The sequence below is a fragment of the Staurois parvus genome, unplaced genomic scaffold, assembly GCF_062004578.1.
Source record: "Staurois parvus isolate SC_StPar_1 unplaced genomic scaffold, SC_StPar_1.0 ptg000133l, whole genome shotgun sequence".
NCBI classification, from domain to species: domain Eukaryota; kingdom Metazoa; phylum Chordata; class Amphibia; order Anura; family Ranidae; genus Staurois; species Staurois parvus.
In genome coordinates, this window is record NW_028317929.1 from 15,474,541 (window position 1) to 15,598,993 (window position 124,453).

At 41.5% G+C, this 124,453-nt stretch overlaps 1 protein-coding gene across 1 annotated transcript; it reads left to right on the plus strand.

The window, feature by feature from the left end:
* Positions 1-21,268: 21,268 nt before the first annotated feature.
* Positions 21,269-121,635, plus strand: KIF3A (kinesin family member 3A; the record flags this gene model as incomplete). Its single annotated transcript, XM_089673052.1, has 16 exons — positions 21,269-21,419; positions 26,383-26,656; positions 49,923-50,067; positions 54,795-54,879; positions 58,881-58,986; positions 64,313-64,452; positions 71,966-72,163; positions 76,578-76,752; positions 83,299-83,397; positions 101,634-101,699; positions 112,071-112,227; positions 114,398-114,578; positions 116,667-116,777; positions 118,796-118,921; positions 121,365-121,418; positions 121,567-121,635. Coding segments are annotated over exons 1-16 (1,992 nt in total), but the record flags the coding sequence as incomplete, so codon positions are not given.
* Positions 121,636-124,453: the final 2,818 nt, after the last annotated feature.

Below are 124,453 nucleotides of genomic sequence, written 5' to 3' on the forward strand. Positions count from 1 at the left end.
CCCCCCCCAGGTAAAGTCACACCCTTCAATAAATTCCAGTATTTTGCCATTTCTGTTCAATGGGGGGCTCTGTGACTGTGAAAGATATCAGTCAGCTGTAGGTCATCAGATGGAATTTCTGATAAGCCAATATCCAGCTGAGCATACCACCTTTGAATTCAGTTTCCACAGGAAGATCTATTACAATACTCTCTAAGAGGTGTTAGGAATGGCATTAAGTCCAGGGCTTATTTCCTTACATCAGCCAGGTGGCCATACTGACATAAACCTCTACAGGAAACCTTCAAGGGGGTTTTTGAGCTGACAAAACAGATGGTAATTTGCATATACAGTCAATGTCCACTTTGAATTTCTTGGAAATACAAAAGTTCATAAATAATGGTGACTTATCATTTATGATGTCCTTTGATAAAGTGAAGTTCCTGTATTTTGCAGGAAACTGAGACTTAGACCTCTATCAAAAGTTCACAATAATGTTCATGAAGGTAAAAATTATTGTAGGCCCAAAATATCGATCACATTTCTCCCTAAAGTTCATTTGTGATCTTATGCCCTCCCTCAATGATTTTGTACCCACCCATGACAGTCCAGAAATCCCAACCCCCCACCACCACTACGGCCTCTTCTTTCTTGAAACTCCTTATCTGTTCTGAAGAATGCATCAAGATAGACTTGAGCCTGAGCAAACAAAGAAGTCCTGGTGCCTCCGAGACCTCATATCTAGACCATGAATGCCTGTGCTGCAATGTTTCCTCGCCCCTCTATCTTGGAAGGATGGAATTCCAACATCGATGGCAGGATCCTGGTATCTTTAGTCCCGCAGCTTGGACTACACTGTGCAATGTTTGCAAAGATTGGATCAGACTGCGAGATGGCAATGTTCAGCATAGTGAAAGATAGTTAAGGAAGCTCTAGTTGTTGCACCTTTGTGTCAATAGATGGTATGATGGTTGTTGTTTCTTCAGGTGGTAGGGCAGACCTCCAGACAATCATACATAGATACAAAAGAAAAGGAGAATGTCAGTGTGTGGTTACTGGAAGAATTCAAGAGTGAAGCAGCAGTTTAGCCATTAAAGTTTATTAAGCATAGGGGTCCTAATGTGGGCAGGTAAAGTGGGATCCCCACAGGATGCAGAGTCTGAGCAACAGCCGGTATTTACCAGAGCCCCTGAAGGTAAGGATGGCCGATGCTGCATGCTATTGCCAGGTCTCAGTCCCTGAGTTCTCCCCACTTGCTCACAGGGCTTAGGTTGAAGCTGTAGGCAGATTGAGGGATATCTGCAGGAAGCAATTATAAGCATGTAGATCCCTGCCAGACTCTTGAAGCTGAGTTAGGCAAGAAGCCTTATAATTCTCAGCTCATAAGTTTCTAGTTTTAAGTTATGCTAAAAAGGTTATATGCTAAAGGAGTATACTGGAATAATATTAAACAAGGAAAAAAAAGAGGGAAGAGTAGCAAAAAAAAAAATAAAAAAAGGTACAGATTTAATGCTGCTCCAACTATGACTTTTACTTTACATATTTCACTTTAGGTTGGTAAAGAGCAATGTATCTGTATTCATAAAAACAAATTAAAATGAGAAAGGAAAAAAACAAAAACAATACATAGTTGCCCTAAAAAACTATTGGTAACTGCATTATAACACACACAAAAAAAAAAAAACCATTGCAGCAGTTACTTGACAATAGACAACTGCCCCCCGCTCTAGTAATCAACAGTATAAATTTGCAGGTCAGGTGCACAAAAAAAAAAACTTTATTAAAAATATTTTAGAATTTGGTTACACCCGACTGCACTTTATTACTCCAATTTAGAGGCTTTTCCCTAAAATAAAATAAATAAAAATAGAAGCAAAAAAAAAAAACCCCAAAAAAGGACCATCAAAAGTCTCATTTTCCTTTTTCTTTACGTTGTTTTAGGGTCCTGAGTTAATGGCCTCTCTGTTCCGCAAGAGGAGATACCTCGTTGAGGTACACATTTTCATAGCTTTGGCATTCATTCTCCTGATGGTGATGCATGTTATTAATTGCATCAGGAAGAGCAACAAGGTTACACAATTCAAGACAACAACAGGGTGGAGTAAGATATTTAGGAAAGCTGTGGCTCTCGGATTGTACCCAAATAAACTTTCCCACCAGGATACCTTAGCATCTCCCTCTAATATGTGTTACTTGGACTAATCTATTCTGATTATGAATGAGCCGTACTGTAGCTTGTTTCTTAGCATATTTTAACACATTTAAAATCTCATCCCGTTGCCCAAAGTCTAGTAACCAAGCTTTTAACTCTGACCCAAATCCCAAAGGAAGTTTCTGTAGGTGTATGGGGGTGTCAGATTTGCTATCAAGCTTTTTCTCAGGGGTAATAGGAGTACGTCCCTGCTATGGCTATGCCAAGGATAGAAGATGTACAGTAGACTCCCCAAGGTAGTGTACCCCACGGAGTACAATTTGACCTGTATATAGAATATAGGGCATCGCTAGATATTTGATACCAGCATCAATACCCTTGCCCCAAGTATTTTAAATATGGTTGGGACAATTCCTGAGCATCCATTAGACATGACCCTTCTTTGTGCCAGCATTATTGTCTCATGATCCTGTCCTGTTTTCTATGGCATAACACAACCCCTTCCTTTCTTCAGCACCCATCAGTATCATCTGAAGTTGTCCGGTCTCATAAACCATCAGATCATGATGGACTCCGAGGGTGTAAAATGGTAGAGTTCGATAGGATAGTATCCAGATTGACTGTAGTATATACATGATGTTCAATCCCTGCAACTGGAATCAGGGATGAGATAGTGCAAGTCAGGTTTTGACAGCCTTGGAACTCCATCAATCCATATGACTCATAGCAAACTTGGATATTACCCTACCCTGCTTGTTTTCTTAAATTGAGTGGAAACTGTCCCGCTGAAAAAGAGGTAATACTCTGAGTTCCTGGGACATTTCTGATTGTACCTGGGTGCAAGACAAAGAAAGTTGGATTTCTTCCTGAACATTGGATAATCCTGCTATCAATCCTGTGATTTTTTTTCTTCATTATCTCAGGCAGTGAGGCAGTTGCATCGATGTGAGCATATTGTAGGTTTTCAAGGATATGATTCACATCTAACTGCACCTTAACCCCTTCCTCCTAATTTGTTTCCGAGTATCTCCAGATCCATTGTGTTTAGGGTACCAATTGCCACACCCCCTGCTCCTAAGGCAATCTCCATTAAGCCTCTCTTTGCTCTGCGATGAGAGCATTCTAAATATCCGGATTGCAGTCAAACTTTCAACATGTACACCTGATTCTTTATCAAGGCTGCACACCTTCGATCCCATTTATCAACCCAGAAATCAGATAGTTATCCTCCATGTATATAACATAAATTGCATTTCTGTTAGTACTGTCCAGTGAGAGGAGAGTAAAGGGACTGCTAGATCTGCTTCCTTCACTATAAGGGCCTTACATTAGTCTGAACTAATTTTTCCCGGGACAAGAACATCCATCTCATTCGGTACTTGTACAACTGTCACACAGATCTTTCCTCGCCCTTTCCAGGGATACCAGTGTTTGGGGTCAATAATTGGGGTATTTATTCCTGGGAACATGTCATCACTCTTGACCTTTGTTATTTGCATAAATGTCCAACAGCCTTCATCGATTGCATTGCAGAATGGCCGCACAAATGGGCCATCTAAATTTTAAAATCCAAATCCAGATCATATCCCTGGGGGTCTTACCAGTCTACAGTCATATGCACAGCTCTCATTTTATTATTCATTGGCCTTCTATTCATCCACTCATTCACTCTAGGCAGATCCACACCATTGCATAAGACATCTCACTTCCATGGGTTTTCTATGTTCTTGGGGTCCTAATTCTCTTCACACAAGGCCATGTCTTCATCTATGTGATATGTTACATACAGTATGGTATCAGGGCTATCTTTCACCACCCCCTGTATTTGTACCCGCTCACCAGGAGTAGTCTTAAAGTAGGCAAGTCTGAAAAGCCTATCAAATATATGCCCCTCATTAAAGTCCCCAGTGGATGTATGAAACCTGTAAGGGTGTGGTATGTTCCAGGAAGGACCCCTCAAAATTAATTCCTGCTATGGCATGGATGAGTATATACCCTTGAAAGTACATTGGGTATCTGGGGAGTACTTGTCCTCACTCTATCTTATGGATCTGAGTGTGACTCCACCCCGCACCCTGGTGGTTTTCTGAAAAGTAGCAGGAACACCCCAGATGATTAAGCTTACAACCAGGGAAGACAGGCTCATTCCACTAGACTTTTTAAACATTCTTTTGGACTTGTTTACTATGAGAAGCATGCACCCAAGAGAGTTTTCCCTCTAATTTCACTGAGGTGGGGGTGGTCAGCAATACCTGGTAGGGACCCTCAAACCTGGGCTCCAGCCCTTTTTGTTGAAACTTCTTGATTACCACCCAATCTCCAAGCTGTAAGGAGTGAGATTCACCACCAGAATTTGGATCTGGAATAGAAAAGAAAACATGGGCATGCAACTTAGCGAGCTGCTTGTGTAATTGCTGCACATACATCTTCAATGAACAATGCATTAATGTCATCTCTTGTGGAAAAAACAAACCTGTCAGTGGGGTTCTCCCGAACAATATTTCAAATGGAGATAGTTTTTCCAGACCTCTAGGTGTATGTCTGATGGATTTCAACACCGGGGGAGAGCTTGCACCCAAGTGAGGCATGTCTTTTCATAAATTGTGGCTAATCTATTTTTAATCATTCCATTATAGATTTCAACTTTCCCTGGTGCCTGCTGGTGGTAGGGAGTATGGAACATCTGTTCAATTTGGAGTCCTTCCATAACCTCAGCCATCACTTGGCCTGTGAAATAGCTCCCTTGATCAGATTCTACTGTCTCCATCAGGCCATACCTGCACACAATTTCCTGCAACAGCGTCTTTGCAGTGACTGAAGCAGTAGCATTGGCTACAGGCCAGGCCTCTACCCATCCTGAGAACATCTCTACACATACTAGGACATATTGGAATTGCTGACATTTTGCCAATTGAATATAATCAAGCTGCAGTCTCTGGAAGCAATACTTCGCTTTGGGCAAACGCTCAGTTGGGGTTTTTACCAGCTTCCCAGGACTATATATCTGACATGTTTCTCATCCTTGACAGAATCTCTCAGCAACAGTGTTAAATCCTGGGGCTACCAAGTAATATGTGATTGTAGAGACCATTGCATCTTTGGGCAGATGAGAGGAGCCATGAGATGCCTCAGCCAAATATGGATATAATGCTCGAGGGGCACAGTACTGTCCATCCCCATGGGCCTAAAGTCCATCTGCTTCCTTACATCCCCGATCTTTCCACTTCTGCTTAGTTTTTTCATTGGATTGCAAAACAGTCAAATCTACCTGATCAGTGCTGTCAGAGGAAGGTGTGGCCATGAAGATTTCTACAGACACGGTACCGGTTAAAGCAGCTGCCTTTGCAGCGGCATCTGCTCTAGCATTCCCAAGTGAAATATACTCCGTGCCTCTCGTGTGTGCTGCACATTGTAGGACTGCTATTTCATCTTGGAACCAAAGAGCTTCGAGGACTGTCTTAATGAGCTCAACATGTTTGATGGGCTTTCCACAGATTGTCAAGAAGCCTCTTAGTTTCCATAGTTGGCCAAAATCGTGACATATGTCAAAGGCATATTGTGAGGGACCGCCGAGCGGCACCACTAGCACTCCACCGGTCAGGCGTGCCCAGAGCGCGGAGTCTAAGCCCCAGGGTACTTGTTCACCAGGGCCCCTGATGGTGGGGATGGACTTGTAGTACCCCGGGACCAGGTCGCCACTACTGAGCACACCTGTCGGTGGTAGGGGTGTTCGCCAGGGGCTCCAACCAGGGAGAGCCAGATGTGTGGAGGTCGGGTGACCCCGATGGGATGGATGGATGGATGGCTGAGCAAGTGCGAAGTCAGACAGGCAGAGTTGGTAACGTAGAGGACGGTAAGGTACAAGGGAGCAGGCAGAGAATCGTCGGGTCACACGCCAGGTCAGCAACAGTAGGTCAGATCTAATGAGGGGCATCCAGGGAGAGAGGTCAGGCAAAGCAAGGGTCTGGGCAGGAGAATACAGCAAGGTCAGGTACAATCCGGGTCAGTAACTTACAAGGCACAGGTTCAGAATCACAGGAAGCAGGTAAGACCAGAAGGCAACGAAATGATAGCTCAGGGACATTTAAATATCCCGCCCTGCGCTGCCATTGGTGCCCAGCGGGCGGCCGCGGCTTCTACTGCGCATGCGCAAACTCGAACGCCGCGGCCGGCCCGGACCTAGTGCCCGTGTCCCTGCACAGGGTGGAGCAGTGCGCCTGCGCCGGGACCATCGCTGCAGGGATCGAGGGGATCCCTGACATTGCCCGCCCCCCTACGGGCAACCTCCGGATGCCCACCCGATCTCTCCACCACGGGTGATCACAAAGAAACCTCCAGACAAGTCTAGGTGCATGGACATTATGGGCTGGTTCCCACGAATTGTCCTCGGGGCCGTAGCCCTTCCACTTGATGAGAAATTGGGTCTGGCCCCCCCTTCGTCAGCACTTCAGGATTGGCTCCACCTCGAATTCTTCTTCCTCTTCGACTGTTACGGCCTCCGGGGGCCTGGATTCCCGTTCCGGGAAGGCATCAGGGACTACCGGCTTCAACAGGGACACGTGGAAGACAGGGTGGATCTTGAGTGTCTCAGGGAGAACAAGTTCATAGGCCACTTCATTGACCATCCGTTTGATGCAAAAAGGGCCTATAAATTTAGGTCCCAACTTTTTTGACGGGCAGAGCATCTTCAAGTTCGATGTAGCCAGCCAAACCTATTCTCCGGGCCGCAACACCAGATCCCCTCTTCGCTTCCTATTAAAAGCCCTCTTGTAGTCTTCTTGGGCTTGACGGATGGCTTCCTGTAGTTTTTTATTGTTTGAAGTGAAAAAGGTTAGTGCATCCTGTGTCGCTGGAATTGGGCATTCCGGGACTAAATCCGGGAGGAAGACAGGGTGAAACCCATAGTTGGAGAAGAACGGGGACTGCCCTGTTGCTGAATGGCAAGCGTTGTTGTAAGCGAATTCCGCCAAAGGGAGAAGTGGCACCCAGTCGTCCTGAGAGAATGATGTGTAGCATCGCAGGTATTGCTCTAGGGTCTGATTGGTCCTTTCGGTCTGACCATTGGTCTGAGGGTGAAATGCCGAGGAAAGGGATAGCTTGATATTCAGGGCTTTGCACAATGCCCTCCAAAATCTCGAGGTAAACTGCACCCCTTGGTCCGAGACGATGTCTTCGGGGACCCCATGCAGTCTAACAACCTCTCGGATAAAAGCTTGCGCCGTCTCGGCTGCTGATGGAGTCTTCCGTAAAGGAATGAAATGGGCCATCTTGGATAAACGGTCCACGACCACGAGAATTGCTGTGTGGTCCAGTGAAGGTGGAAGCTCGACTATGAAGTCCATAGAGATTTTCTGCCAGGGCCGTTCAGGGATGGGTAATGGATGTAGCAGGCCCCACGCCTTATTTCTTGAAGGCTTGTTCCGCTGGCAGATGGCACAGGAGCCCACGTAACTCTTACAATCCTTGGCCATGTCCGGCCACCAGAAGGAACGTCGGAGAAGTTCCAGGGTCTTGACCGGGCCAAAATATCCTGCCATCGGGTGGTCATGGCAATGTCCCAAGACTAGGGTTCGGGCTTCCTCCGGCACCACAATCCGGTCCTCCCTCCATAGGAGTCCCCCCTTGTTCTGGAGGGGCGCCCCATCGGAGGTAGACATTGCTGTGGACGCTCTCAGTATCTCGGAGCGAAGGTTCGTCTGGAGGGCCAAGAAGTTCCCCGCAGGCAGAATAGTGTCAGGTACTGGGATCTCCTTGGCGTCCTCGTACATACGTGACAACGCGTCTGGCTTCGTGTTTTTTGATCCCGGCCTGTATGTGATGTGGAACTGGAACCTCGAGAAAAACAATGCCCATCTTGCTTGTAGTGGGCGCAAACGTTTGGCCGTCCTCAGATATTCCAGGTTCTTGTGGTCCGTGAATATCAGGATGGGGTGTGAAGCACCTTCCAGCAGGTACCTCCATTCTTCTAATGCGGTCTTGATAGCCAGTAGTTCTCGATCCCCAATGTCGTAGTTCTTCTCCGCAGGGGTAAGTTTCCGTGAGAAGAATGCTACTGGGTGAAGTAATTCCTTGGCGCCCTTTCGCTGGGAAAGGATGGAGCCAACCGCGTTTTCTGACGCATCTACTTCTAAGATGTAGGGCAGGGAGGCGTCGGGATGACCCAGAATGGGTGCCGAGGTAAATAACTTCTTAAGTGCTTCAAAAGCTTCCTGTGCCTCTGGCGTCCATCTGAATCGCGTCCCAAGCTTGGTTAACTGAGTGATGGGGGAGACCAGACCCGAGAAGTTCTTGATGAACTTCCGGTAGAAGTTTGCGAACCCGATAAAACGTTGGACGCTTTTCCTGTCCGTGGGTTCAGGCCAATCTAGGATCGCAGAGATCTTCTGAGGGTCCATTGCGACCCCCGTGGTGGAGATAATCAGACCCAGAAATGTAACGCTAGCCTGTTCAAAGCAACATTTCTCTGCTTTAGCGTACAACCCATGCTGCCGTAACCGCCCCAACACCTTTGTTACATGTACCCTGTGCTCCCCCAGGGAGGATGAGAAAATCAAAATGTCGTCTAAGTAGACGATGACAAAGATATCCAGGAAGTCCCTAAAGATGTCGTTTACAAAGTGCTGGAAGGTGGCCGGCGCATTGCACAACCCGAAAGGCATGACCAGGTATTCGAAATGGCCGAAACGGGTGCGGAAGGCCGTTTTCCACTCATCCCCCTCCCTTATGCGAACCAAGTTGTAGGCTCCCCTTAAGTCCAGCTTGGTAAATACTACTGCAGCTTTTAAGCTCTGGAATAATTCTGGTACCAGTGGTAATGGGTAACGATTTTTGATTGTGACCCTATTCAGCTCCCGATAGTCAATACATGGCCTCAAAGTCTTGTCTTTCTTTTCTACAAAGAAGATCCCTGCACCTGCTGGGGAAGTGGAGGGACGGATGAAACCCTTCCGGAGGCTGTCCTCAATATAATCCTTCAGGGCCCCTAATTCTAGCTCAGAAAGGGGAAAAATTCGCCCGAAGGGAATTTCAGAACCGGGTAACAGATCAATAGGACAGTCATATGGGCGAAGGGGGGGTAGAGTATCTGCTCCCCGTTCACTGAACACATCAAGAAACTTATGATAGGCTGCAGGAATCACTTGTTTTAGGCTGGCATCCCCTTCAGAGCACAGGAGGACCTGGGGGACCTCCGGGCCCGAAGTTCGGCACAGTTCCCGACAGTATGGGGAAGGGAACGAGACAACCCCAGTTTCCCAGTCAATTTGGGGGTTGTGGGCCCGCAACCATGGGAGCCCCAGAATGACTGGGAAAAGGAGTGATGCAATAGCATCCAGGCGGAGGAGTTCCCGGTGCTGACCGGCAATGGAAGTCACAATGGAAGGGGTCTCCTGGTTAACCACCCCTGACTTTATCCGGGAACCATCAGCCAAAAAGATGTGAAACCCCTTCTCCTTTGGACGGAGGGGGATACCCTGCTGGTGAGCAAAATTGATATCCACAAAACAGCTGCATGCCCCCGCATCAACTATGGCCGTCACCTCCACGGTCCTTTCTGAAAGCTGAAAGGAGAGGGGGACAACTAAGTATTGGGACGGATTCATATTGCCAATAGATAAAGAAGATGAGGTGAACTTACTCAGATTCTGCGGGCAGGAACGTACCATGTGACCAGCTTTAACGCAGTAGAGACACAGGTTCTGGGAGCGTCTGCGCTGGCGTTCCTCTGGCGGTAGTTTAGGCCGTGCCAGGCCTAGCTGCATGGGTTCGGGAGCATCTTCAGACGGCAGGTTCTGGATGTTTGGCCTAGTATGTTGACTGGATCCTTGGAATGACCCCCAGGTATTTCTGCGACCCTGACCAGACCTCTCCAATCTGCGCTCCCGTAGCCTACGGTCAATTTTAATGGTGAGTGCAATCAAGTCCTCTAATGTCTCGGGCACCTCCACCCGGGCGAGCTCGTCTTTCAGAGCCTCAGATAGGCCCATACGGAACTGGTGCAAAAGTGCGAACTCGTTCCAGCGAGTGTCTCCCATCCAGCGCCTAAAGTCAGAGGCGTATTCCTCAGCCGCTCGCCGACCTTGTCGGAGTGCGTATAATGTGGCCTTGGCCGAGGCCGCCCGTTGTGGGTCATCGTATAAGATGGCCATAGCGTTAAAGAAGTTGTCAACCGTAACCAGATGGGGATCATTATTTCCCCTTAGTCGGTGGGCCCAGTCTTGGGGTTCACCCTGCAACAGGGAGATAACAAACCCCACTTTCACCGATTCTGTCAAAAAAGTCCATGGTTGCAGTTCAAAATAGAGCAGACAGGAGTCACGGAATGACCGAAAGCGTGTGCGATCCCCGTGGAAGCGCTCAGGTAAGGGTACTCGGGGTTCCGCCATAGGGAGTGATGCGGAAGGCCCAGGAGCCGGCTCGTGGGCTGCTGCGACCGGAGGTGCAGGAGCCGGGGCCTGTGAAACAGGAGCAGATATGGTGCAGGCCTGAAACCGATTCTCAATCTGCAAACATCTGTCCTGTAACGTGTTTACTGCTTGCGTCAGGGTAGCCAGGTGCCTGCAAACCTCCTCCAACGGGGAGGTTCCTCCTTGAGGCTCAGTCATGGCCTTCTGGTACTGTGAGGGACCGCCGAGCGGCACCACTAGCACTCCACCGGTCAGGTGTGCCCAGAGCGCGGAGTCTAAGCCCCAGGGTACTTGTTCACCAGGGCCCCTGATGGTGGGGATGGACTTGTAGTACCCCGGGACCAGGTCGCCACTACTGAGCACACCTGTCGGTGGTAGGGGTGTTCGCCAGGGGCTCCAACCAGGGAGAGCCAGATGTGAGGAGGTCGGGTGACCCCGATGGGATGGATGGATGGATGGCTGAGCAAGTACGAAGTCAGACAGGCCGAGTTGGTAACGTAGAGGACGGTAAGGTACAAGGGAGCAGGCAGAGAATCGTCGGGTCACACGCCAGGTCAGCAACAGTAGGTCAGATCTAATGAGGGGCATCCAGGGAGAGAGGTCAGGCAAAGCAAGGGTCTGGGCAGGAGAATACAGCAAGGTCAGGTACAATCCGGGTCAGTAACTTACAAGGCACAGGTTCAGAATCACAGGAAGCAGGTAAGACCAGAAGGCAACGAAATGACAGCTCAGGGACATTTAAATATCCCGCCCTGCGCTGCCATTGGTGCCCAGCGGGCGGCCACGGCTTCTACTGTGCATGCGCGAACTCGAACGCCGCGGCCGGCCCGGACCTAGTGCCCGTGTCCCTGCACAGGGCGGAGCAGTGCGCCTGCGCCGGGACCATCGCGGCAGGGATCGAGGGGATCCCTGACACATATCTTGAGTCGGTGTATACATTGAACCTTTTCCCTTTCCCTATTATGCAAGCTTGCTTCAGAGCTATAAGCTCTGCAACCTGAGCTGACTGATGCCCAGGTAGTTTGCCTTGGAATAGGATTTCATCCTTGATGACTACTGCATACCCAGTAATAGGGTACCCTTCCTCAGTATAGAAGCGGGAACCATCTACGAAAACAGTGAGGTCAGCATTATGGATGGGGGTGTGCCTTCCTCTTTGTGCTTCCATATAGTGATCTTCCATTTCAGCATGTCAGTCATGGCTTTCTATCTCATCTTGCAACGTCCGGTAGAAATGTAGCTGGATTTAAATTTGCGTACCTTTTGAGTGTAATATTTGAGGGAGTTAAAAGTGCCAGTTCGTATTTGGTTAGTCTTGCTTTGTGGTCAGGTTCTGCATGACCACGTGAACGTCATGGGGTACATAAGCTTCCAACGGGTTCCCTAGCACAGTGTCCGCAGTCTTTCTCAGCATTTCAGTAGCTGCTGCTACTGCCCTCAAGCAGGGTGCCATCGCATCTGACAACTGTATTAACTAATGGGCTTGTTAAATCCTCCATGGTCCTATGTCAGGACTCCAGCAGCGTGGCCTCTGGACTCATAACTGTAAAGTCTGAACCCCTTAGTACAGTCTGGCAGACCCAAAACAGGGGCTTCGCTGATTGCAGCTTTCAAGGTCTGAATAGCATGCATTTGCTCTTCACTGAGTTCCAGTTTCCCCTGTATGTTTACAGAATCATAGAGTGGCTTACAAAGCTTGGACATTTCTGGTATCCATTGTCGGCAATATTCAACCTTCCCTAGGAACCCTCTCAATTGTTTAGCATATTGTGGCATTTTGCTATTCAGTATAGCTTTCTTTTGGTCTTGTGTCAGGTGCTTTTTTCCTTGAGAGATACAATGACCCAAAAACACAACTTTGTCCATGTTGTATTGTAACTTGGAGGGGGATACTTTGCATCCCTCCTCTCCAAGGTGATTCAACAGGGAGATACTGTCTGCTCCAATCAGCAAGTCATCCACATACTGAAAAAGAGGGATACCCTCCAGGCAGTGCCACCTGTCAAGGCATTCTTTCATTGCTTTGCTGTACTCATTTGGGCTGGATAACATGCCCTGGGGCAACCTACTCCAGGCATACTGCTGCCCTTCAAAACTGAAGGCAAACAAATATTGACTGTCCAAAGTGGACTGGTACAGCAAAAAAAGCATCCTTCAAATCAATAACTGTGAAGCATTGATTGGAAGGTATAATATAATTCAGAATAGTGTGAGGGTTTGGTACCACTGATGCATCATCTTGGATGATTTTGTTAACTGCTCTAAGCACCATCCAGCACACGTTTCGGCCTGTTTTTTTCACAGGGTACATCAGGGTATTAGCTGGTGAACTAATTTTCACCAATATAACCTTTTTCAGCAGGTGTGTAATTTGGTCTCCAATTCTCTTCACTTGAGCCAGTTTCAATGGATACTGTGGTAACCTAGGAATGATAGCATCTGGTTTATGCTTGATCTTTACAGGAAGGCAGTGGATCATAAGTCTCGTGTCACCCTCTTTAGCCCAAACATTTGGATTTGTGCTTAAATCACTGGGCAAGCACTCTAATATTGGTATTCAGTTCCAATTTACACACAGCAATGAGGCTATCCCAGGTTTCTACCATTTGGTGTTGGTCAGGATCAGAAGGGATGCTCACCTCCACTCCATTCTCACAAAATTGTATTTGTGCCCTCATTTGGGAGAGCAAATATTTTCCTAGCAAATAGCAAGGAAGTGAATCGCTCAAGAGCAGGGAAGCTTCAGTTTGAAAGGGTCCAATTCGAACCTTTGTGGGAGTTGTTTCCAATAGGGGGTATGATATACCCTCTATACCAACTTCCTAAGTTGTATTTTGAATGGGAAGATTCATGTCACTGGATTTTAGAATGGAATGAGTTGCCCTGGTGTCTACTAAACAACTTAGGGTCTGAGCACTTGCTTGATCATTTGTCGAGATTACAGGTAACACTGGCAGCTCTCCCCATCACTTAGGGTCTCTTCCAGATTCCTTCCCAGGCCGCGGTGGCCTACTTTGTCTTGGAGCTCCACACTCCCTCTTGAAGTGTTCTGGTCTGTTGCAGTTGAAACAGACAGGTTTCCTTTTTTGTTTTAGGCCAAGATCTACACCGTTCAACTGATCAGCGACAATGCAGATTCTCTGAGGTTTCTGTGACTCCCAATCAGCTATATTCCTTTCAATAGCAGTTGCAAGTGACAACAAAGAGGAGAGGGGATTTTTTCTCCAGTCTGGATTTGCAGTCATCAATTTTTCCCTGATCTTTCCTCTCAACCCAGCAAAGAAGCTATGTACCAACAAGGGTGATAGGGCACTGTTAGTATTGTCCCCATCAGCAGATTCCACAGCTTGTATAATGTGATTGTAGTAAGTCATACAATCTTCCTTAGGCCCTTGGGTCACTCCAGACACCTTGGTCCCAGACTGGGGTGGATAGACTGTTTTAATCAATTGTGCCAATTGTTTAGTGAGTACACATCCTTGATGGCTGGAGTCAACATACAGGGTCTGTGGAATATTAGTTTTACTGTGGATTTCATCATAGTCCCCATCTCCACAAACCCTTTTCATTATTTGAAGCATATCACTCCAATTTGCATTGTAGCTTGCCTGGATGTCCAGAAGCTCTTTGGCAAATTTCATGGGATCAGTCCTTGGATGGGGGATAACGCTCAGAAACGCTATCATCTCAGAAGGAGTCCAAGGTACATGATGTGCCATCTTTATAGTGGATCTCCCACTGTTGTTATAAACTACCTGTTCTCTTACAGGATATACAGATAGGTCATCTGAAAAAGATATCAACTGTTGATTGGTCTTTTGTCACAGAATCCCAGTAAGACTGGTGATGATAGTTGCTGCCAGGTGGGGGCACTTCATCCAACTGCAAAGTTCCCTGAAGGTTGCCATTAACAGTCCCATGGTATACAGGTGTGCCCTCGTTGGGTGTCAGTTCCCTGTTAGTGACACCACACAGGTCCTTGCTGTGGGGTACTAGTCACTTGGGGGCATAAAGGTATATAAGCAGTGTACCCAGTAGCAGAACTTCTAGCATTGCACTCAGCAGCAGAATTGCTCTTTAACTGCTCTCTAGGAGAGAATGCTGGCTCGCAGCCAGTAAATGGAGGACAACAGTATTTTGGAGGATCTTCTGTTAGAAGGGCAGAAAGTATCCCTTCTGACTGTATATGGTCTTTGGTACCAGGGACACTTTTCTCCCTTAATGCCAGCATTCCCTTCCCCTGCCTTGCTGTACTGTCTCTCTCTTCTTGTTCCAGTGCCCCACAGAGAGTCTTTCTGTGATTCAATCAGGGTTTTAACTGGGGTGTTAATCTTGGCAGCAAGATGTGGCTTTTCCTTTTTGTCATCTGCTGATAGGTGACAATTCATATCAGCTTTTGAGTATTTTGCTAACAAAGACCGGGCGACTGCATAAAGCCACAATCCTGACAATTCCTCATCGTCCCCCTGATCATCACTGTCACTGCTCTGGGGTTTTGGCTCTAGTGGCTGTTCCTGCTCATCTCTACTCCTAAGGGTCATTTGGTGTGTCACACTAAAAACGTTCACATCATCTGCCTTATTCATGGATTCTATCATGCATGCGCTCCAAGCATCTCTTTCACTTGGTCGTATCATCTTTTTACAATGATCATACCAGAGGTCCTCTCAAGTTTTCGGCTCTAAAGTACCTCTTTAGGAAAACTTCATTCCAGTCCATCACTCCCAATCATGAATATATTTTAAAACCTAGGGTCCATATTTACCTATCATCTCTTCCCGCTGGGTTAATTGGTAGGGTTTACCACACTTAAATGCCCTCCTTGAGTTGATACTGTTACCCATCTTTTCGGATATCAGACCCTGAAATAATTTCACAACCTTAAGCGTTTGTCCCTAACCTTAAGAGGTTGCCCCCAGAGGTAGCTAATCTCTGGCCAGTGATTGGGTTGACAGGTACTGCCCCTGTTGCTGCTTTTCACTACTTGTCAGAACAATACCTTAATTTTTCCCTGTTCTGACTATAGCCCTTCACACACCCTGGGGATTTCCCAAACTTCCTACGAGTTCAAATCCCACCCCGTGGACTTTTGTGAAGTATTCTAAAAGATTGCTTAGAGTAGGACTATTACTTCTATTATCTCAAAAAATATTAAAACAAACTTGGATAATCAAAAATATATGAGTGCTTGGAGTATAGCAGGCAGTTAATTGAGGCACAACTATTTGCAATATGGTTTTTAGCAGTTACAATATAGCTATTGTTCAAAGGTCTAACTACAAGCTTACAAACCCGTTAGTAGATTATGAAGAGGACAGATTTATACACAAGATCATTCCGTGTGATTTAGGTCCACAGGTGCATTTCAATCACAAAGATTGGGAAGAGTCTTGCCCTAATCTCATTCAAGGGTCAACTGGAACTGCTTTTTGGCAGAAAGGCACAGATCCTAAGTTTTCTTTCACTGCCTCATAAGAGTCTAGTCAGAGCCCTTTTCATTCACACTTACACCCTGCTGCAATAGACGCAACCAGTTAGGATGTTTCTTCATACACTCTCAGTACAATTTTATTTCAATTATACTGTTCATACTTAGTCTCATCAAAAGTGTTAGTGCAGACAAAAGGTTAAAAAAAACAACGTTCGAAGAAGCTTACTTGTTCAGGTGTTCAGACAGTAGAGACAGAGGTGAAAAGATTCAAGGGCAAAAATAAAAGCTTACAGTTCTGGAGTTAAAATTGCCTAGCTCAGCTCTGTCTTCCACACAAGAAATACCAATCAGACTTCCTCAGACAGGACACCAAATGTTATGGCAAATTTGCTACGTCACTTATTCCCTTGGTCCTATTTGAGATTATAAACATAATAAGTGATTAAGACCTTTTGTCCACGTCAGAATCAGGCCTTCTTGCTTCTCACTCACTAATAAAATTATTAATAACAAACAACCACTGTGCTGAATAAAAAGAAAATAAAAACCTAATTTACTTACACTGAAGAGAAGCTGTTATTAATCATATCAAATATAATGAAATACAAAGGATATGATACTCAAAAAATGATGTTACAGTATAACATACAGTATATTATCAGTACATAGGGAATAATGGTGGTACGTTACGCAGACATCCAGATGCCTGGGCTCAAAGAGAGCAGAAAGAGAGCTATGGCCTGCTTTTATACCCCCTCCAGGTAAAGTCACACCCTTCAATAAATTCCAGTATTTTGCCATTTCTGTTCAATGGGGGGCTCTGTGACTGTGAAAGATATCGGTCAGCTGTAGGTCATCAGATGGAATTTCTGATAAGCCAATGTCCAGCTGAGCATACCACCTTTGAATTCAGTTCCCGCAGGAATATCTATTACAGTACTCCCTAGGAGGTGTTAGGAATGGCAATAAGTCCAGGGCTTATTTCCTTACATCAGCCAGGTGGCCATAATGACATAATAAACCTCTACAGGAAACCTTCAAGGGGGTTTTTGAGCTTACAAAACAGATGGTAAATTGCATATACAGGAAATGTCCACTTTGAACTTCTTGGAAATACAAAAGTTCATAAATAATGGTGACTTATCATTTATGATGTCCTTTGATAAAGTGAAGTTCTTGTATTTTGCAGGAAACCGAGACTTAGACCCCTATCAAAAATTCACAATGTTCATGAAGTTAAAAATTACTGTAGGCCCAAAATATCGATCACATTTCTCCCTAAAGTTCATTTGTGATCTTATGCCCTCCCTCAATGATTTTGTACCCACCCATGACAGTCCAGAAAGTTCAACCCCCCACCACCACGGCCTCCTCTTCTTTCTTGGAACTCCTTATCTGTTCTGAAGAACGCATCAAAATAGACTTGAGTCTGAGCAAACAAAGACGTCCTGGTGCCTCCAAGACCTCATATCTAGACCATGAATGCCTGTGCTGCAATGTTTACTTGCCCCTCTACCTTGGAAGGATGGAATTCCAACATCGATGGCGGGATCCTGGTATCTTAGTCCCGCAGCTTGGACTACACTGTGCGATGTTTGCAAAGATTGGATCAGACTGCGAGATGGCAATGTTCAGCATAGTGAAAGATAGTTAAGGAAGCTCTAGTTGTTGCACCTTTGTGTCAAGAGATGGTACGATGGTTGTTGTTTCTTCAGGTGGTAGGGCAGACCTCCAGACAATCATACATAGATACAAAAGAGAAGGAGAATGTCAGTGTGTGGTTACTGGAAGAATTCAAGAGTGAAGCAGCAGTTTAGCCATTAAGGTTTATAAATCATAGGGGTCCTAATGTGGGCAGGTAAAGTGGGATCCCCACAGGATGCAGAGTCTGAGCAACAGCCGGTATTTACCAGAGCCCCTGAAGGTAGGGATGGTCGATGCTGCATGCTATTGCCAGGTCTCAGTCCCTGAGTTTTCCCTACTTGCTCACAGGGCTCAGGTTGCAGCTGTAGGCAGATTGAGGGATATCTGCAGGAAGCAATTATAAGCATGTAGATCCCTGCCAGACTCTTGAAGCTGAGTTAGGCAAGAAGCCTTATAATTCTCAGCTCATTCAATTTCTAGTTTTAAGTTATGCTAAAAAAGTTATATGCTAATGGAGTATACTGGAAGAATATTAAACAATGAAAAAGAAAGAAAGAGGGAAGAGTAGCAAAAGCAAAAACAAAATGATAGAAAATAAAAAGGTACAGATTTAATGCTGCTCCAACTATGACTACAGCAAACCTTCAAGGGGGAGGTTTGAAGTGCCAAAACAGATGGTAAATTGCATAAACAGTCAATGTCCACTTAGGGCTTCTTGAGAATACAAAAGTTCATAAATAATGGTGACTTATCATTTATGATGTCCTTTGATAAAGAGCAGTTCCTGTATTTTGCAGGAACTGAGACTTAGACCCCTATCAAAAGTTCACAATAATGTTCATGAAGGTAAAATTAATTGTAGGCCCAAAATATCCATTACAGATTTTGGCCCATTCTTCCACACAGTCTTCAAATCTTGAAGGTTCTGTGGACCTCTTTGATGAACTCTGATCTTTAGTTCTTTCCATAGATTTTCTGTTGGATTCAAGTCAGGTGATTGGCTGAGCCATTCTAGCAGCTTTATTTTCTTTCTCTGAAACCAAATGAGAGTTTCAAACAGGCCCACAAAATCCAATGACCACCTTCAGGCTTTTAAAGGGCATATTTCCTTATGTCACTTCCTCACTACATATCAGTTTTGGAGGCCCTAAAATGGCAGAACAGTACAAACACCCCCCAAATGACCCCTTTTTTGGAAAGTAGGCACCCCAAGGAATTTGATAAGCGGCACGCTGAATATTTTTGTGATATTTTTTGTCATGGGGTTTTGAAAAAGAAGCAAGTACTGTTAGCAAGTACCTTGGAGGGTCTACTTTCCAAAAAGGGGTCATTTGGGGGGGAGGGGGGGTGTGCTTCTACTATTCTGGCACTTCAGGGCCAACATTAGAAGCTTATGCCACACACCACCCACTCTTCTAACCACTTGAAGACCAAACCTTTTTCTGATACTTCACTAGAAAATTAAAGTTTTGGAATGGCCCAGCCAGAACTGAATTCGAAGATGATTTGGGTGATCTGAAGAGGGCTGTGCACAGGAGATGCCCTCTCAATCTGACAGATTTGAAAGGTTTTTGCAAAGAAGAGTGGGCAAATATTGCCAAGTCAAGATGTGCCATGCTGATAGATTCATACCCAAAAAAACTGAGTGCTGGAATAAAATCAAAAGGTACTTCAACAAAGTATTAGTTTAACGGTGTGCACATCACAGAAAACTGAAATTTTAACAGGGGTGTGTAGACTTTTTATAAACACTGTATATCCAGCGACACCGAAATTATGAAATGTTTGTTGCTTCCGGTTTCTTAGACTGTAGAGATGACTAAAAAAAACAATGATTAAAAAAGCGGTTAAATGCACATATGTAAGCCATTGCACGTTGTAACATCAAGATTGGTATGAATAGCTCCAGGAGTACATATAAAGTACATAAGAAGAATATAATGTATATAACTCATTGGTGTAAATAGCTCCAGCATGTCGCTGGTCAAAAGCCCGCTTCCTCAGGAAGATCTGCTATATATCTCTGTATCTCTATATATATGCTGAATGATCTCTGAAAAAAGATATATAGCAGATCTCCCTGAGGAAGCCACATTAGCTCACTTGGAGAAGGACCATTTCATCAAAAATTTAAGAAAGTATATAATATATGGGCATAAAACATTGCCAATCCTGTCATAATAAATGGCTCTTCAAGCATTAAGGTTTAACTCCAATGGAGTTCCCAAAGGAGGCCAATATAGTTGGTGCATGTATTGTGTCATGGAGCCAAGCAATAATCTGTATCGCTGTCTCATATTTATACACTAACACCCCGGTCACATCAAAGCCGATTTTGAAATCATACGACTTACAGTGAAGTTGCACGATTTCGAAATCGGGTGACCTGCCGATTTCAGTTGCTATTTGCAAGACATCTGACACAGATGTCTATGCAAATCACAAGAAAAGTAGTACATGTACTACTTTAGAAGTCTATGCGGCTCCAACCAAGTCGGAACTGCACAGATATGACTGCTCTAATAGTGGACAATAGGGTGCAACTTGGCATATGATTTGCAAGTCGCATGGCATGCAAATCGCATGCCAAGTCGCACCTGATGTGACCGAGGTGTAAATGCAGGTTGTCAGGATGTGCCCCAGGTGCAAACATGAGAGGGGCGCTGCCAGCCCTGGAAGCCAAATTGAGAGAGAGACAGATGACTGCAGCTGTCACTAGCTGGGATGTTTGGGGTTGGATCTGGCTAAACTGTCACAGACTCACCTGAGTTGTACTCAAACAGGGAGCCGCCGAACTCACATTACCGGCAGCTCAGTGTGACAGTGAGCCCCCTGCTGCACTACCGCTGATCGCAGGGGAGCCAGGATCCGGCCGGGCATTCAATATGCTGCACTGCCTATCTTGCTGCCTTTTTGAAGAGTACTGGCCAGGAACCTGGGGGAATGGCCTACTGACACCAGCCACTACTCTAGTGACTGACACCGTCCACTACTTTACTGACTGACCCAATCCACTGCTTTACTGACTGACCCAATCCACTGCTTTACTGACTGACCCAATCCACTGCTCACTGACACCGTCCACTGCTCTACTGACATTATCCACTGCTTGACTGACACCGTCCACTAATCTACTGATTGACCTTGTCCACTACTCTACTGACACTGTCCACAGCTCTATTGAATGCCACCCTCCACTCCCCTACTGACACCATGCACTGCTCTACTGAATGCCACCCTCCACTCCCCTACTGACACCATGCACTGCTCTACTGAATGACACCCTCCACTCCCCTACTGACACTGTCCAGTCCTCTACTGATACCATGGGGGTGGAGGGGGGCAAACTGACTCTTTGCCCGGGGTGAGAGAATGTCTAGTTTCGCCACTAGTCAGGACAAACACACCTGAGTCAGCTCTCAGCTCAGGCCCAATCCTTCACAACAGTCACCATGGCAGCAGCTACCCAACCGCAGAAACGTTTCTGGGCGGGGCCCATCCTCCCAGAGCTCCCTATTGGCTCATCTCCCTATCGGTCACATGCAGTACAGCAGCCCTTCCCGCCCATAAACAACAACGAGCAGATATGCGCGGATTGGCTGCACGCAGCCGCAGCCGAGAGCGAAGTTCTTGCGTTATTGGTCAGGAGCCCGGTCACTCCAGCAAGCCTGTTCTCCGATCGCATGCGCAGTGTGTGAAGCGGAGGTGCTGCTCCAGAGATTTGGGGTGTCCGTTCTAGTGGTGTCAGCTGGTGTTCGAGTTCACCCCTACTTCTCGGGGTTCGTCCCGGAGCACTGCAAACATGCCGGTAATGAGGGGCTGGGTGGTGCCCGAGGGAGGGGCTCGCGGTTGCTATGTGTGGGGAGTTGATTCAGTACCATCGCCCATTCATCCGGCCTGCTGACATCCCAGGATTGTGTGGCCTATAGCCCAGTGAGCTCAGCATACCCGGCCTGTGTACCAGGGAGCAATGCTGTGCCTTCATTCTTCAATGGAGGGAGAACATCCTCACAGTAGCAGCAGATCTAGCCATCTTATTGTGGGATTTCTATACATTCATCCCTCAGTGATATGAGGGAACTAGACATCGGAAACAATACAGGAGATCTAGGAAAGGTTAACATTGCACTTTCTTCTGTTGACTTAAAGTGTAACTCCACCCAAAACATTTTATTTGGCTTTCGATAGAGGGTGGAATGGTGCAATGTCAAGTCTTTCCTTTCCCAGTGATAACGTTGTCACCAGGATAGGAAGTGAGGATATCTGAAAGTCACGCTAAACCCAAAATCTTTATTATGTTGCAGTTTACCATGACTGCATTAATTTCCTTTTATAAGGCTTTCTTTCTTTTATTTTCTTGCGATCCAGCCTGTAAGTCTGTTGTTTTTCAACAGAACAAGCTTTCCTGCAGATGTAGCAGTTAGGGGGTTGAGACAAATCATATATTACTGATAGGGGTGCTTTCAATGGTAGGCTTGATGCGTTTCTACCCGCCCTCCGGGGCTTGGTCACAGAGGTCATGGCCAGAACGGCTGCTGAGGCCATTCCTTAATATTGGACTCCTGGGGTCAGTTGAGCAGCTCCCATCCCCTCATTTGTACTGGCTGATACTGAAATCGCTTGGCCTCATGCTCCCCTCTCCTCACTTGCCAGTGAGGTAATCCTTTTCCTTCCATCCATAGCTTCAAGCGACGCCATAAGGTATACTTTTGACTGTGTTGCTGTAACTGCTTACAAAGTATTTGCTGGTGCTTTTCTTCAGTTTGTAAGTGTATGTAAATCTGCAAGTACATCCAACACTCCTCTGCCTCCCAAACTGACAATGCTGCTGTCTAAATGTGCCACCTGTGCTCATTCTTGCAGAGTGGGGACACTCTAATACAGGAGGTGTGTTTACTGGTCAGATCACCAGGGGAAAACAAAGGGAAAAGGCTAAAATAGAAAACGAATGCAGCCACCACATCTACTGATTGGTAACTGTAATACATTACATTTTTGGTTTGGGGTTTAATACCTCTTTACTTTTCAGGGGGATTTAACCCTTCCTCACTCTATCTTGAATGTGCTTAAAGCAGAACTTCACTCTCTCAATCAACATTGACTATTTTGAATCCTTATGCTGCTAGAATTAGTAAATAGAAACGTATATCATATTTGCTTGCTTTAAACTTTTTTTTTTTTTTTTTTTTTTTACATTTCTTCAGTTACTTCGTGGTTTCCAGGCCTGGGCAAATAAGGATGTCATAGATCCCAGGAGTCTTCAGGAGGGGAGGAGGGGTTTTCTCAGCTAAGCACAGCCTCCTACCTGCATGCCTGAGCTAAGGGCAGATGCATTCCAGGAAGTAAATGCTACATGAATCATCTGCCCTTTCTCAAGATGGCCAGAAATTCTAGTGGAGTGTTTTTCAACGTGATTTTTCTGCAAAATAAAGCACAGAGATATGGATGGATGGGGGAGTTTGCTCTGGATAATAAAAATGAATGAAACCAGAACGTGCCCTCCTGCACGCCCCTGGTGATCTCTGTGATCGCTGTGTCCTAAGGACACAGCCGATCACGTGATGCAGTAAAAGGCCAATCACAGCGTCCTTTTACCACGTGATCAGCCGTGTCCAATGACACAGCAGATCAGTGGTAAATGCAGTTGGCGGTTATCAACTGCACTTTCCTCACACTGTCACAGCGTGAGGAAAGTACTGCCGATAACCGGCAATTGTCAGAGGACGGATCGGCTCTGACCATCAGTGCCACCCACCTGTGCCCATCAGTGCCTAGTAGTGCTGCCCAACAGTACTGCCAGTCAGTGCTGCCCATCAGTGCCGCCTATCAGTGCCCATCATTGTTGCATACCAGTGCAGCCTCATCAACGCACATCAGTGAAGGAAAAAAATTACCTGTTTGCAAAATTTTATAATAGAAACAGACAACTTTTTTTTATTCCAAAATTTTTGCTCTTTTTTTTTTTGTTTGTCACGCAAAACTAAAACACCCAGCAGTGAGTAAGTACCACCAAAAGAAAGCTCTATTTGTGTGAAAAAAAATGATAAAAATTTCATATGGGTACAATGTTGCATGACCGCGCAATTGTCATTCAAAGTGCAACAGCACTGAAAGCTGAAAATTGGCCGGGGCACAAAGGGGGTAAAAGTACCCAGTAGGCAAGTGGTTAAAGTAGAACTATAGGCATTTCTCATTTTGGACAGAGCAAGGGAGGGTTATAACCCCGTCAGTTTTTTTTTTTTTTTGCTATCTGTGTTCCATTAGGGAGATTTACCTTCACTTCCTTTCCCATAGCCAAAACGAGATTTAAGAGGCAATCCCTGCAAATTAGGAGGAATCAATTTGGGGGCCCCCAGGTCACCAGAACTAGTGTCCCCTTTGGAATATTTCCCCTCTATTACTTTTCTGGGGGCAACCCAAAATTGTGGTTTTCTTTTACTTTCACTTTCAATGATAATGGTAAACAGAACAAATAGAGGGAGTGAATTTCCCTAATGGGAGGACAGACCGCAATAAAAACCTGACAGAACCTGTGTTCTGATCCATCTCCATTCTATCAAAAACTTAAAAAAAAGGCTTTAGTTAAACCCATGTGATTTTTGCATGACCCGTGCTCATCCACTTGCTTTGTTTCTATGCACCTTGATTCCTGTGGTCCACTTGATGTGTCAACACCTGCAATGTTTTAGGGCTAGTTCACACTAGATGCAGTTCAGTGTGCTTTTTTTCCGCATCGAAAATGCATGCACAGTGTTTTCCATGTATTCCAATGGCCCTGGTTCACACTAGTGCAGTCAGTTCCAGTCCGTTTCCGGTGCAGAAAAAAAGAACATGCTGCATTTGTTCTGCACAAAACCATACTGGCATGTGGTGTGAACTGTAATGCATCCGGAGTGCATTTTAGTAGTGTGAACTGGCCCTCAGGCTTGGTTCATATAGTTGTGCCACGGTAAGACGCATGTTGGTACGCTGTGATGCAATTCATTCCTAAATTGGTATTAAAACCCCAGCATCTTTTACCTTAAAGTGGATGTAAACCCTTACAAATACCCAGTGACGTGACTATCCTCAGGTGATACACAGAGATGAAACAAATCCTCCTACATAAGTTGGTTTATCTGCAGTTTTCTCTTCTCTACAGCCATTCAAAGTGCAGAATTTAGAGCTGATTCACACATGTGCGGTGCAGATTGAAGCTTAGGTTTCACAGCTAATTGATACAGTAGTTGTTCAGTGGTTCAGGTCAGGTTTACATCAGGTTCAGGACAGGATTAGGTCAGGATCTTATCTGTTCACACATATGCAGTTTAGAAACTATTCCCAGAGAAAAATAAATAAATAATAAAACCCTCTTAGTGTCCGTGAATCTTCCCAATTCTTTTTCTTCATTGTAATTATCCAAAAAGTATGGTCGATTTTCACCGTGTACCTTCAAAAAAATAAAAAAGACCTAAATAAATAATCAAAAGCCTTTTAGGATAATATCTTCCCGACCTACCAGTCACCAAACAGGAGCTGGGAGTTGCGGGTGACAGGAGGCCTCCCGTCATGCATCGCTTTATTGTGACTGGTAGGTCGGGGAGATAGGGGACAGCGGGACTGAAGGACCGGGCCAGCGGACATGAGACCCCTCAGGAGCTGCATGGCATAAGGAGATTCTTCTGTGTATTCCACACCTATTGTGAGTGGTAATCTATGGACGGCTCTGAGAAGCGTTTCCTCACATCATGCTTGAAGACATGGGATAGTCCGGTATCTTGCAGAGCGATTGTGGGATAATCTTGGAGAAATTTTTGGCATATCGGATTATTATCCTAAAGGCTTTTGATTATTTATTTAGGTCTTTTATATTTTTTTGGAGGTACACGGTGGAAATCGACCATACTTTTTGGATAATTACAATGAAGAAAAAGAATTGCGAAGATTCACTGACACTAAGAGGGTTTTATTTATTTTGGACTTTCAAGGGTAAAAGTGTGACTTTTTAAGTGTGAAGATATAGGGTATTGGTTTTCGTATATTAGTATATTTGGATATCGGTTTTGATTTTGTTTTGAGTTCTCAGAGAAGCCAATAGCCTGTAATCCTGAGCCGGACTGCACTGCTCTGAAATCGGACATGACTCTTTTTAAAACTGCACTGAATCCGCACTGCCAGTGCATGGGACAGATGTGAAAAGGCACCATAGGAAGCAATGTCTTTTCACATGTCATGCGGATTGGATGCGGTTAAAACCACATCCAATCCACATATATGAGAATGGGCACTTATAAGTGTCTGAGAGTGGGAAAAAAAACCCCAAAGGGGTTGGATTGCTGAAATTACACTGCAGAGCTCAGTAAGGAGAGCTCTGAGAGCAGATTGGGGGGAAGGGACACACCCCCCTTCACACAGCTCACAGGAACAGATCTGAGACTGTCAATCTGCTGGAGGTCCCTCCCCATCACCATTTTTCTCTTGGTGTCTGGAAAACATATCAGAAGTGATTCATGCTGACAGCAGAAAGAAATGACAGTGCTCTGGATTAGGCACCATGAGTACCATGAGTAGCCTTGGGGTAAGTAAGTACTTTTTTTTTTTTTTTTTTTTTTTTTTTTTTTTTTACTTGTGCAAGCAGCTTTTTCAAAAGTTGTGTGGGGGAAGGACAAAAATGAATGAATGTGTCTGAAAAAATGACAGTTTGCTATGATTTGTGCTGTATGTACTTTTTCTTTTGTTTTGTTTTTTTAAACCTTGTTTTGTGGTAATTTATTTTCTGTCTGTATTCACAGATCAACAAAGTAGAGAAACCTGAATCCTGTGATAATGTGAAGGTTGTAGTACGATGTCGTCCATTGAACGACCGAGAGAAAGCCATGGGCAGCAAGATGGCTGTAAATGTGGATGAAATAAGGGGAACTATTGCTGTTCACAAAGTAGACTCTATGAACGAGCCCCCAAAGACTTTTACGTTTGACACAGTTTTTGGACCAGAAAGTAACCAGCTGGATGTTTACAATTTAACAGCCAGGCCGATTATTGACTCTGTGCTGGAAGGCTACAATGGTAAGACCACCAAAATGAGAAATATGTTATGAAAAAATAATGGGAAATGCTGCTTCAACGTAATACGTAACGTATTTATTTAACAACTTCCTGCCCGGCCAATAGCCGATTGACGGCTGGGTGGGACTCTCCTCATTCTGAGTAGACCTCATATGCTGTCCTATCAGAAGGTGCCGCTCATGCAGCTGTGGGGCCGTGTAGCGGTGTGTTCTGTTACCGGCTGTGTCCACGGGACACAGCCGATGACAGATCACTACCCTGGCCTGCTGCCAGTGTCATGTGACCAATCACAGCAGATTACATGACAATTGTATACAATGAATGGCTTTCTTTCATGCCATCCTTTGTATACAATTGTGTTGTTAGCTGTGACACAGCAGACAGATGGTTCAGACGGCCAATCACAGCACATCTGTATCATGTGATGAGCTTTGCCCAATCACAGCTAATCACAAAAGTCTGAATGTATCGGTTTCATTCAGTAACAATGGTTGCTAATATCCATGAAATACATTGGTATTGGCAATCATAATGTGAAAAACAAAAATCTTGATCCTTTGCCCAGAGTAGTACAATGTTACTATGGTAACATTGTGTTGCTCTGGTCACAGTGTGTTGAAAAAAAAAAATGGTAAAGAAAAAATAATAGAAAAAAAGTATTCATACATAAATTAGTAAAGCGCTAAAAATAACTACATAAATTCATACTATAGTGCCATTTATAACTGCATAATAGTGTTCTGTATGTTTGAGTCATTTATCACAGAACACTATTATGCAGTTATAAATGGCACTATAGTATGAATTTATTTAGGTATTTTTAGCGCTTCACTAATTTACGTATGCATATTTATCACTTATTGGTTTAAGTCGAGTGACAGAAGCTATAATTATAGGGATCACATCCATATAAAGCGCAGGAGGATACTCCCATTTAGAAAAAAAAGTTTTATTATTTATTTTATTTTTTTTTACATACAGTCACCAGCCAGTGTCTCTGACCACTAACACTGGACTGGTAACTATATATATATATATATATATATATATATATATATATATATATATATATATATATATATATATATATATATATAAAATAGTGATTTTTTTTTCTTCGTTTTATTAAAAAAATTGTAACAAAAAAATTACAACTTCAAAAAACTTGGCATGCCTCTTACTAAATACCTTGGACTGTCTATTTTCCAAAAAAGGGTCAAATGTGGGTTATTTGTACCATCCTAGTGTTTTCAGGCCTCAATAAATGAGATTGGCCCTCAGGGTTGATCAATTTTCAGATATATATACACCATGGTTTGTGGACTCTCTAACTTTCCTACAGACTAAATAATATACACTAATTTTGGGAAATTTTCACCAGAGAAATGTAGCAAAAATCATTTTGACCTAAATTTATGAAGAGAGGTTTTTTTTATTTGCTTAATTTTATAACAAACACGTTTTGTTTTCAAAAGTTTCGGGTTGATTTTGTTTAGCAAAAAATAAAAAACTCAGCAGTGACTAAATACCACAAAAAAAAGCTCTATTTGTTTAAAAAAAAAAAAAAAAAAAAATTTATGGGTACAGTGTTGCATGACCCCACAATTGTCATTCAAAGTGCAACAACACTGAAAGCTGAAAATTGGCTTTGGGCAGGAAGAGGGTAAAAGTGCCCGGTATTGAACTGGTTAACATTTTTGTTTAGAACTATACATTTTTAAAAATTCTGTTTTTTTAACCACTTGCCCTCCAGAGGATTTACCCCCCCCCCTCCTGACCAGGCCATTTTTTGCGTTACGGCACTGCTTTACTTTAACTGACAGTTACACGGTCATGCAACGCTATACCCAAATGAAATTTACATCCTTTTTATCCCACAAATAGAGCTTTCTTTCAGTGGTATTTGATCGCCTGTTTTATTTTTTGCACTATAAACAAAATAAGACAGACAATATTAAAAAAAAAAAAAATTACCGTATTTTCCGGCGTATAAGGCGACCCCCTACTTTTCCTGTGTAAATATAGGGTTTGGGCTATACTCGCCGTATAAGACTACCCCTCTTCCAACGCACACCAAATAAAAATTAAAAAACCTCAGATTTGATTTCAATATGGTATGGTGTTCCAATGATGGGGCACGACTCCTCCCACTGACACCAACGATGGGGCACGACTCCTCCCACTGACACCAACGATGGGGCACGACTCCTCCCACTGACACTGACACATGAAATGTGCATGTGATCGCTGTGACCACTCACAGCTAGACACTAGTATACAATGGATGGCATGAATGAAGCCATCCATTGTAGACAACTGTCATGTGACCTGCTATGATTGGTCACAGCAGGTCACATGGTACCGGCAACGGGGCCGGTACTCAGATCTGTCATCGGCCGTGTTCGAGGTACACTACCGGTGACAGATCGCGGCTCTGCAAGCGTGCAAACTGCGCATGCCTGGGAGTACGCCATATGGTGTCCACCCGGAAATCTAAAGCATTTTTCCGGCCGCCAAACGGCTATTGGCCGGGCGGCTAATGGTTAAAAATCTAATTTCTTCATAAATTTAGACCAAAATGTATTCTACATGTCTTTGCTAAAAGAAAAAAAAAAATCCCAATATGTGTAAATTAATTGGTTTACGTGAACGTTATAGCGTCTACAAATGGCGATATATATACTGGAATTTCTATTTTAATTTTTTTTTTATACTAGAAGGTGGCGATCAGCAACTTATAGTGGGACTGCGGTGCGCATTCTGACACTGGGGGGAACTAAGGATGGGGTTAACATCTGGGGGCGATCAAAGGGTTAACTGTGTGCTGTATGTCTTTTACATTGTGCTATATGTCTTTTACATTGTGCTGTGTGTATTTTACTACAGAGACATGCTTCCTGTAATACTGAATGAGTCCAGTGTTTCCCCAGTTTTGCTACACTACAATCTATCATTGCTTCCTGGATGAAACAGACAGGGAGTAAAGATTTATAGCAACAACAGGATTTTTTTGGTGAAGTTATACTGTATACTGGCTGTAGATTTTTATTATCGGATGATTTCTAAGGTCTCATGCCCACTGGACATTTTTTCAGCTGCTCCTAGTGTGTGTGTGTGTGTGTGTGTGTGTGTGTGTGTGTGTGTGTGTGTGTGTTGTTTTTTCTTGTGCAGATGAAAGAAGTAACAGGATTGGATATTTTTTGAGAGAAGATTTTCAATTCATTTAGTAAATCAGCCTTCACAGAATTTAGCAAAATATTATGTCAGATTTATATCTTTCTTTTTTTTTTACATAAGGCCTTTTGATAGTGGTTGTCTTTTTATATACCTGAAAAGCAGTGGTATGACTACACTGCGGGCATACCATTTGCTGTAAAAAAAACACACACAGCACAATTACAAAGCATGCTGATGTGCTTTACAATTGTTGTGCTCTTTGCTTCAGGACTTTCAACCTAGCGAAGTACTAGTGGTCATGTGACCTATCAAAGATTAAAGTAAATGTGAACCCCCACCTTGTAAAACAAACCATTCAATTTAAAATGGCAATGAAAGACCACACTTTTTATGTATAGATTATAAATAAACATGTCGTGTTTTTTTTTTTTTTTTAATAAGCGTTCACATACTCTGTTGTCAGCTGCATAAGGATCTTAGAGAGCTGGAGGAGAAACAGCAGAATACTTATCTTCCCAGTAAGAGCCAGTTCACATATATGCGGATTGGATGCATTTTGAACTGCATCCAAATCGCATGACATGTGAAATAACATTGGTTTCTATTGTGCCTGTTCACATATTTGCGGTGAAACTGGAGTGCAGAATCAGTGCAGATTGAAAGAGTCCTGTCAGTTTTCTGAGCAGTGCGGTCTGGTTCAGGTGCGAATTCAGGCTCATTGACTTCTATAGGAACGCATCTGAATCACACATGACCTGATCTAAAACTGACCTGAACTGCTGAACTACTTTGTCAATTAGCTGTGAAAATGGAGCTTTAATTCTCTCCACAAATGTGTGAATCCACACTTAAAGTGATTTTAAAAGTTTATTTATTTATTTTTTTAATGGAAAAAATAACAAACATGTCTATACTTACCTGCTGTGGGCAGTGGTTTTGCACAGAGCAGCTTGGATCCTCCTCTTCTCGGGTCCACCACAGGCTCTCCTGGTCCCTCCTTCCTGTAAGGTGCCCCCACAGCAAGCAGCTTGCTATGGGGGCCCCTGCTGCTCCGTGTGTCCTTTGGCTTGGCCCCACCCCCTCTCTCCTCATTGGCTGGCTGACTGACTGTGATTGACAGCAGTGGGAGCCAATGGCTCCTGCTTGCTATCTCCGCTAATGAGGAGGCAGAGACCCGGGACAGCCCAGGCTGTTCACATCGCTGGATCACAATGAAGCTCAGGTAAGTATTGAGTGGGCTGGGGGAGCTGTTGCAGACAGGTTTTTTACCTTCATACATCGAATTCATGAAGGTAAAAAAACCTTGAGCCTTTACAACCACTTTAATGATTGTGTGGGAGGGTGCCTGCTAGCACATGTCTGATCATTGGAGAAGAGCGGGCTGAGTTCTCAGAACAGCTAGTTAACTGACCACACTGTGCTCTCTTGCTTAGTGTGGTAAGTTTTTTACAGGAAAGCAGAGGGACTGGCAGGAACACAAGGAATTTCATGCAAAGGAAGCAATACAAAGAGAAGAGGATACTTTTTCATACAAGTGCATGGTACAGCAGACACTTATCAAGAATATGAAATGCTGGGTTTACATAGTCTTTAAAAAAAAAAACTAATTTATGACTTCCTAAGGATCCCCACATCCACGCAGATGTCATAGGTCACTGTAGCCACTTTTGACTAAAAGGTTTTTTGGTATCAGCATATATCAGGAATATAACATTACATATTCTTTAAATGACCAACTGTCCTTCAGTCCCAAAGCTTTGTCGGCTATATCATACTCCTGAAGCTTAGCTGGCTACACACTATGGTCTGCTTTTTTATAAATGTATGTGAAGTGGTGTGTGTAGCAGAGTTCAGAATCATGGAGAATGGACAGCAATATCTGCCCTCCATAATAATTTGCCCATAAAGCTTTAGCTTAGCTTTGCTGTATCTGTATTTTCCTGGGTCACACCTTTAAATTCTAGATTCCAACTGTTATTTGTATTTTGAGAGGTTTTTTAAATTCATTTTTATCATTCAGATATTTTTGCCTAACGTGCCACAACAGACATTTAGGCGATGGATAGGTGTAACAATGGGAAAAATAAATGCATAAATGATGCAGTCTGTCTTTTTACATTAAAGCTCAACTCTAGGCAGCCATAAAAAACAACAAGTAATGGCGCTCCAATCAATCTCTAAATGTATCTTTAAATGAAAGTAGTGTAAGTACCTAGATTTAACCTGTTATTAACCTCTTGCAGTCCCTGTACAGCTGGGCTGTACTGCAAGAGGAAGAAAAAGCACCTGGAGCCAATCAGTTCATGTGCTGAAAAGATGCATTCTGATAGAAGGAGAAAGCAAAATGCCAGACATGAGCTCATCAGTGTACTATTTCTCCTTTCACTGTCCAGTCACAGGCTGGGTTGGGTCCAGAATGACCTGGACTCAGAAGTGGATTAATTGATGCTGGGCATCAGGCTGAAGACATCTGGTGCCAGAAAAAAGCTATAGCGGAAATCTCTGGAATTAAATGAATATTGCAGCAATAGTTGGTTATGTTATTTTATATTTTAATTTTTTTTTTCTCTTGTTTTTGTTGCTTTGTTGAACTGAGCTTCCTGCCTCTTTAGTGTGCCTGAAGGCATCATGTAAGAGTCCTGTATTATAGAGGGGAGCGACAGGTCTGTTTTTATAGTGCTTTAGTTACTTCGGTGTTGGCGTATATGCAATCAGCATGAGTTCCGTCAACAACTCAACCCAAGCAAAATTAGGTTGATAATTATAAATATTTTATAGGTTTTCCTGTTCTGATTACTGCATTAGCCCAATCATGACTGGTTACCTTTAGGGTGAAGAGTAAACTAGTCAGATACATACTGTTTGGGTATCATAACACACATAATACAGCTGATACAAATCTGAACTGACTTTACTGATACTGAAATGTTGATTTCCTAAAAGAGTAGGTGTAATTCCACCACATGGCCAGTATTTCCATATTGTGCTTTATAGGAATTTCTAAATCTTTCCTTCTGGGACTCACTATTTTTATACTGTTTGTCTATTCCATCAATACATAACTAATTATGATGGATTTTTATTGAATGTATTGACTGTATTTATAATGTGTTGTTGCTTGTAACCTGATTATATGAGCTGTCATATTCGCCAGTGTTCAACACAGCTAGAAAGTAACTGCAAGTCAGTGCGGTCTTTGTAATTCTTTGATAATTAAGTTCTACGTTTTGTGTGCAATGTGTAAGATGGCAGAATCATATTGTCAGTGTGACACACATTCTCTTGAGCTGATCTGGGCCATTCCAGGGGAAGGAGCTAGCAGCACAATTATCCTTTTCACAACTGTGATCTTGGCATGTGAAAATGAAGTATGTTACTGAATAGAATATTGTTTGTCTAGCTTTGTGAATTCCTTGTGCTCTGCTTATCAATGGAGTGCTTTTTATTATAAGAGACTCAGTCCACCCATCTGATATTTTAGTTCTATGGTCTCTTCTATCTGTCATGGACTCGGATAGCAAGGTCTCTGTGCTTGTGTTCTCAGGACTGTTCATAACAACAGGGTTCTACTCTGCCTGTTGAAATTTTGGAATACAATTCAGTAGGAAGAGTTAAGCTGGCCATAGACTGTTCAAATCTTGACCGGTTTAGCAGGTTCAAATGGGCAGGCTGAATGTACCAGAGTTTATCAGTCGATCAACTTGGGTACCACCAGCTTGTTGGATTTTACATGGGATTATTGGTAGCGGCTACTATAGCCGATAGCAGTAATTCCTGTGTTCTTCCAGTGGCGATGGCTCCACCCCCACCAGGAAAACACACTGGCTCCGCTGAAAGGGTTCCCCATCAACACTTACTGTGCTGATGGGGGAATCGAGCAGCTTTTTTTTTTTTTTCCTGCAACCTGCAGGAAAGAAAAATCGCTCCATCTATAGCTGGCTTTAGAGTAGTAGAACACCAAGAAGGATGTCAACAAATCCAGAAACAATAGCGGGGTAATCTCATTACCTGGGTCCCCAAAGTTATAAGAATTTAGTGAGTTACCGCACACTTCAGTGTTTCTACCTCTTGTAGTTAGTATGTGTTCCTTTTGCACTTTGTAGGGTAGGAGCGCTGTATTAATATAATCACGCTTTTGTACTATATATTTTTATTCATGCAGCTATGGATCAGGTTAGAGCACAGAAGCAGGGCTTTTACTTTATCAGTTTTTATATACCATGGCTGAGTGGACTAACCACAGGGTCTCTCGTAAACACACCCCAGGCTTAAACAAACATGTAGGGTACTTGGAAACAGAATTGTTGTATGAACATCAGACATTCCTGGCAGGAAAAAAAACGCAAGGATGGGTTGTAGCCCTTACGAATATTTATATGCGCGCACACACACAAAAAAATTCTTTAAGATTTATTGTAATCAAGGGTGTGTGGCGTACGTGCAAATATGTGCAGGTATATGCACGTATTTGTACGTGTATATTCATAAAAATACTGACCAGCAACACAGATTTCTGTATTTGGATTCTTTTTTTTCACTGATCTGTATGCAGCAAATGTATATGTGCTTGTGTGTGTACAGGCACATTGAAAGCAATGATCTGCATTTACATTAGTTTAAAAAAAAAAAAAAAAGTCCTGTATTATTAAAAAATGCTGCGTTTTTTTTTAGGGCAGCAGTGTGCAAGATCTTCAGTCTTCAAATTCCAGCACTTTTGCTGCTCCTTGGTTGCTGCAGGTATTTAAAAGAGAAATAGGGCTTCTCCCCCCTTCTAATTTGTACTTGCCTAGGTGGATACAGCATCAATCCCCTGTTGGCACTAATGGTAGAACTCAGCAATCACATGACCATTGATCGCTGAGTTCTCCTCTCTGCTCTGAGCAGAGAACAGTGACTGTCAATCACCGTTGTCTGCTCTGCCCCCCTCAGCGCTCACTGGAGCCTAGGACTGTGGAGGGGAAGGGAGAGGCTGAACTAGATGCTGCTCTGGGGTGGATCCCGACTTAAAAGTCGGGATCTTTTCCCAGCCTGGACCAGCTGATGACTGATGTCAGCTGACAGTGGACGTCAGCCCGCTGTCAGCTGAAAATGCATCACAGGAGTGCAGATTCAACTGCACTCCAGTGATCCTTTTAGACTCTAGAGCTTTATCTGTACTTCTCCTTTAATCCTATTAACTGTGGTGATTTACAAGCTGGTAAAAGCTAATACAGCGTGCGTTGAGTGAAGTAGGTTTTCACACACTTCCAAATTTGGAATACCTGCAGGAGCCAGGGATCAGCAAAGCCATGGAGTTTGAAGACACAGGCTGCTAGACTGGTAAGTATACCTGCTCTTTTACAGCTAAGCTGTGGAGACCGGGTCAGTTAGGGCCTATTCATACTGCCTAGATCTGTTGCTATGCATTTTAAGCAAGTGCTTGAAAAACGTTAATAAGAATTTCATATCTAAATATATGCTTCTATCTGTGATGTGTGTGAGCATACCTAATATGTTTATGTATGGACATGCATTTAGCTGCGTGAATGTGTGTTTTTGTCTTCCAATAAAAAACAATATGAAAATACATTAAGTTCTTCTTTTTATAGGGACAGTCTTCTCAGAACTTTGCTTTTGAGTAGATGCATATAGGTTAGATTCTTATATAATTTACAAAGATTTCCATTTCTGAATTCCAAAGTTTACCCATGTGCCTAGACATTACAAAGGGTCTTATTCTACATTGTGAGGACTGAGACTCCCCTACTCAGTAGGAACAGTGAGAATCCATGAAAGTGAAGGGCGGAGTCAAGAATTTTAGTGGAGAGATTTCACTACTGGCATTTATTATCCTCATTAGCACTCAAAAAACAGACAATGCATAAAAATGTTAACTGTACCATATGGAACAATTTTCCTAACCATACTTTGTTCCAGATGTGAACCATGCAGAATTGCCATCATGTATGAAAGTATCAGTTCTAGTGAGCCAGGATTTCATTTTAGAAAAATGTTACCAACTCACAGCTTTATGCTGCATCTCTGTAGCTCCTCTTGGCCACTCTTCGTTACTTATCTAAAATGTATCCTTCACTTCTCTTAAATGTATCCTGAGCTCCTTCCTCCCATCTAAGCCCATCATTCTGATGTGCCTGATATTTCACAGCTTATGCTGAATTTCTTCAGCAACAAACCACATGGGACCAGTGCAAGACCAGATTTCTTATAACAAAAGTCTGGAAAGAAAATCAATTTGGACAAATTTTTTAGCTCTCATGCACACTAAAGGTTTTGTAGATGCCTGAAGCTTGTAAAAGTGTCTAACGCTTTTACAAGCACTTAGATTCATTTACAGGTGGCAAGTGTTTGGGCATTAATTCATTTAACCACTTGCCCTCTTGAGGATTTACCCCCCCCCGCCTCCTGACCAGGCCATTTTTTGTTATGGCGATGCGTTACTTTAACAATTGCATGGTCATGCCATGCTGCACCCAAATGAAATTTACATCCTTTTTTACCACAAATTTAGCTTTCTTTTGGTAGTATTTGATTGCATTGCCTGTGCGTTTTTTTTTTTTCGTTTTTTTTCCTGCGCTATAAATAAAAAAATGCTGACAATTTTGAGAAAACATAATTTTTAACTTTTTGCTATTAACCTCCTTAGTGGTATTCCCGAGTGTAGCTCGGGGTAAAATTTGAGTACCAAGAGCGGTAACCCCGAGCTACACTCGGGCTTACCATGCGCCGTTGCTCGGAGTCCCTGCAGCACTTACCTTGTCCTTCGCTCCCACGATGTGTCCCCTGCAGCGTCCCCGGCCATCTCCTCCGGCTGATGCCGGCATCCGGCTTCCGTGTTCCGGTCCCTGTGATGTCGGGACGTACGGGCGCCGGAAACGGCGGGAAATTTGAAATTTTTAAAAAATTTAATTTTTTTTAAAAATGATTATTACATAGTAAAACATTGCTGTTTCAATGCATTTCACATATTTTGTCCCTACTGCTTTGTCCTGTGCCCTGCCTGCATTTTGACTGTTCTTTCTGCCTGGAAACTGAGAAACGTCCACGGCGTCCAAAAAGCATCCCTTTATGTCAAAAGCGGTTTTAGACCAGCTAGAGAACAGCGATAGTAAATCAGAACCACTTGCAGAATTGAGTGATGATTCGTGGCGAAATTCGTCATCAGACACAGAAAACGATTTTGCGACTTTTCTCAGCGATGTGCGAATTTGCCTCTGTATTTCAAATTTCAGTGGTTTTGGTTTGATTATATTATTGAATTAAATTTATTTCGTGTTTCAAGTTTTATCATACCCGGGATGTTTACTAGACTCTTGTTCGTACAGATTTCAGTGAGTTATTCCTAAAAATTACAGCCTACAATAAAAAACTACATATTTCCATGCAAAAAAATGGTACCGCTTTCAGCACAAAAAACGGAAATAATCATACCGCCGAGGAGGTTAAACATGTCCAGTAAAAAAAGATAAAAAATCAAATTTCATTATAAATTTAGGCCAAAATGTATTCTGCTACATGTCTTATAGCGGGACTGTGAGACTGCGGCTGGCATTCTGACACTGGGGGGAACTGACTTGGTGTCACTTACATCCCCAGTGACACCAATACAGTGATCAGTGCTAAAAAAAAAAAGCACTGGGCAGGAAGGGGTTAACATGAGGGGCGATCAAAGGGTTAACTGTGTGCTGTTTTACTTGCTGTGCACAGACATCCAAAGCAGTGTGCACAAGCTGACAGGGAGGACAACTGCTTTGTTTTCAAACAGTTCTCCTCCCCGTCGGAGATGCTCGGCAATCACCAGGCGCCAGCGAGTAATCACTGGCCATGACCCGGTGATTGACAACCACGGACGGGAATGGTAGCACGGGTAGGGCTTGTGCACGCCTCGCGCGTCCCCCCTACCCGGACATTCAAATCACGTGTGTGTGTGTGTGTGTGTATGTATGTGTATATATATATATGTGTGTGTGTGTGTGTGTGTGTGTGTGTGTGTATATATATATATATATACAGTAATGGCCGAAATTGTTGGCACCCTTGATATTTTTCCTGAAAATCAAGTATTTCACACAAAAAAGGTATTGCATTAACACATGTTTTGCTATACACATGTTTATTCCCTTTGTATGTATTGGAACAAATATAAAACAGAGGCAGAAAAGCAAATATGACATAATGTCACACAAAACCCCAAAAATGGGCTGGACAAAAGTATTGGCACCCTTAACTTAATATTTGGTTGCACACCCTTTGGAAAACATAACTGAAATCAGTCGCTTCCTATAACCATCAATAAGCTTCTGACACCTCTCACCCGGAATTTTGGACCACTCTTCCTTTGCAAACAGCTCCAGGTCTCTCTTATTGGAAGGACACCTTTTCCCAACAGCAATTTTAAGATCTCTCCACAGGTGTTCAATGGGATTTAGATCTGGGCTCATTGCTGGCCACTTCAGAACTCTCCAGCGCTTCTTTGCCATCCATTTCTGAGTGCTTTTTGACGTATGTTTGGGGTCATTGTCCTGCTGGAAGACCCAGGATCTTGGACGCAAACCCAGCTTTCTGACACTGGGCCCTACAGTGCGACCCAAAATCCTTTGGTAATCCTCAGATTTCATGATGCCTTGCACACAGTCAAGGCACCCAGTGCCAGAGGCAGCAAAACAACCCCAAAACATCATTGAACCTCCACCATATTTTACCGTAGGTACTGTGTTTTGTTCTTTGTAGGCCTCATTCCGTTTTCGGTAAACAGTAGAATGATGTGCTTTACCGAAAAGCTCTATCTTGGTCTCATCTGTCCACAAGACGTTTTCCCAGAAGGCTTTTGGCTTACTCAAGTACATTTTGGCAAACTGTAGTCTTGCTTTTTTATGTCTCTGTGTCAGCAGTGGGGTCCTCCTGGGTCTCCTGCCATAGCGTTTCATTTCATTTAAATGTCGACGGATAGTTCGCGCTGACACTGATGCTCCCTGAGCCTGCAGGACAGCTTGAATGTCTTTGGAACATGTTTGGGGCTGCTTATCCACCATCCGGACTATTCTGCGTTGCAATCTTTCATCAATTTTCCTCATCCGTCCACGACCAGGGAGATTAGCTACAGTGCCATGGGTTGCAAACTTCTTGATAATGTTGCGCACTGTGGACAAAGGCAAATCTAGTTCTCTGGAGATGGACTTGTAACCTTGAGATTGTTGATATTTTGCCACAATTTTGGTTCTCAGGTCCTCAGACAGTTCTCGTCTCCTCTTTCTGTTGTCCATGCTTAGTGTGGCACAGACAGACACACAATGCAAAGGTTAAGTGAACGTCTCTCCTTTTTATCTGCTTTCAGGTGTGATTTCTATATTGCCCACACCTGTTACTTGCCCCAGGTGAGTTTACAGGAGCATCACATGCTTGTAACATTCTTATTTATCCGCAGTTGTGAAAGGGTGCCAATACTTTTGTCCAGCCCATTTTTGGAGGTTTGTGTGACATTATGTCGAATTTGCTTTCTTTCCTCCCTTTTTTTGTTTTGTCCCAATACACACAAAGGGAATAAACATGTGTATAGCAAAACATGTGTTAATGCAATACGTTTCGTGAGAAATACATGATTTCCTGGAGAAATATCAAGGGTGCCAACAATTTCGGCCATGACTGTATATATATATATATATATATATATATATATATATATATATATATATATATATATGTGTGTGTGTATATACAGTGGGGATCAAAAGTTTGGGCACCCCAGCTAAACATTTGTATTAATGTGCATAAAGAAGCCAAGGTAAGATGGAAAAATCTCCAAAAGGCATCAAATTACAGATTAGACATTCTTATAATATGTCAACAAAAGTTAGATTTTATTTCCATCATTTACACTTTCAAAATAACAGAAAACAAAAAAATGGCGTCTGCAAAAGTTTGGGCACCCTGCAGAGTTAATATCTTGTACTGCCCCCTCTGGCAAGTATCACAGCTTGTAAACGCTTTTTGTAGCCAGCCAAGAGTCTTTCAATTCTTGTTTGAGGTATCTTTGCCCATTCTTCCTTACAAAAGTCTTCCAGTTCTTTGAGATTTCTGGGCTGTCTGTCACGCACTGCTCATTTAAGGTCTGTCCATAGATTTTCAATGATGTTGAGGTCAGGAGATTGTGAAGGCCATGGCAAAACCTTAAGTTTACGCCTCTTGATGTAATCCCCCGTGGATTTCGAGGTGTGTTTAGGATCATTATCCATTTGTAGAAGCCATCCTCTCTTTAACTTCAGCTTTTTCACAGATGTCATCAAGTTGCCATCCAAAATTTGCTGAAATTTTATTGAATCCATTTTTCCTTCTACTCGTGAGATGTTCCCTGTGCCACTGGCTGCAACACAAGCCCAAAGCATGATTGATCCAACCCCATGCTTAACAGTTGGACAGAGGTTCTTTTCAATAAATTCTGTGCCCCTTCTTCTCCAAACGTACCTTTGCTCATTCCAGCCAAAAAGTTCAATTGTAACCTCATCGGTCCACAGAACTTGTTTCCGAAATGCATCAGGCTTGTCTATATGTTCATTTGCAAAGTTCAAACGATGATTTTTGTGGTGAGGACGTAGAAGAGGTTTTCTTCTGATGACTCTTCCATGAAGACCATATTTGTACAAGTATCTCTTTATAGTGGAATAGTGTACCCCAGCTCCAGTGTCTGCCAGATCTTTCTGGAGGGATCGTGCAGTCAAACGTGAGTTTTGAATTGTTTTTCTCACAATCCTGTGAGCTGTTCTGTCTGATATTTTTCTTGGTCTTTTAGATCTTGCTTTAACTTCCACTGTTCCTGATGACTGCCATTTCTTAATTACATTCCGAACAGAGGATATTGACATCTGAAAACGCTTTGCTATCTTCTTATAGCCTTCTCCAGCTTTGTGAGCGTCAACTATTTTCAGTTTCAGTTTTCTAGACAACTGCTTAGAAGAACCCATGGTGCTGATTGTTGGGGCAAGGTCAGATGAGTCTGGGCATTTAAAACCTTTGAGATTGACATCACCTGGTCTTCCCAGACGATGATTGAGAACAATCCATGACACTGGCAGGTCTCAGGTTGGCAAAGGGGGCAGTGCATGCTATAAATTCTGCAGGGTGCCCAAACTTTTGCAGATGCCATTTTTTTGTTTTCTGTTATTTTGAAAGTGTAAATGATGGAAATAAAATCTAACTTTTGTTGACATATTATAAGAATGTCTAATCTGTAATTTGATGCCTTTTGGAGATTTTTCCATCTTTCCTTGGCTTCTTTATGCACATTAATACAAATTTTTAGCTGGGGTGCCCAAACTTTCGATCCCCACTGTATATGTATGTATGTATGTGTATATATGTGTGTGTGTGTGTGTGTGTATATGTGTATATATATATATATATATATATATATATATATGATTTTGCACACCTGTGCCTCCCTGTAGCAGTATTTCTGCTAAAGGGCGGTTGGGAAGCGGTTAATTGGCCAGAATGAATAATTTATTTTGGCCATTGAAATAAATTAACGCTCAATCTCTAAGAACATCAAGCGTGTCAAAACTCTGCTGCTCCTGGACGCACTGGCAGTGGGTTTTTTTCCTGCCGCTAAATGCTGCTAACAGCCTATGTGTGCATGGACACATAAGATGTGGAGCGGAGTTTACCGTAGAGGCTGGAAAGAAAACTGCCTGACTCCCCTAGAAGCAGCTGCAAAAATGCCCGATGTGCAGGAGACCTTAATTTATAGGCCTCATGCACACTGGGCATTTTTGAAGTTACTTTTGGGGTGTCTTACCCTTCTTCGTCTTCTCATGTTATCCTATGTGTCCATGCACATATAGGCTTTTAGAAGCATTTTGTGGCAGAAGAGTTTAGTGGCTGAAAAGAAAAAAACACTGGCACTGCGTCCTAGAGCAGCTGCGTTTTCGCAGAGAAACATTTGACGCGTCTAAATGATCGGCGCGTTTAGTGCTTGAGCATTTATTTCAATGACCAGAATACATTTTTTATTCTGGCCAACTAAACTAATTAATTCCCAAAAGCTTGACATAGGTAAAGGGGTTACACGCTTTTACAAGTGTCAGGGAGTTTTTTTGGCCAGGAGGAGGCGGCTTCTAGGGGAGTTTACAAAACCTAGTCAGTGTGCATGAGGCCTAAAGTGTAGTTAGTCATTTCAGTGTGTGTGTTTGTTTTTTTTTTTTTTTCTTTTTTTTTTTTTCTTTTTTTGAGGGCAGGGGTTTTGTTTCTACAGTTTCACTATTCCAGGTTGTTTCCAACTTCACTATTTCCCAATCACCTATCCAAAACAAGCATGCAACAAAGTCAAGAAAAAAAGAATTGCTTATCTTTATACTTCAGGACCAGTGATTCAGAAAGTGCTAAAGCATCAACATGGTAGCCAGGCAACTAGTCTTTTCAAAAGGAGAGGTTAACAATAGGCTGTCTCCATATTTTCCTCATGACATTTTTACTATTAAGGAAGAATCCTTCCTCCTAGTACAGTGGATATAAAAAGTCTACACACCCCTGTTTAAAATGTCAGGTCTCTGCGATGTAAAAAAATTAGACAAAGATAAATCATTTCAGAACTTTTTCCACCTATAATGTGACCTATAAACCAGGGTGGATTTGATTTAAATCCTAGTTTTCTACATAGACTAATTCTTGCTGATATAACTTTAATATGCAAATAGATGAAGATTTTTAGAATAACAACTTTTCATATTAGTTTTTTTTATCCCCAGTTTAATAGGTTAATCATTCATAATTTGGACAACTTTTCTGTTGTACTTAGGAAGGAGAAAAATAATCCATTACCTTAATAACAATTTAAATAGATTTATTCAACTGAAACAATAACATTACAGCATATGTTATTTGCTTAAACATCCATGTTTGTTAACTAATTTGGCTAAACAAAATATATATATTTTAAGAAACTTAGGCTGTCAGCCCCTTCCTTCTCACACTTAGTTTCACTTTCTTCTTGTGCAGATCTATTCCACTCCAAACAATCAGAAAAATATTTGTTTCTATTCTATTCACTGAACTTCTTGAAACTTAGCACTGAAGGGGTTGATTCTGTATTCATAGGTTTGTAGAAGTTAGGCTTAAGGTCTTTTTCTTAACTCTGTTCATGTTATAACATTTTTGCTGTGAAGAAGAGGCATGTGATCTCCGCTGAGTCAAATTCAGTTTTGAGAACTGCAAAAGTAAACCAAGCATCTGTGATAATATCTTGTAGGCAGAGAAACTGCCCAATAATCTTACAAAAACCTCTGGAAGAGCATGACATTGTGAATGGATTCATGGAATTTATTTACCAAAACAATTAAACATATACAGCCTTATTCTACATAATTAAAAAACTAATCTTTATTTCATGATGGAATAACCTTTTGGATGGTAATATATTTTCCTCAAAAAGCATTTTATTTGAAAAAATCCTATTTAAATAAAAAAAATCTGATTTAAATAATTAAATTTTTTTTTTTTTTCCATTGATTTTTATCCACCCTGCTATAAACTACAACTAAGTTGAACAACAAACTGAAATATTTTAAGTGGCGGGAAGTAAAAATAAAAATCCTAAAATAATATGGTTGCTTAAGTGTGCACACCCATAAAATAATACTTTGTTGAAGCACCTTTTAATTTTATTCCAGCACTCATTTGTTTTGGGTATGAGTCTATCAGCATGGCACAGCTTGACTTGGCAATGTTTGCCCACTCTTCCTTGCAAAATAACTCCAAATCTGTCAGGTTGCGAAGGCATCTCCTGTGCACAGCCCTCTTCAGATCACCCCACAGATTTTCGATCAGATTCAGGTCTGGGCTGTGGCTGGGCCATTCCAAATCTTTAATCTTCTTCTGGTGAAGCCATTCCTTTGTTGATTTGGATGTATGCTTTGGGTCGTTGTCATGCTGAAAGATGAAGTTCCTCTTCATGTTCAGCTTTCTAGCAGAAGCATGAAGGTATTGTGCCAATATTGTCGGGGTATTTGGAACTGTTCATAATTCCCTTTACCTTGACTAAGGTCCCAGTTCCAGCTGAAGAAAAATGGCCCCAAAGCATAATGCTGCCGCTACCATGCTTCACTGTGGGTATGGTGATCTTTTGGTGATGTGCAGTGTTCTTTTTGCGCCAAACATATCTTTTGGAATTATGGCCAAAAAGTTCAAACTTGGTTTCAACAGACCATAACACATTTTACCACATGCTTTTGGGAGACTTCAGATGTGTTTTTGCAAAATTTATCTGGGCTTGGATGTTTTTCTTCGTAAGAAAAGGCTTCCATCTTGCCACTCTACCCCATAGCCCAGACGTATGACGAATACAGGAGATTGTTGTCATGTACCACACAGCCAGTACTTGCTAGATATTCCTGTAGCTCCTTTAATGTTGATTTAGGCCTCTTGGCAGCCTCCTAGACCAGTTTTCTTCTCGTCTTTTCATCAATTTTGGAGGGACATCCAGTTCTTGGTAATGTCACTGTTGCGCCATATTTTCTCCACTTGATGATGACTGTCTTTACTGTGTTCCATGGTATATCTAATGCCTTGGAAGTTCTTTTGTACCCTTCTCCAGACTGATACTTTTTAACAATGAGATCCCTCTGATGCTTTGGAAGCTCTCTGCGGACCATGGCTTTTGCTGTAGGATTCAACTAAGAAAATGTCAGGAAAGACCTACTAGAACAGCTGAACTTTATTTGGGGTTAATCAGGCAGGTGTGTACTGACTTCTATTTAGCATGATTTTGAATGTGATTGCTTACTTCTGAACACCTCTACATCCCCAGTTGTAAGAGGGTATGTACACTTATGCAACCACATTATTTTAGTTTTTTTATGTTTGCTCATTCCCCCCCCTCCCAAAAGATGTTTGGTTTTCACTTGATTTGTACAGTTTATAGGTCACATTTAAAGGTGGAAAAAGTTCTGAAGATTTATCTTTTGTCTCATTTTTTTTACATCACTGAAAACTGACATTTTAACAGGGGTGTGTAGACTTTTCATATCCACTGTATATCAGTTGTAGCCAAACAGAGATCAAGAAGTCCTCTGAAGCCTATGCTGTGCTTAGCAATGTTTTTGATCAGTAACTTAATCGGGTGCCTATGTTATACTGTGCATGTATGACGCTTGGTCCATAGAAATTAATAAAATTACTGTCTTATCTACACTGACCCAGTAGACAGTCCTTCCATCTATTTCGGTGCATGAGACATGAACACTAGAACAGATTTGCTGCTGTACTGTTTTCTGGTCAAAACACTGAGCAGGCTAGGCACTTGGGGATAATTCAAAATGTGTTTTACCGAAAATTTACTATGCTTTCAACTTAATGGCTACAGCGAATATAAAAAAAAAAAAAAATTAACCTTGAAAAGAAATATCAGCACTCAATGCTCCGTGAAGTCAAAATATCAATTTTATCTCAATCCCCCTCGTCTTATGATTTGCCCAGGTGGTCCGCAGCCCACCAACTTGGGGACTCAGTGAAGCTCTCCTTTTAATCTCTGGATATAAGGCAGGCAGTGGAAACTGCCATAAATTATTTCTTTTCCCTCAATTCGGGCTCGGTAAGTAGCTCGCTCGTTCTTTGGGAAGCGTATAAATTGGTCATTTGTGGCTCTTTGATGGAAATAGGGGCACGCCTGAAGCAAGACAGGACTCTTCAGGTTGAAACTCTGTTAGTTCATTTGTGTCGGCTTGAGAGTGCACACAAGGCCGGTATAGCACGCCACACTTACGGAGCACTTGTCCAGACGCGAGAAGAGTTGAATTCTCTCCTCTTTAACAAAGTGAAGCGGAAGCTAGCATGGTCCCACCGCACAATGTACGAGTTTTCTAACAAGCCGTGTACTGTTCTGGCCAGGGCACTTCTGGGCCCACAGGCCCGTCTGTTTATCTCACATATCACTTCCAAGTCTGGCTCCAAATTGATTATCTCATGAGACATGGCCTTAGAATTTCGTTCTTTTTACCATGACCTGTACAATCTCGTGTCGTCCTCCCCCATTGTGGATTCCTCCTCTGATGCCCATTCGTACATCACTGCCTCTGGGATGCCATCCCTTCCACTATCTGCTAGGAAAGAACTGAATGCACCTTTTTCGATGGAAGAGCTTGGTGTGGCTCTGTCCCAATCCAAACCGAAAAGGCCACGGGCCTGGACGGCTTCACTGTCTCTTAATAAAAAAACCTTTGGTGACCTGCTGGGCCCTCATATGGTGACTGCCTGGAACTCCCTGGTGAAGGGGAGGACCATGCCCCGGATTTCCTTCAGGCCTATATCTCAGTGATCCCCAAATAAAATAAGGACCCTGCCCTCTGCGGTAGATATCGGCCGATAGCCCTGCTCAATACTGATCTTTTTTTGCAAAGATCATCGCTAACCGGTTACTCCCACATGTCCCACAGTTGATCCACAGAGACCAGGCGGGCTTTGTCCCTTCACGAGAGCCACGGGACAACACTATCCAGGTGTTTAATCTGATTCATGCTGCGAAGACTAGTAAAGGTCCGTTGATTCTACTTTCTACAGATGCCGAAAAAGCATTCGATAGGGTTCAGTGGAGCTTCATGCAAGCGACGCTTGAACATGTTGGACTTGGGACCCCTATGCGATGGTGGATCTCCGCCCTTTACTCCTCCCCTTCAGGGATGGTGAAGGTTAACGAGACGCGGTCAGATTTTTTTCCCCATTTTGAACGGGAGGTGGCTGGGCTGTCCTCTCTCCCCTCATTTTTATTATAACACTGGAACTCTTTTTGTGCACGATTCGATCAGACCCTAGTATAGTCGGCTACTGTAAACCTTCGGGATGTCGCAAAGTTGACAAAATCCGCTTGTGTCCTCTGCAAATAACTTGCGGGCCTTACAGACGTACGGCTCCCTGTCTAACTTCAAGGTCAATTTGTCGAAATCCCCTGCTCTTAACATATCCGCTGACGCTTCTGCTGTATGAAGACTTAGACTCTTTTCCATTCAAGTGGGCAACTGAAGTTATTAGGTATTTGTGTACAAACATCACCTTTGATCTCTCTCGTTTGTATGGGGCACTTTGAGCCGTTTCTTCTGAAACTGAAGGATGACCTCCTCCACTGGCATTCTTTGACACTGACGTGGTTTGGGCGATGTGCTGCTCTCAAGATGATAGTGCTCCAAGAGTCCTATATCTGTTACAAGCCCTTTGATCTGCCTCCCTCCTGTGTTTTCCCGCAGGCTCAGTTCCCTTTTTTGGAACTTTGTCTGGGCACACGGAAAATCTTGTTTGGCCTTACACCGCCTAACATTGCCTAAGCTCTCTGGGGTGTCAGACTTCCTGATGCTAGGGCGTATTACTGCTCATCTCACTAGAGTGGTGGATTGGCATTGCCATGGGGGGGCCAAACATTCGGTGGATATGGAGCTTGAGGATTCCGAGGGCACGGCTTTGAGCTGGCCCTGGCTTTCATCTCCGTTACCTAGAGATATTGGCACACATCCTACCTTAGATAGCACCTCGGGGGTCTCCCTGCAGCCCTCCCTGATGATCCCTATTCTGGGTAACTCGGAGTTTGGTCCTGGTTTGTGTTCTCCCCAATTCCTTCGTTTTCATGCCTCCGGACACAAGCATCTGTCTGACTCTCATTTGCACAGAGCTTTCTCACCTCATTGATCCTCCTTTGGACTTTTGGGGGGTCTTCAGTTGCCATTTTTTTTTTTTTCCCCTTCCCTGTTGTTCTCGTCTGCCCAGCATCTCTAGACCCCTTACACGATTTGAGGCCATTTGACATAAGGGGGAACCAGTTTGTCATTTCCTCTCTGAGATCTATCCTTCCCCAACCCACCCGGGTGCTGACTATGTTCCGCCGTTTCTGCCTAAGTGGGAGGCGGTCCTGGACCTGCGACTCACGGGGCAGCAGAGGGAGAGGATTCTATATTTCTCCCAAAAATCCTCGTTTGCCTCTAGGGTCCAGGAAACTGGCTATAAAATTATCCCCTAGATGGTATAGGGTCCTCGTTATACTCCTAACTTATCTCTCCTCAGATTTCTGGCTCCTGCTTGCATTGTGAGACAGGGGAGGGGTCCATGCTCCACATTTTTTGGCATTGCCCATTGATTCAACCTTTTTGGCAAGAGAGTACTCAATGTCATTAAACAACTTACTGATGTTGACATGAGTGGCGACCCGGCGGCCTGCCGGTTGCACCTATCGGAGAGGCCTATCAAAAAATACAAGCGCTCCCTCACTTTGCAACTCCTGAATGCTTCTAAAGCTTGTATTCCACTCTGTTGGAAAGATGGTAATCTGCTGACGATAACTCTTTGGTATGCTACAGATAATGACATCAGGGGCATGGAGGATCTTTCGGCCACGTTACACAATACGGAAGAAGCTTTTGCTGAAACTTGGCGACCATGGCATTAGTTTATATACACTGACTCTTACCTACGAGAGATGTCTGTTACTCAATGATTCCACTTCCTTGGTTTTGTTGTTCCTGCCCGGGGGGGGGGGAACCACTTCACCTCAATCCACTTCCTTATTCTTTTTCCCCTTTTCTCCTTGTCTTGGGGAGCCCTTTCTGCTCTACCTGTTCTGCCAGTGCTTGTCTTGCATGTTCCTTCTTTCTCTACCCTGTTTTGTTTCTCGTTTCCCTCTCTACCCCCTTTTCCCTATGATTGGGTAAGCTTTTCATTTTGTGTTTGGGTCCAATATTTGCTAATTTTTGGCTCCCCCATTGTAATTTGTGATAAATCTGGATTGCAAAACTTTTGTTTTCAGTTGACCCTTTTTTATTACTGTGACATTAATCTGGTACTGCTCTCAGCCTAGGCTGTGATATCTTGACGCTCACCGGCATTGCTGTATGCACTCTTACATGGGCTAATGCTGTTATGTATCTGATATTAGTTCCTATGTAACACCCAGCCATGATACATTAGAATGTGTTTCTGTACCTATATCTGTACTGTGTTGAAACTGTTTCAAATAAAAAATAATTAAAAAAAAAACAAATCAACTTTATCCCTAAACTGAATCACTTAGGCAGGGCTTCTACTTTCAAAATTAAAAAAAGCCCAAGTGCCACAAAGTGTTTATTGTTCTTCTGGTTTAAGACTATTTATGTTAACATGGGTCTGTGTGCACAATTGAGCACTTTTCCATAATGCAAGAAAAAAAAAAACACTCAGCCCATTAGCAGATGTGTAGTGGTGCCATTAATTCTCCTTGCATCATGCCAATGTTCATGCATGCCAAAATGCATGGTTACAAAGTACCATTTGGTTTGGTGCAGCACAATTTTTAGAAAGAGTCAAGGACTTCTTTTGCATGTTTCATGCATGTAGGGCAGCGCAATAAAATGAATGGCCTACCCTAATCACACCACGCAAACATGCATTGCGTGCTCTGTCGCACTTGCATGGTGTTAACCGAGCCCAAGAACCTACCTTGGTAAAAGAATTCCCTCAATGTCTGAACAAGGGGCTCAAGCAGCTTTTTTTTTTTTTTTTTTTTTTGTACGTTAAAGTGAAATTATCTACTAAATAGGATAAGCTTACTAATGCTATCTTCTGACAACAGATGTTATACTGTGACTACATACATTTTTTTTTTTTTTTTTTTTAGGGCTCATGCACATGGGCGCAATCACTTATACAGCAAACACACGGTGTATTTTGGTGCCTGTGATGTCTTGGTGCTGTGTACAGTTGCCCATAGACATGAATGGCTAAAGGCTTGCATAAAATGGGGCATGCACATAGATGTAATGTCTGGCATTGGAGACCTTGTCCATGCACATGTGCCATTTAAAGCAAGCATCCTACAGTGGCCTTCACCCATTCAAGTCTATGGGTGGCTGTATGCACCGCTAATACATCCCAGGCTCCAAAGAATGGAGTGTGTTTATGCTGTATGGGCAAATGTGCTCATGTGCATTAGCTTTCAGGCAATCTAATGTTTATAAATTTTTTTTTTCTTTTTCTTCCCAAATGTAAATGTATTAGCTTTGCTTGTTTAATGTTGTGTGTCCCTTAATTCAATGACATCATGTGGTGACCAATAAAGCTTTTTTTTTTTTTTTTTTTTTTTGTCCTCTAGGTACTATATTTGCATATGGACAGACAGGCACTGGTAAAACATTCACAATGGAAGGTGTTCGAGCGGTTCCGGAGCTCAGAGGAATCATCCCTAATTCATTTGCTCACATCTTTGGTCATATTGCTAAAGCAGAAGGAGACACAAGGTATGCTTTCCCTTTCACAGCCCCAAGATGATACATAACTGATAGGGCATTCACATTAACTAACTATAGAATGCCTTTTATTCTTGTTTTTAAACATACATCAAGGTTTTCATAACCTGTTCATTTTGTGTTTAATATTTTCAATGTTTTATTACACATTTAGCCACTTGAGTCCTAAGCCAATTCTGACATTTATCTCCTACATTTAAATGTATATTACAATTTGTTTGTCGCACAATATTTGTGTAAAGGTCTTTTTTAAATGCATATTTTTGGGAAAAAATATGCTTTAATGAATTTTAGAGCATACAAACCCAATATAATTCCCAATTTTTTTGTAAAATGATGCAGGGGTGTGGAAATTTTTTATTTTTTTTTAAAAAAACTGCTTATCCAGGGACTAAATCGGTGTCCCAATCTACTTGTCCAGATAAAAAATCTTAATTTTTTTTTAAACCAGAACTGTATTTAATTAGGAGGTGATATTTGGAATGTCTCCTCCTCCCTGCCTCTCTCCAGCACCGCACCCGGGGACTAGCAGGGAGGGGAGAGACCTAATGAGCACCGATTGGCTGCTCCTCAGGAAAGGGCGGGTCAGGGCTTATCCTTTTTATCCCTTTCTCTGCCAGAGCTATTTTTGCGTTTTTTGCACAAGTTTAGAAAATCATTTTAGGCCTGAAGATTACATAAAACCCCCTAACATTATCTGTTTTCTGAGACAGAGACCCTAGAGAATAAAATGGTGATAGTTCCAATTTTTTATGTCGCATGATATTACCACAAACTTTTAGTAAAAAATACAAGCACGTTAATTTAGGACACAAAAAAATAATAAACAATAAATGACCCTATTTTTTTGTAACATATAAAAGATGAGGTTGCATTGAGTAAATAGATATCCAACTTGTCGAAGAACTTCAGTACCCTATATTTTCTATAGGTTGACCTTTTTAAAGCTCCTTATAGGTCATTAGTTTAGCCTTACTGAGGAGGTCTGGTGCTAGAATTAACAGTAAATATCCTCCTGCTCTTATTGCGGAAGTCACAAACCTAAACTAAAGCTGCTGCCACTTGACTAAACCAATAAGTAATATTGCAAAATAACTGTGAATAGTGCAGCGCTATAAACAAAATCTATCTAATAAGCAAATTAGTGTTAAATATTGCTTGCCATGCAAACACAATGGTGCTCAATGAAAAATTATTGCAAACAAGTACATCTCATTCAACAAAATAGTAGTGATTCTTTAAGGAGAAAAAAAACATCCAGTGCCATAGATCAATCTCTAAAAAAACACACTGTATGTGACTAAACAGCAAACAAATCAAAGAAAGGAAAAAGTAGGTAAAGCACTCATTTCCAGTACGAGTTGACGCACTGCCGGTAGCGGCCATCTTGCTATACCCAGTATACCATGCAGTACACCCATAGGATGTGGTGACAGGCGTTTTTGTTACTGGGGATACATGTGAGTGCTTTACCTACTTTTTCCTGCAATTTAAATAAAAGGATACTGCACTATGGAAGGTTTCTTGCTTTATACCCTATATATGCAATCTTGAGTGGAGGTGGAGTGAATAAGGTGCACTGGGCAGAGGTCTTTACCCTATTCCAAAGTCCATGTGATGTGGAGTGGAGAGGACCTGTTACTATTAATTATAGCTCTGTGGCCCTGCGCGGGTCGATGTGTGGAGGTGAGCAGGCATTGCTGCCATTTGAGGATTTCTGTTTAATTTTCACTGGAGTGAAGATCACATCAGCACAGTTTTACTTGCATAGACTTTGTTTTTAAATAACATAGATATAATTTGATTTGTTTGCTGTTTGGTCACATACAGTGTGTTTTTTTTTTTTTTAGCACTGGATGTTTTTTTCTACTTAAAGAATCACTTCATTACTATTTGTATTCTGTCACCATAATAAGGTTATGTTTCACTTGTATATTTGTTGAATGAGATGTATTTGTTTGCAACAATTTTTCATTGAGCACCATTGTGTTTGCATGGCAAGCAATATTTAACACTAATTTACTTATTAGATAGATTTTGTTTATAGTGCTGCACTATTCACAGTTATGGTGCTAGAATTATTTCTCTTATTATGGCGTGCATGGCGATATGTGACGTGTATTGCAATTGACGTTGTCAAGTGTAGGAGTCCCAGCGTGTACTTTTATGTTTGTATGTGCGTATATGTGGGGGTAGGCAGCCTCAATGTTTTTGTGGCGGGGATGGTATGTGCTTGGGTGTAACTTTAATTTTTTACTTTTCTTTATCCATTACATAGGGTAGATAGGCAAGCGGAGCCTAGGAGACCTCACGTGGGGGGTGGGCAGAGAGGCTGGCACTGTGTGGAAGCAATCAGGCGGCAGCGCTGCTGCCTGAATACTTTCACCTGACAGGTGAGCCCACTGCTTGCCCGCGGCAGGGCTGAAGGTAGTAAGAAACTACATGTCCTGGGCGTCGGCGATAGGAATCAAACATCCCTGGGATGTTACACCAAGTAAACCGATACCAAATATTATTATTATATGGATTTATATAGCGCCAACAGTTTGTGCAGCGTTTTACAATATAAGGGAGACCGTACAATACAATTCAGTACAGAAGGAATAGGAGGGCCCTGCTTGTGGAGCTTACAATCTAAAGGAATGTCAAGCTTTAAAACTACACACCCGTGGAACAGCGACATACTACAGTACGTTAAATTATCCATAGGCGACACTTTAAAAGCCTTTACAGGTTACCAGTTTAGATTTACCCATGAGGTTTAGTGATAGAATTATTGCTCTCGCTGTGATGTTTGCAGTGATACCTCACGTGTGTGGTACGATCGCTCTTTACATATGTGTGCAGGACCAAGGTTTGCATTCGCCTTTGCATGCAAGCAAGGGGATAGTGACACTTTAAAACAATTTTATATTTATTTTTACACTGTACATTTGTTTTTTTTAATCCCTTTTATTGCTATCACAAGAGATGATAAACATACCTTGTGATAGCATGGGCCATGTCCGGTCCTCTTTATGGAGATACCTGGGCTCCGAGACCCCAGATCCGTCCTCTGGCCTTCAAAGCAGCAGATCAAAACAAGTCTGATCTGCTGCTGCATATGCTAGCAATGGCTTATAAACAAAGGAACCGAAACCCAAAATGACAAAATCCTCATTGCTTCTGGTTTCTGACATTACACAGTGGGAAGAACAAGATCAGTTCATCTCACTGTGTTCGAGGAAGCTGATGCCACCAGTGTCATCCTGTGGTAACCCCTTTCACCACCTGTAAAAGGAATCCAGCAGCTTCTTAGCTGCTAGGATTACTTTTACATTCAAGAGAATAGACCAATTCTGTGATGACCGACATATCACCGTTCCAATCCAGCGACATACCGGTACGTTGCTGGTTGTCAAGTGGTTGTAAACTCTTACATATACCCAGTGAAGTAACCAGCCTCAGGTGATGCAGAGAGATGAAACAAATCCTCCTGCATGAGTACCTGTTTATCAGCATTCTTCTCTTCTCTACATCTGTTCAAAGTACAGAATTTGCGAAGCTTGTCTGAGCTGTCAGAATAAATTGTTGTCAGGAAAACCTATCAGAAGTGATTCATACTGATAGCAGAGGAACAGGGTAGCAGACAGAAATTACACTTGGTGCTCTATATTGAAACAAGTACGCACTAGAGAGCTTCATTCATATTTCATGTCTGAGGTTTACAACCACTTTAACCCCTTCAAGACAACCATACGCAAATTAGCAGCCCCACTAGACTGGGCCTTTTTCCATGGGGCTGCTAATTTGCGTAACTGTCTTTCTGCTGGGAGTGTGCCACACAGCACGCTCCCAGTACAGAGACTGGGGTCTCATTGAAAGTCCTGGGTCCCATTCTAACGATCGGGACCTAGAATTCCCGATTCTAGGTCACCTGATCGCTGTGATAGCCTCTGACTTTGCTATCACAATGATCAGTCACTGTGGAGCCCACCCCCGTGTTTTCTCTTACTGAATGGAGGAGAGAGATGCAATATATCTTTCTCTGTCTGTTCAGAGAGAAAAAGTTTGTTTAAAAAAAAAAAAACCTAGATCAAGGTTTTTTTCTAGGTCAGTCAGTGCCAGGGTTAGTGTTTGAGTCAAGGTCAGGGTTTAAGGGTCAGGGTCAGTATTTATTTTTTGGGGGATCAGGATTTTTTTTTTAATTTTTAAATAAGTGTCAGTTAGTGGCTGGATAAAAAAAAAAGAAAAAGAAAAATCAAACTAAACACTATTGTTTATGGGCCGTACTACAGGTACAAACATCAACTAACATGCATATATGTGGTATCGCTGTGGTCGTCAGGTGCACGAGAAATTATTTTGGGTTGTTCTTTGGTGGTAGGTTATGGTAGTAGCAAGAAATATACAGCCACATTGAAAAAAAAAATTTTTGTTTTACTATTTTGAGCCAGTTTTCCTTTGATGAAAGAAAATCAGGAGATATCCATTACCATTTTACCATGAAATGAAAGCACAATGTATCCTGAAAAAAACAACGTATAATCCACCTGGATGCACAAAGTAGTTGTGATAATATGTACAGTTTTCTTAACGCATATCAAAGTTGCAAAATTTGTGCTTAGGCGTTAAGATTTGTTTTACCCTTCGGCGCGAAAGGGTTAATTTGCTTGGTTGTATCATTTGTCCATTTCACATGTGTTATTAATGTCTTTTTCTTATTTTGTATGTTACAGGTTTTTGGTCAGAGTGTCTTATTTGGAGATTTATAATGAGGAAGTACGGGACTTGCTTGGTAAAGACCAGACACAGAGACTGGAGGTGGGGATGATAAAGTTTAAATTTTGTAAACTGTCATTTGCTATATATGTTTAGTCTGTCAATTGGCGGGAACCATTTATTACCTGTCCAACAGGCAGAACTGGCATGTCATAAAGTATCCCCTTGGTGGATACTTTGCATTTTGCTGGTTGACTTTTACAGAAGCCTTACAAGCTGTTCAAATTGGGTACAAAAAATCAAATTGTATCATAAGTTAAACATTACAGTGGCAGTTTTTTACTGCACTGAGTTTTTTCCTAAAATCACTTCTTGTTTGATAGTGACCTATTGACCTTCAAACTAAGTAGATCTAGTGATCTTCAGCTGAATGTATTAGATACCAAGTGGTCAAAACTCCATCTGTTGTCATCCTCACATGAGTTAGGTGCTTTATAAAGATGTATACATTTCAGATTTAACTGGAAATACACTATATTGTGAAAAGTATTGGGATGCCTGCTTTGACACGAACATGAACTTTAATGGCATCCCAGTCTTAGTCCGTAGAATTCAATATTGAGTTTGCCCACCCTTTACAGCTATAACAGCTTCATCTCTTCTGGGAAGGCTGTCCACAAGGTTTAGGAGTGTGTCTATGGGAATGTTTGATCATTATTCCACAAGCACATTTGTGAGGTCAGGCACTGATGTTGGACAAGAAGGCCTGGCCCACATTTCCGCTCTTAATTCATCCCAAAAGTGTTCTTTCGGGTTGAGGTCAGGATTCTCTGCAGGCCAGTCCAGTTCTCCACCCCAGACTCACTTATCCTTGTCTTTATGGACCTTGCTTTGTGCACTGGTGCAAAGTCATGTTGGAACAGGAAGGGGCCATCCCTAAATTGTTCCCACAAAGTTGGGAGCCTGTAATTGTCCAAAATGTCTTGGTATGCTGACATCTTAAGAGTTCCCTTCACTGGAACTAAGGGGCCAAGCCCAACCCCTGAAAAACAACCCCACAGCATAATCCCACCTCCTGTAAACTTTACACTTGGCATAATGCAGTCAGGCAAGTACCGTTCTAGAAACTGCCAAACCCAGACACGTCCATTGGATTGCCAGACAGAGAAGTGTGATTTGTCACTCCAGAGAACAAGTCTCCACTGCTCCAGAATCCAATACTTTTGGCAATATAGTGTATATTTGAAGGGGTAATTATGTTGTACTGGAGCTTGGCTTCTCAGATTTTAAAAGATCAAGCTGATTTAAGTCTTCTCTTCAAAGGATGTAGAAATCTGTAAGTCCACCATAAGGCATGTTGACACTTGACTAAATTTCAAAGCTGCTATAGCTTTAGTATAGGGGTTAGACAGGCATTAATGAGCTTTAGTATGGGCATTAGACTGGCTTTTTACAAGCATTAAGAACGCTCCCCAAATGCCCTATGTGCAGTTCTGAAGCGTTTTATAAACGTTTGACAAGCGTTTACCACACCACAAACTACATAAATTGTAATGTTATTAATGCTACGCAACCGCATGGCAAATACTCTACAAATGCCTGCCAGTGCGTTTTTGAGGAGCGTCATCAAAGACTTGAATGGGAGGCGTTGAAGGGCTTCAAACTCTTTCTGACTCAACATGAGGCTTCAATTTTGAAGCGACACAATGCTAACGCTTCATATTTTGACAGTATGAACAACACTCTGTGCTGCTCATAGTATCAAACTCCCCTCAAACACCTGCTTTCAATGCCAGTGTGAACTAGGCCTTCTACTTTTGAGTGCTGATTAAAGATCGTAAAGAGTAATTTTCTACCTGAGTACAGGTCTTATTTATGGAAGTATTTAATGATTGCCCAAGTTGCCTATAGAAACCAGTCCGCTTCTACCATTCAAATTTTATTGCAGCTTGTAAAGTAAATCTGTTTTTGTGTGAGCAAAGCAGACCTTTCATTTTTCATAGACATGCATACCTGTAGCTCAAATCTGTAAAGCTTTAATTGTTTGCTGTACCCTTCTATGCTTTCCTTACCAGTTTTAGTGACCGAGTTGCGTAACTCAAGCTGGAGACTAGGTGGCACTATTGCACTAATATTTTCATTTATGGTTCACCCATTTTTATTTATTTTTAATGCTAAAGAATTTGATAGTTATACAAGCTAATGATTCATGTTGCTTTATACACAGAACACAGGAATATTTTCAGAATTTTAAATTGCCATCAGCAATCTTTAGTTTAACCAGTTAATAAATGTAAAGGTGCAGTTCACTGTTATGATTTGCAAACTGCGTCATGCTATGTAAAAAGTAAAATCTGTGTTTGTGGAATTCAGACCACCGTATGACATCATTAGCTGACGAAAGCAGCAAGTCAAATGCTTTTTTAAAGTTAAAGCGATATTAAACCCAAAACCAAAAATGGAGTATATTGCAGCTTAGCAATCCTCCAATGTGGTGGCTGCATTTAGTTTTATTTTTTTAGGCTTTTCCCCCCTATTTGTTCACTTGGTGATCTGACGACAACCTGTATTAGGAGTACCTCAACTCTGGATGAAGCAGCACAGAAATGCCTTCAGACAGCAGTATTGGTAATATGGGGGAGGATAGATGCACTAGCAGGAGGATAGATGCACTAGCAGATTTAGATACACTAACAAATTAAAGCCAAACTCCAGGTAACACTTCTGAAATTAGATGAATTGTTGTTTATGGGACATTGCACACAGCTGAGTAAAGATCAGTAATGCAGCGTTGAGTACAGAGCAGTAAAACAAAAATAGAAAATTTTACATTTGAGTGCAGTAATTTACTCGCGTGTTTACTCGTTTAAGCCCCTTGCACACGAGAGTCATAACTTACTGATGTTTACTCAGGAACTCATAATGCCGTGTGCATGGGCTACAGTACTAGCAGTAAAGAAGAATTTTACTTGTCTATACTCATCTGTAGGCTTAAACACCTTTCCTCGTCTATACTCAACATTACTCCGTTCTTTACACACAGTTTTTGGCCCCTTGCACACAGGCATCACAAGTTCCAGAGTAAACATCAGTAAATTATGACGCCTGTGTGCAAGGGGCCTAAAGGCTGTTACAGCAAATAATAAATAATATAAAGTGCAGCGCTAAACCTAAAATACTATATATAATAATAAATATATATACGTACTAAAAATCTGTGCAAAATCTATATCTGTGCAATAAATAATACACAGTACAGCGCTAAACCTAAAATCCTATATATAATAATAAATATATAGATAAGTGCCAAAATCTGTGCAAAATGTGCAAATAAAGTAAAGTGCAACACGTGTATTCCCACCGGGAATATTAAAAGTGTTCAAAGTGATAACACGTGTTGCACTTTACTTTATTTGCACATTTTGCACAGATTTTGGCACTTATCTATATATTTATTACTATATATAGGATTTTAGGTTTAGCGCTGTACTGTGTATTGCACAGATATATATTTTGCACAGATTTTTAGCACGTATATATATTTATTATTATATATAGTATTTTAGGTTTAGCGCTGCACTTTATATTATTTATTGTTCATTCACTCACTTTGGTAGGAGGTTAAGTGTCAGCAGCTTTTACGATAGGGCCCCATTTCTAGCGCAGGAGGTTTGTTCTTTTAGCGTTACAGCAAATAGTTTATTTCCTTTTTTGGAAAAAAAAATTTGTATAAATTTGATCATGGCAAGCACCCCTGTCAGTGGTAAATGGTTTGTCTCAACCCTGCAACTGCTACATCTGTGGAACAGCTTCCTGTATTCAAAAACAGGCTTACTGGCCCAGTTACCAGGTGAAAATTAAAGGAACAAAAAGCCTAATAAACTAATGCAGCCATCATCACATCTAAGAATTGGTTAGCTGCAATATAATAAATGTTTGCTTTTGGGTTTAATGACGCTTAATAAGCCTTTGTATGGTCCATTAAGTTTTGAAATCAAGAATAGATGTTCGAGAAGGTTATGTTTGCAGCAGTTGAACGAGGTGCCTGGAATTGTGAATCCCTGATGTGAAATTAATGCTTCGTTATTATTTTAATATTGTAGGTTAAAGAGAGACCTGATGTGGGCGTTTACATCAAGGATTTATCGGGTTATGTAGTAAACAATGCAGATGATATGGACCGGATTATGACTTTGGGACATAAAAATCGTAAGTTTTTGGCATCCTACCTATTCATTTTGGCCAAACATGCTATAGCTCAAGCTTTGAGAACCCCTTCGGTAGTCTTCCAAGGGGTGAGGACCCGGATGAATGCTATGTTGTTCAATGAGCAGATGTCTAGCATTCTTCATGATTCTCATCCGAGATTCCTTAAGGTTTGGGAACCTTGGATACGTTATTCCTTACCATCCCTGCCTCCTACTAGTTATAGCCTCCTATAGTCGCTGCCTGTGATAGCCCCGGATCTGTGATCCCTCTAGTTTCCCCCCTTTCATGTTTTCTTTCTGGTTCCCTTTTGTTTTATTTTCTTTCTGTTTTCTTCTAACCTCTTTTGTTTTCTCTTTTTTTTTTTTCCAATATTATGTTGGATTACTGCTGCTATTTGGCTCGGCTGTTTACCGTCCCTTCTTGATGTCATTGGACTTTTTGTTATTTGACTAATACAAGTCAGCAGGATGTCTCTGTTTATATATTATTGTTCTGCTCTGCCCCTGCAAGGGCATATTTTGAGCTTGTTATATTCTTAAAAAACAAAACTTTCCTAATAAAAATATTGAAACAGAAAAATTGTAAGTTTTTTTTCAGGAGTATACTGCAGACATTTCTACTTTTTTAGTTTGAAAGAAGAAAGTGCCTGCAGTTGGTGGCCAGAGGCCAGTGTTCTCTCACCATTCAAGTGTAGGCAGCCTGGGTGTTTAGAGCATTGATTTTATTGGGTTTTCAAAAGCAGCTACTGTGTCACCTTTCTTCCAAGAGGAGATTGTAATCTGCTTTTCTTAACAAAGGTATATAACCATATTAAATCATTTAGTATCGCAATATGAAGTAATTATGTATAGTATATAATATTCATTTTGGCATCTAAGTAGCAAGCCCTCCTTTAGTGTATCAAGATCAGTGGCATTTACCCCATTTGGATCCTTTACAGTCAACTTTTCATTGTAATGCAATTCTGGCTTTTTCTTTAACTGATGTTTCAAGACCCAGCAGCTTTGAAGCTACTTTTTTCTAAAATAGCTGATTGCTGACCGTCTGTATGGAGTGACCCTCATCAGATCATGGCAGTAGGGTTTCCCATTTTATTTCTGAAAGTTAAAAACCCCTTATACCAACTACATTTGTTGTGGATAATCTTAGTCATACAGTGGAAGATTCCATTACATTGCACTCAGTGTGACAAAAGACCTGTTCCCTTAGACTTAAGATGCTTATTGGGTAATATGGTGAGACCGTAATGTATTACTCATGACTGGTTTTCACTACATGCTTTTTTAGACACATTCCACTTTACCTACTTCTCTTTTTTTTCTTTTTTTTTAAAGGTTATAATTTTTTTTAAGGCAGCCAGCTATTTCTTCTGTGAGGCTTAAGGGCTTTGTTGCACTGGCTGTTCTGGCACTGGCGACACCTCACCTATGGCAGAATTGCAGCTGCGTATGCTGCATTTTGTATGTAGCAGACTGATGACATAATTTTAGCATAGACCAAGTTAAACTATGACTTTTTTTAATGTTATACTGTTGCTATATACTGTGACATGTCATGGAGACTTGTCAAAAGAAAATAGGGTATAGGTGGGATTTTTAAGGTGCTCGTAATACCCTCAGAACATACAAATATGTAAAAATACCAAATTTTATTCCAAAAAAATATAAAAACAGAGGTAAATACAGGTGAAACTCGCAAAATTAGAATATCGTGCAAAAGTTCATTTATTTCAGTAATGCAACCTAAAAGCTGAAACTAATATATGAGACTCATTACATGCAAAGCAAGATAGTTCAAGCCGTGATTTGTCATAATGGTTATGATTATGGCTTACAACTCATGAAAACCCCAAATCCACAATCTCAGAAAATTAGAATATTACATGCAATCAATAAAACAAGGATTGTACATAGAACAATATCGGACCTCTGAAAAGTATAAGCATGCATATGTACTCAGTACTTGGTTTGGGCCCCTTTTACAGCAATTACTGCCTCAATGCGGCGTGGCATGGAAGCTATCAGCCTGTGGCACTGCTGAGGTGTTATAGAAGACCAGGATGCTTCAATAGCGGCCTTCAGCTCTTCTGCATTGTTCGGTCTCATGTCTCTCATCTTTCTCTTGGCAATGCCCCATAGATTCTCTATGGGGTTCAGGTCAGGCGAGTTTGCTGGCCAATCAAGCACAGTAATCCCACGGTCATTGAACCAGGTTTTGGTGCTTTTGGCAGTGTGGGCAGGTGCCAAGTCCTGCTGGAAAATGAAGTCAGCATCCCCATAAAGCTCGTCTGCGGAAGGAAGCATGAAGTGCTCCAAAATCTGGTAGACGGCTGCGTTGACCCTGGACTTAATGAAGCACAGTGGACCAACACCAGCAGATGACATGGCTCCCCAAATCAACACAGACTGTGGAAACCTCACACTGGACTTCAAGCATCTTGCAGTGTGTGCCTCTCCATTCTTCCTCCATATTCTGGGTCCTTAGTTTCCAAATGTTGCTCTTATCAGAAAAGAGGACTTTGGACCACTGAGCGACAGACCAGGTCTGTTTTTCTTTAGCCCAGGTAAGACGATTCTGACGTTGTTTGTTGTTCCCGAGCTGCTTGACAAGAGGAATACGACATTTGAAGCCCATGTCCAGGATCTGTCTGTGTGTGGTGGTTCTTGATGCACTGACTCCAGCCTCAGCCCACTCCTTGTGAAAGTCCCCAACACTTTTGATTGGCTTTTTCCTGACAATCCTCTCCAGGCTGCGGTCATCCCTGCTGCTTGTGCACCTTTTTCTTCCACACTTTTCCCTTCCACATAACTTTCTATTAATGATAAAACACTTTGGGAACATCCAACTTCTTTTGCAATTACCTTTTGAGGCTTTCCCTCCTTATGGATGGTGTCAATGATGGTTTTCTGCACAACTGTAAGGTCAGCAGTCTTTCCCATGATTGTGATTCCAACTGAACCAGACTGAGAGACCATTTAAAGGCTCAGGAACCCTTTGCAGCTGTTATGGCTTAATTAGCTGATTAGAGTGGGACACTTTGAGCCTAGGATATTGCACCTTTTCACCATATTCTAATTTTCTGAGATTGTGGATTTGTGGTTTTCATGAGCTGTAAGCCATAATCATAACCAATATGACAAATCACGGCTTGCTTTGCATGTAATGAGTCTCTCATATATTAGTTTCACCTTTTAAGTTGCATTACTGAAATAAATGAATTTTTGCACGATATTCTAATTTTTGGAGTTCCATCTGTAGATCCTCCCCTACAATATTAAAATAAATTAGTGACAACCCTTCATTACAGTGAGCCCCAGCACTTCTGCTGGTGGATGAGCTATACCAGTATTATAATGTCATGGAGTCTTGTATGTTAGGATCCATTCCTTCTACAACCTGGCAAACATCAATGCATGCTTGAGGCTGGCTTCATTCTTTTTGAGTGAGTTGTGAATGCACCCAAGTGTATGAAAAAAAAATAGATAATGTTCATTTTTCAAATACAGAATACTGCAATGCACATATAAAGTGCATTACCGTGGTGTGAACAAGCCCTTACTCAAAGGTCCACTCAACCAAGGTTTTTGTAGTTGAGATGATTATCGTGTGTGTGTGTGTGTGTTAAAAAGTCTACACACCCCTGTTATAATGTCAGGTTTCTGTGATGTAAAAAAATGAGACAAAGATCAAAAATTTCAGAACTTTTTCCACCTTTCTAATGTGACCTATAAACTGTACAACTTAGTTGAATAACAAACTGAAATCTTTTTAGGTGGAGGGAAGTAAAAATAAAAAACTAATATGGTTGTATAAGTGTACACACCCTTAAACTAATATTTTGTTGAAGCACCTTTTGATTTTATTCCAGCACTCAGTCGTTTTGGGTATGAGTCTATCAGCATGGCACACCTTGACTTGGCAACATTTGCCCACTCTTCCTTGCAAAAACACTCCCAAATCTGTCACATTGCGAGGGCATCTCCTGTGCACAGCCCTCTGCAGATCACCCCACAGATTTTTGATCGGATTCAGGTCTGGGCTCTGGCTGGGCTATTCCAAAACTTTAATCTTCTTCTGATGAAGCCAATCCTTTGTTGATTTGGATCATTGTCATGCTGAAAGATGAAGTTCCTCTTCATTTCAGCTTTCTAGCAAAAGCCTGAAGGTTTTGTGCCAATATTGACTGGTATTTGGAACTGTTCATAATTCCCCAGTTCCAGCTGAAGAAAAACAGCCCCAAAGCATGATGCTGCCACCACCATGCTTCACTGTGGGTATGGTGTTCTTTTGGTGATGTGCAGTGTTGTTTTTGCGCCAAACATATCTTTTATGGAATTATGGCCAAAAAGTTCAACCTTGGTTTCATCAGACCATAACACATTTTCCCACATGCTTTTGGGAGATTTCAGATATGTTTTTGCAAAACTTAGCCAGCTTGGATGTTTTTCTTTGTAAGAAAAGGCTTCCGTCTTGCCACTCTACCCCATAGCCCAGACATATGAAGAATACGGGAGATTGTTATCACATGTACCACACAACCAGTACTTGCCAGATATTCCTGCAGCTCCTCTAATGTTGCTGTAGACCTCTTGGCAGCTTCCCAGACCAGTTTTCTCCTCCTCTTTTCATCAATTTTGGAGGGACGTCCAGTTTTTGTTAATGTCACTGTTGCGCCATATTTTCTCCACTTGATGACTGTCTTCACTGTGTTCCAAGGTTATATCTAATGCCTTGGAAATGCTTTTGTATCCTTCTCCTGACTGATACCTTTTAACAGTGAGATCCCTCTGATGCTTTGGAATCTCTCTGAGGACCATGGCTTTTGCTGTAGGATGCGACTAAGAAAATGTCAGAAAAGACCTACTAGAACAGCTGAACTTTATTTGGGGTTAATCAGAGGCACTTTAAATGATGGCAGGTGTGTACTGACTCCTATTTAACATGATTGTGCATACAATTGCTTAATTCTGAGCACAGCTATATCCCCAGTTATAAGAGGGTGTGCACACCTATGCAACCACATTATTTAAATTTTTTAATGTTTACCCCCCCCCCCCCCCTTCACTAAAAGATATAGCAGTTTGTTTTTCAATTGAGTTGTACAGTTTATAGGTCACATTAAAGGGGAAAAAGTTCTCAAGCTCTGAAATTATTTACCTTTCTCTCTTCTTTTACATCGCTGAAACTTGACATTTTAACAGGGGTGTGTAGACTTTTTATATCACGTGTGTGTGTATGTATTATATATATATATATATATATATATATATAATTTTTTTTTTTTTAATTAAATTTCAGATTTTAGAAATTGTACTTTTATCTTCAGGGTCTGTTGGAGCCACAAACATGAATGAGCACAGTTCTCGTTCACATGCAATCTTCACTATCACTATAGAGTGCAGTGAGAAGGGAGGTGATGGCAATATGCACGTACGAATGGGAAAACTGCATCTAGTAGATCTTGCGGTAAGCCTTTTTTCTTTTTCTGTCCTTTATTTTTTGTAAAGATGTGTTAAAGGGAATTTCTATTCAGCCTGGATATATCTATATATATATATATATATATATATATATATATATATATATATATATATATATATATATATATCCAGTGAAGCAGAGGACTGAAACATGGCCAGTGAAATACAGTGTTCTTGAGATCAGTTCTATCATTTTTGGTTGCTCTGGCTGCCACCTGCCATCAGCTGGCAAAACAGGTAAATCTGTAATTTTCAGGTTCTGGTCACAGTAAAACACAGGAGGGGAGGTACTGTTTGTTTTACTGCTTGGAAAAATGAGAAGGTAGAAGGTAGTTTTCTGGAAATACCCACTTTTTTAACCCATTACATCACTAGTCCTTATCTGAAAGAGATGGCTCTACTTTTGCAGTCAGAATTTGAAAAAAAAACTATTAAATGTCTGTTTTCTGTTCTTATCCACATAGCAAATTAAAAAAAAAAAGCTTTCTCTTTCTAGATGTTTCTTTTGGAGCAGGCCATGGGCAAACTGCAGCTAGTGTGCACCATTTGAAAATCAGAGAAAACTCCCATCTATGCCCACTGACAAAGTAGGAACCTTGGGGGGTTCCTTTATCCCTTGTCCCTACTGAATGTGTATACACAGCTTTAGTGTAAACATAAACTCCCCAGCCTCTTCCTTAACATTATGTGGTAAGAGAAACTTCATTTGTGGAGTTTTCAGTAAAGGGCAAGTAAAAGGAAGCAGTAATTATTTTTTTTTCCCCCAAGTTGTGTAAATGGGAAAATGTAACAAATACTAAGTAGGTGTTATCCCAGTTGGGCTGCAGAAGGGTAATAACATTTTGAAGGCAAACTACAGATATAAGGTATTTAGGTTTATTTTTTAAAAGTTTTTAAACCACTCTTTTATATGCAGTATTTTTTCTAGTTCTTTAAATGAAAGCCTTGTGACACAGATAATTAGGTTTTTCAAAGAAAGAGAAAACAAGCGGCAACTGCCCCAACCTATAATTGGACTTTGTAGCAAGGAGTACATATATTTGCAAATGTGTGCAAACTAAACCCCTGTTTTTAATGTGAACTGTTGGATAGGATAATTTGGTTGGTTGCAGGCTGGTTGGTAAGTTGAGTTGGGAATATTGGACCACCGGGAGGGAGTTGGGGCACAGAGCCAAAAGGACCAGTCTTGAGCGGGCAGGATCGACAAGTCAGGTGAGTATATCTTTGTTGTCCTCTACCCTAGAACAAAATGAGCAGGTAGCCCATGCAGTGCTGACACAGCCCCACTGCACGAGCAAGAAAACAAATTGAGCAAAATTATGCTTTGACTACCCTTTACATTTTTATTTCAAAACAGAAGTGTGAGATATAAAAAAAAGAAATTCTGAGGACCCTCTGCACACTGGTATATACCCTTTCAAACAGACTATGCAATAAATAGGGATATTTTGTTCACACATATATTGCAATACATGCTTAAGCTGGCCAACTGCGTCAAAGTAATTCCTCTATGGCCAGACTTACTCTGCTCTGCCTACGCAAATGCTACTGTGGACACAATGCTAGCATAGGGAAAAAGACACAATGGGGGAGAGCTACAAGGTTCAGGTCTGGCTACTGACCCAACAATACAACAAACAAGAGATCCCTGTGCTCAAATCCCAACAGCTAGTGCATGCATTTATCCATCAGGTACTAAAGGGGTGTAACCACATATTAACACTAGAAATTCTGAGGACCCTCTGCACACTGGTATATACCCTTTCAAGCAGACTATGCAATAAATAGGGATATTTTGTTCACACATATATTGCAATACATGCTTAAGCTGGCCAACTGCGTCAAAGTAATCCCTCTATGTGAACAAAATATCCCTATTTATTGCATAGTCTGCTTGAAAGGGTATATACCAGTGTGCAGAGGGCCCTCAGAATTTCTAGTGGTAATATGTGGTTACACCCCTTTAGTACCTGATGGATAAATGCATGCACTAGCTGTTTGGATTTGAGCACAGGGATCTCTTGTTTGTTAGATATAAAAAAAACACACACATACCTGCCTAGGTGGATGCAGCATCTTTCCGATGCTGCATCTGTCCCCCGCTGTCTCAAAGACCGCTGAATGCTCAGTTCTCGGCCTTCAGTGAGCAGAAAATCGGGGAATGTCAGTCACTGGATCTCTGCTCTACCCCTCCAGCAATCACTGGAGTGCTGGGCTGTGGAAGGAGCGGGAGGAGCTGAGCCAGCTGCTGATCAGGCATCTGAATGGATCCCAATATTAAATTTCGGATCCCTCCAGAGTCTGGAAGGCTGAGTGACATCAGCCGACAGCAGGATGTTGTCTCCTGAAAGTTCTGCACTCCTGTGACCCACTAAGTGCACTCCTGTGACCCACAAGAGAGCTTTGGCCCTACTTCTCCTTTTTAAACCTGTTACAACCTGGAAAATTAAAATAGAACATATGTGAGAGAAATACATAGGCAGAGATTTACCTTCTGTATAAACTGCCTTAGGTCTGAACGTCCAGGTTTTTTCTGCAAAAGCTCAGCCTGAACAGTCCTGCAGTTGGCTGCTTTTACGTTCTAGCAGCCTGTGGGGATCAGACAGCCTCTTCTTTTTTTAATGGTCATCAACACAATCCCTGAGTAGAAAGGGGGAGTCTTAGAGGCTTTTGCCAGTTAGTAATATGGTCTTTGCATGTCTAAGCGTTTTGACTCCAGCACCATTAACCTAAAGCCTCTGACTGGAGGAGTTGGAAGTTTTGAAGAAGAAGGGTGCATTGTCTAAAAATAAAATGGGCAATTTATGTAGCTGCGTAAATTTGTATGTACATATGAAGTAGGTAGTTTGAGAAGTACTTTAACTTTCACCAAAGCCAAGATTTGCAAACATTAAAGCTGAGCTCCAGTCACAATATAGAAAAATAAAAGTCAGCAGCTGCAAAAAACAGCCACTCACCTGTCCTAAGATCCCGCGGTTTCCTCACTGCAGCTGGCTTCACTGGCCGTCCTCTCAACCCGGCGCCGGCATCTTCAATGTGGGCTCCCGGCTGTAACAGCTTGCGGCATCACAGCCAGGTGCCCACTGCACATGCGCGAGTAGATCTGCACTTTCTGAATGGTCCCATAGTCTTCTGGGACCTGTTGCGTGTCCCAGAAGACTATGGGGATAGAGGACAACTTCTGCTTCCAATCGCCTGGGCAATCATAGCGGAAATGGGAGCGAGTACCTGTTACAATCTGGTACCCGCTCCCCAAAGGTGCCAATCCTTAGCGGGGGGAAAAACCTTAAAGCAGAACTTTCCTTTTGGGTGGAGCTTTGCTGTAAGTCCTACCGTGAAGCCAAAATTTCCTGCAGAAAGGACTCTACTGTATTTCCTCATATATAGGAAAAAAAATATAGGACTGTTAATCATTAATAGTTTATTAAATAAACATGAATAAAAATCTAAATCACCATTTCTCTTTAAATATATGAGCTCAAAATACATATAATACATTTTGGGGTCTTGACCTTGCCATACAGATATCTGATATTTCTGCATTCAGAAAAATTTCAGATTTTGCACAAATTCTGAACAAAAAAAAATATGGGCATAAGTTTCCTTCATCACTACTAACAAAGTGTTTAAAGTGAGGGGTGCAAATTATCTGTGGTGGTTTTTTTTTTTAATTGATAAAAAGCATATTTTGTTGACATAGCATTCAAGTCAAAGAGGAGCCAAAGGACAGAATAGAAGGGGTGGGTATAGACACCCCTAAATATGCTTGATAACTCTATATTACAAAGCATGTTGAGAGAAATAAAGCCATATGCACACAATCCAGTGTAATGCAGGGAATCAAACTTCTGTAGAGCAACTGATACCACCCTGCCACCTCCTAGGATAAAGAAAAAGACCTAAGCATACTAAAACAAAAGAAGTAAAAGAAATCTAACCTATCGGACTGGCAAAGAGACAGCAATTTAGATAAGGCTGAGTGTAGCTGGTAAAATTTAAAAACTTGGTGGTGATAGCAGTACTCTGTTATAGACCCTAAGAATGCCTACTAAAGTCTTTTCAATAATACCAAGAATTATCCTAAAGAGAAACAAAGAAAAGTAGAGAATTTGAAAATAACAGAGCAAAAAGAGATAAAAAAGGAAAAGAAGGAAGAGGTACGCCTGTCCAGGAGTTACACACCACCTGTCTACTCGTCCGCCACTAGTTGTCCTGCACCTGCAAGTAAGAGAGCGAGGGATTCCAAACTTTGTCAAACAACGCCTGCCTATTGCATGATATGCTCACAATTTTTTCCTAGCTGCCAAAAACATAAAGTAAATCAAAGTTTGTGTGTGTCTTGGGACGTTCTCCACTTACTTGTTAAGTGTTCTTGCATGGCAAGTCCACTTACTGTTATCTCACATATATATTCTTCTTATTATAGCCAAATTTACCACCCTAACTCCTCCCACAGTGCTTGGGTGCATTGCCCAGCTAGAACACCTTGGTCCTGTCTCCCAGTGGCGAGGTAGTGGTTCTCTGACGGAATCACCCAGTCAGGGTGACAGGCGTTCCATCACAAACGTGAAAGCCAAGTTGAAACAAATAAACGAGCTGTGCTCAATCGTAGGAAGATATAAAAAGTAAATGTTACAATTCTTAGATAAAATAAGCCACAAATAATAATTTTTAAAAAAATTAGATGCAGAAATCATTCATGAAATAACATAAAAAATAACTCAGAAAAATAAATGCGGGTCAACATCTGAGTTTAAACTATGGGGTTGTAGAATATCTAAATGGTTAAAGTAGATGTTCACCTTTTGGTTCATGTTACACTCATATTTAGGTTGAAACCTGTAACGTTCTCCTAAATTTGCCCACCCACCTGATCTCCACATAGTGACAGCGAGCGGTGGTTCCTCTCCTTGCACCCACTTCACATTTTTTAAAAATCGGGACGGAAATGCCGGGCTTCACCTGTACAGCCGCATCATTCATTCACAGGAACCTGTGAATGAAAGAGCTCCAAGTCGCATCTACCACTGTGGCAGACAGATTGTGGTTTTTAATTAACTTCAAGGGCACTGGTGAACATCTTCGTGGTTCATCCACAAGCCCTGCAGCCTTCAAACTGACAGCCCTTACAGTTTGTGCAATGCTTTGGAAGCTGCTGTGGGAAAAATAATAAGGATTTTTTTTCTGCAAAAATGTGTTTATTATTTTTTCCCAAAAGGTGAACTTAGCCTTTAATGCAGTAGACTTTACTTTTCCTGAGCTGCAGCTCATAATCCCCGTTCCTCCTGTTTTGAGCACATGATCTATAATCGTTTCAATAACAAATGTACCTGATTGTCCCTGATTTAATATCAGTAATGTATGATCCTGTCCTTTTGGCCTTTTTGGATGGTCTCACCCACATAACAATGTTCACACAGACATTTGTGACTATAGATTACCTAGCTGGTTTGACAAGTATAGTAACCCTCAATTTTAGGTAAGTATTATTGGTGTGGATGGATGAGCCCTTGATCATGTGTGGGCATTGAATGCTATTAAGACACGTGCATAATCCATATCTGCAAGGACAGTAGTCTGATCAAACCAATTCATTGTAAATGGTCTGGCCCAGGGGTAGGCAACCCCTGGCACTAGTGCCGGAGGTGGCACACGACAACATCAAGGACAGCACCCAAGGGGAGTCCTGGGAGACCCACCTCCCAAACAATAAAGCTGCCAGCGGCTGCATACATAATAAGCAGCATGGCTGGTGCCTGCCCACCTCTATTCCCACTGGTGTCTGTTTGTGGCTGATCTGAGGCCTGAAAGCAGAAGATTTGTCTCTGGACAATGGGGTGTAAAGTTGCAGGAATTGGGGTGAGCTTAGGTGTTAAGGTGCAGAAATTAGGGCTGATCTGAGGCCTGGAGGTGCAGAAATTGGGGCTGATCAGCGGTGTGACGGTGCAAGGTGCAGGAATTGGGGCTGATCTGAGGCCTGGAGGTGCAGGGATTGGGGCTGATCTGAGGCAAGGAGGTGCAGGGATTGGGGCTGATCTGAGGTGTGAAGGTGCAGGAATTGTGGCTGATCTGAGGTGTGAAGGTGCAGGATTTGGGGTGAGCTGAAGTGTGAAGGTGCAGGGATTGGGTTGATCTGAGGTGTGAAGGTGCACAAATTGGGGCTGATTGGAAGCTTTGAGCTGGGAGGGTGCAGGAATTGGAGATGATCAAAAGTGTAAAGATGCAAGTATTTGGGTGATCTGATGTGTGAAAATGCTGGAATTGGGACTGATCTGAGGTTTGAAGGAACAGGAATTGGGGCTGATCTGGGTTGTAAAAATGCAGGAATTGGAGCTGATCTGACGTCTGGAGGTGCAGGAATTGGGGTGATCTGGGGCGTGACAGTGCAGAAACTGGAGCGTATCTGAGGCCTGAAGAAGCATAAATTGGGCCTGATCTAGGGTGCAAATTTGTAGGATATGGAGTGATTTGCAGGTTCACTGCTGTGTGAAAGTGTAGGTATTGGGGTGATCCGAGGGTTAAAGATGCAGGAATTGGGGTGATATGAGGTGTGAAGGTGCAGGAATTGGGTTGATTTGTGGTATGAAGGTGCAGGAATGAGGACTGATTTAGGGACTGAGGGTGCAGAGATTGGGTTTGATCTGAGAGAACTTTATTAGGGTGACCACTATCATCGCACACTTCATTTCCAACTGTATATTTTGCAGAAGTCCTCAGTTGACGTATTAATTTCAATCTTACCATACTTGCCTCACAGTACATGTGTTCTGGAAAAGGGATAAGTTACCATTTACTATCCTTGATAGCTCAATGTTTTCTTACTATTTATTCAAATAGTTTACAGCATTTACTGTATAAAAATTCCTTTTTCGGAATTTAGTGTGTCAAGTTGACATTTTTAATATAATTGGCACTCTCAATTTTTTCTAAAATATTTTTTGGCCTCTTCTACATGACGGTATAGGGGAATATATAAGTTTAGGTAAGAGTGTAACTGTTTTTGATAATTAATCAATATTTTTATGTTCACATCCTGTGAGATCTAGTTGTTCCCTTTTAGGTGAATAAGGGGGATATCCCCTGAATTTCAATTTATTCTCAATCTTGTCCAATCTAGCTTTCAATAAAGCAGCATCAGAAACTATCCTCTTGACATACGTTAACTGGCTTCTAGATAGTCACTTAAAAACACTAGATAAATGAAAAAGTGTAGGAAAGGCATGTGTTCATTTTGATACCAAATAATTAAGATTATTATGAAATAAGTCAATAGACTTAGTGTCGTCACCCCATATTTTGAGGATGCAGTCAGTGAAACCATACCAGCTAACACAGTGGCACTGAAATAATGATATATGAATTATTGTATTTATGTATGTAATTCTGTGCCTGCATATTTTGTTATATTTTATGTACTCCTAGATATACTAAAAAAAACAAAGCACCAAATATGAAAGTGCATTACTTGTTACCAACATCTGTTTTCTTCAACAAATTAGGGTTCTGAGAGACAAGCAAAGACAGGAGCAACCGGACAAAGACTGAAAGAAGCAACAAAAATTAATTTGTCCCTTTCCACGCTGGGAAATGTCATCTCCGCTCTAGTTGATGGGAAGAGCACTCACGTACCATATAGAAACTCCAAACTTACCCGACTGTTACAGGATTCACTGGGAGGGAATTCCAAGACAATGATGGTAAGTACCATTAAACATTTTGTAGGCCTATCATTACTGCATATGAGTATACGGTGAAGAGCCAGCAACTTGTTCTCCCGATAAAAGTACTTTATTCATGAAGGGTACAGTGTGCAAGTTACAGCAGCTTGCGCGTTTTGGTAAAAAAACCTTATTCATAGCTATAAAACATTTCCTCCCTCCGTTTATGAATAAAGTACTCTTATCGTGAGAACAAGTTGCCGGCTCTTCTGTTTATACTCCTATGCTGTTTAACCACCTTCCGCCCGCCCTATAGTAAAATTCGGGCGCAAGGTGGTTCTCTCGTTCTGATAGGACGTCATATGACGTCCTACCAGACTCACTGTGCATGCGCGGCTCGGAGTGCGCAGCGCGGCGATCGCCGGTGCGCTGTGTCCCTCGGACACAGCGGATCACGGAAAGAGCCGAAGATGTCGGCTCGGTCATGTGATCAGCTGTGTCCAATCACAGCTGATCACATGTAAACACGGAAATGCCGGTTATCGGCATTTCTCTCCTCTCGAGCGGTCACACTGACCGCTGGAGAGGAGAGCCGGTAATCTGCTTTCTGCGGAGGGGACATGTACACTGATCATCAGGGCACTGATCAGTGTGCCCTGATGATCAGTGTGGCCCCAGAAGTGCCACCTATCAGTGCCACGTGCCAGTGCCCATCAATGCCACATAGTGCATATTGGTGCACATCAATGCCACATATCAGTGCCCATCTGAGCTGCCTTTCAATGTCACCCATCAGTGCCAGTCAGTGCCACCTATCAATGCCAATCAGTGCCAGTCAGTATCGCCTATCAGTGCCAGTCCCGCCTAACAGTGCCAGTCAGTGCTGCCTATCAGTGCCATATATCAGTGTCCTGTATCAGTGCTGCCTTTCAGTGCCCATCAGTGATGCCTGTCAATGCCCATTAGTGCAACCTACCAGTGCCACCTATCAGTGTCCATCAGTGCAGCTTATCAGTGCCCATCACTGCAGCCTCATTAGCGCACATCAGTGAAGGAGAAAAATCACTTATTTACAAAATTGTATAACAAAAACTAAGAAAAAAAATTTTTTTTTTCAAAATTTTCAGTGGTTTTTGGTTTGTTTAAGAAAAAATGAAAATCCCAGAGGTGATTAAATACCACCAAAAGAAAGCTCTATCTGTCTCAAAAAAATGATAAAAATTTCATATGGGTACAGTGTTGCACGACCGCGCAATTGTCATTCAAAGTGTGACAGCGCTGAAAGCTGGAAATTGGCCTGGGCAGGAAGGGGGTATAAGTGCCCTGTAGGCTAGTGGTTAAAGTGCCAGGAAGACACTGTAAGCTTTGGAGCACCGTTGGTCTACCTCCAGGGGAAATCAGCCTAGGAATACATTTTCGTTTGTCTATCATTACTGCAGTGGGAATTAAAATAATATGCAATAATAAGTCCATCAGTGTTCATGTTTCCATCATGTAATGTATTTTTGTTAATGCTGTTTTGTTGGGGTCTAGCGGGTTGCTCAGTAGTGTTCAGTAACTGCAGTGTTTGATGGGTACTAGGCATGACAATACTATGCCTTGCGTTTATCATGAGGTGTTATTTAAAGCATAGGCCATGATTAGCTAAAGAAACAAAAAATTGTGTGGAACATGGACAGTGTTCTGCAGAGCAGAAAATGATAGGTTACAGCTAGAGTCCAACACTTGCAAAGAAGGCAGTTAGCAGCTCTGCAGCAGGTAGAGAACACCTGATCATCTGATACTCCTTTATATATCTTCTTATGACAATAGTAAGGCTGTTGTGACCAGATGTTCACAACGAGCTGCAGAGCTGAACACCTACTATACTGGCAGCCTACTCCTCTAGGTGCTGACCAGTACTTCATATATGCTTATTTGTTTTTACTTTTTTGACATTGGGGAAACTCTTGTAATATTTATTTTCACACAGGCTGAGTTTCTCCAATAACATCATAATGAGTAATTTTACTGGAAGTTGACCTTTTCATAACACTTGATGTCTTAAAGCATTTTGATGAGCATACTACTGCCACTACCTTGAATAGTCCCACGAGGGTTGCAGACACCTAGGTTTAGTTTGTGTGCCAATATATTATCTTGAATAGGGGTCTTCAAACTTGTTAAGCACTATCCTGAAGACTTTAGGGAGATCAGACTGTGAGAAGTGGAAGTAGAGTAAAAAATTGCTTTGTGCCTGCGGTCAGTCAGGGTAGATAATGCCCCATGGTTGGCGTTCGTAGAAAGAACAGTGCCCTATAGATGGTATCAGTGGGAGAAATACTGCCACATCCTTGTTGCCATTGGAGGAATAGTGCCCCATCAATGGTGTCATTGGGAGATGGTTGGGAGAGTTGGTGGGAAAAATTTTGCACCGTTTGTTTCAATAGGAGGATTTGTGCCCCATTGTTGGTGTCAGGAGGAGAAACACTGCAAGCATTCATTATGGCCAAATGAGGATCAAAGAGCTACTACAGTTTGAGGACCACTGCTCTGAAATATAAAGCGCTCCCAAAATAGCAAATTTTATGCCACTTAAAGCGGGCCTCCGACCAATCACCCCCCCCTCCTTTTTTTTTTTTTTCTTTTCAACCTCGCTCACCATTTGGTGGCACATTTCAGATACTCGCCCATCCAGCAGATCCAGCGTTGTCCCGCTGAGATCCTCTTATGCTGAGCCACAGCTCTATCTGGCCACACCATATTTATTCTGACGTAGTCGAGAGCCCCATTGGCTCTTCCTGGTCCAGCAGGTGGGCCTCCCCATGACACGCTGATCTGTCCGCCCCCTCCTCCTTACCTCTATGGAAGGCTATGCCTCCTAGTTATATGTGGCGTACATATCCCAGGAGGCACAGCAGGTAGTGTGCGCATCATGCCCAAGGGAAATGATGTGCACGGGGAAAGAAAACAAAAAAAAACCTCAGCCTGATATGCATGTCATGGAAAGAGGCGTGTAGGGAAGTTGCAGAAGAGGCTGATGGTCCTCTTTATGCAAACATGTATTGAGGTGAGTTATGAAGGCTGCCAAGCTGAACTCTTTTTAACATTGTTAGCTACTTGGCTGTCATTCTAATGCAAAGATGGACCCTGAACAAGGATACCTGTTTTCTCTGTGAATTTAAATTGCTGCACGTGTGTCCCAGATCAGGAGCTTGGATGCTTTGAAATCAGCGATCGTGCATGGCAGCCAAACATCTAGAATTTCCAGGAGGAGACAGTGCAGATAAATCAATCTGTTTCTTCTTATATGTATTTATGAAAAATCACAGTTGTAATTTGGATATATTTTGAAACATTTTGTTTGCGTTTATTTATACTATTTTTAAGTTTTGTTATGTTTTTTTTATTTATTTTGCATTCTTAATAATAAGACCTACCGACAAATGTTATGACATGTCAATAAAATATAAACAGATCAGAGAAGCCTTATTATACCATTTTTAGTTATTATTCTTGAGTGTGCATTAGGTCCATTTTATGAGTTCATTTATGTTAAGAGCATCTAAAAAAGGACGCTGCCTCTAACATTGTAGCTCATGCAGGAATACAGGAGCAATAAATGACAATCCACATTAGATTAAATGATCTCTGTTCACCTTTGCATGATTCCATATTTCAAAGTTTGCAGTAATTGAGAAATTAACACATTAAAAAAGTGCACTTTTAAATGTAATAAATATGTGCAAACTCAAATTCATATATCCTCAAATGATAAATAATCCATATGAAATACAAAAATTTGCAACCTAAATTACATATAACATCAAATAATATTTCATATATAGTACAATGCAGTGGAAAATAAATGCACGTCAATAAGTCCCCGAATCCAATGCGAGGAAAAAAGTGCTGTGTGCCGAACTAATCTTCCCATAAGGTGCTCCTCAGAAAAAACTTGTAAGACTTACCGAACCAAATTGATCTCAAGCCATAGAGATCAAATGAGTGGATAGTGTCCAAACTCCACACTGACAAATCCAGGGAGGATGGATGGATCACTGCATGTTCACACCAGCAACTGGCTTAACCGTTTCATACCGCTCTCAATAGTGTATGAAAGGGTTTAAACTAGAAAATATTTCATAGTGCAACCCCGTTAACGTTTATTAAAAACAATGCATTTTCCTAAAGATGTCGTCCTCTGGGATTTGAGGATTTCTTTATACATTGTTGCCATGAGCTCTTTAGACAAAATATTTGGAGGAAAAAACACAGGTACATTACCTAGTATTCAGGTGATATTATTTAGCAGTGTATATTTATGATCATTATTTTTTACTGACTTAAAAAACTGTCAGCATCTGAGGGGTATTGGTAAATTATTGTGATATTTTTTAACAAATAAGCCAGTCAGAACAGACTATACTAGTTTTTTAGATTTGATTTGCAATCCATGTATGTACTTTTACAGTGCGCAAACATCGGTCCTGCAGATTACAACTATGATGAGACAATCAGCACCCTCCGTTATGCAAACCGAGCAAAAAATATCAAGAATAAGGCCAGAATCAATGAAGATCCCAAAGATGCACTTTTGCGCCAGTTTCAGAAAGAAATTGAAGAACTCAAAAGGAAACTTGAGGAAGGTAATGTTTGACTTGAGTTTGCCTGATACGAATGTTCGAGGACATTGGGGATGTCTTATGATGTGCTTCCAGACTTGTTTGTGCTAAGTGGTGTCTTTTAAAGTGAACTAGTCACAACTACAGGTGTACCTCGGTTTACAAACACCTCGGTTAACATAATATTCGGTTTACGAATGACAATCTATTGAAAAAAATGCCTCAGTTTACAAATTTTTTCAAATTTTTTTCGCAATATGAAGTGTATGTCGGTGCCGATTTTTAAATGCAATTGCCGGCTTTTTTTTTTTTTTTCACTATAGCTCACAGAATTAGCTGTCACATTCCTCGGAGTTAAAGGATACTTTTTCTTTTAACTTGGGGAAATAAACTAAAAGGAAACTTTCTTTTAGCTGAGGGGAAAGTGACCGCTGAATCTCTGAGCTATAGTGAAGAAAAAAAAAAAAAGCTGTAATTACATTTAAAAACCGGCACCATAATAAACAAAACAGCACGGGGTTCCCCCCTCCCATCCATACCAAGCCCTTAGTGCAGTGGTTCTTAACCTGGGTTCGATCGAACCCCAGGGGTTCGGTGAGTCAGTCTCGCGAGTTCGGCGGAGGTGAAGACCCACACCCGACTCATATGATTCGTGATGACATGCCCCGCTTGTCCATCATTGGCTGCAGGTGGTCACGCAACATCGCTTAGCCCAGTGGTCGGCAAGCCGCGGCTCGCGAGCCACATGCGGCTCTTTACACGCTTTAATGCGGCTCTTGTGTGCCGGGCACCCGCTCCCCTCCCTCCTCTTGGGCGGCAGGGACTCTGCAGCGTGATCCAAAAAAAAAAACAGCCAGGGCAACGCGCTCAAATGCAATGATTGGCCAGTCTCGCTGCCACTCACATCCTGATAGCCAGTGATTGGCTGTCAGGATGTGTGTAGGCGGGGCAGCGTGACGAACGTGAGAGGAGCTAGGCTCCTCTCACAGTCCGCCCTGAAGACCGGAACGGCGCGGGAATACGGCGAGAGGAGCAAAGGTAAGTGAATTGACACAGGGGGGACTTGGCTTACTACTTGCTACTTACTTACTACTACTATATAAGGGATTAATTAATATGGGGGATGAATTACTATAGGGGGGATGAATTACTATATGGGGGATGAATTACTATGGGGGATGAATTACTATATGGGGGATGAATTACTATATGGGGGATGAATTACTATATGGGGGATGAATTACTATAGGGGGGATGAATTACTATATGGGGATAAATTACTATGGGGGATGAATTACTATATGGGGGATGAATTACTATATGGGGGATGAATTACTATGGGGGATGAATTACTATAAAACAGTGGTTCTTAACCTGGGTTCGATCGAACCCCAGGGGTTCAGTGAGTCAGTCTCGCGGGTTCGGCAGAGGTGAAGACCCACACCCGACTCATATGATTCGTGCAGTAAATATTATTATGTTTTTGTTTTTGTGTGAAAATCATGTTTTAATGGTTTTGTTCTTTGTTCTTAACGGTTTTGTTCATTTTGTGCACCTATGTATAAATATATACCTATGTTTTGAATTTTAAAAATCATATTTTATTTTTCCAATTAAGAAGGGTTCGGTGAATGCGCATATGAAACTGGTGGGGTTCAGTACCTCCAACAAGGTTAAGAACCACTGCCTTAGTGTCTGGTATGGATTTTGAGGAGAACTCCCACGCCAAAATGTAAAAAAAAATAATGCTGTGTGGGGACGAGTGATCACCTCCCCCCCCCCCCCCCCGAACCATACCAGGCCACATGCCTTCAACATGGGGGGGGCAGGGGGGCTCTCCCCCAAAAAAGTGTAGTGTGAAAAGACAGGCCATGTCTTTGACAAGTCATTTATTAAAAGAAAAAACTAAATGTCCCCCACAGTAGATCCAACGTCAATTATGATGCCCACCGCCGACCCGAAAAAAAGACTCCCCTTCCGATGATGGCTCCTGCATGTGACCCAACCCCATGTGACATCAATGATGGCACATGGGGCAGGGGTCACTTGGGTGATGTCCCTGGGTGGCCCCGTCCCTTACCTATTTAAGAACTGTCAAACCACCGGAGCAGGCAGACGGCGGGAGCCATCGTCGGAAGCGGAGACTTTTTTTTTTTCATATATATATATAGATAGATAGATAGATAGATGGATAGATAGATACATTTTTTTTTTTTTGGGGTGGCATCGTGATTGAGGTTGGATCTACTGCAGGGCACATTCTTTTAGTTTTTTCTTTTAATAAAGGTCTTGTTCTGTCTTTTTTTCACGCTACACTTTGTTTTTTGGGAATGAGTATCGGGACCACGTGCCCCATACTCATTCACGTGGGGGGGGGGGCGGAATCTGGGGGCCACCTTGTTAAAGGTGGCTTCCAGATTCCAATAAGCCCCCTGCCCACAGGCCCCCCACAACCAATGGCCAGGGTTGTGGGGAAGAGACCCCCTGCCCACAGGCCCCCACAACTAACGGCCAGGGTAGTGGGGAGCCCTCCTGCCCAAAAGCACCCCCCCCCATATTGAGGGCATGTTTGGTTCAGGAGGAGAGGGGTGCTCGCTTGTCCCCCCCCCCCCCCCTCCTGACCTGCCGGGCTGCATGCTCGTGTAAGGGTCTTGTATGGCTTTTGGGGGAGACCCCCATGCCATTTTTTTTTTTTTTTTCATTTTGGTGTGGGAGTTCCCCTCAAAATCCATACCAGATCCAATGGGTTTGGGATGGGGGACCCCATGCTGTTTTTATTTTTTTTCTTTTAATTGCCAGCAATTCTTTTACATTCAGCTGTCAGTGGGGAACCCCGCACTCTTCCTGCCTTGACAAAGCATTTGGCCCAAGACACTAGCTTCAACCTAACATTTCCCTCTGTTCCCCACCACTTCGAGCTTTTACCCTTGGCCTTCCTCTGAGTGAATACCCTGATGGATACCTTTTGCCACATTTATAGGATGAGCCACCTCCTGTATATATGCCAAGCATACTTTGGCCCAAATGCTGGTTGGCAGAATTCTTGAACAAGATGTGCCTCCAACAGCTGCCCTTCATAGAGTAATGCCTATATGGTCCCTCCTTGGACAAGTACATAAACGAATTCATGTGGGGTAGGAGTACTCTCCTCCCCCCCACTAAAAAAAAAACAAAAGAAGGTAGATTTTCTGCTCTTGAGACTAGGAAAAGTTCTTGAATGAAAGAACTGTATGTGACCAGCTTAAGTCTGGAAAACACTCTTGTCAGAACACATGGATTTCTAAGCCAGCTAATTCTGGCCCCAAGCTCTTATCCCAGTTCCCAGAACTTGGTGGGCTTTTTTGTCATTTCCAAGGGCTATAAACTGGAGTTTGACTCCTCCTTGCTTCATGCTTTTGAATTTGCCTCATTCCCTGCAAAAACCGGCAGATCTTTTTGTTGCTATTTATCAGCTCCTTTCTCATTGAGTCATTATCCTAGTCCCTAATGGGGAATTCCTTCAGAGATTCTACTCGAACCTGGTCACAGTTTCCAAGGCAAATGGAAACGTTTGTTTTCAAATTGAGAATGGTCCTGTTGATTTGTGAAATGTTTGAACTAGCAAGAACATAACATAAGTTAGGTCAGTTGTTGCATCTCTTTCCTCACCAGCACTATCTACATTTCGCTGTTGGCTTGCCCTAGTCATAACTCTACTCCAGGCATTCTTGTTGTGGGAAACCTGAACATTCTCCAGTTAAAGGACCAACCCTCCATATCCCTGTCAGTCAATGTTCAGCAGACCGTGCAAACATTGTAGAGATTTGTTTGGTTCCTCAACTCTTGGAAATTGTCGCAGGAACTGACTTATTGACCTACCGATTAAACTGTTGGGGCCTGACTTGTGAACTTGCCTCTGTCCAGGATCTTTTGCCCCAGGACTGTCTTCTGTCTCTCCCTTCACAGGCCTGGGCCTTCTGCAGCAGTAGTCTTCATCAGTAATCAAGGAGGCACCAGATGTAGCACCACTGAAAGAGAAGTAGACTTAATTCTGTCTTTGGCATTACTGTATGTTCCAGCCCTGTCTGTCCTTTACATCCCAGGTGTGGAAAATTGTCAGGTGGATTTTTCCAGCTGTCGGCGTTTGGATCTAGGGAAATGGGTTCTTCCCTGTGCCCTGCAGATTGTGTGGCTCTTTTGTCCCGGTCCACCATCCTGCTTCTAATTCACTGGCTTTAAAGGCACGGCTGTAGAAGCTCAGGTCCTGAGTGACAGGCGGATATCAGATTTGGTTTTCCCTACTTTCCTGAAGGCTAGGAATTTTTGACTTCTTGCAAAGTCTACAAACACTCCATATTTTACGTGGTGCAACGCTAGGAAATTCTATCTTAGGAGGTACTCTGAGACACATCCTGTCCTTACTCCAGATTGGTATGGACCAGTATCTGACTGTGAGTACCATCAAGGAGCAAATCTCAGCCCTGGCAATTCTTTTCTTTTGGCTCTTCAGAGACCACTCTTGAACCCTTTAAGGATATTGCCTTGTCTGGACTCTGCCAAGGTAGCCTTTCTCATTGCTATCACTCTGGCACGAAGGGTCTCTGAGGTAACAGCATTATTCTGTAAAGAGCCTTTTCTAGTGTTACACAAAGGTAAGGTTTTCCTGAGGCCTTAAAATTTGACTGGACTTTTATATTACAAAGAAAAGTGTATTAACTACACATATATATGCTCCCACCCCCATTCTAAGCCTATTCTAACTACCCTGTGAAACATAAGATGTGTGTGTACATTCCTGTTCTGAGGATGCTCTGGTCCAGTCACCTGATCAGCTCCCAGCACCTTCAGTGTAGAGGAGGGATAGTTGACAACAGATGCCCCATAGAAAACCTATGAGTGATGTCACCATATAGGCTCTGCAGCCGTTGTTGGTGATCCCTCCTCTTCACTGAAGCTGGCCACTGGGGAGATTGTGACCGGACCGGAAAACCCTCAGAATAGGTAAGTATAGACACCTTTTCTTTACAGATATTAGAATAGGCCTAGAATGGGGTTGGAGAAGTTTCAAGTATAGTTAGGCTTAGACTGGAATTCTACTTTCAGGATGGTTATTCTCATTTCACTCAACCAGGACATTTTATTCTCCTCTCCTTATGTCCTGCTCTAAAGCATCCCAGTGAAATTTCTCTCCACTGTCATGACATGGTACTTACTGTGAAAGTATACCCTTCAGCTACAGTCTCTTTCCGGCAATCGGATTCCTTCTATGTCCCTCCTGAAGGCTCCTGCCTCTCACTCCACCTACGTGGGTTAGACAAGACCTCGTTTGAGCATATAGTCTAAAGGAGTGCCTCCTTTTGGCTGTTAAAGCGGAACTATACTCCCCTTGAATCCAGCATTGTGTTCTCCTTGGAACTTCCTTGTTTTCCGGGTCTCAATTTCCAGCCGCTGTCATTAGCCAGGTTGAGATGACGTTAGCTTCAGCATTGCTGAATTTGTGTAGTGAGCTGCGCTTATGCAGCTTTACTATACAGGGCTGGACAGGCAGGTAAGTAGCTTTAATGCAGAAGAGACCGAGCATGTCTCTTCTGCATTAAAAACCCTGCTTGTCTGCCCATTTACACTTTCTAGCCTAAAATTAAGGTGCACTTTTGGCAGATCACTTGCTTTTATGAGCTTTTTAGCATCAGCCATTTGTTTCTCAGATTTGCAAAGCTGCTGGTCTCACATTTTACTAGGTGGATATTCAGGCCACTTATGACAGTATTGGGTATAAGTTGCTGCAAGCTGTTGTCAGAGTTCATTCGGGCCTTTCTTACCTCATTGGTAATGTGGGCCTGTTGGTGGTGTTCCTGTGTTGCTCATCTTATCATGATGGCATTATGCATACTCTGAGGTTCTGAAGTGGTGTGTTGGTTCAGGTAGTTGATGGTTCAACAGTCAGATTTCAGGTAACCTCTAACACCTGTTAAAGTATAACTACAAGCAAAACTTTTTTTTAGTTTTGGACAGGGTTGAGAGGATTAGAACACCTGTCAGTTTTTATTTCTGTCCTTGCCCCAGTTAAAGAAGATTCACCCTTTCTATTTGTCCTGTTTGCCATTATCATTGAAGTGAAAGTAAGGAAAATCCTAAATTGCGGGATGACCCAAGAAAAGTAATAGAGGGGAAATCTTCCAATGGGGCACTACTTCTGGTGACATGGCGGTCCACAAGGAATTCCCTTAATTTGCAGGGATTTCCTCTTTACACACACCTGTTTAGCTAGGGACAGGTAGTGAGGGGAAATCTCTAAAATAGGACACAGATGGCAAAACAAAATCTCACAGGCTATAACCCTCCCTTGCTCTACCCAAATTTAAAAAAAAAATAAAGTTTTGCCTATAGTTCTACTTTACCTGGACACCTGGAAGCAGACAAATGTAAATTTTTCAGAAGTAAACAACATACAAAGAGGACGTAGATTCAAGCTGTTTTGTCCTTCAGATGGTGCTAAAAAAGCAAATGAATATTAAAGCACTTACATAAGGTATTTTAGAAGTGCTCTGTTGTTTAGGCCCACTGTTTCATTAAATCCATTCAATTTGTTAGGAGAGGAAATTTCTGGTTCTGAAGAGAGTGGATCAGATGAGGATGATGATGAAGATGGAGAAATTGGCGAGGATGGAGAAAAGAAAAAAAGACGAAGAGGTAAGCTCTACTGACTTTATCTGCATTGTATTACTATTGCTTTTTCAGTTCCCATTACAATATGGCCAAAGTATTTTCGTTCAGTATTTTGATTTTCACTTGAGTGAGATTTAAGAATTATTCAGGTTTTTGCCAAACTCCCAATTTGTGTAGCTGAGAGGGTGTTCATACTAGGCAGTATTTTAAGAAGCTATGACATACGGATTTTTCTTCAGCAAGTTTGAGATATAAAGAATTTCAGTGTGGGGTTTGTTGGGTTTGACTGCTACCAAAAAACCTTTTGTGAAAGTCAAAAGTGGCTACAGTGACCTATGACATCTGCTTGTCTGTGGGGGTCCTTAGGAAGTCATAAATGTGTGTTTTTAAAGAATATGTAAACCCAGCATTTCATATTCTTGATGCTGCTGTGCCATGTACAGCAGACACATATAAATGTATTCTGTTCTCTTTGTATTGCTTCCTTTTGTGTGAAATCCCTGGTGTTCCTGCCTGTCTCTCTGATTTCCTATTAAAATCTGACCACACTAAGCAGGAGAACACACGGTGGTCTGTTCTCTAGCTGTGCTGGGAACTCTGTGCTCTCCTCCAATGATCAGACTTATTTGACACCTCCTCCCCCTGCACAGGCTTTCACTATGAAGATTAGTGTACTGCTGTCCCCCCCAGTTCTTATGCAGCTAAGAACAGAGGTTATATGATCACTTATAAAAAAAAGGAAAAAAGATATTTATAATGTTTTTTTATATCTATACACAAATGTTTTGCCTCTCATTTTTTTAAACTGAATGGGTTGTTTTACAAGGTAAGGGTTTACAGTCACTTTAACCTCTCTTTTATAAAATAATGTTTTTCTGTTTTCATAATGAGATGGCAGGAACTTTGTCAAATTTTATTTAACCATTATTATTACTCAGTATTTGTGAAATTCCAACAGTTTAAACATTTTAGAAGTTGTAAAGTGTCAAACACATTACAAGGATAAAGACTGTAAAAGGGAAAATTTATCTGGTCTTACACTCATATACTGTCCAGTTTGTGACCTCAAATACAAAGGTCCTCATTACTCACAGGCTGAGAAATTCCGCCAGTGGTTCAGCTGAGATCATAGAACGCCTTGCTAGAGCAAAGCTTATCATATCTGTTATCAGAGATGTTGCTGCATTTCCTACTCGTTCTACTTGTGTGGCGTCATGGCAGGGTTGTGAGATTTACCCAGCCACACTAATCTGCTAATCATTTCACATATTAGTTATCTGATTGAGATTTCCTATTGGTTTCTAAAAATGGTCACAGATAAAGTATGGGCGAGTAGTATGAGAGATACATTTGGCAACAGTGGGACATTGCATTTACCTGTGTACATTGTAATGCAGGATATACAGTAAATTAATACAGAGCTACTGTACATACGTTCCACAACATGGGAACTTTAGTGTTTTTCCATTAATAACACATGATCTGAGCTTTGATGTATAAAATGCATTCCTGAAAAGCACAACTTGCATTGTATTCTTTAAAGTGTTACTAAACCCAGGACTCTGCATCCACTATATCTAGTCTCCCACAGTACACAGAACATGGAAATGCAATTATTTTAGTAAAATATAAACCGCTAAATACCTTTTCTCATCATCAGTGATAGCAGTCTTGTGACTTCTATCAGTATCCAGCAGAGAACTGGTCAAAGCTTGTAGGAAAAGTTTTCATTCTGCTCTGACTGTCCTATAAGGCTGCATAACCCCTGACCTCTGTCTGGACAGTGATAATTGGCCCTGTGATGATCATATGCACCCTCCCAAGCAAAAAAAAAAAACCTCTAACAATACACACCAAACTGTACATGTGCAGAGTGACTCCTGGAGCTCTGTACTATCAGTAGATGAATTGGGGACAGTAAAAGAAAGGGAGGATCAGAGAAGACAGGATCAAACAGCTTTTTTGCATGTTGTGAAGGATTAACTCCTTAGATTCCAAATTGAGTATAACAAGCATGCTTTTCTTCATATACAGACTGATTTTACTGTTGTCTATTTAGTAATACTTTAAAGACCATCTCCGGGTATTTTAAAAAATCCACCCTTGTTGTGGGGGGGGGGGGGGCACTGCAAGGGTGGATTTTTAAAAAATTGCTCATACTTGTTACTAAACCCAGGATCCTGCATTCACTATATCTGGTCTCCCACAGTACACATAACATGGAAATGCAATTATTTTAGAAAATATAAACTAATAAATACCTTTTATAAAATAAACTGCTAAGTACCTTTTCTCATCAGCAGTCCTGTGACTAATATCAGTGTCTGTCCGAGCACTGGTTAAAGCTTGTAGGAGGAGTTTTCATTCTCCTCTGACTGGTCTATGAGACTTCATGGCCCCTGACCCTCTGTCCAGACAGTGCTGATTGGCCCTGTGCCGATCACATGCACCCTCCCAAAAAAAAACAAAAAACCACTCTCTAGCAATACACACCCAACGGATTGGGGACTGTGGAAGAATGGGAGGATCAGAGAAGACAGGATCAAACCGCCTTTTTACACAATGCGGAGGATTAACCCCTTTAGGGTTCCACGGTGAGAATCAAAAGCATGCTTTACTGCATATACAGACTGATTTTACTGTTGTGGGTTTAGTAACACTTTAATTGCTTGTTATGTCTAGGGAATTACAGAAGAGGTTTCTTTTACATTATACACTGCTCCAATGCTATTCTCCTCTGCCTAAAGCTCTGGTTGGTGCATGGAGCCTCAGCATCATCGTGTACAATACAGGGGCATTAAACCCCTATTGTACACTTAGGAGGCTGGAGTGCGACCAAAGCTCAACTTACAGAGCAGCTGTGGGGGAGCAGTCACAGCACTGAAGGTAGCCTGCTGGAATGAGGAATAATGTAAATATTTTATATCTTATTCCTCAGCAGCAGTTGTGTGAATCTTAGGTAAAATAGACCTCTTAGTGTTTTTCATCTTTGGTTTTTTTTCATCATTAATATGAGGAACATGTTATGGTAATTTTTTTTTCACTAGCATGGCAAATTTGTAATCACTTAGTGTCCGGTAAACCCAAAAAGAAAAATCACATTAAAGCCTTCACAATGCATTTCACTAAACGTGCGTGCCTTTTTTTTTTTTTCTTTATTTCTTTTCATACTTCCACTTTTAATGTAAATACTTGTTTTTCCGGCCACTGACCTCCTCTTTCTGTGTGGTGGAAGCAATCTGGCTGCGTTGCCCCCTTATTACGCACGCTCAGTCTAATGTGAACTTGTCTGTTCCTTACAGATCACATGAGAGCACACTACAGATCTGTGCATGACTGTTAATAGAGGGATTATCACATCTAGCTTTGGTTGAAGATCTATTTATTTGCATAGCTTTCAGGTAGTGTTGTGCTATGTCTCTGTGATGAGGACTGTTTATGAGCAGTGCTCTTTATAAATTTTTCCCTTGTAACAACTCCTCTGTCTTTTATAAAATTTGTCAGTCTTTAGTACCTCGTTAGTAACCATTAATTAATGCTATTATCTGTCCCATCATGTAATGTCAGCAGCTGTTTTGTATGTTATATATTTTTCTTTTGGGATGTGCACATAGGCTTTGATTCCAAAAATGTTTAGCTGGTTTAAATTTGGGGCTTTTCCAGTCCACATTTCATATGGAGTTTTCTCCATATGAAGTTGATTTTCCTGGTAGTCGATTTTGGAGAGAACATGCAATCATCATGCTAGTTAGCGTATCTGCATCAAACAACATAGTTCTTCCACTTTCACATAGACTATGGTTCGTTCTTTTGGCAACCCCGTTTTTGTTCTGAGTCATATGGTACATTAGTTTGAAATATTATGCCATGCTTTCTGAGAATCGCCTGTGTGTTATCACCTGTCTATTCAATTCCATTGTCTGTGTGCAATAGTCTCTGCATTTTGCCAAATTTTTTGCTTACTTGAGCCAAATGCCATTCAAGTTTTTTTGGTACTTCATTTTTTGTTTTGTAACACATATAGTATAGTATAGTATACCTGGAGTAATCATCTATAAAAGTGAGAAAATACCTTTTCTTTCCTGGAATCAATTTTTCCATTTGGACTGATCTGGATCTACATGAGTTAAGTCCAGAGGTTTTTTTCAGCTCTGCTTTTACTCTGCTTTGGAAAGGCTTTTCTTGTATTTTTTTTCCCCTTTTTTTACAGCTGGTGCATTTCATTATTTGATCACGTGGACTAACTTTTATTCCACTTGCATAGTCATTCTCCGTTTATTTCCTTATTATGTCAGGCCTTCTGTTCCCAAGTTGTCTGTACCATGTGTGAATGCAGTTTGAATTTTTTTTCCTCCTTGGAAGTATTAACCACATCATTGCAATTTATTTGATAAAGTTAATCTATAATCTTGCCCTTTGCAAGTAAGATATCCCCTTTTTGTGATGGCACAACTGTCATCTTGGAAGGTCACTACATTGCCTTGTTTTGTGAGCTTCTTCAGAGACAAACGATTAGTTTATGAGCAGGAGCATACATGACATTTTTCACAGGTATCTTTCTGGTGACACTCTGGGAAACGGGATAACAAAGAAAACGGTCTTCTATTCCTTCGGATTCCATTATTTACCTATTTGCTGTGTTGATTTTTTTCTGTTTTACTCTGGTCAAGGTGAATAAAGAAATTTCTGTCATTTGTCATATGACTGTAGCTCCTAAATTAACACACTGTGCCTGCAAAGATGAGGTGCAACATTTTGTATTGAATAACACAATCATTATCGGACGAAAAATCAGTTTCTTCCTTCATATGTTTGGCTTTCTGTAGTTTAGTTTGTGTTTGCATTCCAGCTTTCCATATTCTGCAATCTGCTTTTAAATTTCCTGTTTCTTGCACACACAGCATTCACGTGTTTCTTGTTGTATGGTACTGTTTTTATTCCTATTTTACATCTTTAATGCAGTCTCTGTGATAGAAGCACCATCACTTTTATGCTTATATTCATCCATAAGCTTGCCCTTAACATATTCCAATGTCAGTTTTTCATCTGGGCGTGCATCAAAGGCTGTGACAAGTGTTTCATAACTTTCTGGTAAACCAGTGTTAGTGCTGCAACATGAAAATCTTTTATTTCTTCTCCTATACTTCTCAGGCATCCAACCATTTCCAAGGTGTGCCTTTCATCAGCTCGGTTTGGTATAGCTTTCTAATCAAATACAGTTTATTGCTGAGCTTAGCTCGTTCATCTACCTTTTGTAATTCTTTCCACATTTTGTAGCTGTTTCACACTTACATATACTGTATGTATGATTTTATCATCTTCTATGCTAAAAGAGATTGTGTTCTGAGCTTTCTGGTCTTTCTCTATCCACTCATTTGAAGGGTGTTTTGTCCTGACTTAATTTATACATTTCCACGTACCTTTTTTTTATTAGCAACATTTTCATCTTGAATTTCCAAGACTGGTAGTTTTGGTTTGTCACATTTGGAAATGAAAGTTTTGTTACTGGCCATTTTGATTTATACTGTTGCAGTTTTCTTTCTGTTGCTGTATTTTGCACTTTTTGCTGTAGTTGGCTATAACTGGATGTCTGCCCATAACCTGTTAGATATTCTGTATATATCCCTACCAGACAGAATGCACAGTCCACATGTTTTTATCTGCTGCTTCTCTGCAAACAGGAAAGAGGAACTTTATTATAGAGAAAATACACAGGGTTTATCATAGACGCAGCAACAAACTTATGAACCCCATCTACTGGTTGAAGAATATATCTCTGCTGAAGTGGTTGTTGCACACAAAATACATGAATATTGTATTCCAATAAACGTGGACCCTGCACTGCATGAACGGTCCACTTATTCAGTGTGTCAAGTATTTCAACACAGGGCTTGACAAATTTATTTTGAATCTAAGAGCCAGCTGAAAAAGTTAGGAGCCAGTTTTTTTTGACAGGCAGGGCTTTGTTTTTGGTGACAGAGATGATCAACTGTTGATCTCTAAAGGGGGTCGTTGGTAAAAGGGAACTCGATATAATGTATGGGTCCCCAAGTGGGCTCCTAATATGAAGGGACTCTAATCTAGCAGGGGGGGTCTCTAAGGGGGGGTGCTAATATAAAGGGACTCTGATCTAATGGGGTGGTCTCTAAGGGGGTGATGCTGATATAGGGGAACTCTGATCTAATGGGAGGGTGCTCCCGGTAAAAAGAGGCGAGAGGGAGGAGCCTGAGCATGGCGGCTGTGGGGAGCGAGTGGCTCTAGCTCCTTGCTGGGTCCCGCTTCCCGACCCACCCAGTGACCCTCATTAGGTGCTGACTCACCGGAGTCTGGACGGGGTGGGAGGTGAACCTGGAGAGCCGGAGATGGGAGCTGGTCTGAGGCTGCAGTGTCACGCCGGATCCCCCGGCGAGGTATGAGCGGGAGATCCGTGCGGTGGAGAGGAGACGCTGCGGGACCACGTGACCTGCTGCGGAGCATTACTGGGGGAACGAGGAAACCGGCCGGCTTCCTGATGTGACAGGGAGCCGCAGGTCTATTGCTGCAAGCTCCCCCTGGCTGGCTGTCCGACCCTGGGTCAGGGAGACCCATGAATGCAAAGAGACCCATCCTGCTTCCCTGGGACGAATCCAAAAGAAAAACAGCATCGGAAACCCAGAGGAATCCCCCCCCCCCCCCCCCCCCCCAGGACTGAGCAGCAGGGAAGGCCCTCCACATAAGCCTGGAGCCACGAGCCTGGAGCCACCTCCTGAGAAGGGAAGGGTGAGTGAGTGCTGCGGGGGGCTTACTGTGTTGTGGACCCTTGAGTGACACAGGAGTCCAAGGGGTGAAAGAGGGGAGGGGAGGATTCCCAGGGGTTGGAAGAGAAGAAGAGAGGAGGCCCAGGGATCCCAGGAGAGTAAAAACACATAGGAAAAACAGCAAGCCTGTCTGGTCCATAAAAGATAAAGAAGTGGTAAAATCCCATCTTGAGAATATGAAGAATAAAGGTTCCAAGGGAGCAGGGTTCAAAGGGTCCCAAACAGGAACATTAAAGAAATTTACATCATATGGAAATATTACGCCAGAAAGGGCCCAAGGCGCAAGCGCAAAAGGGGAAATGGACACTAGCTTAGGAAACAGTCCTAGATTATCATTGGGCATGAATAGCAGTTGTAGCCAACAAATAGGGGATGGCTCGGGAAAAAAAGAACTTGATGGTGAACTACAAGTACCAAATAAGAAGGAGATGATAGAAATGTTTCAAAATTTGGAAAAAACTATAAAATATGAAATGACAGCCATCCGTAATGATTTGGGACACCTGCTAACAAGAATGGAAGAATCAGAGGAGAAAGTTAAAATCCAGGCCCAAAACATAGATAATCTAAGGAAAAAAATAAACCAATTAGAAAACTCCCAGAAAAAATTGATCTATAGGATGGAAGCTCAAGAAAATAAAGAAAGAAGGTGTAATCTCAGAGTACGAGGAATCCCAGAGACTGCAAAAGGGGAAACGCTATATGAACTAGCTAAAAAAATTCTGAACTCCATAAGAGACAGACCTGATACAGATGTTATCGAGTTGGACGGAGTGTTCAGAATAGGAAAGTTCAAACAGGCTACAGAGAAGGAAAGACCGAGAGACATAATTGTCCAGTTCCAAAAATATGGGGTCAAAGATGAGATTTGGAAGAAAACTAAGGGAAGATCATTAATTAAGTATGGAGATTGGACTATCCAAATTTATGCGGACTTAACAGCAGAGACCCTATGGAGAAGGAGATCCCTGAGACCCCTGCTGGAGCAAATGAGAAAACAGAATGTGCAGTATAGATGGGGTACCTCAGCATCTCTAATTGGCTGGAAAAACGGGGTCACAGCCTATTTGAGATTCCCGGAGGAACTAAGGGACTTTTGTGATAGACTGGACTTGCAAAGAATGGAGATAGCTGGGTGGGAAGAAGATAAAGGAGATACAGAGAATACAAGAAAAGAGGACTGGCAGCGGGTCAGGGGTAGGGGGACGGAGGCTTCGGGGTTGGGGAGGGAAGGGAGGGAGAATTAAGTAGAAAATAATTTTTTTTTTTTTTCTCTCTCTCTCGCCCCTGGTCTCTCCCCCCCGGAAGTTGAGGTTCTCCAGGAAGCTTCGGTTAAGGGAGAGAAGGAAAGATTCTTTCTGAGTCTAGCTGGTAGAGAGAGGAGATCTGGGGGGGTCGGAGGAGAGGGGAGCCGTCCATGGGCGGAGCTTACGCCCTAAATTTTAAATCAAAAGGTGGAAACAGATCCACAAATGATTTGTAGGCAGTCCATAAGCCTAAAAATGGGTAGGGGAAAAAGAAGAGGAGGGGAGTGCGAGTGGGAGATGGGGGGTGGGCGGGAGGGATCAGAGGGAGGGGAGGTTGGGTTGATATGCTGCAAGATAGTAGGGGGGCCTAATAGGAGGAGACGAATCAGAAGAGAGATAGACAGAATCAAGAAGGATGGAAGAAATACAGTTTATAACATATAATGTGAATGGGTTGAACTGTCCTGGGAAAAGATTTAAGTTGTTTAAAGAGTTACATCACAGGGCTACGTCAGTAGTATTTTTACAGGAGACACATTTTGAGACAGAATCAAATGTGAAACTAAAATCCAAATATTATCCAACATGGTATTACGCTGACTCTCCAATTAAAAGAGCAAAGGGGGTGGCAATAGGATTGGCAAGGAATATGAGATTTGAGTTGGAAGATAGAAGGACTCACCCGGAGGGGAGATTCCTGTTCTTGAAGGGTAAATTACAGGGAATTGAGTGTACACTAGCCAATATATATTGCCCCAACAAGAAACCGGAGATCTTTTTGAAGGGTTTGCTGAAAAAACTGATAGAGTTTAAAAAAGGGCGTTTGATAATAGCAGGAGATTTAAACCTTTGTATGGACCCACAAAAGGATACATCCTCCCTTGTGCAGAGAGAGGGTGGTAGGTCTCTGAGAGCCTTGAAGAAGGCGATCCACGAGTACCAATTGGTGGATACTTGGAGAATGATGCATATGAAAGACAGAGACTATACCTTCTTCTCTAATGCACATGAGATATACTCGAGACTGGATTATATTCTAATAGATCACCAACTCATTGAAATGCTGGTTAAAATAGAAATAGAGACAAGAACTTTCTCGGATCATGCCCCTGTCATAATGAAAATAGGATGGGGAAAAAGGTGGACGGGAGGCTTAGGATGGAGGTTAAATGAGGCTCTTCTCTTGGATGAGGAAATCGTGCAGAAGATCAGGGAAGAGATCAAGGTATATTTCAAGGAGAATGAGACAGAGGAAGTATCGACAGCTACAGTATGGGAAAGTCATAAGGCATATATAAGAGGAATCTTGATTGCAATGGGAGTAAGGAAGAAAAAAGAAAGAAGAGAGAGGGTTAGTGGACTCTTAAAGGAAATCCTGGAGTTGAGCAGATACATAAGAAGAAAATAACAATAGAAACAAGACAGAAGTTAATGGATAAAAAAGACGAACTAGAGAGATTGATGGAAGAGGAGAGGAGAAGAGTATATAATAAAGTATTAAGTGAAAGAGATATAGATGGGGAGATAGACCAGGAAAATACTTAATGAGAGCTCTGAATAAAAAGAAAAACAGGAATTATATAGAAAAGATAAAAAGCCCTAAGGGGGAGTTGGTTCACTCAACTAAAGAAATCATTAAAGTATTTACGGAGTATTATAGAAAGTTGTATAACATCAGTCACCAAGGGTCACCAAAAGAAATTAGAGAAGGTATTAACGAAAAAAGGAAGATATATTTAAAAAATGCGGGATTGCCAAAGCTCAGTGAAACACAATTGAACTCCTTGGATGTGGAAATTTCCCAGGAAGAAATAGAAGCAGCATTAAGAAGTACAGGGGGAGGGAAAAGCCCAGGCCCGGATGGTTATACAGTTAAGTACTATAAAAAATTTTGTGAAGTATTGTTACCAAAGTTGAGGAAATATATGAATGACCTGGAAGGCGGGATGGAGGGGAGGAGGGAATCCTTTCAGGCCCATGTCGTTCTCATCCACAAGGAGGGAAAAGATCCTTCTCAGTGCTCTAGCTACAGACCAATTTCATTATTAAACACCGATACCAAGTTGTACGCAAAGGTCCTAGCAAATAGGTTGAAAGATCTAATGCCCGAATGGATCCATGGAGACCAGGTGGGCTTTGTCCCGGGGAGAGAGGGTAGAGACAATGGGTTGAGAACTTTGATGCTTATCCAGAAAAGTAGAAAAGGGAAAGCCCCGGTGGTGCTCTTGTCAATTGATGCCGAAAAGGCGTTTGATAGAGTGGACTGGGGCTTTATGATAGACAACTTGGAGGTGTTGGGGATTGGAGAGAGAATGCGTGAGTGGATAGGTAAATTATATAGGGAGCCCACCGCAATCATCACGGTAAATGGGGAGAGGTCGGAATCCATTGGGATGTCCAATGGAACAAGACAGGGATGTCCACTGTCCCTCTTGCTGTATGTTTTGACATTGGAACCCCTGCTATCAATAATAAGGAATAGTGGAGCGATAAAGGGAATACAGGTAGAAAATATAGAACATAAAGTAGCGGCCTTTGCGGACGACTTGTTGTTTTATGTAGGCAATCCCCGAATAACACTACCAAGTATAATGAAGAGCCTGAAGGAATATGGTGAACTATCAAATCTAAAAATTAACCCAACAAAAACAGAGATCCTGAACATTAATATACCAAAGAGTGAAAAAGAAAAGCTACAAAAAGAATTCCCCTTTATGTGGAGAGAAAAAGATATAAAATACCTAGGAATAAAACTTGCTACCTCATATAAACAACTGTATAGACTAAGCTATATTTCTCTGATAAATGAGACTAAGGACGAACTAAAAAGATTAGAAGGAGGAAACCCATCGTGGTTAGGACGTATAAACCTAATTAAAATGGTAATTATACCTAAAATACTCTATAGATTTCAAATGATCCCAATCAAACTCCCAGAGGCGTTTTTTAAGATGATGAGAAGAATGTTAACAAGATATATATGGAAGAATAAAAAACCAAGAATATCATATGAAACACTAAGTAGGACTAAAGAGAAAGGGGGGATGGGACTACCTGATGTCAAGAGATATTACAAAGCTGTAATTTTAGCAAGAATTTATGATTGGACTTTTAATTATAAGGGGAAAGGTTGGGTAAAAATAGAAAACGAATTGAGTGGAATTAATTTGAGTAAGATGATATGGGTTCCAGCACACTATAGAAGAATTAAAGAAAGCACAAGTACTTATACTTTAAATGTTTTAAGGATATGGGATAATTTACATAAACACATGAAATGGGAATTCAACTCTATATTAATGCCCCTTGCAAACACGGAGTTCTTCCCTCCAGGAAAAGATGAGATATCAGGGAGATGGTTTAAAAAGGAAGATATCCAATTGAGAGACGTATTGGTAGAGGGGGAATTGAGAACATTTAAAGACTTAAAAGAGAGGGGAGGAGATATGTTTACTAAAATAGATGAGTGGAAATATCATCAATTAAAATGTTTTATTGGAACTCTCCCAAAACCCTTGAGATTAAAAAAGGAGTGGAATATGTTTGAAAGGCTATTAGAAACACGTCGAGATGGGAAACACGGTGTCACAAAAATGTATAGAATTCTTACTGAATTAGACACAGATACAAAGTTAATTTTTATAACAAATTGGGAAAGAGATATGGAGGTGGAGATAGATGAGGATCAACAGAATAAGATATTTAGATTAGTTCACGAGAGTGTTAGTATGAGAGACGTTGAGATTAATTATAAGTGTTTGACATGATGGCATATTACACTGAGCACAGGATGAGGGGGGAGAATTCAAAAATGTGTTGGAGAGGATGTGGGGAGGAGGGCACGGTGTTTCATATTTGGAGGCAATGTCCAAAAATTCAGGTTTTCTGGAAGACAATAGTCAAATTAATAGAAATAATAACTGGAAATGACATAGGATTAAACCCAACCATGTGTCTCCTACATAATGTTGAGGCAACAGTAAATAAATATAAAGAATCAGGAGTATGGTACTATTTAAGTGCTGCAAAAGGGTTGATTCCCAAGTTTTGGTGGAAGACAGAGGTGCCGACGGAGGAGGATTGGATCAATAGGGTAAACCAGATTAGTAGAATGGAAAAATCTTATTATACTCAGGAAGACAGGTTGAAACTATACCAATCGCGATGGGAAAAATGGGAAAAATCAGGATTGAAAGAGAAATATAGAAAACTAAACTAAACTAGGAAGTTACTTAAAGTTATTGGGCCTTGGGAGATTGGAGACCTTGCAGAGGGGAGGGAGGGGGGAAGGGGGGAAAAGGTGGGTTGGGAGGGAAGGGAAAGAAAAGGGGTAAATAGAAGGGACAAAGTAGAAATGTATGGATTATTTATATGTATTATGTCTCTTCTTATGAATTTTATGTAATAACATGAAAAATTAATAAATATTTAAATTAAAAAAAAATAATGGGAGGGTGATGACTTCTGATCGGCAGCAGTCAGTGACTCCCATTAAAGACCCCCATTAGCTCACATTCCCCTTATATCAGTGTCCCTTCCCTTTAGAGACCTCCATTAGATTAGAAAGACACCCTCCCCTTATATCAGCGCCCCTGTACATAAATTACCTTACCTGCGGGACTCAGGAGCAGCCAAGACCAGTTAGTGTCTGAAGTTGGGATCTTTCTGTTGCTGGGGTGGAGTGGCTGCAGCTCTAGGGCGGTTTTCCTCCCCTCTAGTGTGTGCAGGGTGCAAAGGAATGCAAACATCATTGAGGGGAGGGGGCGCCCAGCGGAGGAGAAGGCAGAGACCACAGGAAGGCAGGCGCCTGGGGTGTCTCCTCTCACCTGGGGAGGAGAGTTCAGCCAGCTCCCAGGCCTGCTGGGGCTCACTGTCCGCTCCGCCGTGCACTGTCCTCGCCATCTTCCCGGCCAGCTAATAAGAGAAGCTACCATCCCTAGCTCCCCTCCTGATTGGGGGAGGGTCAAAAGGGGGCGGGAAGCTTTGGCCAGCGGAGACCAGGGAGGCTGACAGGCACCCAATCTATCGTTCCCCTATGCTAGTTAGGCATGTGATACGCGGCCAATGGAGGAGAAAAGGTGAGGAGCTCAGTGGGCAGCTGCCCGAGGAGTTGCTCGTGCTTCATGGCAGCGGTGGATGGGCTGGCAGGAGCCCGGGGGCTGGGACGGGATTTCTGGTTACCGTGGCGACCTGGCGTCCAGGATTTGTCAAGCCCTGTTTTACCAAACCTTTTTTTTTTTTTCCTTTTTCCCTCAGTGTTTTTTTGAGATGGGGACACTCTAAGGCTTCGTTCACACCATACGTGCAGAAAAACTGATGGAAACTAACGAGCAGATTTCACTTGCAGAGACATCAGTTTTCATGCACACTTCCATGAGTTTTATACACTTTGCAGATTCCTGTGCAGAAAAATGATGTGCATGCAATACTAGTGTTGTGGTGTGAACAGGGCACATAGAGAACAATTGCTTTCATTGTGCTCTTGCAGAACACGTGCAGAAAAACGTTAGTCTCTGCACCATGGTGTGGACGAGCCCTAAAAGAGAAGACTCTGCATTTTAGTCCACTTTAATTATTGAGAAACACATTTTACGTTGCAAAGTTTAGGTTTGGAAGAAAGGAGTATCTCTTTCAATAAAATGTTAAACTATCTAAATATAACTGCCACTTTCCATACTTCCCACAGATTATGCGAGGTTCTGCTACTCATGCTGTTTTTAGCTTTCTCCTAGCAGCCAACCTACTATTGGGCAGGTTGGCTGCCAACTTTTTGGAACCTTTTTGAATATTTGTTTTTTTCTGTGACGAGACAAACACCAGCACATCCTCTCCCCTAGATAGCAGTATCTTTTTATTACTATTTACATGGCCAGTAACATGGCTTTCTTTTTGATTTTAGCTGTGGAAAGCCCCTTTTAGTAGTTTTTGTTGATAATCTTGCAATGTTTCCACCACTAATGTATCAAAATGGTTAGTTGTATTAACACCTTACCTGCAGCAAAATTGATATTTAAAAACCTTGATTCTATATTGTTTAATTATAAAACAGATGGCAAATGTAAAGAAATCATTATACAATTTGTTTGCAGACTACTTACTTTGCCTATGATGTTCTAAAATATTTGCGTGCAGACGAGACACCGCTAGGTGTGAAACTTCTGCACAATAACTTTGTCTTATTTTATCTCATCTTAAGTCTATCATGAAACGGGAGTTTCAGTCTTAATGAAACCATATTGGTCTGTTGATTAAATACTTTCTTTTCAGTTTAAATCGATTTGATCTGAGAAAATTTGACGGACTTGGCAAATTTTACCTGTTTGGTGATCTAAATATCTAACATTTTCCATCATTTGCTGCTCCTAGATGAGCTTTTGATCTAATGTATAGCAATAACATGGATCCTGCGCTTGTCAAGGTAGAAAATTGTATAAATTATCTAAAAAAATCTACTTGCACCTAAACTGTGCCTTTCTTTCTTTATAAACAGTGTGAACATGAAAATAAAAAATAGGGTTTGTGCTAAATATTTACCAAAATGTAACCTTCATAAACACTATAAACAACTGATAGACAATAAGCGTGGTGAACATGCATTAGTGACAGTATATAAGGAGTAGTGCTTCAATGTTTAACAAAAGTGATAAGAAATAAAAATTAAATATAGACTTTCTTCAAACAGTGTCCATTTCCTTAAACATTCTTTCATAAATCCTGTTCTCTTCATAGTGCTTTTTACATCCAAAAAACCTGTACTGTGAACTACGAAATAACTCCTCCACGATTCTACAATGTGTTTCAAGATGCTCACACCCAAAGTACGCGCTCACCAGCAACTCTATGAACTCTATGGGCATATCAATTGTAGTGCAGCACCCATTATTTATTTATATTGGTCTAATGTGCTTGCCACCATCATGCACGTAACCAGTTTACTTTTTAGTACAGTTTTTTGGTTTATGAGCATCTGGGAGAAACCTGGAGAACATAGCAAATCCATGGACATCGTGTCCATGCTGGGAATGAAACCCAGGGCCTCAGCTTTACAATAATCTCTCCATAGGCTGTTTCTAATTGTCTATCTTTAGCAGTTTTATAATGAACTTTTATTCGTTTTATTTGTTACTTAGGAATACCTTTTAAAACAAGGTCATCAATGTGTACGATTAGTACTTATAATCAGTGTGCGTCTTCTCAGGGGTTACTTGTTAATCATTCTGAATTATGCAAATCCTTATAATCTGATGGGATTTCCTGGTTTAGTTGCAGAATGTAAATAATATGCCTGTGGGTGTGGCTAATTATTGTCCATGTTGCCAGCTTGACTAGGAAGAGAGTAGTTCTTCTCATACCCATGAGTTTGTACATAAGCTGTACAGAGTTATTCCAAAAACCTCAGTTGAAAAGATACAGTAAAAGAAAAGATGTTGTTTTACCTATTCTTAAGCCACTCCGGTCACATGATGGGCTTCCATTGTAGAGAAGAGGCAGAGACAACTGCTGCAGGACCTGGATGATGATGTCACCCATAGGCTTACTATGGGGCGGCCGTTGTCAGCTGTCCCTCCTCTACACTGAAACTGGCACTGAATTCCAGTCGTGATTGGGTTGGAGCAACTTCTGAATAGGTACGGATATACATCTTTCTTTTACAGGGTAGGTAGTATAGTATGAGAATATAGGTGAGAGTAGATTCCCTTGACAACATCTGTTGAGACGAAACATACGTCGGGGTAGGACGGAGTTTGTGCTCATGTCAACTACTCTTTGCTGGAGCCAGCATCCATGGCGTTTGACACTACATGTGCTTAATAGGAAGTTATTTTGTAAGTATTTTTTGGCTTGAATTAATAAACTTTTTTGACAGTATTTCTGTGTGAGAGATCTATCTTTTATGCCGAGTTAGATCAGAAAGCAGAAGGAGATAGCAGTGCCGTATGCATTTCTGTGTCGGATGTCCCAGGTCAAGATCCATGCAGCTTCATGTCGTGTCAGACCACCTATAATTTGGGGTCTGATTATCCAGTAAGAGGCTGTATGTGTAGGTGGTGGATTCACTTATTACAATTCACTGGGTCTTACCTAGGACACTATGGACTCTTGATTTCACAGATGATTTTATTCCATATTTTTCAGTTATTCACCTTCTGGATTTGCATTTATGAAATTTGAGCAGATTTATTTATTTTTCATTGTCACTTTAATGACGGTATCAATTAGGATTATTGAGTTACATGGCACAACTATATTTGGTTTATTTTATATGAAAGTATATTTAGGTTTAGTTAGAATTTGACTGGAATTCCACTTGAACTTATATAGAAGGGGTTACGCCATGGTAATTATCCAGAAGTCATTTGTCCTGTCTCTTGTTTGCAAGTGAGACCGTATCATATTTTTTACACAGCAAGGGTGATTGATAAATATATTTAGGCAGATCCAGACATCACACATCCCTTCCAGTGGGGAATGTGGAGGTCATAAAATGGATACTCTTTTAGGTAAAAGTGGTTGTGTTGCACAGAGCACACTGACAGAATCTAATACTGGCTGCATGTAAAAAGGAAAGTGTTTTCTCTAGGCAATAGCCATTATAAGGCTGGTCATGCACAGGCAAAGTTTTTGGCTACAGCTCTCATCGCTTTTGATCACCCAGCTACTAATTTCTATACATAAACAAAAATGATATGCAATATGTAGAAGCGATCAATTGCCAGAGGTGGAGCATTGTGCAACTAATAGCTGTTAATCACTACTACTTGCTACATTCTATTGTTGCTTATGTGTAGAGATAAGCAGCTGTCGCAAAAATTGCAGTGTGAGCCCAGTCTAAAGCTGGGTACACATTATATAAACCGTGGGTTGAATGAAAAAAAGGTAACATTCCCGCTGAACCAGGCAAATTTCAGTCAATGTATACCTGGCTTTTGTTTTTTTTGTTTTTTTCGATTAGCCATTGGACTGATAGAAAACATACGGATTCCCCCATCCACAAATGTGAGGTGGATGGAAAAGTTCTCCCTACTGTGTGATTGCATTCTGACAGTAGGACTCCTGATCGACAGCTGCACTCAGTTGGTTGCAAGCAGCTGATCAATGAAAGTTCCAAGTTACGTTCAACAGAAGACAATCATTAGATCTACTTCTGTCATGTGGGAGCAACCATAGATGGATTGAAATTTTGTCCTGTCCCTGCTGAACTGGCTGAATTTGAATCAGTCTATTTGCAGCTTAACAGTTTGTGAAATTGTCTTTGTTAATTTGACTCAAGATACTCTTAAAATGCAAGTGCCATAGGGGAAATTGTTAAAGTACAGCACAGTGGCTAAATGGTTAGCACTTCTGCCTGGCAGTACTAGGGTCGCTGGTTCAAATCCCAACCATGGCATCACCTGCCTGGAGTTTGCATGTTCTCCCTGTGCCTGCGTGGGTTTCCTCACACTCCAAAGACATGTGGTAGGTTAATTGGATCCTGTCTAAATTGGCCATAGTATGTGTATGAATGTGAGTTAGGGACCTTAGATTGTACGCCCCTTGAGGGTTAGGGACTGATGTGAATGTACAATATATATGTAAAGCACTGCGTAAATTGACGGCGCTATATAAGTACCTATAATAAACAAAGTAGAACTATAGGCAAAACTTTTTTTTTTTCCCATTTTGGCTAGAGCAAGGGAGGGTTATAACTCCTGTCAGGTTTTTTTGCCATCTGTGTCCCTTTGCGGAGCTTTCCCTTCACTTCCTGTCCCATAGCCAAACAGGAAGTGGTAGGAAATCCCTGCAAATTAAAGGAATTCCTTGGGGACCCCCAGATCACCAGAACTAGTGTCTCCATTGGAAGATTTCCCCTCTATTGCTTTTCTGGAGACAACACAAAATTTTAGATTTTCTTTTACTTTCACAATAAAATGGTAAACTGGACAAATGGGGTGAATCTCCTTAACGAGGGCACAGGCTGCAATAAAAACTAAGTTTTGCCTTTAGTTATACTTTAACATGTATTGATTTTCTGTAGATTTAGATCTTTTCATTTTCTTATTCATAATCTTTTGGCTATATGATGATCTTTGTCTATTTAGTGCCAGACTGTGCATTTTGGTAAAACGCATACAGATGGTGTTACGGTTTTCAGTGTACATTTGCTATGTTTAACATTTTTGTTTTGCCATGAATTATGTTCCACTATGTCTTTTGGGGCCATCTTTTTTCTTTCCAGGCAGTAGCAGCAGTAGCAACTCAGACTCCACAGTGATAGAGAGACCAGTGGATAAGAAGTTACCTAGTGAGTGGCAGCTCCTGACTAATGCTTGAACATGCTCTGTATTCCCCATTCAGTTGCTGCACTGCTACTTGCTATTGAAGCGATATGGATGATCAATCCCCAATGCATGCTTTCATCTTTACTGTGTTTAGTTTTTTTCACATCCTTACACTTTGCAAATGCTCTGCTGTGGAATATTCTGCGCTCAGATCATATGCCCTGCCCAAAATAGATAATCTCTGAAGAAGCAATAGTTTACTTACCATTTTGTGTCTGTGTTCTTGCTGCTCTATATCTACAGTAAAATATTTAGTGAAACAAAATGTGTTCGTTTGCAGCACAATGGCTTAAAGGTTAGCACTTATGCCTTCCAGCAGTGGAGTCCTTGGATGGAATTTTGGCAAGGACATAGTCTCCTTGGAGTTTGCATGTTCACTCTGTGCGGGTTACCTCCAGGTATTCTGGTTTGCTTGGGAAGCAAGAGGTTAAGCATGTTTTAAGTCAGAGCTGCCCTACCTGCAGCCCACAATGGCTATGAATATGGCCCAACACAAAATCATAAACTAACTTAAAAAATTTTTTTTTCCTGTAAAAATGCATTTACACTTAGTAAACATATGCAGCTGAAGAAATATTTGACAGTGTCTCTTTACTGGACTTTTATAAGTTTTATCTCCCCAAAGAAAAATATCCCACTCCTTCACAATCAAACCTTATATACATGTCATCAGTTTTCGTCAGCACTTATATATGTGAGCCACTATTTTAAAGGATGAAGCACACAAAGGGCAAAACTAGAAAGCATCAATATACCAAAATCTGATGAACACATTGAAAATTACTACTACTGCCATCAAAACCAAATATTGATGCATTTATCAAAAACAGTGTGAAATATCGAACTAGTTTTATGTTGCCCTCATTTACTTTTATAATAAAATTATATTACAAAAAAAAAAAAGAAGTTTTATTACTCAGATAGGTACATTACTTTTATCAGTGGTCTTTAACTTGTGATCTGCCTGACTTTTTCTGCTTATCTGCTATCCTTATTGTTAGTGTATTTTATGTGTGGCTCACGACAATTCCTCTGTGGCCCAGTAAAGTCAAAAGATTGGACACCCCTGCTTTAAGGACAACACAAATGTAATAAACAGTATCATATGTCTGGCATTCAGCTTTAAAGTGTGTCTGTCTGAGCAAAATAAAAACCAATTAGCACATCTTTGCAATATATTCACTTTTTCCTGTTTTATACCTTTTAAAAATGTTGCAAGTAATGCTCGACTACAAAACTACCCCATATAGCATCTGCTATACAAGTACATCTTTTTTTTAACGTTAATGCTGGTTGTTACCCCAAAGCATCTCCTAGTTAATATAATTATTATATAGTTAATTGCCCTTATGTATTAGAGAGTGTGACGGACACAGCTTCAGACCCTGGCCACCTTCACCAACTACTGACGAATAGCTGGTCAAACTCACATTGCACTGTCACTGATACGGGACAATGACACTCTCAGCCTCACCCTGCACAAAGAGAGCGATCATCACTGGGTTTGGTTATCCATGCAGTTAACCCCAGAACAATCACTACCACCAGATATTTTTATCATCAAATATCAAACATTCACATTAACCATTACAACTCATAACAAATATGTGCAATACCCACTGTTACCACAGACCGCAATATCCAGAGATTTACCATTTAGTAGTGTTCTTCGAAGAGACAGGGGCTCTTTAAATTCTGCCTTCGTGCATTACAGTAGAGACAATATAAATGCTTTCCAAAATATTGTTTAACCACTTCCTGTCCGGACACTTTTACCCCCTTCCTGTCTAGGGCAATTTTCAGCTTTCAGCGCTATCACACTTTGACAATTGCGCGGTCATGCAACACTGTACCCATATGAATTTTTTACCATTTTGTTTTTGGACAGATAAAGCTTTATTTTGGTGGTATTTATTCACCGCTGGGATTTTTTTTTTTTTTTTTTGAGTAAATGAAAGTTCCCAAAATTTTGAAAAAAGTGTTTTTCTTATAAAATTTTGCAAACAAATAATCTTTCATCATAAATCTTGGCCGAAATGTATTCCGTTATCTTTTTAGTAAAAAAAAAAAAAATAAGCCAAATTAGTTTATAACCAAAAATTATAATTTTTAAACATTTTGTTTTACATTTTTATTTTATTTTTTTTATATTTTTGTTTTTTTTTTTTTGTTTTTTTTTACATACTGTCACCCTAGCAGTACAGTGTCACCATGGTGACACTGTACTACTTGTGGGGGGTGATGAAGATTTTTATTTTTTTTTTTACAGTGATTGCTTTTACACCCATATAAGATGTAAAAGCAATCAATTATTTTTCGGTCTGTCTGCATTCTTGCAGCCATTGAGAAATACTGAGTGAGCTGTGATTGGTCACAGCTTGTCACATGGTACAAGGCTGTTGTGAATAGCCTTGTACCATGTGACCTCTGTGATCATTCACAGATTTCACACGTAGTAAGCAATGCTGTCACAAGTGACATCTTGCTTACTACTTTGCATGTGAGCACATGATCGGGACCTCGTACAGAGGTCCCGTCCGAAGATCAGTGTTTCACTGTGTCCGGAGGACACAGCGGGCACCGGATCACGGTGGTGCGTGCTCCAAGGGAGCACGCACAGCTAGAAATAGCGGGTGCCATTTATAAATGGCGACCCGCCCCTGGAGTGCCACCGTCCTGCCGTTTATAAACAGCAGGCGGACGGCAAGTGGTTAATAATAGAAAAGGTATAAGAAAGGAAATTGCTGCGCTTAGGTGAAATGCCTATAGGCCACAGAACTAAAATTTGTGATACCAAATTAATACATAAGAGAGTACAGCGCTAAAATGTAATATACAAAATATATCCAGTAAACATAACATATAGCCTGCTGAAGCAAATAGGATCAATATGTGCAAAAATCCAACAAAACATATATCACCAACTCATTGGGGTTGATTTACTAAAACTGGCATCTGCTCTGCACAAAAACCTGCTTCCAGGTTTGCAAAGCTTAATTGAACAAGAAGCTGGTTGGCTACCATGCACAGCTGCACCAGATTTTGCATTCTGCAGTTTTAGTAAATCAGCCCCACTTATGTCCATATAACACTCAGGGAAAAAAGTGCTATAGTGTTCCACTCCTTGTAATAAGTCAGGTCTGGAAAGACACCCAACAATCCACTCCTTTTGATATTTGTTTATCAGGAAAGACACCCAACAGTCAGTGCTCCCCTCTGTGAATGCATAAGACACTTGCTGGATCAGCATGACCACTATATGATAAATGAAAAAACAGCACACAAGGTTATATCCTCCCTGTCTTAGCCACACCAGTACAAACACATCCTGGGAAGTATTCACAAGTTCCCCCCAAAAAATACCATATAGAGGAAGTAGCCACTTCCCTGATGATGTCGATTATGACAAAACGCATTAGGCGGGGCTGTTAGACTTGACGTCATCACGCACCATGTGTTGTGGTACTGTCTTACTTTTGTTATTTGAATATGGAAGGGTGCAGTTTGCCTTTTAATAAATTAGAGTTTAACTTTATTACCCTGTGTGGTATACTTGCGGGGGAACGTGTGAATACTTCCAGGGATGTGTTTGTGCTGATGCAGCTGAGATCCAGTAGTGATTGCTGTGTGTCTTTCATGATAAACAACTTTCACAAGGAGCAAATTTTTGGGTGTTTCCAGACATGAATTATTACAAGGAGTTGAACATTATAGCACTTTTTTCTGAGTGTTTTATGGGCACATATGGGCACAATGAGTTGGTGATCTATATGTTGTTGGATTTTTACACTTATTATTATTATTATTATTATTATTGATACTTCTATAGCACTGTCCATTTACTCAGCGCTTTATATATAGGGCAGCACAGTGGCTAAATGGTTAGCATTTCCGCCTGGCAGTACTAGGGTCGTTTGGTTCGAATCCCAACCACGGCACCACCTGCCTGGAGTTTGCATGTTCTCCCTGTGCCTGCGTGGATTTCCTCTGGGTACTCCGGTTTTCTCCCACACTCCAAAGACATGCTGGTAGGTGAATTGGATCTGGTCTAAATTGGCCCTAGTATGTGTATGACTGTATGTTAGGGACCTTAGATTGTACACCCCTTGAGGGTTAGTGACTGATGTGAATGCACAATATATATGTAAAGCGCTGCGTAAATTGATGGCGCTATAGAAGTACCTAAAATAAAAATGTATATATTGTACATTCATATCCGTCCATAAACCTCAAGGAGCGTACAATCTAATGTCCCTAACGTACATTCATACTTATACATACTAGGGCTAATTTTGATAGGAACCAATTAACCTACCAGCATGTCTTTGAAGTGTGGCAGGGAACCGGAGTACCCAGAGGAAATCTAAGGAGCCACAGGGAGAACATGCAAGCTCCAGGCAAGTGCTGCCATGCCACTCACTTTCATCTTATTTGCTTTAGCAGGCTTAATATTAGGGATTTTCCTTTTTATGAAAGATTACACATATGTTGATATGTTTTTAGGTTGATGAGTCTCTGTTTACATGTCTATTGAATATATTTTGTATAACACATTGTAGCGCTGTACTTTTTCTTAATAATAGAAAAGGTAACAGTGCAGATAAAATATTTACATAAGAGTATTACAAAGGGAAAAGAGACAATGCAAAGAAAAACAACAAGGTTTTAAAAGTTAAAATACTTAACCTCCATGGCGGTATTCCCGAGTGTAGTTCGGGGTTAACTTTCAGTACCAAAAGCGGTAACCCCGAGCTACACTCGGGATTACCCTACAGCGTTGCTCAGGGATTCCCTCCAGCACTTACCTTGTACTCCCGCGATGTGTCCCATGCAGCGTCCCCGGCCATCTCCTCCAGCTGATGCCGGCATCCGTCTTCCGGGTTCCGTTCCCTGCGAGCGGCAGGGGGGGGAAATTAAAAAATTTTAAAAGTGACATTCACTCAATACACTAAAATCACATAGTATAACATTACTGTCTCAAACCATTTCACATACATTTTGTACCTACTGCTTTGTCCTGTGCCCTACCCCGCATTTTTACTGTTCTTTGTGCCTGCAAACTGAGAAAAGTCCATGGTGTCCAAAAAGCGTCTCTTTAGGTCAAAAGCGGTTTTAGACCAGCTAGAGAACAGCGATAGTAAATTAGAACCACTTGTAGAATTGAGTGATGATTTGTGGGGAAATTTGTCATCAGACACTGAAAACGATTTTGTGACTTTGCTCAGTGATGTGCGAACTTGGCGCTATATTTCAAATTTCAGTGTTTTTGGTTAGATTACATTATTGGATTAAATGTATTATATTATTATTATTCAGTGACTTATTCCTAAGAATTACAGGCCTACAATAAAAAAAAACTATTTCCATGGAAAAAAATGTACCGCTTTGAGCACAGAAATACTGACATAATCATACCGCTAGGGAGGTTAACAAAGTCTGCCTCAGTGTGTTTGGCCAGTCAATGTGCAAGATTGATCAGTTTGCTGTCAAAGAACTTGGCTGATGTTCCTTATTTGATTGTAAAAGAGCACCAGACTACTGAACAGTCTCCCTTTTCTGACCCTTGATGCAATTGGCTGATGGGATGACACATCTCTAAATTAATAATCTGTTCGAAAACATAAGTACTCCTGTGCAAAACATATACAAGTGATAAACTAAAGAGTCCATAAACAATCTCCTCAGTGACGTGTATCACTTCTGTGAATATCTTCTTTAGTAATATTCAGTGATCATCCACCATGCCAGGTAAAAAAACCTGCTCATCTGGGTGTACTCAACTCCCCAGACGCAGTGACATATCTTATCTCCTCTCGCCTTCCAAACACTCTGACATCAGGCCAAAATTGATCTCATGCAATAGTAATACCGAAACATAGTGCTATTTGTATATCACTTTATTGTATCCCTCACTAAAATAACACTTACAGATATAAAAGCATAAAAAGCATAAAATGTGTATCCACATCCAGCTTACCGCTCTGCTAGCAAGATAGTGGCGGTGTGGTAACACAGTACCGGCTCCTCCTTCCTAGACGCGTTGCGACCCCTCTCAGGGCTTCCTCATTAGGTGGAGAGCCGTTCTAACACAACCTTTTTATAGCCACACATTCCCCCAATTTGTGTCCAATTGATCATGGAGACACAGGCAGTGAGTCATCTTTGGGCGGAAGTGCCAATACTGGCCTCTTCTCCACCTGTAGACTGCACACTATCTTAAGTGAGGGTAATATAAGATTCCCACTGAACACAGGCATTGGCAGTGCGTCATCATCCCTGAGCGGAAGTGCCAATACTGGCCTCTTCTCTGCCCACGGACTGCACACACACCACCCTAAGTACACCAGCGGCCATCTTAAGTGAGGGTAACAGGAGATTCCCACCAAACTCTGTCAGAAAACACTCTCTCCCATCCTCCACACAAAAGACCAGACGCCTACACATTAACCCCACATCTACCCAGGCTATCACCCCAAAACCCTGATGCATAAAAACATTAATGATGAATAATATGCATATACCCGGGCTGTATCATTACAATACCCAACTTAAATACATCAAACTGCACATGCATACAAGAATATATACCGACTAAAACACTCAACTATTACTAATAAAACAATTTAAATCAATATTAAGACCCCTAGGTGACAGACCCTTGGTTTCAAAAATCCAAAAGGATTCCTTCTGACCCAAAAACCATATAAAATTACCTTCTCTCCAATGTATGACTTTTTCCACCCCCCAGAATTTTAATCCTGTGAAGTCTTTCCCATGGACTTCTGTAAAATGTTTATAAACACTATGTTCCTTCTTACCGTTCTTAATATTAATATGTTCCCTAATCCTCACGTGTAAAGATCTACGCCCAACATACTGAAGTGAACAAGGGCACTCCATCATATACACTACACCTTCAGTGGTACACATGATGAAGTCCTTCAATTTATAAGAGGAGCCTGTGGCTGTTGCCTTAACGCACGCACGCACACACACACACACACACACACCCATTTGCAGCCCCCTGTTATGAACAGCCGGCTGTGTAAACTGATTCCAAGATGATCTTCAGTAAGATCTCTACAGAGCTTAGTAGTCCAGAAATGTCTAATATTAAAAAACATGCAATTTCCATTCCAGAGATACTAAACACGATATTCCAGATAGGCAAGTCACCCAGGAGGTAGAAGATGTCTATTCCGCTTCCTGTAAATGATAGTCTAGTCATGTGTGATCTTGATCTGTTGAGTATTTTCTCCCAAATTCAAATATATAATCAACAGTAATGTTGCTTGGTCTTGTCTGATTTTAGGCATTATGGGGTAGATTTACTAAAACTGGTACACTCAGAATCTTGTCAAGCTGTGCATGGTAGCTAATCAGCTTCTAACTTCAGCTTGTTCAATTATGCTTTGGCAATAAATCCTGGAAGCTGGTTGGTTTCTGTACTGAGTTGCACCAGATTTTGTACTCCAGTTTTTGTAAATAACGCCCTATGTGAAGATTGTGTATGAATTGGAGAAGAGGTCTTTTGCCGGTCAAGTAGGATATCTGTCAGCATAGAGCAGGCCTAAATGGGTTTTATGATATCTTAGCCCTGTGTAGAACATTTTATTGCATGCGATGTACTCCAAATGGGTTTAATTACCCTGAGGTTCAAAGTGTGGCAAAAATAAAATGTTTTACAGTTTTACTTGGTTCACACTGAAACCAACTTTAAAATCGTGCAACTTCACTTGAAGGCACACGATTTCAAAGCTACAAGTCAGTGCGATTTCATGCACAGATGTCTATGCAAGTCACACCTGAAATTGCAAAAAATAGTGCAGGAACCTTTTTCCAAATCTGTGCAGCACTGCAACCTTATCGGCATGGCACCACAAAGTCGGAGTCGCACTGATTTGAACGATTTCATTGCCGACCAATAGGATTCAGCTTGTCATACGATTTGGAACAAATCACATGAGAAGTCACATGGTGTGAACCAGGGTTTACATTGCCCTATTCCTAATTTTCTCACTGAGAAGTGCTGATAACTTGGCAAATGTTTGTTAGCAGACATTGAGATGATAAGCAAACTCTTACTCAAGTTAAATGACTATGCAAATGCACTTAGATTTTAGCTAGTTCTGAAAGGGGTTGGGGGGAGGGGGTCACAGCTGCTCTGTCTCTTGTTTAAAAAAATGTCACACCCTTGTTCTATACCACTTTAGTACAGTACTTGTTAAGGGTGCATGTTGCTTATGTGTGATTCTTTTTACATGATGCCAAATAAATGGGATTTTAAACAGTAAGGCATATATTTATTTAAAAAAAAAACCTGTGCATAGCAGTTTGCCCTGAGAAAGGCATTTACATTTGTTCTTTGCAAATGGGGCAAAGACTAATGTTAAAATAGAAAGTAGTGCATTTGACCACTAGATGGCATTGCACAGAGCAGGTATGTATAACATGTTTATTGTGGGTGTTTTTTTTTTTTTCTAAATTTGATCCTTTCCAATCACATTTACTGCTGCAGGTTGGCTCCTAGAGTGACAATCACATACCTCTACTTTATGGCTTTCTTTCAGGTCTGCTTGTGCATGCATGCACAGACATTGAAGACTGTGCTGTCATTCGCTGCAGCACAAGCCGATCAGTGAGCCCCAGCCAATGAATTATGGCTGGAACCCACTGATCGGCTCAGGAAATGACAGAAGAGAGCCCTGTGTTAGTGAACAATACAGGGCTCTCTTCAGACAGCATCCATGTGCCATTTTTTTTCTTCTTAATAAGCAGGGAGCCAAAACCAGCACATTACTTAGTAAAACAGAACACTGTACACACAATAAACATTGTTAGGCACACATTTAATCCCTTGATTGCCCGAGATGTTACCCCCTTCCCAGCAAGTGTCATTAGTACAGTGACGGTGTATATTTATTAGCATTGATCACTGTATTAGTGTCAGTGACAGTTAGTCAGGTTCCCCACAGCGAGGTCAAATACCACCAAAAGAAAGCTCTATTTGTGTGAAAAAAAAATTATATAAATTTTGTGTGCATACAGCGTTGCGTGACCACATAATTACCAGTTAAAGTAGCGCAGTGCCAAACAGCAAAAAATGGCCTGGTCATGAAGAGGAGCTCAAGTGGTTAAACTAGCACAGAAAATAGTCTAACAATTATTTTATTTTTTTTTTAATTTTTTTTTTTTGCCCCATCTGCACAGAACAAATGTATATGTGCGATTACTGGGAAAATTCCTGTGATTTTTTTTTTTTTTTTTTTAAATAAATAAATACACTCCTTAAATTTTAACACACTAATATATTACATTGCTTCTTCAGTTGCTCAAAGTCTCTGCCTGATTCAGCAAAGCCCGCATGTGACCAGGTTTACGTTTTTGTAAGAGTAATATAACTTCCATGTTTTTTTTCTCTCTTCACTGCTGCTCACCTGCGATTTAATTGCTACTGCTTGATAACACAAGAACCAGCAGGTTGGTGTGATGGGTTTGAGCTCAGTCTTTCTAAGTGGTATGGTGGTCTGCTGCAAGCACTGATCTGCCTAGTTCACATTGACTAAGGCCTTGAAGGCAAGTGCTTCTCCAAAGTGTGTTTTGAGGTTGCTGTGACTATCTGCGTAATAAAAGTTGTATTCATATTTTTCATCTGTATTCTTACTAACAGTACTATATTTTTAAATGTATGCAGGCAAGCTAACACATAACTGATGAAGTTTATTCACCTAACTGAATGTGTGTCAAGTTATCAAAATGGTCAACTTAATTATTATCAACCTGCCTAACAAAAATACATTCTTGAAAGCTTGCAGCAAATATAAATGTAGTTGCACGTCAAATAGATTTTTTCCCTGCTTCTACCAGTGGCTAACTCTTTGTACATATTTATAAAGCCATTTGGAAGCGAAGAGGTTGTATTGCCCTTGGCAACAAAAGTTTAACCTGTGTTGATGAACAACTGGAATCTGATTCTGATTACTATGGGCAGCATGGGTGTTTTCTAATTTTAAAAATCAGACCCATTCCATCAAGTCATTATCGTATTTACATTTTTTAAATTATACTTTACAATTCCACCATATATTGGAATTGGATCATACACAGCCTTCTAACAAAGGACTGAGATACTCAGATTGTATTGTTAATGGTTAACATACTGTGCAATAATAGCTATTAGTCTGTGTATGTGTAGGGGTGGTATAACTTTGTATTGAATGTGAAAACATTCAAGTACAAGATTTGTGTTTGTGTTTGGAATCCTGGATGGTGGTTTAGTTCAGCAGCATGATTGTGCTGCATGTGTGTCATAATAATTGGCCTTATATTTATAGGCAAGAAAAAGGTATCCCCTGATAAAATGGCAGAAATGCAAGCACGGATTGATGAAGAAAGGAAGGCTCTTGAAGCAAAACTTGATATGGAGGAAGAAGAAAGGAATAAAGCGAGAGCAGAACTGGAGAAGAGAGAGAAAGACCTGCTAAAAGCACAGTGAGTAAAACTGATGAAATATTTACTCATTCACAGTTGTAGGTCTCATCCAAAAAACCTGGAGGGATCATGTGGTGCTGTCCGTTGATCTAGAAAATGTTGTGTTTGAAGACTTTTGAGGAAATCCACTCCTTTGGTTGTCTTCACTGTGGGCAACAACATCAACAATTTGCTCACAAGCTTGAATAATATGGCATTTTTGTCTTTTGTAGTCTTGTCAAATATTAGCTGTAGTTGAGTTTTAGAAAAATGGAAAAGGTTTTCACCCATGTATGTCCTTCAGTAATCTTCCTGTTGAGGCACAGTGTTTGCTAACCACTAGCTGGCACTTTATAGCTTCCTTACAAAGCACAACTTTAGAGATGAGGAAGATCTTTTCTTGCAATAGAAAATAATGTCCATTCTACCTAAGCCCTATCTTTAGCTCAGCACACATACACAATTCTAATGCAAATACAAAACACTGACTTAGGTTAACACTCCCATCTCCCGACAAGGAACAGATTCATTTCTGCAGGATATAGATTTTGTGTTCTGTTTATTTTTTTCTGTAGAGGCAGTTCATGTTTGTGTGCTTCATAATGATATGTCCATTTTAATTGCATGTATCCTTTGAGTATGCACTGTGTACAGTGCCTTCTTGTGGCTTTTAAGCAAGAAGTCTAAAGCTGACCATCCACTAGTGCAATTTCTAGTGGAGGCAAATCAATGTTCATTTTTGACTGTAGTGATGAGAAAATTGGAAGGAGCAGGATGGAAAATTTGTCTCTAACAAACTCATTTCTAACAGTGTATGTATTTGGTTTTTGTTTGATTTTTTTGCTTGATTTTACCCATTGTTAACTTCATTCAATGCCAAAACCAAACACAATTTTGACATACTTTTGAACGTTTGTACATTCATGAAGTCTCTGCCAAAGTTTTTTTGTAGGAATGATTATTCCAGTGCATGGCTAGCTTTAGAATGTTTTTAAAATTCTCATTGTTTGTGAAAACATTTTAGTGCCTGAAGCTGGCCATTCATGGATTGTAACTCAGCTTGTTCAGCTTTTGGGGGTTTTTTTTTGTTTTTTTTCTATGAGCATAAACAGACTTGGATGTATGTATGTACAGAAAAAAACTGAAAGGCAGACCTAGACAGAACACTTGTATGTAAGAGCTTTAAAAAAAAAAAAAAAACATTCATATTCCCTATTCAATACCCAGTTTGTGTGAAGACTGCGCTGGACTGACTGATTCAGTCACTGGTCGTAGGTGGGTGCTTGTGTGGGTGGGTAGGGAGATGTCCCTCCAGTCAGCTGTGCCCAATGGTGGATGCTGGCGGTAAACCCTCTTAGGGTTTGGGCCGTTGCCTTTCTGGTACGGCCTTAAGGCCGTTTCCACACCTTCACTTGGAATAATAGGAAAGAAGGAGCGCCCGATGTCCAAAAGAATGCACTTTTGATGGTAGATTAAGAGGCATTTATTGAGAATAACAACAAGTACATTAAACTAATGTGTTTCGGGAGACAAGACTCTCCCTTCTTCAGGGCTGTTGCTGCACACTATTAAATGGGAAAGATTCCCATGCCGGCTATATATTTTCCAGGTTTCAGTGGAAAAACTCACAGAGTGACCATTGTCATTCCAGGAGCAGATGTCCTGTGCTGTTTGGCAGTAAGGAGGGGGGTTTCAATATTCATTGGTAACAATGCTGATATCTCTCCTCCTATTCATACATAATGATGCAACCCTGTAGATCAGATCACTGCAGTGAACTGTCAGGGTGACAGTGTTGCAGTAAGTATGCTGCAAGCCATATAACATTGTCACCCTGGAGGAGGAAGGCCCATTGACTGGTAGGATCCCCATTTATATATTGTATGAAAGGAGGTGATTAAAATCTTCTACTGCTATTGCCATCCTCCTGAGAATAGTTGTTGCCTTTCATTCCAAAAGCTGATACATTTTGAGTCACTGAGCCTTAACGAGTATGCATGTAAGTGTTTCTGATCTCCCTTTGATTCGATTTCTTGTTGCAATCTGTAACAGCTGATAGTAAGTCACTACTTCTGTTTTATCATTTGAACATGTTGAATTTGCTAGCAGCTCATGTCTTTGGTTTATTTAGGAGGCAATGTTTGAAAGTTATTTTAGGAAGAGAAATACAGGGTTGTTTTATCTTTTTAAGACTAGAACATCAGTCCCTTCTAGAGAAACTTTCTGCTTTGGAGAAGAAGGTCATCGTTGGTGGGGTGGATTTATTGGCCAAAGCAGAGGAACAAGAACGGCTTTTAGAAGAATCAAATGCTGAACTTGAGGAACGCAGAAGGAGAGCAGAGAAGCTTCGCAGGGAACTAGAGGAGAAGGAGGTTAGTTATCTTCTCATTATGAACAATCCTGGGTCCGATCCCATCTTGGGCTAAGAGAACCTTATTTTTTTTTTTTTAAGACAAAAGGTGTGAAGCCAGGCAGGAGATATTGGGTTGCCAGATAATGTAACTGGTCTTCTAAAATGAAGCAAATGATTTGAACATATGATGAACTCATTCAAGAAGTGACAACTGTATTTTTGGCTTCTTAGCTTGTTTGCCATGCAAAGGGAGATCTCTGTTTTGGTGTCTTAAACAGCAGTAAGCTCTTTCATGTAGACTTGGTCTTCAAAGCCCTTTTTAGTGACATTTATATTGGTCTGGGGAATAGCAAACTAACAACTAAATAGTTATATTGAAACTGGAAATCTACTAACTGAAAATTCAGGTGAAACTCAAAAAATTAGAATATCGTGCAAAAGTTCATTTATTTCAGTAATGCAACTTAAAAGGTGAAACTAATATATGAGACTCATTACATGCAAAGCAAGATAGTTCAAGCTGTGATTTGTCATAATTGTAATGATTATGACTTACAGCTCATGAAAACCCCAAATCCACAATCTCAGAAAATTAGAATATTACATGCAATCAATAAAACAAGGATTGCACATAGAACAATATCGGACCTCTGAAAAGTATAAGCATGCATATGTACTCAGTACTTGGTTTGGGCCCCTTTTGCAGCAATTACTGCCTCAATGCAGCGTGGCATGGAAGTCATCAGCCTGTGGCACTGCTGAGGTGTTATGGAAGACCAGGATGCTTCAATAGCGGCCTTCAGCTCTTCTGCATTGTTCGGTCTCGTGTCTCTCATCTTTCTCTGTGCAATGCCCCATAGATTCTCTATGGGGTTCAGGTCAAGCGAGTTTGCTGGCCAATCAAGCACAGTAATCCCACGTTCATTGAACCAGGTTTTGGTGCTTTTGGCAGTGTGGGCAGGTGCCAAGCCCTGCTGGAAAATGAAGTCAGCATCCCCATAAAGCTCGTCTGTGGAAGGAAGAATGAAGTGCTCCAAAATCTCCTGGTAGACGACTGCGTTGACCCTGGACTTAATGAAGCACAGTGGACCAACACCAGCAGATGACATGGCTCCCCAGATCAACACAGACTGTGGAAACTTCACACTGGACTTCAAGCATCTTGCAGTGTGTGCCTCTCCATTCTTCCTCCATACTCTGGGCCCTTGGTTTCCAAATGAGATGCAAAAGGTGCTCTCATCAGAAAAGAGGACTATTTTTCTTTAGCCCAGGTAAGACGCTTCTGACGTTTGTTGTTCAGGAGCGGCTTGACAAGAGAAATATGACATTTGAAGCCCATGTCCAGGATCCATCTGTGTGTGGTGGCTCTTGATGCACTGGCTCCAGCCTCTGTCCACTCCTTGTGAAAGTCCCCAACACTTTTGAATGGCCTTTTCCTGACAATCCTCTCCAGGCTGCGGTCATCCCTGCTGCTTGTGCACCCTTTTCTTCCACACTTATCCCTTCCACATGACTTTCTATTAATGTGCTTTGATACAGCACTTTGGGAACATCCAATTTCATTTGCAATTACCTTTTGAGGCTTTCCCTCCTTATGGAGGGTGTCAATGATGGTTTTCTGCACAACTGTCAGGTCAGCAGTCTTTCCCATGATTGCGATTCCTACTGAACCAGACTGAGAGACCATTTAAAGGCTCAGGAATCCTTTGCAGGTGTTATGGCTTAATTAGCTGATTAGAGTGGGACACTTTGAGCCTAGAATATTGCACATTTTCACAATATTCTAATTTTCTGAGATTGTGGATTTGGGGTTTTCATGAGCTGTAAGCCATAATCATCACAATTATGAAAAATCAGCTTGAACTATCTTGCTTTGCATGTAATGAGTCTATCTCATATACTAGTTTCACCTTTTAAGTTGCATTGCTGAAATAAATGAACTTTTGCACGATATTCTAATTTTTCGAGTTTCACCTGTATAACAATTGACAGCTATGCCTATACAGTGCCCCTGGGCTACAAGTGAGTGCACATTTCTTATGACAAAGAGAATGCATATGCAAAGAAATATTTGAGTTATAAAGCCATACTGTTTTATGTCATACAGCAAGAACGCTTAGATATTGAAGAAAAGTACACAAGCTTACAGGAGGAGGCCCAGGGTAAAACCAAAAAGTTGAAAAAAGTGTGGACCATGCTGATGGCAGCCAAGTCTGAGGTTTGTTCTGCTATCCTCATCTTTTTCTTTTCTTTTTGTTTATTGTGCAGACTAATTGTTCTCATACATCTTTCTTTGTATATTGTAAGCCATTATTTTGCAATTTTATTACTAAATAATAATTGCATTCTATACTGCTAACTATTTCATGAATGCAAATGAAGCTGACGGGTAACAGAGTTCCTAAAATATTTTTGACAACTGACTTAAAAAGTGTTGAAAGCCAAAACCATTCTGGAGTACAGGCTTCTTGTGACACTAGCAAAACCTGTGTTAGTCTTTAATTGTCTCTCTGTGGCAGGGGTGACCTTACCATCTAGGCCTTATATCCAAGCAACAAAGGAACATTTGAACTATTTAAAAACTAACACAGGTGCTTGCAGGCACCGTGAAATGTCTGCTTTTTTACACTTTTTGTTACTTTTGGTATCTTTTTAGGCCAACTCAGGATCATGATAAATGGTCTAACTACAGTAGAAAAAAAGAGATGACCATGTACTTACAACTGAGTGCTTGCAAGTTTGGGAAAAAAGCAATGATTCTATTTTATTATGGTTTAATTTGGTGTTTTAAGGGGATGCATATATATTACTTTCCTGTTCCCCTTGTGGAGCAATTTACATGTATTGTGCATTAACCTCCTTTTTTTTGTGTGAGGTTTTTTTTTTTTTCTGGGCCATCTGTGTAATCATACAGTCCTGGTGTATGTGAAGTCAAACACCATGGGGTTTATTTACTAAAGCTGGAGAGTCCAAAATTACACTCCCTTCTGCATAGAAACCAATCCGCTTCCAGGTTTCGTTGCCAAAGCTTCATTGAACAAGCTGAGGTTAGAAGCTGATTGGTTTCTAGGCAGAAGGAAGTCTGATTTTGGACTCTCCAGCTTTAGTAAATAAACCCCCATGTGTCTTTGGTAGAATGAGTGAACCACCACCATATATTAGTAGGACTCTTACTGGACCATGTGGACCCTTAAACCAATAAGAGTCATAAACGCATGGATATAATGGCTTGGTGATGTATATCCACCATTGCTTTCAAGCAGGGAAAGATGTTGGAAAACCAATATTAACAGGAGGATCCCTTTTGTCTCTCACGATCCTATGTTTCTCCGGTGTATACAATCAATCAGTAAGCATTGAAAATGCAATTCCCAATGTAAAGCATACTGCAAACCATTTCACTCGCGTACCAAAACTTAGAGATGTTAAATTCAAAACCTGAGTTGTTAGCCCACGCTCTTCATCTTCATGGCCATGTAATACTCTGCGCAACTTGTCCCTGTGCAGTAGGTAACAGCGGAGCATAATCATCCAGTTCAAAGACAGAATGTTACAGACATGTTATCCACATGCAACATATAATATGCAACCAAAGACCAGCATAAGAATATCAGCACCATTACAAATGGACCAGATAATATAGGCAAACGTGTCGCATAACCACTTTGAATACAATGTCTTGTGCTCTTGCATAGAAAGTGGGTAGTCACTAATGATTATATCATTCACAGATATGCTCACATGATTTCATGGCATCCAGCAGATGGGCTCTTCAGAGTATGTGGCAGTACATGGAACCACATAAATAACATCTAATGATATCAAAGGATTCATTATTGGTTTATTCATTTTTGTATCTGTATATAGTTAAATACAATCTTCTATGATTACATTACAGTAATGTTTGTCTATTAATCTTTATATATCTTTATAATGTACAAACTGCAGAAAAGACCTGGATCATCGACTGGTCCATCAAGTCTGCCTCCCAAGTTTTTTGTTTTTTTTTCTTTTTTTCTTTCTGAGTATAGGCCAATGTTTAAATTTACGTACTGTTTAAATCACTGCTTCTGCTGGAAGTCTAGTTCAAACATTTATTATTTATACGGTAAAATAAAAATTAATAAGGTTAGTATTGACCTTCCCTTCTGTTAGTTTCAGGTATGCCCTTGTGTTCTTAAAGTATATTGTGTTCTGTTACATTTACTACTTATTTATTGTTTGCTACAATGCTAGATGGCTGATCTGCAGCAAGAGCACCAAAGAGAAATAGAAGGGCTGTTGGAGAACATCAGGCAGCTTAGTCGAGAGCTTCGTCTTCAAATGATCATTATTGATAATTTTATTCCCCAAGAGTATCAGGTAACACAGTCCTAACATCTATCATCTTCATCTTCTGATGTGTTTATAGGTTTGCTTTTTCAAGGACAATATCCCTGCTTTGATGTAATGATGGGCCTTGAGCCTTGAAATAATCCAGAGAGATTATAACAGTATAACTATTTAAAAAAAAGTCTGTGCTCAGTGGGTAGGTAATGCAACTAACAAAGCAATTGATATATGCCAATCCCAATAAGTATGTAAATAAATTGCAGCATCAGTTGACATTGCAATTTATTTACATATTTATTAATAGGACCACCTCTGGTCAGAACTCCAATGATGATGCAAAAAAGGTCCCCTGGGTTTAGTGTTTTGGCATGTGAACATCTTGTATATAAATTAAAACTGCAAATATACAGTTGTGTTCAAAATAATAGCAGTCAGACATCACTAACATGATCAATCACTGTCTTTGGTAGAAATGATATTTCTACATGGCAAATAATTTACTAGCAGGTTTAGTAGAGTAAAAGAAATCCAACAGACCCAACAGTCATGACATGCATGCTGCTGATTCTGTGTAATTGAATCACTAATTGAAAGGGGCATGTTCAAAATAATAGCAGTGTGGAGTTCTATTAGTGAGGTCATTCATTCTTTGAAAAACAGGTGGCAATTATTGCCCTTATTTAAGGAAGGAAGGCAGCAAATGTTGTACATGCTGGTTATAGTGCATTTCTCTCTGAAATTCTGAGAAAAATGGGTCATTCCAGACATTGTTCAGAAGAACAGCGTACCTTGATCAAAAAGTTGATTGGAGAGGGGAAAACATATAAAGAAGTGCAGAAAATGATAGGCTGCTCAGCTAAAATGATCGCAAATGCTTTAAAATGGCAACCAAAACCTGAAAGACGTGGAAGAAAGCAAAAAACTCCCATTCGAATGGATAGAAGAATAGCCAAAATGGCAAGGACTCCTCCAACAATCAGCTCCAGAAAGATCAAAGAAGGTCTAAAGTTACCTGCGAGTACTGTTACAATTAGAAGACGCCTATGTGAAGCCAAGCTATCTGCAAGAAGCCCCCGCAAAGTCCCACTGTTGAAAAAAAGACGTGCTGAAGAGGTTACAATTTGCCAAAGAGCACATTGACTGGCCTAAAGAGAAATGGCGCAAGATTTTGTGGACTGATGAAAGTAAGATTGTTCTTTTTGGGTCTAGTGGCCGGAGACAGTTTGTCAGACGACCCCCAAACACTGAATTCAAGCCACAGTACACTGTGAAGACAGTGAAGCATGGTTGTGCAAGCATCATGATATGGGGATGTTTCTCATACTACGGTGTTGGGCCTATTTATCGCATACCAGGGATCAAGGATCAGTTTGAATACATCAGAATACTTGAAGAGGTCATGCTGCCTTATGCTGAAGAGGAAATGCCCTTGAAATGGGTGTTCCAACAAGACAGCGACCCCAAACACAACAGTAAACGTGCAACATCTTGGTTCCAGACCAACAAGATTGACGTTATGGAGTGGCCAGCCCAATTCCCGGATCTTAATCCAATAGAAAACTTGTGGGGTGACATCAAAAATGCAGTTTCTGAGGCAAAACCAAGAAATAGAGAAGAACTGTGGAATGTAGTCCAATCATCATGGGCTGGAATACCTGTTCACAGGTGCCAGAAGTTGGTTGACTCCATGCAACACAGATGTACAGCAGTTCTCAGAAACAGTGCTTATACAACTAAATATTAATTAAGTGATTCAAAGGAAAGCAAAATCTTCAAACATTTTTCAGTTTATATAGTGAATGTTTGAGTTTGTAAAGAAGAATACAAACACTGCTATTTTTTTGAACAGTCTAATATTAGCTTTTCTTCATTTTTTTTAGAGGAACAACACAAATTTGATATATTTTTCTTCATGTTTTGATTTGTAATAGAATGTGTAGTGTTCCCAATGCATTTGTGTGTATGGAAATAAAAGCTATTAGAAGGATTTTGAGCTTTATTCACTTTTTTCAACACACTGCTATTATTTTGAACACAACTGTACAAGGAAGTCAAAGCTGTACATGGTCTAGGGCAATGATGTGTATGATTAGTGAAATAGGTTTCTTATAGATTCTGTGTAGATTTTGAAGAAGTGTCATGAAATGTAAAAAATATGATTAATTATGACAAAATACTTAAAAAAAAAAAAATCTAGAAACTTTCCTTGGTCCATTGCACAGTATCTGGTAAGAAACCAAACCATACAGAAATGCAGTGGAAATGTTTATATTTAACTGAATATTTTCCATGTAAGTGTTTTTGTGGGCTGCTGTCTAGGAAAATGCAGCCTGCAGCTTTCCCTTCTGTGAAATATTGGATACATACAGCGTTCCATGGTCTTGCATGCAAACCAAAAGTAAAACGCATTGGGTTTTTATAACTAGGAAAAGGGTAGTAAGGCTGATTTTTAAATTTTTTGCTTCTTCTTTAGGAAATGATTGAAAATTATGTACACTGGAATGAAGATATTGGTGAATGGCAATTGGTATGAGTTTTTATACTATACTTTACGTGTGTAAACTTTTGGTACCGTATAAATATGAATAATATTTCTTTTGTCTTCAGAAACTATGTATGTGTATATAATATATATTTTTTTCATAACCTGTTTTTGTCTCGCTTTCCTTTTTAAGAAATGTGTTGCATACACTGGAAACAATATGAGAAAGCAAACCCCCATACCAGACAAGAAAGAGAAGGACGTAAGATGATTTATCTTCAGCGCATATATATATATGTATAGTGTGTGTGTGTGTGTGTGTGTGTTTTTATCTGTGCTACAGCAGGGTAGAAGTAGAAAGTGTGTTTTCTATGAAACCAGCAACAGATTGCAGAGCTAATCATTTATAATATTGTTGTGGTTAACGGAAATTCAGTATGATATACTGATCCTACATTGCTGATAAGGTTACATGTTGCTATCCAAATAAAATGCCAACTGTAGCAGAAAAAGCTATTCGTCATGTACTTAATGAAGACTTGCCAACACTTAACAGGTGAAGGAGACCTATGGCTGCAGTAGGTGGTGTGGATTCATTATGGCAACTATCACCTATATCTATGATTGGAGGAATGATTGTGCTGCATCTTCAGCTTCCACCATTTTCAATACAATTTATTAGGAGGCTTTATAATGCTCAATGTTATACTGATGTACTCTGCATATGTATTGTGAAGATATTGTAAAGAGGGAAGCTGTTCTTTCTTCCTGGCTAGAATCTTTGAAACCAATGTAGTTCTGCTAGTGTGGTTGTCAGATTTAAATATGTGTATAGCCACTTGGAATTTATGTGAAATTCTTACCCAAATTTAAAGTGGATCTTCAGTACCCTACAAATACTGCAGCTGCTGACTTTTAATAGAGGGACACCTAACTGTCCAGGTGTCCATCCCTATTCTCACCCAGGCCAGTTCTTTTCCGGTCTTTGGCCCCCGGGCCCGACATGATTATTAATGGAAGCCAGCTTGTGACTCCTTGCGGCTTCACACTGTGCATGCGCGAACAGCTCTGCACTTTGCGAATGGTCCTGCAGCCGCCTGGGACCAGATGGCTGCGGGTAAAGGGGGGCCATCCAAGCGGAAATGGGAGCAGGTACCTGCCAAAACCAGGTACCTGCTGCACAAAATAATATAAAGGTTTCAAAAGTGCTTGGAGGGAGGTTGGAAGGCAGAAAATTGGAACTTATCTTTTTGGGTGACGTTACTTTTTAAGTACAAACCTCCCACTAGAGCATGACCCAGAATTTGTTTATATATTTTTATGTTATTCCTGTAAGAAGGGACAACTCGTGACATCATCAAAGCTACATTACTTAGGAGTCATTTTCCTACACAGTGTGTGGGGAGGCTCTTAAAGGTCAATTATTTAATAGATGCAGTGGTGGGGGATAGGTGGAATGCTGTAGTCCAATAGGCAGGCCTGATACAACGCAGGCAGGCAGGCCTCCATACAACAGAGACAGTGTGTTGTCAGCCCAAAAATGAAGTTAATAACACACTTGATTTCCGTCAGATCAACAGGTATTTTTTTTTTCTTTTTTTCTCTGTACCTGCAGCATTTCTAGAGGGAGAAAACCTGGGAAAATGTGCATGTATTGGTGACATGTACTTCGTGTGATTTTGTATTTTGCCATGAGATACATATTTTTTTTTTCTCAGTGCAGAAATATTTTCTAATTGTACACTAAAGTAGAACTAAAGGCAAAACTTAATTTTTTAAAATTAGGGATTGAGTAAGAGAGGGTTATAAACCCAGGGCGGAAGGGGGGGGGGGGGGGCAGGAAAGACATGGAAAAATCAGATATGATCTGTGCAGCAGTGGCAAGCAGCGATCTCTGTATGGCTTTCATGAAGCAGCTGGAAGCAGATTCTTCTCCTCTCCCGCTGGCAGCTTTCAGCTGCTTCCTTGAAGGAGGGAGGAGAAGGAGAGAGACGGGATCTGCTCTGCCTCCCCAAGTGCCCATCCACACTCCAGTCTGTGCAGCTTCAGAGGATGTGTGGGCGGGAAACACAAAGCCAACAGTTCTGAGTTCTGAATGAGCATGTGAGTCTGACCTTCCTTCCTTCCACCCACCCCCTTATTTTCTTCCACCCCTCCCTCCCTTCCTTCCTTTTTTCCTTCCTTCCTTCTACCTCCCTTTCTTCTACCCATCCACCCACCCTCCCTTTAACCCTCCCTCCCTCCCTTTAACCCTCCCTCCCTCCCTTTAACCCTCCCTCCCTCCCTTAACCCTCCCTTCCTCCTTCCTCCCTTAACCCCTCCCTCCCCTTCCTCCCTCCCTTTAACCCTCCCTCCCTCCCTTCCTCCCTCCCTTCCTCCCTCCCTTTAACCCTCTCCCCCTCCCCTTTAACCCTCCCTCCAACCCTCCCTTTAACCCTCCCTTTAACCCTCCCTCCCTCCCTTTAACCCTCCCTCCCTCCTCCCTCCCTTCCTCCCTCCCTTCCTCCCTTTAACCCTCCCTCCCTTCCTCCCTCCCTTCCTCCCTTCCTCCCTCCCTTCCTCCCTTCCTCCCTCCCTTTAACCCTCCCTTCCTCCCTTCCTCCCTCCCTTCCTCCCTTCCTCCCTCCCTTTAACCCTCCCTTCCTCCCTTCCTCCCTCCCTTTAACCCTCCCTCCCTCCCTCCCTTTAAACCCTCCCTCCCTCCCTCCCTTTAACCCTCCCTTCAACCCTCCCTTCCTCCCTTTAACCCTCCCTTTCTCCCTTTAACCCTCCCTCCCTTTAACCCTCCCTTTAACCCTCCCTCCCTCCCTCTCTCCCTCCCTTTCTCCCTTTAACCCTCCCTCCCTCTCTCTCCTTCTCCCTTTTACCCTCCCTCCCTCTCTCCCTCCCTTCAACCCTCCCTCCCTTCAACCCTCCTCCCGTCCGTCCATCCTTCCTTCCACCCTCCCTTCCTTCCTTCCACCCTCCCTTCCTTCCTTCCACCCTCCCTTCCTTCCTTCCACCCTCCCTTCCTTCCTTCCTTCCACCCTCCCTCCCTTCCTTCCACCCTCCCCTCCCTTCCTTCCTTCCACCCTCCCTTC